We start from the raw sequence: 123,063 nt of genomic DNA on the forward strand, positions 1-123,063 counted from the left end.
GACCTGAGCCGAAGGCAGCGGCTTAACCCACTGAGCCACCCAGGTGCCCCAGTTTCCAAATTTTTTAAAACATAACATAACATCTGGATTTTATGTCAGACCCCAAGTGCTACCCCACTCCAAATTCTTTTTTAAATTACTAGTATTTTCTTCCAACACTATTATTACTTAATTCTTTCAGTGTAAATGTTTTAATCTCTTGGAATTTATTTTGGTGTAAGGCATGAGGTAAAGAACCGACTATATATTATTCCCAAATACAATTTATTACATAATCTAATTTTGGTGTTTTAATTCCAAATACTAACCTACATGTCAAATTCAAAACATATGCAGGTTATTTCTAGAGTCTAATCTGTTTTATTGATTTGCTACTTCTACCTTGATTATAAGCTGATTTAATTACTCTAACTTTATTATGCATTTCAATATCTGGTAGGGCTAGTCTTTCTTCCTAGCTTTTCTTTAATATGTTTTATTTTCAAGCTAGAAAAGTTGCAGGCAGATTCTCTCTTCCAGGATGGTGGCTTGGGTTTGCTTTGAGGGCTCAATGCCCCTGTTCTGTGAAAAACCACTTGAGAGGGTCCAGGGTTAGGCGATATTCACCCATAGCTGCGAGAGAACAACTAGAATGTAAACCCACATGCACTCTGTTCCATTTGAAGCCAAAGGTTCTATTTAGAAATGTAAATGGGGTAGATTTTTTTAAAAAGAGATCTAGGGGGACGCCTGGGTGGCTCAGTTGGTTAAGCAGCTGCCTTCGGTTCAGGTCATGATCCCAGCGTCCTGGGATCAAGTCCCACGTCAGGCTCCTTGCTCAGCAGGGAGCCTGCTTCTCCCTCTGCCTCTGCCTGCCTCTCTGTCTGCCTGTGCTCACTCTCTCTCTGAAAAATAAATAAATAAAATCTTTAAAAAAAAAAAAAAAGAGAGAGATCTAGGTTTCTATAGTTTATATAGCCAACAGAGAAATGTTCCTTCCTAAGTGTGGCATTTTAACGTCCCACTCATATACACGAGCACACGTGGCACAGAGATGGGATGGAAGAGCCAGCCTCAGAGAGGGGGCTGTGTGGGGTCCTGATGTCCCCTCACTCTCCCAGGCCACAGAGATCGTAAACAAGGACAGGCTGAGATTGGCAGTCCATCCTGGGCCTGGGCACTTTATGACACAATTGGTGTCATAGACAGTGAAACACCCTGACTTAGGAAAAGGTATGCTGTTAAACTTCAGAGTTCTGATGTATTCTAGAGCCGTCAGAGAAAATTTTAGGCTGCTTTTAAGGAAACAGTCTGGAGCCATGGAAACTTGACCAAGGTTAAAGGGCCCACAGCGACCACAGAGCGAAACGCAAACAGGCTCATGAAGCGACTCACCTTGAAATGGCCACAGGCCCTAACCGATTACAACCAGGCACAGTTCCTCAGATTACCAAAAAGGGAAAATTCCATACATTCCCCATATTCCTTCAGTCTGCTTGTAACTATGGCCCCTCTTCACAGACACCACCCCCTCTTCACAGACAGTCTCTCGTTTGCTGTCCTGCCCACTGTTCCCTTGCAGTGTAGTCAATAAACTTGTATCTCCTTTGTTCTGCCTTGGGTGAGTCCTTTCACTGACCCTGCTACTCCCTGGCTTGCACCCAACTGGGTGGGTCGCTCCCACCTTGGGGGCCCCATCTGATCAAGAGAGACACCACAAAAACCTTATTCCTGTGGCCTCTTCTCTTTTAGGGAATGAATATTCCTACTCTCCTTGAAGGAGATGGGGAAACATGGATTTTGGGGTGCTTTAGGTTTGGGGAGTAAAAAAAAGATGTGCTTGAGAGCATGGCCCCGGGGTTGGTTAAGCAGCAAGCTGGGGGCTTCACTGGAAGGGGGGTTGGGGAAAGAGACATACCTGTGGATGAGCTCATGGAGGGGCTTTGAAGGCTCCCGTAACTAAAATTCTTTTTGCATTCTCCTTCTTATTACTTCCTTTCGAAACCCCCAGACCTTCATAAAGCTTCAGACCATCTGACAGGCAATTATGGGGGGGTTAAGGGACGTGACTGTGCCCACCTAGAGAATAGTCAAGAGGCATCCAGCTACAGATGGACAAGATCCATGGAAACAGTGGGATTCAGAGGAGTCGGCAGGAAATGACCTGGCAGAGGACAGAGAGCAGCAGTTAGGTGGCTGAAGTGGCAACAACTCTGACCGATTTCTGTACTACGAGCATTTCCCGGGGAATCCCAGAGAACACATAAGTATTCTGGAATTTCTACAGGCAGTGAATTTGGTTACTAAGGGGGAAATGTGGGGCGCCTGGGCGGCTCAGTGGGTTGAGCATCTGACTCTTGATTTCAGCTCAGGTCATGATCTCAGGATCCTGAGATTGAGCCCCTCTCCCCCAGCCAGCTGCAGAGCTCAGTGGGGAGTCTGCTTGAAATTCTCTCTCCCACTGACCTGCCCCTTCTCCCACTCGCAGGCCCTCTCCTTCTCAAAACAATATTGAAATTTAAAAAAAAACAAAAACAAAAAAAAAAAAACTAAGGGGAAATGTGGCTTCATATCTATTGACAAAGGGTCATTTCTGCAACAAATATTTGATTTTTGTAACCCCTTAAGGTGGAGTATGCTTTTACTCACTAATTAAACTACGTTTTTCAGATAGGCCAGCTGGTGTCTCAGCCTCACCCAGCTGACACAGTTTTCAAATAGTCCAGTAAATCCTATCAAGGCAGGAAGATCTCTATCCTAAACAAATGAACAAAAATTAAGATCTGACTTATCCAGGTAGTTACCCCAATCCTACTCTTAGCAGACTGAGGACTCTTGGTTGCAGCCTTTGCTGGTGAGCAGGGAGAGCCCCCGAAGGTGGACCTGGCCATTTCCTCAGGGGTCTGGCCTGCGGAAGACTTTGCTCTTCCAGGTACTGCTAAATAAAAATAATTACAGAACTGAGGCTCCTCTGAGCCCACACTACACTTCCCCTCCGATCTCCCGACCTAGGTGAGCAGATCTACCCCTAGAGCCTTCCTTGGTGCTCTTAAACTACCTTTTGAGTCCTTGTGTTTCAATACAAGTTTCCTTTGATATTCCTTTGAATTCAATTTAAACCAGATATAAATTTGGATGTGGGGAGATACCTGTATCCCCCTACAGACAACTTTTAATGTGATTCTCACTTACAGCTATGCAGTCTTTAAGCAGTAATGGAAGACCATCTTTTGACTCAGGTGCCACTGGTCCTTAGGAGTTCACTGATCTATTTAATATGCATTTATAAGCATGTATCTTTTGTATTCACAGCCCTATGCCATGGATAATAGAGATATAGATGATAATATTAGCTTCTATTTCAAGAGTATTTTTTAAAAAATAATTTCCAAATGCATTACCTCTCTAATCCTAAATAGAAGAATTATCTGTGCCTCGAAAGATACATAGACTCCTGGGGAACAATATATCCCACACCAATGCAAAAATATAATGAACTTTATACTTTATGTCATGTTTTATAAAATAACAAAATTAACATGAGGTCAGCTTACTCTTAGAAGGATTCTTGGAGAGAGCTGACTCAGAGTAGTTTGTGTGGGTTTTTTTTTCTTTCTTTTTTTTTAAATCTTGGGATGAGCATGAGTGAATTTTTTTGGGTGTTGGGGAATGGAGGGGCACAGGGAGAGGGAGAGAGATTCCCAAGTAGGCCCCATGCTCAGTGTGGAGCCTGACACAGGGTTTAATCCCATGACTCAGAGATCATGACCTGAGCTGAGATCAAGAGTTGAACACTCAACTGACTGAGCAAGTTATCCAGGTGTTCTGAACATGAATGAATTTTTTTTTAAATTTATTCATTTTTTTAAAAAGATTTTATTTATTTACTTGACAGAGAGAGAGAGACAGCAAAAAAGGAACACAAGCACGGGGAGTGAGAGACGGAGATGGAGGCTTGCCACTGAGCTTGAAGCCCAATGCAGGACTCAATCCTAGGACCCTAGGATCATGACCTGAGCTAAAGGCAGACGCTCAATCACTGAGCCACCCACAGGCCCCTAAAATTTATTTTTCATATAATCACAATATAGAAATTTTGGAAAATGAAGATTAAAACATCCCTATCCTAAGTGATATTATTAGCATGCATATGAAAATGAAAATAATGGCATGGAAGCATATACTGGAGTGTTCCTTTCCATTAATTTTTTTTTAATATGCTACCTATCCGTATCTATATATACATTTTTTAAAGACTTTTTTTTAAAGATTATATTTATTTATTTGACAGAGAGAGAAAGATCACGAGTAGGCAGAGAGGCAGGCAGAGAGAGGGGGAAGCAGGCTCCCTGCTGAGCAGAGAGCCTGATGCGGGGCTCGATCCCAGGACCCCGAGACCACAACCTGAGCCGAAGGCAGAAGCTTAACCCACTGAGCCACCCAGGTACCCCTGTATCTACATATACATTTTAACTAATATTAGGGTGTAAGTACTTACATGCTACTGCGAGTGTTCATAACCACCATTTTGATATTTTTATCCTATTAAAACCAGTGAATATATGACAAAGTATCATATAACCATTGCTCTATTACTAGAACTACAAAGTTTTCCAACTTCTCAACTATTCTGACCAAAGTAGTCTTCCCATATCATTGTTTCTTTAAGGTAGTTATCCACAGGAAACTTATTTTAAACAAATCTGTCTTAAGTTTGAGCTTTCTTGCCGAAACTATGGTAAATTCTTGCAAAACTAAGATGATTAAAACCCTAAAGATTTTTGTTGCATCTCTTACTTATTTAAATCTATGTTCCTTTTTGAGTGATTAATCCTTCCCTATAATTTTTTCCTGACTGCTTTGTTCCTCTCAAGGCAAACAACATATTTTTCTGTCAACTTTTCGTTACACAAATGCAGAACTATTAACATCAACAAAACAATCTAAAATAAAAGTTGTACTTTCTTTAAGAACAAAACAGTAAACACACACACACACACACACACACAGATCAGTAGATATCAAGTGTTCTCTTTGGCTTGAATTAAAGAGTAAACCATCTTGGACTTGTGGAATCACTTCAGCACACTTAAGATAGAGTTAGGAATACATCTTCTTCAGTAATACAGTGGATTATTTGTTTCAGCTTCTATTTATTTTCTGTCTTTTCCCCCCCCAAACCTGTTTGCATGAGAACAAGAAATGTTCCTGATTTCCCACCTGCCTCACACCATTCTGCTATTCCTTTAATTAGTCAGTCTTCTTGAAATCACCTTTTCCATTCCTCCCACATTGTTCTAATTCTATGCACTGATCCCACCCTTGAGCTGTTCACAGGGCTTGCTAGCATCCCATTGGTGGTAGATTATACAAGGGAAAGCAAATCCACATGTTCTATTACATTTAAAGGTTCCCATCCAGAAATGTTTACTGTGGATTCTCTGCAATAACTCCTAGACACTTTTTTCTTACAGGGAATTTCAGTGCAGATCATTTGAAAAGTGGAAACGCGTGCACTTATGGTAGAAACAAAAGCTGCAGGACCAAATTCCTCCAGCCAGAGAAAAGAAAAGATCCACAGGACACATGCATTTCCAAATGCCTCAGTATAAATTTCAGCACGTCAGATATAACTAGGAGAACTTCATAAGATTGCTTAGCTATTTAAGCCTTATATACAAAGAATATTGGGAAAATTACAAACAAAAAAATGTTAAAGTCTTTTTATGTTTAATGTTGTTTCGAAAGAAATATGTCTTCACTATACAAATTCAAAATTCACTGAAAAGCACAAAGAAGAACATAAAATCCACCAGGGATAATTTAATCCTTTATGTCCAGAGAACCATACTGTTCAAATGATAGGATTTTTTGTTTTAATAAAATTGGAATCAGGCTCCACATCATGATCTCTAGTCATGCTTTTTTTAATTAATAGTATATCAGGAATAATTTTCTATGTTATTGGTGTTCTAAAACATTTTTGTCTCATTCTGTAGATGGATATGCCATAGATTAGCTAATTCTTGTTTTTTCTTTTAGCAGTTGTGGGTTTTTTTTTTTCTATTACAAGTAACTATAATTGTGATGACATAAATTTTTTGCACATTTCTTATTATTTTCTTAGGAAAGATTTTTTAGAAAAACTAGTTTCACTGATCAAAAAACATAAACAATTGTAGAGACTTTTAGTAAAGGATGCGAGTTGCCCATGAAGGACATTCCCTTCTTTTAATCTATGAAAATGTACCATACATATTCTTTTCTACTTTTAAATTTTTAAAAATCAAGTGTGATAGGGACGCCTGGGTGGCTCAGTTGGTTAAGCAGCTGCCTTCGGCTCAGGTCATGATCCCAGCGTCCTGGGATCGAGTCCCACATCGGGCTCCTTGCTCGGCAGGGAGCCTGCTTCTCCCTCTGCCTCTGCCTGCCATTCTGTCTGCCTGTGCTTACTCTCTCCCCCTCTCTCTCTCTGATAAATAAATAAAATCTTTAAAAAAAAAAAATCAAGTGTGATACTGTTAACCAACTTCTAAAATAATGTAAGTGGGCCTATGTATCCACCCTTTAGTCCCTTCACACATTTAATCCTTTTATTTCTGCAAAAATTTTTAACCAGAAAAATGGCGTTTGTCCTACCCTGGTAGTACCTAGAAGATGACCATAGTTCCTTTCAACCTTATTCCTTAACCCCTTCAATCAAAGCTTTCCCAGAAAGAGACTCTTAAGATCGAAATAGAAAATTACTATGTCTGATTGAAAAAATAACTACAAAGACTTTGAGACTCCAAGGTGGTCACCTAATGTTCTAACGGTCCAGCACCCTTCTTTCTCTTGATCTATTCAATATTTTTGGTGGGGGTGGGGGTGGGGGTAACAACAGCTGCCTCATTTCACCTGTTTACAGTAAAGCTGCCAGTTAGCATCTTGCTCCTGTCGCAGTAAGTCATTCATCCCTTCAATAATTATTGAGCACCTTCTTTGCACTATGCACTAATCTAAGATCTTGAAATTCAGCAGTGAGCAAAAGTGAAAATGTTCCTGCTTTCCTGGAGCTTAGGTCTGTGTTGGGGAGAAACTTAACATGTCTGTCTTCATATTGCTTCTGTTTCCCTTGGTGCTGGACAGCTTAGAAGCTTCTGATGGGCCCTCCACGTAGGCATGTTAATCACTGAAGGAATTTTGCTTACAGCCAAGATTTGTAAAAGCTGCTTTTTTGCCCTAAACCTTCCTCTCTTGGGGAGAGAAGGAAGTACATACAAATATGACTATGTTATATCTAAGATTTTACAGGAACAACATGACCAGATCCCTGTACCCAAAGATCAGCTGACCAAGGACAAAGAAGTCACGTGACCTTCCTTGGACGTCTACAGACGTCAGTCACCTATTGACTCAATCCTCTTCCACTTCTACTTTTTGCTGACATTAAAGAAGCTTTAGTTTCAGGCTGAGGGGAAATGGTTTTGGGGGATAATAGTCTCTAATCTCCTCGGTGTGCTGGCTTTCCACGCAAAGTCACTTTCCTACCCCAACATCTTGCCTCTTGATTTACTGGCCTGTCGTGTCACAAGCAGAGGAGCTTGGACTGGTTCTAGACCCTAGTTGGAAGATTGGCCAAGTTAGACTAAATGGAGTTGCTTTCTAGAATTTTATATGCAGATGGTGAGAAAAATATGCTTTCTTTCCCCCTTGATTGAGAGTTGTAAAGGTACTATTTTTTAATTAATTAATTAATTAGTTAATTTTAAGCTCTATGTCGAACATGGGGCTTGAACTCACCACCCCAAGATCAAGAGTCCCAAGTTCTACTGACTAAACCAGTCAGGTGCCCCTAAAGATACTACTGGAGAGCTCCCAGAAGCCATGTCCTCTGCTATGTGAGGACACCAGAAGAAGGAAGCCAATAAGTACTGTAGAAGCTGAGAAAAAAAGCTGGAGAGCCACAGTTCTGGGGCTATTTATCATCCCCAGCCATAACCTTATGTTTCCCAGTTATGAGAGACCTTATAACATGCCCTCTGCCTTTTTGTCCTTAACCTATTTGTCTAACACAGACTCTGGTCCCACGTCTTAGAAGATGGGATCTGGGAGGGCTAAAAAGCCAGCAGCAGCAGAAGAGGAGATGCTAAGCTTCTATCTATGTGCTTCTTTTTCCTTTGCTTCTGGAGGACTTTAAGTATTTCACCTCCCCCCACATTTCATTCATTTAACGAACATTTTTTCAGCAATGACTGTGCATCGAGTAGTCTTCTAGGGACTACAGACGGACGGACGCAGTGGTAAACAATATGCATGGAAATTCCTATCCTTATAGATTTCAGTTTCCAGTGGAGCCAGCTAGACAATAATTAAACTAAGAAAGAGAGTGGTGACACCAAATAAATGAGCAGGAAAGGAGACTCGAGTGCTGAGGAAGGGGAGGTAAGGGATTGTTCTTTTATGTAGAACAACTTGGGAGGGACTTGCTTTTAAGGAGTGGAGGGTGGAGTGGAGGAGACCAGAAGGCCAGGCGGGAACAAATAAATTGGGGGAGAGTTGAGGGAATGTGATTAGGAAATAGAGAGGAGCAGCTAGGAAATGCCTTGACCCCACACAGATAAGTCAGCTCTTAGTGCCCAGTCACTGGGAATAGTCTTGACTCTAAGACCAGAACTAATTTGAAGGGAAACAGAAAAAGGTGTTAAAGGATATCACAGACTTAGTTTGCCCTGTTCTTTTAATAAAGAGATGAAATGTTGTAATGAAGGATGGAGTGTCAAAATTATCCTTTGGAGCATACTTAATAAGAGATCCCCATCTAAGTCAGCCCTGGTCTCCAATCGACCTGTACCCACCATTGTTCTTGCCTGAAGAGTCATGGTAGGGGGTCAGATTGAAATCTAGAGCAAGGAATCCTTAGCTAAGATTCCAGGAGACACAAATGCCATAAAATTAGGTAACAACGACAACTCTAGGGACAGACAGACACTTTTAGTACACACATACATACAACCACCATCTACCATACACACATACATATAGATACACACATCTATTATATATACAAACATCTATTTTATATATGTACACACACATACACACACACACACTATCACTGAGACCCAAGATAAATTGAAATGAGGCACCTTTCTCTGTCAAGGAGAAATGATACCACTATTAGCTAAAACCTCAACCTCCTCTCTTTAAAAGATAAAGTAAGTCAACGAACCTGCGGAGGATTGCTGCCCTTCTAAATCAAGGGCCCTCCCCTTCTCTATATCACTTGTTTGTGAAACAGGAGATCGAATTAAGGGGCTCAGAAAAGTGATAGATCACCTGGATTTAAAACCCAAGAATCTGAGAACCAGCATCTTGTGGGCCTACGGACCCCAGAGAAGCAAGCCTGGGAGGTTGGCTCATCAGAGAATCACAAAGACCTTGAAAGGTAACCTACCCCCTCCTCTTCCCACCTGGATGCCCCCCCGTCTATTCATAGGCACCTAATCCACCTTTATTCTGCCGTCTCATGCTTGGCCTTCCTTTCCTCACTTATAAAATATTATAAAGGTTAGATCAAATTTTCATTAAAGTCCCCTCAGCGTAAATTCATCCAGTCCTCAGTGTTAGGAACCAAAGGATCACCCGCGCAAGGACAACTACAATTCACAAATGCTCACTAAGTCACGTGTTCTGCATCGATCCCAAGGGGATGAGACAAGTCGTATAAAACTTCTGTCCCCAAAGGGCTCTCTCTCGTCTGTAAACAATGCTTTTAAGAAAGTTTTCTACTTAATTTGAAGGCTTTATATAGTTAGAACACAATCCAGTCTCTTTAAGGGGGAAAAAAAAAAAGATCCTTTAGTTAGAAGAAAGAGGAACCATTTTTTAACAGTACTGGGAAATTCTGTGGTAATAAAGGCTGTACTAAGTGATAAACTACCAGTTCCTTCTGTGACGGCCTTTGTGGAAAAGGTGCTAGGAAATCCAGGGCCAAGCTACAAATAGCCCCAACCACAGAGGCTTAGAAAGGAACCAAAGGCAGTTCCCAACAATATGACTAACTGGGACTGACCCTGAGCAGAAGTCCAAGGAGCCGTGCAGGAGATCAGTACCCTGTGGGGAGGGAGAACTGACTGAGACCTCGGGGCGCCATCGCCCCATCCCCAGACCTTTGTCTGGGCTTCTCTCAGATCTACTTGTGGTGGTTACTGTTTCTAAGTAGAGGGTCCATTTCAAGAGCCTCATTCTGTTCCTTTTACAAATAACTAACATTTCTATAAGAAGTACATCCCCGGCCCTCTCCAACATTCCCCTCTTATACAAGCCTAACTGACAGACCTCAGGTTACCCCACAGACTCATGAGTTCCCTGAGAAAGGGAATGGCTGTGCTCTGATGAGCTTAGCCTTTCATCTCCTTCCTGCATCATGAAGCCCCAGGGGATGAGAAAGCGTGGGGATTCCCAAGTCTGCAGAGACCTGCTCGGAAGACCGAGGGTGGGGCCCAGGCAACTACATGGGGAACGCACGCAAAATTCCACACATGGGGAACTGAGAGTGACCTCGCTAACTGGTCATGGACTCACAGCCCAGGAAGCCTCAGAAACCACAAGCCAAGATCCCTGGGTTCCAGCCCAGCTGGAAACTGTATGGCCTGAGGGAAAGCTCCTTTGAGAAGGAGCCTCTGCTTCAGTTTCCTAAAGAAGGGATTTAAACCTCTTCCGGGCCACTTACACTTTTGTGGTATTTGGCATTTGAAGGTAACACCTTAATGGGATCAGGACTGTAGTGGGGAAATACCATACTCAGGCACAGTGCCAGGCATTTACAGCAGATGGAGGGAGAGGGAACTTGTTTGCCCCAGCATCAGATCACGTGGCTAGCCCCTCTGCACAAGCAGGCAGGAGCTGAGCCGGCCATCGGACCTGCACTGCCACAGCATCCTGCACTGTCCGAAAGTTCTCAAATCCCTTCAGCTTCTGGATGTGCGGCACTGTTATCCCTGATGAAGGCTTAAAGGAACTTGTCTGGGATACCGTGACACCTCAGACAATCTCTTTGTAAGTTATAAAACACTACAGCAACGTCAGCTGGCTTATTATTACTCTTATTATTGCCATCAGATGAGGTGTTGGGCTACTCACCTGGCAGGTATGAGTAGTTTAGACCAAATCTGTCTTCATTACTGAGGTCAAGCCCCAAACCCTAACCACTCACTTAAGGTGAATTACTCTTGTGTGTCATCTTCATACTAGAAGGATATTGGTGGACACCAATGAGAGCTTAGAACAATAATTTGTTCCAGTGCTCATTGTGCTTTGTTAACCTTGGATGGACATTAATGAACAAGTGTCAGTTTCATTCCAACTTGTAGAACAAGTGGAACAATGAATGCAGTGGGACCCTGTACTATAAACTTGGCACGTCTCATTATTTAGAAACTGCCTGAAGAAAATTCTAGGAAGAAGCTTGGATTATTCGTAAGAACTAATGTGTTCACTTCTATTTTTCTCCTAGTTTATGGCACTTCTCAATATGTCGGTAAATCACCTGATGTAATGGTCTGAAATTCCATGTGGGTAAAATGGGGTTAATAAATCATAACTGAAATCATCATTAGTGAGCTCCCTAACAACCCCAGATTAGTCTTCGGTTTCCAGGTTTTTCCTAATGCTCCAAAATAAAAAGCTCAGCAACATATCAGTGTAACTGGTCATACTAATGTTCTCTGCTACGTCATCCTATCCTCAAGAGAATATGCTAAGAAAGGAATTGATTATAATCAGAATTACATGCCACCATAGCTTAGCTGTCCTCTTATACTAACCTCTAGTTCTAAAATAATGCCTCCTATTTTTAAAATGTGGTCGGTATTTTTAAACAAAACATAGAGCAGCAATAACGATGACAAGAGTAGCCAAGACCAAAATGAATGAATAATTCTTCTATCTCAAAGAATAGCCACAAGTAAGGACAGGCAGACTGTTGCCGTGTCTCAAAAGCACTGCACATCTATCTTAGTGACGGAAGAATCTAACAATTACCTAAATGTTTGATGTGGGGGCGCCTGCGTGGCTCAGTGGGTTAAAGCCTCTGTCTTCGGCTCAGGTCATGAACTCAGGGTCCTGGAATCAAGCCCCGCATCGGGCTCCCTGCTCAGCAGGGAACGTGCTTCCTCCTCTCTCTCTGCCTGCTTTTCTGCCCACTAGTGATCTCTCTCTGTCTAATAAATAAATAAAATCTTTTTTTAAAATTCTGAAAAAAGAAAGAAAGAAAGAAAGAAAGAAATGTTTGATGAGTACAACGTACTAAACTTTCAGATCACGGCTGAATTTCCCCTCCTTTTAGTCAAAATGTATTGGACTCATGTACACCTAGGCAAAGGCAGATAGGGAAGGGTAACGAATGTAACTGTAACATAATAGTCATTAATCAAGTCATTTTAGAATCACAAATTATAGTTGATGAGAGGGAGACATCCGTGTCAGCAATATGGTTGACTCGACTTGTACAGAAACTGCTCTAGGAACAGCCCTAACACTTAAAAATGCTGCATGAAATCGTTTTAAACCCTTTTTAATTCATGGCTGGAGTCAGTGGGGAAAGAAGTATGTAAGAGCTAAAAGGCAGGCGTTAGCTTACCATTAACCCTAGGAGGTTTGGAGCCTGGGATTTAACAGACATAAGGGAGACTGGAAACAAATCTGTGAAAACAAGGGGAGAAGTCAGTCAGAGACTCTAATTGAAACTGAAACTCCTTCCCTTACCAAGGATTTTCATCCTTGAGGGAGACAATAAGAATACATGACTCTCTTGATCTTGGCTGTGGAAGGAATTGGGAAAAAGGCTCCCCTTAGAATTCCAAGCTATGGAAGCAATCTAAGTGCCCATCAATAGATGAATAGATAAAGATGTGATATATACATAAAATGGAATATTATTCAGCCATTTAAAAAGAATGAGCTCTTGCCACTTGTGACAAAATGGATGGAGCTAGAGGGTATTACGCTAAGTGAAATAAACCAGAGAGATACAGACAAATACCATATGATACCACTTACACGTGGAATCTAAAAAATAAAACAGACAAAGCAGAACCAGACCCATAAATACAGAAAACAAACTGGTGGTTGCCAGGAGAGGTGTGTAGGAGGATGGGCAAAATGGATGAAGGGGAGGGGGAGGTATCGGCTTCCAGTTATGGAATGAATAAGTCAGAGGGATGAAAGGTACAGCATAGGGAATATAGTCAACAGGATAGTGTTGTATGGTGACAGATGGTAGTTATACTTCTGGTGGGCATAGCATAATGTACAAACTTATCCAATCTTTATGCTGAACGTCTGAAATTAATGTACCATTATGAGTCAGCTATACTTCAGTAAAAAAATGGCATGTCAAAACTCACAAAACAACTAGAGACAAATGTATAATTTTAAAATGTCTTAGCAAATAAAACTAAAACTCAGTGAAATAAACATCCGTCTCAAGAAAGTCTAAACACATAGCAAATTAAAATAAAGTAAGAAAATGTAAGATAATGAAGAAAAGAAATTAATGAATTAGAAATAATACTTACAACAGAAAATATAAACCAGGCCAAAACCTGTGTTCTTAAAAAAACTAATACAATTTATCGATTCTTGAAGACACTAGCTGAAGAAAAAAGAAGAGATGAATTAGATAAATTCCTAGGAAAATAAAATGTACAAAAACAGATACAGAAGAAATAGTAAATCTGAACAGTCTATAACAATTTGAAAATCTAAGTCTATAATTAAAAACCTGTACAAAAAAATCATAGTTTCCCAGAAAGTTGACTTTATAGGCCAAGATTACCAAAGAATGTACAAAGACTTCAACTGTACACACAGTATCCAACACAATTTATGAAGTCATAGTAACTTCACTATAAAGTTTGCTAAATACATTGCAACAAAAGAAAAGTTATAAAACAAACCTCACTCAAGAAGGTAAATGCAAGAAATCTTAATATATTAGCAAAACAAACCTGGTAATTTATTTGAGAAGGCAGGGAAGATTTATGCAAGAAACAAGGTAAAAGACTTTATTTATAAAGATTGAAAACTACATTAAATTAGATTGTGCCTAATAAGAAAATAAACAATCCACACCAAAAAATAATTAAATAAACAACCCAATTAAAAAAAATGGGACAAAGACCTTAATAGACACCTTGTCAAAGAAGACACACAAACGACAAACAAGCATATAAAAAGATACTCTATATCATAGACCATCAGGGAAATGTAAATTAAAACAATGAGATACCACTACACACCTATTAGAATGGCTGAAATCCAAGACACTGACAACACCAAATGCTGGCCAGTATGTGGGACAACAAGGGCTCCCATTCACTGCTAGTGGGAAGGGAAAATGGTACAGCTACTTTGGAAGACAATTTGTCTGTCTCTAACAAAACTAAAAATATCCCTATATGTGATTCAGCAATTGCACTCCTTGGTATTTACCCAAGGGAATGGAAAACTTTCGTGTGGTTTTGTTCACCCAAAAACTTGCACATGAATGTTTATAGCAGCTTTATTCCTAATTTGCCAGAACCTGGAAGCAACCAAGATGTCCTTCAGTACACAAATGGATAAATTATAGTACATTCAGAAAATGGAATATTATTCAGTGCTAAAAATAAAAGAGCTATCAAGCCATGAAAAGACATGGAGAAACCTTAAATGCATGCTGCTAAGTGAAAAAAGCCAGTCTCATAAGTCTGTATACTGCATGATTCCAACTATACCACGTTCTTGCAAAGGCAAAACTATGGAGACAGCAAAATCATCGGTGGTTTCCAGGGGTCTGGAAGGATGAATAGGTAGAGCATAGAGAATTTTTAAAGCATTGAAACTACTCTGTCTGATACCATAATGGTGGTTACATGTCCTTACACATTTGGCAAACCCATGGGATATATAACACAGAATGAGCCCTCATGTAAACTATGGACTTCAATTAATAATAATTCATCAATTTTGGGTCATCAATTGTAACAAATATACGACTGTAATGAGTGATGTTGTCATCTGTAGTCATGTGACAAGAGAGATTTGATGAACCTGAAAGAAGTCTTCCGAGTTGATCAAGGTCTAATGCAATGGGGCATAGTAGCACACGTCCTGGGAACTGGGAGGACAGGTAAGCTTTAGAATCTAAAAAGCAGCCTTTGATTTGCTTTTCCACCTCCTCCTAGGTACGTGTCAGGGAATTCATCCAACCACTAATAGCCACAACCTTCTTCAGCAAAAGGAAATGTTCATTAGGATAACATCTTATGAGTATTTAAATCATAAGACAAGATCCCCTCTGTCAATGGGAATTAGAAGTCTGAGACCAAATGAACCAGTAAAAATATCTTTTATGGTTCCTTTTCTGAAATCTGTTTAGCACATCTAACGACACTTTTGTAGGGAGACTTCTCTAAAAACCACTGAGGAAATGAGCTAGAGATGAATAGCCAATTGGTGAAATGCTTCTATTGGTTGAATTTTCATATTTTTATTCTTATCTTTTTATCTCTTAAACTAAGTAAACTGTAAACTAAGAACATAATTAAGACCTATGTCTAAACAGATGGCATTATAGACACTGTGAAGTTATTCCTGGTCAGAGCTTCTGCCTGGCAATTTGATACAGTGTTAAGACAATTTCAGTTTCTTAATTTCCTTCATATAGCAATCACTTAAATAATTGAAACAAATTTTCTAAGTCATATCCTTCCCTATTTATTCATAATTATCCAATCAATTGAAGTACTTTCCTGTAACTTCAACCATAATATAATAAGTGCTATAATCAGATAAGTTTAAAGTTTAATCAACTCAGACTTCTATGTCTATGGAAATGTTTTAGTAATCTAAATTAAAATCACCTACGATAATTCACTCACTCCTCTCAATGATATTTGGTAGTTCAAGGAGACACACATGTCGTGGGGTTAGCATTCAATGGCTCTGTATTGTATTAAGCAAAAGTCATTTTCTTTAAGTACAATGTAAATTGCATTTTAATATCTCTATAGATTTCCATGTTGGCAAGAGGAAAGCATAGCAAAATTTCTAAATAAATTTGAACAGAATTGCCCAGTGCTATTAATAATTTCATCTCCATATTTTAAAGATATGAATTTGCTTGCTTAAAAGCCATCTGATGAAACTTGTATTTTGAAGGGGAAGTAAGCTCAATTTCATTAAAGTCCATGGTGGCATAGGCAAAGTAAACATATGCAAGTTGTTTACGCTTTGGGAATACTCCACTCTGTTGTAAAACTCCGATTAGATTATATATATAACACATAATAGATTACACACATGCACAGAGGTCTATGGAGCTATTGGAGGCAAAAGTCTACAAAATCAGGAGGCCACTTCTGCATCTCTCAGTACACGGTGATATCAAATACTGTAAACTGCTGCTTTTTTCCAATTATATACTCTATTAACATTTTTAAAATGTAGGAAATTATAGGGAAAGAATAACAATAGTTTATAAACCCACTATTAAAAATTTACTTATCTTTAACACTTTGAAAATATAGAAAAGTATAAAAAAGGAAATAATAAATAAATAAAATATTATTTTATTTATAATAACTATATTTATAATAAACAAAACATAAGAATAAATAAAAGAATTTAAAAATAAATAAATAAATAAATCACCTGTAATGTCAATATCCAGAGATAATCACTTTTAACAGTTTGATATGCACACTTACACATATATGTACATATACATATATATATAAGAACTTACATATATCATTTTTTAAATTGTGATTTTATTACTATATATGCAGCTCCTTACCTGGAGTTTTTCCACTAGACATTGCACCATTAGTTTTCTTTTCATATTGTTAACTATATTTTCGAAACATGTTTGTTGTTGATGGCTGGAAAATATAACCTCTATGAGCACAGGGACTCTATCTTATTCATACAGCCTGTGCCAAGTATGCCATAATTTATTTAACCACTTTCCAATTTTTTAACATTTAGGCAGCTTCCAAATTTTCGCTGTCATAAAGGTTACAATATTTTTTATATATTTAATTTTTTTGTTAACATATAATGTTTCATTAGCCCCAGGGGTACAGGCCTGTGAATTCCCAGGTTTACACACTTCTCAGCACTCAGGGTAGCATATACCTTCCCCAGTGTCCATAACCCAACCACCCCTCCACCCCCTCCCCCACAACCCTCAGTTTGTTTTGTGAGATTAGGAGTCTCTTATGGTTTGTCTCCCTCCCAATCCTATCTTGTCTCCTTTATTCTTTTCCTACGCCCCAAATCCTCCACATTGTATGAATTTCCCCACTATTTTCCTTTTGCGGAAAGCCGTTTAGTTTCTTTCTCTCTCCCACCCTCAGAGGAGAGTCCTATTTCGCCTAATGATTCTTTGAGATTTTGTGAGGCCGGTCTGGAAGGAAAGCAGTGAAGTTGAGGTTGAAGAGTAAGAGGCTGTGTGGGCTAGGACCGGAGGAGGACTCTTCCGAGATTTCGAAGATAAGATGTGGGAGAAGCTATGTGAGATAAAACGACGGGAGAGGAGAGCTATTGCAGTGGTCTCTCTTAACCTCCTCACTGTGCTTTTAAAAATGCCAAGCATGAAAACGGAAGTGGAATCAGTTTTTTGTTTTGTTTTGTTTTGTTTTGTTCTGTTTGCCTGCCCAACATTAATCTTTGACAATTAGGGCCCCCTAACTTCTGAAACAAACAACCCCCCAGATTTCATGGAAGCTTATTTCTTGCTCGTGTCACCGTCCAATGGGTGTTCAGTGGGTGGCCTTCATGAGATGATGTAGGAACTCAGCAACTTCCATGTGAGGGATTTGACATCCCCCAGGGCCTCTGAGTCCTACGCTTGTCCTTCTACATCCTGTGGGATGGAGAGCAAACAGAGAGAAACACCAGTCCTGCAGGAGCTTTAAGGGGCCAGAGCTGGAGATGGCATCCATCACTTTCACCCATTCCATTGCTGAAAATTCAGTTACTTAGTCCCCACTCAGCTGCAAGGGAAATCATGAATGTGGTCTATGCCATCCCTTCCGATTTTATGGATTTGTGGTAAAACCATAACAAAACAAAACAAACAAACAAAACTGCTACTTGGGGTGGCGGTGTTGTCTCAATCAAACGATGGACAAATAATGCTGTTCAGAATCTTCTTTCTAGGTATTTGAATATTGAGTAAAGTGACAAAAGGATAGGAAGCATGTGGGACTAGTTCATCCTGAGCTGGTGCCCTGCGGGGATCATTCATTGTTCCTTTGGCCCATCTTTTACCAGAACTAGATATCCAACGTTTCCTTCATATCCCACGGTTTATCCACATCCTTCCAACAAATACCCTTTTTTGCCTAAGTTAGCCACAGTTATTTTTTTGGTGCTTATAATCAAAGGTCCTAATGAATACAGAACCTGAATTATTTTGAAATTGTGTCTGGTTGTTATTGTGATTAATCTGTGTTTCTTTGCTCATATAACCACTTTTGGATGGTGGCTCTATAAAGGTTACAGAAATAATGTTGAGATAAACTGATTTGTATACAAATCTTTACCTTATTTCTGATCATTTTCCCAAGCCAAATGCCTAGATCAACTCTATTTTTAAAAGCGTTTTAATACTAATTATATATTTCAGTCATTTAAATATCAATGCAAAATCTTTTCATATCATCAGCATTCCATTTCAACTTTAGAAAATTGTGTTTTCATCATTACGAGTAATAGCAAAGCACAAGAAAGCACTTACCACATAGTCTGACATTAAAGTTGGATTGCTGAATCTCATCATGAGTGAGCAATTCCTTACAGAAAGACTAGATCCTGTATAAGCTTTCCTGGAAGCTGTCCTGAGTTGCAAGAGGAAGTTGGGGAAATTGTGGCCAGATCAGTAGTGTGGGCTTCTGCAGCTTATTATTCTCTTATTCTTATCTCTTTTCCTCTAACCTGTGATGTCTCTTAGCATTCATGAAGCAACAGGGCACTAGCGGTTCTTCACCCAGAAGCCAGTCAGGTTGCCTTTGAGGTCTTGCTGTCGCATGACAACAAATTCTTTCAGAGAAGGTGGGCTTCTCTTCTTGGCTTAGGAAAGGGAATAAGAATTGTGAAATCAGATAACCATGTATCCCCAAAAGAGAAATAGGGAAAAGTTTTTTGTTGTTGTTGGTTTTAAGATTTATTTATCTGACGAGGAGAGAGAGAGAGAACAAGCAGGGAGAGTGGCAGGCAGAGGGGGAGGGAGAAGCAGGATTCCTGAGCAGGGGAGCAGGGAGCCTAAGGCAGGGTTTGATCCCAGGACCTGGGATCATGACCTGAGACAAAGGCAGACACTTAACCAACTGAGCCACCCAGGTGCCCCAAGGGAAAAAGCTTTAAAAAAAATCTGTAAAGAGGAAAGGTTTTTTTGAGACTTACATACAGAGGGCAATTCTTATATAATAATACTCAACTTTGAAATGAGAATAACGGTCACCAGTTAAAATTTAACTCCATTATGGCCAACTCAGCCCTATATTTTGTTGTTAGAGTTATTGTGCTGCTTGAAAAATACACCCTTTATCAAAATATTAGCATAAAATATTTAATTAGTACTTAACCCAAAATATGATATAATAGCTACTCAAAGAACAAGCACAAAATTAGCTAAAGATAGACATTTTTAACATGCAATACAAAGGTGTGGATCAAATACTTTAAATAAAATTTAAATTGGATAGTGTTTCTTACCTTGAAAGCAAAGTCAGAAGAAAAAACAAAACCTTTTTTTTAAGCCACCTATCAAAAAGATCCAGTATAATCATGTGAGCAAATCCTTTTCTTTTCTTTTTTTTTTTTTTTTTAAGATTTTCTTTTTCTTTCTTTCTTTCAGAGAGTGAGAAAGAAAGCAGGAGTAGTGGGGAGAGGTGGAAGAGGCAGAGGGGGAGGGAGAAGCAAAGCAGACTCCCTGCAGGGAGTCTGATGTGGGACTCAACCCCAAGACTCTGGGATCACGATCTGAGCCAAAGGCAGACACTTAATTGACTGAGCCACTCAGGTGCCCAATCTTTAAGAGCCAAATAGGATAAACTTCTCTACTGAGCCCTGGAACAGTTTAAAGGAAAAGGATACATTCCAAATATATGTTAAAAGCAACATGATACTATTGCCAAACCTTAACAAAAAGAAAGCAACTAACCACGCTTATGTTGACCAAGAAAAACCTTAATAAAATATTAGAAGACATAACTGAATAGAATACTGAAAGCATAAGAGATCATGAGTAGGTGTAATTCATTCTAGACTGTAAGGATAATTTGATACTAGTAAATAAATTAATATACCATACTCTCTTAGCTTCCAAAAACATTTGTTTGATTCCAAATGTATTTGAGATTAAAAAAAAAAAAGAAATGTGATGTAGGATTGAATGGATATTGTGTGAATATTAAAAAATAATATACACTGTAACTGTAAAGCTGGCATTATGCTTAGTGGATAAATAATGGAAGTATTTCCTTTAAAACCAGAAATCAGGGCACCTGGGTGGCTCAGTGGGTTAAGCCACTGCCTTCGGCTCAGGTCATGATCTCAGGGTCCTGGGATCGAGGCCCGCATCGGGCTCTCTGCTCAGCAGGGAGCCTGCTTCCCTCTCTCTCTCTCTGCCTGCCTCTCCGTCTACTTCTGATTTCTGTCTGTCAAATAAATAAATAAAATCTTAAAAAAAAAACAAAAACCAGAAATCAGATATCTCAGACCAGTGCAATTGTTCAGTATCATTCTGAACATTGAAGAAAATGCAATTAATCAAGAAAATGAAATGAGGCATACATGTTTGAAGGGAGAATGCAAAATTATTAGTATTTCCAGTTAATATAATTTTCTACTTGTGAACTCCAGGAAAACAAACTGCAAAACTTTTAGAACTGTTAAGAGAATCAGTAAGATAGCTAATTTCAAAATAAAGATACAAAAATGCCATTGCTCTTTTCACATATCAACCATAACTAGTGAGAAAATTGCCACATTTACAATAGCAACTAACAACAAAAACCCAAATAAAAAAATAAAAAATATATATTCATCCCTATTGTATTCAGCAATAATAGTAAGGACAACCAGAAGAACAATATGCATGATACTGGCACAGGAAAGACAGACAGACTGCCAAGGAGCAGAGTCAAAAATCCCAGAAACGCTCAAGTATCATGAGAATTTAGAGAATAAATGTGCCATTTCAAATCACAGGGGAAGGAATTGCTCACTAAGTAATTTGGGACAACCAGCTAGCCAGCTTAGGGAAAAGTCCATTTCGTAAATTAAATTCCAGTTAATAAAGCATGTTAATAAATGGAAAAAAGAAAAAATGTATGAGAAAACACTCCCAAGAATAATAGACTGGAATGCTTCTTTTTTAACTTGACACCAAAGCCAGAAACCATAGAAATTTACATAGAAGTTAAATATTTCCTGGCAGTGAAAACAAAAACAAAATACCACAATTATGTAAGTTTAAGAGACTTAGGAAAAACCATTTAGTAACACACATGTTGGACAAAGAATTACTACCACTCTATGAGGAGCTCTTACAAATCAATTATTTTTTTTTAAATGGTCAAAGACTATAGCCAATTTACAAATAAAATAAATTACAATGGACCAAAAAAATGATACATACAGTTTATTTTCTGAAATGCAAGTGAAACTATTTTTATGGTAAACTGGCCCTCACCTCCCATTTTTTTTTTTTGTTGAGGCATAATTGACATACAACATTATATTAGTTTCAGATATAGGACTTGGTGATTTGATATTTGTATATATTGTGAAATAATCAATACAATAAGCCTAGTTAACATCCATCACCATACATAGTTATAGAATTATTTTTTCTTATGATGAGAGCTTTTAAGATTCACTCTCTTAGCAACTTTCAAATATGCAGAACAGTAATATTAATCATAGTTACCATGTTGTACATTACATTCCCAGGACTTATTTATTTATAACTGGAAGTTTGTATTTTTTGACCACCTTCACCCATTTCACTCATATCCCAACCTCTACCTCTCTGGAAACCACCAAGCTGTTCTCTACATCTGTGAGTTTGTCTGTTTTTAAGTTGTTTGCTTTTGTATTTAGATTCTACATATAAGTGATATTATATAGTATTTGTCTTTTTCTCTCTGACTTAATTCATTTAGCATAATGCCCTCAAGATCCATCCACATTGTTGCAAATGGCAAGATCTCATTGCCCCCCACTTTCTTTTAAAAGATTTTATTTATTTACTTGACAGACAGAGATCACAAGTAGGCAGAGAGCAGGCAGACAGAGAGAGGGGGAAGCAGGCTCCATGCCAAGCAGAGAGCCTGATGCAGGGCTCAATCCCAGGACCCTGGGATCCTCATAACCCACTGAGCCACCCAGGCACCACTCATTCCTTTTTTAAATGGCAGAATAATATTCCATTGTATATATAGTCCACAGTGTCTTTATTCAGTCATCTGTAGATGGACATTTAGGTTGTTTCTGTATCTTGTCTATTGTAAATAATGTTGCAATAAACATAGGAGTACATATATCTTTTTGAGTGTTTTTGTTTCTTGCAGATAAATATCCAGAAGTGGGGTTGCTGGATCAGATGATAGTTCTATTTTTAATTTCTTAAGGAACCTCCACTACTGTGTTCCATGATAATCATATCAATTTATGTTCTCACCTACAGTGCACAAGAGTTTCCCTTTCTCCACATCCTTGCCAATATGTGTTGTTTCTTACCTCTTTGACAGTAACTATTTGAACAGGTACATTTCCCTGATGATTAGTGATCAGCATTTTTTTCACATATCTTTGTTCATATACCTATATGTCCTCTGTGGAAAAAAGTCTTCAGATCCTCTGCCCATTTTTTAACCATATTTTCTTGCTTTTGAGTTGCAGGAGCTCTTTCTATATTTTGGATATTATCCCCTTCCCAAACACATAATTTTGCAAATATTTTCTTCTACTCAGTAGTTTGCCTTTTCCTTTTGTTGATGGTTTCCTTCGCATGCAAAAGCTTTTTAGTTTGATGTAGTCCTACTTGTCTATTAGCTTTTGTTGCTTTTACTTTTGGTGTCAATCCAAAGTCATCATCTTCAAGACCTATGTCAAGGAACTTATTGCTTGTATGTTCTCTAGGAGTTTTATAGGCCTTATGTTCAAGTCTTTACTGTTTTGAGTTTATATTTGTGTATGGTATAAGATAGTGGTCAGTTTCTTTCTTTTTGTGTATGTGACTGTCCAGTTTTCCCAACACCATTTACTGAAGACACTGTCCTTTTCCCCACTGTATATTCTTCACTCCTTTGTCATAAATTAATTGACCACACTGACATGGTCTATTTCTGGATACTCTATTGTGTCGAATGGATCTATGTGTTTTTTTATACTAAAACCATATTGTTTTGATTATTATAGCTTTGGAATATAGCTTGAAATTTAGGAAAGCACTGCCTTCAGCTCTATTCTTCTTTCTCAAGATTGCTTTTGCTATTTGGGGTCTTTTGTGGTTCCATACATATTTTAGGATTGTTTGTTCTTGCTCTGTGAAAAATGACATTAGAATTTTGATAGGGGTTGCATTAAATCTGAAGATTACTTTGGATAACATGTACATTTTAACAATATTAATTATTCCAATCCATGAGCACAGAGTATATTTTCATTTCTTTGTGTCTTCTTCAGTTTCTTTCATTAATGTCTTATAATTTTCAGTGTATAGGTCTTTCACTTACTTGGTTAAATTTATTCCTAAGGATTTTGTTCTTTCTGATGCAACTATAAATGGGATTGTTTTCTTAATTTCTCTTTCTGATAGTTTGTTATTAATATAGAAACACAATGAATTTTTGTATCTTGATTTCGTATCCTACTTCTGGGCCTGAGAATTAAACTGACATAAGACATACTAACAGGAGAAAAACACACACATTTATGTTAAGTTTTACATGACATAGGAGCCTTCCTAAGGAATGAGGCCCAAAGAATTGGTAAAACCTACAGGCTTTACAGTAGGTTGAACAAAGAGAGGCAATTGCAGAGAAGTAAGTGTATGGGGAGCCTAAGGGAAGATAAGATGTATTTTAACAAGGTCTGCTTGAACAGATTTCTTTCAACCTCAGTTCCCTGTCACTGGTGATAAGAATGTTTTCCTTCCTTCTGGTATACAGAGGACACCTTTCACATGGGAGGTTTATCTCCTACCTTCAGGAATAAAAAGGAGGGTCAGAGTGCCCATCTTGAAACTGCCATTTTTCAAGTGCCTTTAATTCAAAATAATCAACATATTAAAACAGCACACTTTGGGGTAATATGCTCTGCACTGCTCCTTTGGCAAAGGAGACAGAAAATGGACATTTTCAAAAGCTGTTGATAGGAATATGAATGGATACAACCTTTTTGGGAGGCATTTTTATCAACCACAATTATAACTGGGCAACCCATTCAATCTAAAAATCTTGTATCTAGAAATTCTCCACAAAGAGATAGTTACACAAAAGGGAAAACATATGTGCATAGATGTACCTGGCTACATCATCATATAGGCAAAATTGAACAGATGAAGCAGAACAAAATCTCCATCATTAAATGATTGGTTAAGTAAATAAGATATTCTATCATTAAGAAGTAAGGTAGTATCTTATCTATTGAGGTAGAAACATGAAATCAACATGTTTTCAAGTGAGACAAAAACAGGCTGTCGTGTAGGATGAATTTATTTATAAAGCATGCATATGCCCACGTTTCTATATGTGTATTCATGTACATTTAGAAATCTAGGAGTTTATCTCTGGATGGTGAGATTTGGGTGATTTTACTGCCTTAGTAGATGTTTTTGCACTTGTTCCTATGTTTTGTTTTGTTATTTTTTATTAATGAGCATGTATCATCTTAATGACAAAATATTAAGTTTTTTTCAAAATAATCCACCTTACCTACCAGTTGCCTCTTTTCACTGCCTTTGTCCCTCTGTTGCACCAATTTTACCACATTTTTTCAATGCTAAGTAGCATAGGCTTTTTCCACTGCCACGCATCTTAAAATAGATGGCATTTCACAACTGCTGTTGGCCAGGGGACCAACATGACATCATTGTCATTGCCTGTGCACGTGCAAACTTGGCCATGGTTATTCATATTGCCATGACTTCCCTAATTATGCACATTATTGGTTCTACATCCGTTGAGTGTAATTGACATTTAAAATTGCTTTGGTTCATTGCTGTCGTATCACTTCATCACCTCAAAACTGGGTGGCTTAAAACAACAATCCCTTTGTTTTTTTTTGTTATTTCTCACAGTTTCTATGGGCCAGGAATTCAGCAAGGGCTGAATTAAGAAATATTGCATGTGATTGCAGCTCCTTAGAAGCTGGAATGGACACAGCAGAGGTGGGGGAAGCAGGAGCAGCTGGAAACGGGCAAAGCTTCTTTCTCCCTTCATGCAGTGGGCTTTTCCATGTGATTCCTCAGGAGTTGGATGGGTTTGGGCTTCCTCTCAGCATGGCAGCCACAGACCACTGAGACTGTTAACACGGAGGTCCTGGGTTCCAGAACAAACATTCTAACAAGCCAAGTGGCACCTGCATCATCTTCTCAGACCTAGCTTCAGAAATCATTCCAGAGCTGATGCTTTCTATGCGTTACAAGCAAGTCACAAACTTTCCCAGATACAAGCAGGAGGAAATAGGCTTTCCTTCTTCATGTGGAATTAGTAAGGTTCTAGAAGCCCATATGGGACAAGAACTATTATTGTGGCCACTGGGAAAAAAAATAGCTGGCACAAAATATTTTCAGAATGATTAAACTATTATATGGCATTGACATGTAAAGTTATTTTATTTATTTAACTTTTTAAAAAGATTTTATTTTTTGAAATAAAGCGAGAGACAGTGAGAGAGGGAATACAAGAAGGGAGAGTAGGAGAAGCAGGCTTCCTACTGAGCAGGGAGCCCGAGGTTGGGCTTGATCCCAGGATCCCGGAATCATGACCTGAGCTGAAGGCAAATGCTTAATGACTGAGCCATCCAGGCGCCCTTGTAAAGTTATTTGAAATTCATAAATAAAATAAATCCCTTTCTTTATATGTCGAACAGCGTTCTTTAGTTCAGGAAGTATAAACTAAAAATCTAGGTGGTTAGGGAGCAGTGTCTCATAGTCTAACCGGTTTCCTAAAGGTCTTTTGTACTGACTTCTTAAAGGTCTCCTATTTGTCCGTCCAGGTCCACCTTCCACATTTCTTGTGATCTTGACACCATGCAGACATGCTCCTGTGCCCTCTGCTTCAGCTCCAACAGGACCCATGGGTAGGCCTGGTGGGGGATGGGAAGGAGGAGGAGAGAGAGGGCAGAGCACGCACTGCCTTGGTGTTTCCCTGGCCCGTACCTGACTCAGGCAGCCTGCTCTACCATTCTCTCTCCCTACGGGTTTCTGTAACATCTCCCACTTCTCATCCTTTTCTTGAGGTGGTGTCAGCTTCTCTGATGTTTGCCCTGGGTTTCTGAACTTGCCTTTGTTGTTCCCCCACACCTTTGTAATCAGCGCCTATGGAAACAAATCCCCGACCTGGCGAGAGGCCCGCCGAATAATCCACATCTTGTAACCAGGGGCATATTAGAATAGAAGAGGTAATAGGTACTGCTTCAGAACGGACTGATTTTCCTTCACATTACATGCCAGCAGGATGAACAGAGCCTGGCCTGTCCAAGGCCTTCCCACTGTGGGGAGAGGCCGGTGGAGCTGGGAGCTCGGGAAAATTCCCAGTGGTAGACATGCATGGCCAGGGGACTGTGGGGCAGTGATCCACTGTCATATTTTCTATCTTGTAATTCCCTTGTTGACAGACACACATGCAATGTTTGCTCGGTGTGACAGCCTGATCTCACCTGTGACATAAGCCAAGGTCCAAACCCGCCTTTGCTGTGTAGCAGAAATAGAAGAGGAGGAAGAAGAAGATGGCCACCGAGCGTCAAGAAGCAACCTAAAAACAGTGGACAGTTGACTGAAGTGATGAGGAATGATCGACACGGGGTAAGGAGAGACGTGGATGGTTTTTCACTTTGGGCATGCTGTACAGCTATTGGCCATCTACAGGTTTTTTGCACATGTACCCCCATAAAGTCATTTGGAAAAACTAAGCAGCCACTTGCAAATTTCTCAGATACCTGGGGAGGGAAAGATAATGAAGACAGGATTCCCTGATGCCCCATGTGACTCAGGGTGTCCAAGGAGAGAATCTGTGAAGACTGGGGACTCCTGGGTTTCATACAGTTTTAACCCTATTTAGGTGAACCTATTTCTTGAACACTGGGTGCATGAAGCCAATCTTAGAACATGCCTACAAGTCAGCAGTGAGAATCTTAGTACCTTCTTGCATGTCAGTGGTCAGAACCTCAGCACATTCCTGCATGTCAGTGGTGGGAAGCAAGCCAGAACTTCCCCAAATCATTAGAATCTGACTAACAATTTTCACGGTTTCAATTCTACCAGACACCGTAGAGACACACTGCATTGAAAACCAGGCATATTCTTTTCAAATAGGAATGGGTGAAGGGATATCCTTTTGCTTTCCTCTGATCAATTACGGATTCTTCTGAAAGTTATCAAAAAGGAGTGTGCTGACTCTAACTGATTGTGGAAAAATTCAATTAAACTTTTTTTGAATAAAAACATCATTTCAAAGATGTCTGCCAGGTGAATTTCAACAAAAAGAATCCTATTTTTCCCAATTATTGTAATTATTGAAATTTGTCAAGAAGGAAAAAAAAGTAGATTACCAAAAATAAAAGCGATTAAAAAGGATCACAAAGAGTCACTGCTTTGTACCCCATGTACTGTTTATACCGGAAAATCTCTAGCAACCCTCTCCTCTCTCAAACTCCCCTCCACTTCCCAGATTATAAGAACTGTTCTACGTGCAAAGATACCAGTTTCCAGGACTGTGGTAGTTGTTCTAGAACTTTCTCTCACCTGATTATCTGTAGTGTGCCCCTAAAGATCAGCTGTGATGGCATTTTGCCAAAGGTGCCCACCTCCCTCGAACAAGCACTTTACCAACATAATTCTTCAATATTTCAGAGTTAAAAATAAAATGCATTTAAAATGAGAATTGTCTGAAAAATAATCCCATTCTGAGGGTTTTCTACTTTCATTTGGTAATAGATTAATAAACATTGTTGTGGAAAATAAGAAACTATATTCATCTTTATATCATTCCCCACCACCACCACCACCCCAAATCGTTCAAGTCTAGAAAATCCCACTTACCTGCAATGGCAACCCTGGACAAATATTCCCAGAAATTTCTGTTGTCTGCATATGCAATGTTTGAGGCACACATTTTATGTCATACTTAGTAGGTAGAGTAGTATAAAGGTGCTTGCCCCAAAATAAGCGGCAAAAATCAATATGTTGTAAAAAACAAGTTCCCCATGTTACAAATATATACATTAACAATTAGAAAACAGTCAAAGATATGAGGAAGGCAGCTCACAGAAGAGGATATGACCGGTGGCCAAACCACACACGATAAAGAAGTTCAACCCCACCAGTAATCAGGAAAGCACAAACCTAAAACCACAAAGTGATAGCATTTCACACCCTTCAGACTGGCAAAACCTTAAAAGTTGAGTATTTGTGAATGCCAAGTGTTTGACAAAATGTGAAACTGTAAGAACTCTCATATACTGTTAGTGGGAGTGTAAAATGGGGCAAAGACTCAGAATTTGGCAAAATCTTGTTAAGGATATACACTGCCTCCTACACAGCAATCAGGCGAGCTATGGAGCTGTTGGGCTCCTACATTTTTTGCACATGTACTCCATAAGGTAATTCTGAAAAACTATACAGCCACTTGCAAATTTTGGACATGTAAAACTTTAAATCACAAATGTAAATAGTTGCAGAAGATGTAAGTTTGCAATTGTTAGAAATTCTGACATTTAAAAAATAAAACAGTGATGTCATTCATTTAAATCTATTCAAAAGTGGTATCAGATAACAAATACTATCTATTTTAAAATTACACAAACTGCTCTTGTTTAACATTTGGAAAATTTATCTTTTTTTTTAAAAACTTGTATTTCCATTGCACATCTTACTGAAGTTTATCTTAACATAATGTATTCTTATGTTTGAACATCTTATTTTGATCAACTTATCACCTGTTACAGATATGTGCAAAAAATTTTTATCTGCAAAAAATACACATAAAAATGTGCCTTTAAGACTCTGATAGTTAAGAATTTTTTTCCTCAAAAAAAATGTTTTTCTTGATTTCAAAAGTTATCAATAAATAACTATTTTAAGTAGTAATTCACATTACTAATTCTCATTATGTCTAATTACTATTACATGAGTTACTACTAAATTACTATTGGCCAAAAACCAAAATGTATTGCACATATTGGTAAGTATTAAATGTAAAAGTGTAAATTTTGATTGGAAATGTTTATGATGGAATGAACGGACAATTTTTTTTCATTTAGTTCCTGTATCCAATTATGAATATTGCTTATTGCTAAAATGAAACAGGACTCATGAAATTAACAACAAAATAAAAGTAATGGGGTTACTAGCAGTATGAAGCTTACCAATAGTATATTAATGATTAAGTGCATTTTTTATAATAAATTTCACTAAATGTACTAAAGTTTCATAAATCTAGTAAGTACATGATAAAAATGAACAAATGAGCTGAGAATTGGTTAATTGGTGATAATGAGCAGGAAATTTAAGTCCAGATGAAGAGTGTATATGGATTTATAATGTCCAATAATCTTTTTGTAAAAGTAATGGAAATATTTCTTCTACAAATCTGATTAAATGTTCGAAAAGATATAAAACACTAGCTTACTTGCAACATGAGTTTTTTCTACTCTATCTCACTCTGTCTGTCTCTCTGTCACACACACACACACACACACACACACACACACAGGATGCCAAATTAAATTTGAATTTCAGCAATTTTTTAATATAAATGTTCCCATGGCACTACTGAGACATATTATTTGAGAATATACTTGTACTAAAATAATACAAAACTACCTGCTGTTTATCTGAAATTCAAATTTAACTAGACATCCTGTCTTTTACCTGAATTTTAAATTTAACCCAAGTTTTTGCCTTTAACAGAAATATGTGCAAGGAAAGACATGAGGCTCTACTGCAGTCTTATAGGCCCTTAATTAAAGCAGACTATGTGGATCCCAAAATATTTTGAATTGTCCCTTTGAGGCACAGCACTATATTAAGTTCCTAGATAGGTAAAAGACCTTTCTTTCGGACAATGGAAAGAAGTGGTTGTGAATGAGGGGATAGACAATACAGGTGGCCCTCAGGCATGTCAAGTTTAGAATGTGGAAATCCATTATGCTAATAGCCATCATACTGGGGAAATTCCAGTGTGTGTGTGCGTGCGTGCGCGTGTGCCTATGTGCATATGAAGCCGGGACAGGGGTAATGGCACAGTGCCCATACCTTAATTTGAAGTCCAATATTCTGGGCAGGGTTTCCCAACACGTCTGCACTAAATGGGTAAATTGGGTTACGGTTGTGCCACAAGAGACTGACCTCTTCAGCTCTCAGGGTAGCCTTCGTTTAGAGGCACAGTGACATCTGGCAGAGGGACCCAAGTGAAAAGGGCTGGGAAGCCCCATATAGCAGAAACATCCCCTAATATATGTAGCGTGGTACATCCATAAATGCTCATAGCAGCATTTTTTATAGTTACAAAAATCTAGACATACACTAAATGCCCATCAGAGCAAAAATGGAGGACTGAGTCCTCCACTGGCTATTCCACTAGCCAAGTGTTACAGTGCAATTAAAATGGATAAACCTGATCTGTAACTCCCAAGAGGAAGAGCCCTCAAAAACCTGGCACTGAGAAATAAGCAGGTTGCAGAAGGATGGCAGACACAGTGCGGCAAACGTGTAAAATAGATAGTTAAGGAAACTTTTAAAAAATGCAACCATTGTGTATTAAAAGCAGGCAAGCACTGATTAGAAGGATGTAGAAAGTACCTGCTTATGCCAGGGGGATGGGATGGAAGAGGATGGGTAAGAACAATGGCACAGGAGGGCACTCATGAAGCTCTGCTCCGTTCTCCATTCTTTACACTGTTAACTCATTCACGTCTTTCAACAACCCCAGAAGGTACTGGACAGTATTATCCCCATTTTACAGAGGAAAGGATGGAGGCACAGAAATACAGAGATTAGACAACTTTCCCAGTATCAGACACCTCTAATAATAAAAGGGACAAAAGGGGTCCTTTAGTATTACTAATTTTTTTATTAATAAGGACTTGAAAATGTGACAAAATGACAACATAATAGATGAAAGGGTGTTTATGACACTTCATTCTTTTCCACTTTTTTGAAATATCAAATTTAAAAGCGCTGCTTTATTTTTTCAGAAGCTCAGACTTGTCCAATAAAATCATTCTAAAACTCTGGTTATGAATTCTTTTCATGAAAACATAAGTCTTTTTCTCATCTGTCCTCACCAATGGTAGATAAATTACATAAACGGGTATCCTTTTTATTTCTGTGTGGTAATACGGAAGTGAAGACATTCTATCTCAGTCTAAATTACACAGTAGGGCCGTAAACTTGCGTGCCTCACTACAAATTATGTTATAGTATTTAATATTTAAGGGATGGTTTCCATCCAAAAAGTCTGTGCTTTGCATGATCCAAATGGATGAATGGGAATTAGGTCCAATTTTCCCTTAACTGATTTAATTAACTAAATTTTTTTTTTTTTTTTTGGTTGCAGATAAGTTAAAAGCCAATATTTAAAAGCCTGCTGCAATTAAATTTCTAAGAGCCAGGAGAATAAACAGTATAAAGTGTAACCTTTGATTCATGTACCCAGAGTAGTGTCGGGTGGTAATTTTATCTCCACTTCCAAAATAGATTCCAACATTTCATACAGAGCCATTGATGAGGAAATTGATGGGAAAATGGAGATGACAGTAAACATTCTTCCCTGGAATTGCTCTCTTCCGGTGGAAGAGCAGCTGAAGCCTCCCAGGAGCATGTCTCCACAGAGACCAGGCTGGGGGCAACTGGCCAAGCCTCCCTGACATAGCTCAGCTATTATTTAATTGCCCTCATTCATTTCCACTCTCAAAAGCTAGTAGTCGTTGGGGTGCCTGGCTGGCTTAGTGGGTTGAGTGTGTGACTCTTAATCTCAGGGTTGTAAGTTCAAGCCCCATGCTGAGTGTAGAGGTTGCTTAAAAATACCAACTTTTTAAAAAAGTAATTAATTAAATCACATTAAAAGCCAGTCATTAGCTCCCTTGTGAACTGAAGAAAGACCCGGCCCAAGTCACATGGATGGATCTGGAGAGCAGCAAGTTTTCAGGTGCAGGGGGCCCTGGGGTCTATGAGTAACAAAGCAGCCATAGGATCGTGAATCCTAGACAATGAAAGAGGCACGCAGGTATGATGGGAGGGGCTACTGCCCCCACCAACTTGTCACGCCGTCTGAAGCTCCTACCCACACTCTCTCAGGTTCGGACATTGATCCAAGGAATTGCTTATCTCAACTCTGTACCTTGCAGGAAGGGGACATTGCCCCTGAATATGGATTCGTGTATTTGACTCATTGGCTTGACAGTTTAGAGACAGTAAAAGATAAAAGAGTTGGGCACAGAAGAGATAAGTTTTAATGAGCAGAATATATAAAGGCACATGTTATAGGGGCAATAGCAATTGGGGAAGTATATTAGGGCTCCTCAGACAAACAGAACCAGTGGGTTATTTTATATGTATTATACATAGGTTATTGATATATATGTCCCATATATGCTTTTATATAAATGTAAAACAATATTCTATTGATATAGTTATACATACACACATATAATCTACATAGAGAGTTTCATTGAGAGAGAGAGAGAAATTTATTATAAGAATTGCTCACGTGATTTCGGAGGCTGAAAAGTCCCACAACGTGCTGGCTGCAAGCTGGAGACCCAGGAGAAGATGGTGATGTAGTTTGGTCCAAGTCCAAAGGTCTGAGAATCAGAAGGCTGGTGGTCCCGGTCCAAAGGCAGGAGAAAACCAATATTCCGGCTCAGTCAGTCAGGCAGAGAGTTAATTCTCCCACTCTCCAATTTTTTTGTTCTATTCAGACCCTCAAGGCATTGGACGTAGCCCACCCACACTAGGGAGGGTGATCTGCTTTACTCAGTCTATGGATTCAAATGCTAATTTCATCCAGAAACACCCTCACAGACACACCCAGAAATCATGCTTAGCCAAATCTCTGGGCACACTGTGATCCAGTCAAATTAACACATAAAATTAACCAACACAGGCAAGCTGCAATAGAATTACAAACCAGGAGAAAACACTGAGATGCTAGGTACCCAGATACGGAGGAAACCAAGAATAGGATTAGGAAGTAGGAATGACACCTTTGCCTTCTTCTCATTATCCAGGCTTTAACCTTGAACAACTACTATGGGGAATTCAGTGACCCAAGAGTTTCTCAGAGTTCAGATACATACTTCCAGTCCCACAAAACCAGTCGGTATCACTGGATGCATTTTGTGGAATGGAAGGAAGGATGTAAGAAAAAGTACACATCAGCCAGAGGGCTGTTCTGCTACTTACAGGTTAATGTCCTCGAATGCCATACGCATCAGGTCTCTCACAAAATGGAGATAAAAACCCCCTCTTAGGGCTGTTGTGAGGATTATCAGAATGACTGATGAGTAAGAAACACCCAACCTATGTGAGTTGTATTAGTCACTGACATTACACACACACACACACACACACACACACACACACATAAAAGTGAGGACCGTGGTCAAGGTCAACGTCTCATTCTCAATGGCTAATATCCAACACATATTTTCAAAGATCTAGTCTTTTCTTTGTTGACAAACATTTGATCAGCTGCTTGGCATGGGGACAGAAAGGTGAGGCATTGATTCTCAGCTGATCTTGTGCTACCACCAATATTAATTAGTTAATTCCTGGAGTTACTCAATATTGTAAGAATTAATCAGGTCTGGACTTAAAAACAAAATCCATATGTCCCTACATATAACTGAAAACGATCTAAGGTGATCTGGGGGTTATTTTCTTCCACAAAACTGCTGGATTTCTGGTGCAGGGACTGAGAACTAAAGACTTTGTGAGGAATTTGTGTCCTGTGTGTTTCTCTGACAAGATGCTTGAACTGTATACAAAAAATTTAGAAACGATTATTTCATATTCATTATGCTTTTCCCCACTAACTGCACACAGAATCAGCTACATGATTCATTCTGCCAGCATGTTTGGGAATAGCAATTCTCAATGCTTAGAACCCAGCTCAGCTGTACCAGAATCACCCGGTAGGTTGGCTAATGGCCCTCTTCACCCTCCACTGCACCCCACGACATAATGAATCAGAATTTCTGAAAATGGGGCCCAGGAGTTTTCATGTTTAACAAGCTCCCTAGGGGTGCCTGGCTGGCTCAGTCAGGCAACTGAGTGACACTTAATGTTGGGGTCATGTGTTTAAGCCCCACGTCGGTCATGGAGCTTCCTTCAAAAGAAAAAAAAATCCTTAAAAAAAAACAAGCTCACTAGATAATTTTTACTTAGAGTAAAATTTTGAACATGGTAGGTTTAAGGCAGAAGGCAGAGTGGTTACTTCATATGAAACTTCACCTTTCCTTTATCACAAACTTTCACCTTCGAACTATTGTTGACACTGTCAAAATTTAGTCTCTATTTTTCTGGCCTATTTAAGCACAGTTTGGTTAATATAATCATTCTAAAACTTAAATACCTTTCAGTGTCTTCAGGGCAACATTCTGGGCTCAATTTAACTGGGGGATAATTAAAGAGGAGGAACACAGGGGGAAAGCTGGGTTGTTTGCAGGCTCTGATTGGTTATTGCGGGCCACCCCTCTGCATGGCTCATAAGCCAGGCGTTGTCCTCCCCTGGCTTGTCCGCACAGCACCTCTGCCTCACATACACCACAGCATGCTGGGGCAGAGCCTTGCGCACAGTGTCCTAAGCATTTCATGATTGTGCTGGTCATTTCTTAGTCCAGGCATGGCTTGGTTTTCCCTAACTGTACATTTGCAGGAGACAATGGCCAGTGTTTGTGATTTTTTGTTTGTTCGTTTGTTTCTCCACGTTAGGTTTGTTCTGACCATATTTACTGAACTGTAATTTTAGGTCTACCAAACCTAGTAAGAAAAAAAATTGAACTTATATTTTGTTTTTTTTACCTCACTTCTCTTCTAATTCACTCTATTTTATTGTATTTTGCAAGCACACAGCTACACGACAGTTTTTAAAACCTCGTCACCAAAGACAGCATGGCTTTCCACCACTCTCCTTTAAACAAATTCGGACAAAACCACAACTCTACTTCAGCACATTCTCACCTGCTAAACAGTAGGAGTTTACTCTAGATCATCCATGAGATTCTACAATTCTATGTGGATACGGTTATATCTTTTTCCTAGAGGTGACAAACTTGTATGTTCACAGCAGACTTTCTGCTCTCTTGTAGCTGCTCTGTGCCATCTCTCCCACTGTGAGACTGTGTGGATTAAGAGAACAAAGACCATTTTAATAATAGCCCAATCAAAATGTAATTAAGAAAGATAATTTGGCATCATTAAAGTTATTACATAATATACATCAAAGATAAAGTCTAGATATTTCTTACCATCTGCTACTTTGGATGATCAGTTCTCTCCTCCAGTAAGATTGAAATGTTCTCATCAATATTTTGAAGTGTGCACTCCTTTCTGAACCTCCTTGTATTTGCCTTATCGTAATACATATCACACTGGATTAGAATCATTTGTGTAACATTAAGCTTCCTTTATAGATTTTTAGCTTCACAAGAATGGAAATCAGTTCTCTCTAATTCACCACTAGGTTTTAGTGCTCAGACTCTGACATATATAATAAATACATATAGGAATAAATGAGGAAGTGGAAAAATGAATTTCTTAGAGGAAGAACCATGCATCAGATTTTCCTTTCTTTACAGCCTCTTGAATATTTCTTGTCCATTACTTTCCCTTTGTTCTATAATCTCTGAGCATAAATTTTATAGTTTGACTAGAACCTAAGCTTTCATGTGTGTTCTGAGAGCCATAGTTACAATATGTCTTAATTTTCTTCACTCAGCATTTTTTTAATGCCAAATACCCAATGTAATTGTTATCTTCAAGTCTACATCCAATGGCTGTCAACCTCTTTCATTTTCTGCTTCGGATTAGCGTAGTAAATTTTGCTTTTACGTTGTGTATTGATGATCACATCACATCTCTGTTGCTTGGATTGCATAAGCCATGTTTTTGTTTTTTGTTTTTTTAACTTATTTAGCCAGCAGGAGCTTAAAAGCAAAGTTTTTTTAAGTAAAGAAATTACTTTCCTTCTCCAGAGAAGATGTAGATGAAGCAAGTTCAAAGAGATATCCAGTTAAACAAACTTTTGTCTCTGGGAACTGGATCCCCTGAGTTGGTTCTCAAGGTCTGCCTGTTTCACACTGATTGTCTGACCAGGTTTTCCTTTTGTGCTCTACACTGCTTGAACTAAGGAAGGAATGACATCACAACATGCGTTTCTCCCAATGCTTCCTAAATGCACTGACCCCTTGAAAATTTCAGAATGGCTTCTTTGTGCACTGGGAGGGACCATCTGGCTAGCTGTAGATAAACAAGTTTCAACATATGGGCCATAACACATACATGGCTCTGCTCTACTAGTGCAGAAAATTAAGAAAAGGTTGCTCTCTTGATATGAGAAGCTCATGCAAAAGGAGCAGCACCCTGTCGTGGAGGGCCTGCCCTACACTGCACACAGGAGAGCTTAATTCTAGCCCCTCCTGTCCCACTCATTGAACATATCACTTGATCACACCAAGTTTCCTCGATAGTCTCCTCTGAAAATTAACAAGGATGCCAAGTAAACCCTGGCCTTCCTCTTTCCCTCCACCTCCTTCTTTCTTTCCCATTAAGAAATATTTTTTACATGCTTCCTACATATGTTGCAAGCACAGTGCAAAGTGTTGGACATATTGATGAGGGAAACAGACACTATAATCACCCCCTGAAGATGTACTAAACTATGATGGATATATACATTAAATAAATAATTGAAAACATGAAGAATATTCCAGACAGAAGGTGGAAAGCATGTGTGAAGGTCCTGAGATGGGAAGCATCGACTGTTGGAAAATGCAGGATTTTGTAAACATTTCTATCCCTTAAATGGAGGACTCTGCTGAGAGTCAAAATGCTGCGAGGAAAATGCCTGCCACCTCCAGATGGCAGTTCAAGCAATCAGTATATTAGCATAAACTATCTGAAAAATTGTCTGCATCTTCATTGATATTATGCCTATAATCAATGCATCTAATAAAACTACATGAAAATATGATCACTAAAAACATATACAAGCATGTCAAGCACATGACACTGTGGCAAAGGCTTTAAGAATGATGAAACCATTTCCAGAAAATGGGAACTCTATGCGTGCCCCTGCTTAATATGAACATAACAAAATCAAACACTAAGTAACCATCATTAAGTGACAGCTTATAAGTACTGTTTCCTAAGCACCATTTCCCAATACCCAGCCCTGCAGGCTGACAGTTGACACCCCTGAGTGAGAAGAGACATGAGTCATCACAGCCATTCTTGCTGAACATTCATGAAATATGTGTAGAGTGTTTCTTTCAGTGATTTCCCCAATTCTGGGTTAAAACAAAAGCTGTACCTTTGGCACAAATTATGTCATGTGGGAAGCAGTATAAAGTGTCTGAGATTTCTCTCATTCTCTCTCAGTTTCTACTCCCTCCTTTCTTTTGGCAGCTATGCTCATAAAGCACGGTGCACACTGGCCAGCCCCTGTAGCCAAGAAAGCAGAGTTCAATAACCAAGCATTCGAGTCAGGCATGATAAAGAGCCAATGTGAAGAACTAAGGTCATGACCAAAAAAAAAAAAAATTAAACAAACTTATTTAAAAACCTGAGTCAACCCAATTAACCATAATGCCTTGTCTTCTACTACAGGAAAGAAACAGGACATTCCCTACACACTGCCACACCGTTCACTGTGTGATATGGCAACTATCTGAGAAACATATATCTTCTCTCTAATGGCACACTTCTTCAGAGTAAGGACCTGCTTTATCCATCTTTGCTCCCTTGATGTCCACAGTGCTGAATATGGCATAAGCCCAATAAATGCCCACTAATTAAGTCAAGGAATGAAGAGTCATTCTTAAAAAAAAAAAAAAAAAAAGTTACGAGCTGGATAAATCCTCATATTGAAACGCAATAAATTATAGATAGTCTTAACTACCTGTTAGGATTTTAGCAAAACATACAAAACTTGGCCTTCTGCTGTTCTACGTAGAGCAATATTCAAGACAGCAGACCTTCCATTAAAAATCGTTACTTAATTTGCTTTATTACAGCTACAAATAAACTTTATTTGATGTAATGTAATAAAACATTTTTAAAATTTAACAACATTTATCTGACCAGAATTAATCATTTAAATTATGAATATAAGTATATACAGTCACTTTAGCAAATCCATGATTCAGGAATCTGTACAAGCTTTGTCTGAGAGGACAGCACCCACCTCCCCTCTAGACCCTTCCTTGTGTCTGGTGAGATGCAATGTTCAGTGAAAGCAGAAGATATCCAAAATCCACGTTGGAATTCCATAGTCTTCTGGAAGAGAACAGCTACCTTTCTTGTAGGAAAATAATTTTCTCTGTCAGTTCTCTTTTATCAAACAAAACTTTGTGTTCACTTTCTCCCCTTGGAGGTACTCTTCCGATCCACCATCTTCCTGTCTTATTACATATTACTTGTACATTAAAAACAAAAACAAAACAAAAAAACCCAACAAACTATTTGCATCAGGGCCTTTTCTGGTTTACCTGCCTTCATGTCTACCACTTTGAGGAGGGAGAGGGAAGAAGAACAGAACTGGCCAGGCACACATTTGATTTAGGTTACAGAGAACATGAAAACAAATCCTCCTAAAGGAAGAGAATAGTGTTCTGAGTGTTTCCCAGTAGCAGCCCAGGTGACCTCCAAGTCACATGGTTCCCTTTAATACAATGCTGCCCAAGAATTAACAATGTTGATGCTCCATGTCTGAAAGCATCATAACTTCCCATGGAAACCTTTCTTATTCCCACACTTCCTCCCCCAAAACACATGGTTATTGTCTGGCCTGGGAGCCCACCACAGTTGTGTCAACCTGATATCTACACCTGAAGTTTTATGCCCACAGCCATGCTGGTAGACAGCACAGTTCAGTGGCCCCTGCTCTTCATCCAGGTAGGTACAAAGCCTACCAAAGGAACCCTCCTCCCCTCTCAGGACCCTTTAGAAGAAGTGTGAGTACAAGAAAAAGCTTTATTTAGGTTTGATGATTCTCTCCATCCTGAGATCTGTTCCTGAGTGATACCATAACAATACAAGAGTTCACAAAGAAAAGTACATCGGTGGGGAAGTCACAGGGACCCTGCAAAAAAGCAAAACTATTTGACAGAAGCTTGAACCAGACACTGCTCTGGGACATCATTTGTATTAGCTGATGACGGGATTCTGTTTTCTAACACGGACATGCAACACATTCAACGCTACGCTTACCACAGTTTGCTTGGAAAAACACACCCTTCTGTCCTGCCACAAAATACATTCTGTCTCGTAAATGATTCCTGAATATTCACCACAATGCCTAGACTTGGAAGCATGGGAAGTGCGCATTGGAACTTTCTTCCATTTGTAGGGGCTTGGACGTACACAAAGCACCAGAAACGGCTTCTTTTCTGGGACTCAGTTCTGTTTGTGTGCTTACCGCTGAGCTGATCTGGCCGTCTTAAACGGAAAACTATTTTCTTTGGCACACAACAGCACTGATCCACAGAAAAAGACAAGAGGTCACCATCTCTCTCACAACATGCTTTGTACAACAGATCACTCTGCTTGTCACGTCTCAGCCACCCCAGGAAAGGACAAGCCGTGCTCCATTCCGCGGCCTCAGCAAATGGTTGAGTTCTGTTTCCACCTCTGTCTTGCCTTGTTGATTTCGTTTTCATTATTCCACGTTTGATCATGAATCATGACTTTTTTTCCTACAGTAGTCAGAGTTTTGTCTATAAAGAGAGAGAAAGAGAGAGAGAAAGGGAGAGAGAGAAGACAAGAAAATGATTTAGCAGAACCGTAAGTGTGACTTTTCATTTTGTGGTGGGTAGATTTAATTTTGACAGCATTCAGTCATTTGAATCATGTGTGGTTTCTAAGGGGTTATATGAGCTTCTCTAAAAGGAAAGAAAGAGTGCTGTGGCTCTTTTCATAAATTTTATAGTGTCTCTAAGTTGCCAGGGCCTTAATATATTTGCAAATCAGCCCCAGATAACCCATTTAGAAATTCACTTTTATAATACAGCTGTAGCCAAAAATGGCTCCACTCTCAAAAATCCTTGCAAAATACTACTGCACTTATCCCACATGAAAAGAATAATGACATCCACGTATGAGAAGTGTCCTTCCTTTCAGGCCGGAGGGTGCATCATAGAAAGACATATGTGCCAAAACCAGAGAACCCCATCTCCCTCACTTCCTTCCTCCCAGATTCACAGAAGTGGCATGAATCCTGGAGAAGTCTTGGCCAACCACTGAGGGACAATCTCTTTTTCCTTGGTGCAGAGCCACATTCCCACCAGATCCACAGTCCCCTAACTCTGTATATTCATAGGACTTCACTTACCAAACACTATCCACAAGCTTGAGACTTAGGTCTGTTGAGGTTCCAGGGCCTGGCACCACCATACCCTCAGGCTTTGTCTCCCCAACCCAATAATAGTCCTACTCTCACTTGGCTCTCAGGACTGGATAGATGGGTTTTCCTGGTGAAAGGATCAGCTTCTCCATGAGACCCCAGCTCTCATTTTCTTTGTCTGTCACTTCACAGAATGATGCCTAAAGAGAAGGACCATGCTTCGGCTCAAACCCCCTCCAGGCTCCTGGGTTTGTGGGAGTGGGCACCGGAAACAGCTGTATCCCCGATGGTGCTCCCCAACTATTCTGAGGCTGGGGCCTCCACCATCTCAGCACAGAGGAGACACTGCACTTCCCTGCAGCTCAGCGCCGCTCTACTTGGATTGGTTCATGAAATGCACTGAACCCCTTCACCATCCACCTGCGAGGACAACACTGAACGTTCAGACATCCTTGGCCTCTTTCCTGGTCTCAACGCCACCTTCCTTGTGTGGGCCCTCATGGCAGAAGACCTCATTTTCATATTGGTCTCCTAACCCATCTCCCTTCTATTGTGAACTAGTCTACAATGCTGCCTTGGTCTCACCCCTGCTCCAAAGGCTTCATCTCTCTCTCCCCCACCCACACTGCCTAGCTGGCCCTCCGTGCTGACTCTAATCAACCCAGATTCCAGGTACTGCTGAAGACCTGCCCCGCGTTCCTTATTTGCTCCAACCACATCTGTGCCCCTCTGTCCCTGCTGTCCCATCTGCTTTGAGTAGGTCCAACTCTACCTTTCCCCAAAGCTTATTTTTCTTATATACCTATCTATACTGCTTGATTTTTATTTATTTTTAAAGATTTCATTTATTTATATTTATTTATTTGAGAGAGACAGAGACGGAGCATGAGCACCAGCAGGGGGAGGGGAGAGGAAGAGGGGCAGAGGGAGAGCAGTCACCCTGAAGACGCAGGGAGCCGGACACAGGGCTCGATCCCAGGACCCTAAGACCACAATGTGAACCTAAGGCAAATGCATACCTGACTGAACCACCCGGACATCCCTGTGCTTCTTGATTTTACTTGGTGTTATCTGTATCTACTCAGAAAACAAAAAAGAAAAAGCACGTTCAAAGAAGCAAGAAAAGCCAATTGCCTGCCTTTCCTATTCTAAAGAGATATTGCAAAGTGAGAAAGTAGGCAACAGCAAAGCAAACAAGCTGTGATTATTACTCACTGATGATTTAATGAAAACAAGGAGTTGAATTACTGCTAGTTAATGAAGAGGAAAATAGAACGGGGCGTGGAGGGGAACCCATGAAATAGCAAAGGTGTCATTTGTTTCTGGCTTTAAGGTGACATCCCAGCACAGGTATTCAGAGCTTCAGGGCCTTGGTGCTTCCTCCCAGTTCCTACTAGGATCCGTTCCTTTTCTTTCCTTTCTTTCTTTCTTTTTTTTTTTTTTTAAACCACTGGTTTTCATAAAGAAAAGGTAGAATCACCCTGAACTCTAAAGCTTCAGCACAAAGCTGGGAGCAGCGGATTGACAGAACTCATAAAAGGAACCCAAGGTTACTCTGTCACAATTCACCACTGCAATCAACCGGGATTCTAAGAGGCTTTTTGAACAGAAAGGCAATACGATCACCAAGGAGAAGAAGGGAGAGGCGAACGGAGAGCTACTTCAAAATAATTTCATAGAATTATTTTATATGGAAGTATTTCAAAAACGGCAACTTTTTCTTTTTAAAAAAAAAAATATTTTATTTATTTATTTAAGAGAGAGAGGGGAAAAGAAAGAAAGCTAGGGGAGGGGCAGAGGGAGAGGGAGAAGAAGACTCCCTGCTGAGTAGGGAGCCTGATGCGGGGCTCAATCCTAGCACCCCGAGATATGACCTGAGCTGAAGGCAGACGCTCAATCAACAGAGCCACGGAGGTGCGCCCAAAACTGCTTTTCTATATTGTTCACAATAACAGTGTCAAAGAACAAAAATCCTCACGATGTGACCCTTAAAAACAATTTATGGCAATTGAAAGCAACTCCGTAAGAGAGGCTGTCAAATTAAAAAGAAAAACAGAAGAATCCCTGCTATATCACATTATCACACTTGGCTTTGTATTACCAGATTCCGATACTTGCGAAAAGGTGAAAGAGGTTATAACTTAGAACAGACCTGGGAAGCAGGAACAGCTTTTCTCTCTGTCCACTGCCTACCCAAGTGCCTGCTGGACTCCTGAGTCTCTCATTGTGCTGATCAAGAAAATGGGAAGACATGGGTAGATATTTGGAAGGAGCAATACACAGTCTAGTAGAGCATTTACGTAGAAAAGAAAGGAAACCATTATGTAGGGATAAAGCCAAGAAGGCGGAGTTGGGGGCATAAGTGAATAAAATTAGAACCCAAGCAGCCACAGAGGGAGGAAAGGGCTGGAGACACTGGAGGGAGGAGCTTCAAGTCTGTAGGCTGGCCCAGAAGCGTAGGCACTGGAGAGATGGGTTGGGGGCACAAAGGATCCTGAGAAGGTTTGCTGTGAGCTACGGGTTAGACACCAGTCACTCTTCCAGAGACTCCTGTAGAGTTACCAGTTGTTTGGGCTACCCAGCTGGTGTGTACTGAAATGCAAGTATGGGATATTCTTTTTTTTTTCAAATTAATATACAATGTATTATTTGCTTCAGGGGTATAGGCCTGTGAATCATCAATCTTATACAACTCACAGCACTCACCGTAGCACATACCCTCCTCACTGTCCAGCCACCCTATCCCTACCTCCACAACCCCCAGCAACCCTCAGTTTGTTTCCTGAGATTAAGAGTCTCTTACGGTTTGTCTCCCTCCCTGGTCCCATCTTGTTTCATATTTTCCCTCCCTATCCCTCACAATCCCGAGCCTGCCTCTCAAATTCCTCATATCAGAGAGATCATATGATAATTTTCTTTCTCTGGTTGACTTATTTCACTCAGCATAACACCCTCTAGTTCCATCCATGTTGTTGCAGGTGGCAGGATTTCGGGGTAGGTGGGGGTTGATGGTTGCATAGTATTCCATTGTGTATATATACCACATCTTCTTTATCCATTCATCTGTTGATGGACATCTAGGTTCTTCAGTATGGGATATTCTGATTACTAGTCTCTCACTAACTACGACTACCACATCATCCCCCCCACCCAACGCACTGGATGAAAGCTTCCAGAAGCATAGACTGTCACCTCTTCATCTTTCCACCCCCTGACATGCCTGGCATTATACCTTGTACGTAGCAGGTCTCAAAGGTTTCTGGAAAAAACCAGCCACTGAAGAGACTACTTCCTGCCTCTGCCTTCTGATTCATCTCACCTGGAGCCCCTGGATCCATCTCCATCTCTTCAATGATTCCCATTCTCCTATTCACAGAGATCTAGTCAGAAGCTCTGTTCTGTCCATACTAGGGTTTTGCAACTTTAGCATTATAGAATTTGTGGTGGGGTAATGCTTTGTTGTGGGGGAGCTGCCCCTGTGTTAGGCGATGTTGAGCTGTGTCCCACTGGATGCCAGTAGGTCCTTCCCTCTCCCAACTGTGACAACCAAACATGTCTCTAGACACCGCCAAATGTTCCCTGGCCGCAAAACCAACTCTGGCTGAGAACCACTTGTCTACACTAAAATCCCAAAATCCTGGGGCTGGAAGGGGAGAGTCTTCACAATCTGATCTCATTTTACCTTCCCACTCTGATCCCCAAATCTTGCCCCACCCCAGAGCTTAGCGCCAGCCTGACTGTCCTCTGCAGAAGGCCCCCCACTGGTGTCTTTACATGGATGCTGTCTCTACTCTCCTTTAGCTACAAATGCTTGACTACTTTCAGAGACATACTGGAGCCCATATCCTCCAAGATCTTCCCTGATGAGGGTTAGGGTAAGCTCTGAGTTATTTTCCTCTGCTTTGAATCCTTTAGCTTTTATTTTTTCCAACTTTCCATTACTCTCATTATGAAAAGGGTAGCTGTGCATATATGTATGTTTACACTCAGACTGCCCAACAGAAATATATGCAGGACAGGAAAAACATCATGTATTTTCTGCATCCTTCACAATGTATGGCACAGTTAGGAGCAAGAATTTCAAAAGGAGTCCTCCCCTTTGGAAAGTGAATAGAAAGCTATCTGGTGTCAAATTTTTTTAAAACAGCAGTTATTCCAACTCTCTTAATGGAAATTTCCTGAAGTTAATGGAGATTTAGACCAACCATTCCAAATGATTTTCATATTCTATTATTATTTTAAAAAATCAATAATTACAAATCAAACAGAGTGAGATGTAATGAAAGAACAGTCATTTTCTTACACCAGGGGCAGCAAACTATGACCTGTGGGCCAAATTCAACTGGCAGCCTGTTTTTGTAAATAAAGTTTACATCATCATTTGCTTACTTGTGTTGATGACTGCTTTCTCACTGAAAAGGCAGAGATGAGTAATTTCAAGTGACCCGCAGCTAGCAAAGCCTAACACACTTACTATGTGGCCCTCCAGAGTAAAATTTGCTGACCCCTGTCTTAGACTAACAGGAAAACAACACCTAAGCCTCCATACTAGCTAGCGGCCCAGAGGCAAATATACCTGGATGCTATGTTGGTGAAGTTAGAGAACAGGTTGCGTTCCTAGAGGTATTCAGAGTCATTTGGGAGGTATCCTAGATTTGGAGCCTCTGGAGGCCATTGTGATCCATGAGGACACTTTGGCATTCACCTGAAGCAAGGCTGTTCTTCTGGGACAGCTAGAGGGAAGAAGGTGTCCTTTGACATGGTTGTTACTCATCAAGGAATCTAATATATGAAGAATTTACAGGGATAAGAGTCAGATGAGGTGGGATCTAGACCTAAGAGTGCTGCCTTAGTTCCCAGGTCTGTTACCTCTTCTGTCAAATGAAGGGCCTAGACAACATGGCTGACAGGCAACCCATGGTCCTCTGGCTGCTCCTGCCCACCAGGTCCAGTGAAGAGGAGTACCTCCTCCTCTCATGCCCGCCACTGCCCTCTCATCAGCACCTTCCATCTTCTCATTCCAGGTTCTTTGCCCTCAAACAGCTTTCAAACAGAAGGATGTTGCCTCTGCCTCATATTTTAAGCAAAATCAGGGGGCGGTGTGCTAACAACCCTAATTACTCTATTGTCTCCTTCCTTCTTCACCATGCCAAACTCACTAGTCAGTGGGTTGCATGTGACACCCCTATTCCTTATCACCACTGGCCCTCAGATCCCAGCCCCTGCTGCAACTGCTCCTGAGAAAGGCAGAGGCTTCCCAGACACACTCAGCAACCATGGGTTCCTTCCTCCTCCGAAATGGGCAGCGCCTCCTCAAAGCTCTGCAGCTTTCAAGACTTTAACCCTGGCTCCTCCCCGTGCTATCCACTCTCCTGTGTCCCAGGCTGCTTCCTGTTAGCTCGTGTGAATCTGCTTCCTTCCTCCAACAACTTGATCAGCAAAGGATGAGAGCATCACAAAAGCTTTACTGAATAGAAGAGTCACAGCAACAGAAAGCAAGGGCGTTACAAGAATGGGAGCTGCGGGACACGGCTTGGACGCTGTTTAGGGGAAAGGGGTAGGAAATGCCACCTTCCTTGCCCATCACACCTGCTGCAGTCCCTGGACATACCAGTCCAGTCTCCCAGGCCCTCTAAGTACCGGACTTGGGCTCTGGGAACTCTGCTGGGTGGAGGGCTAGAGTCCACAGTGTCCTGAATTCAAATCTGATCTGCTTAGTAGAAAATTGGCTGGCTACGGATGCAGGGAGCCCTCTGGGACATGCTCAGAGAGGGTCCGTACCGGGGGGAGAGGGGGCGGCAGTGGTGGTTGGAGATGGGGATAAAAGGAGAATAGTGATAAGTGACCTTACAGCACAAACTCAGGTCTCTCGGGCCTCTCGGCGAGCTTCAGGGCTTCGTGCATGCCTGCAGCCGACAGCTTGCGGTTGATGTTCCGGTACTGGCACTGGAGCAGGCTGCGGTAGGTGGTCCTCAGATCCCGGTTGAAGAAGGCATATATAAAAGGGTTAATGAGAGAGTTGGCGTAGCCCAGCCACAGAAAGGTCCTCTCCACCCACAGCGGGATGCAGCTGCAGGCCGTGCCGCAGATGAAGGGTCTGGCGGTGGAGAGAAGGAAGAACGGCAGCCAGCACACGGTGAAGGCCCCCACGATGATGCCCAAGGTGGTGGCCGCTTTCTGCTCCCGCTTGAAGATGGAGATGTTTTTCCTCTCGTGTTTGAGGAGTCTCGAAAGGTTGGCACACTCCTCCACCTCCTTCTGGAGCTTCACCATGCCGTTCAGGGAGATGCTGCTGTCTGGCTCCTCGGGCCGGGGGAAACCGGGGAACTTGTGCTTGGCGGCGCTCTTCCGCGCAGCCTTGTAGATCTGGTAGTACATGAACAGCATGACGGACATGGGGATGTAAAACGCCACCGCCGTGGAGTAGATGGTGTAGCCAAAGTCCTGGCTGATCAGGCACACCTTGTCGTCGTTCACGTTCTGAGCCCAACCGAAGAGCGGGGGTAAGGTGATGGAGGCTGAAAGCAGCCAGACAGACAGAATCATTTTCGCCATGCACTTGCCGTTCTGCCTCACGGGGTACGTTAGCGGCCGCGTGATCCCGAGGTACCTGGAGGACAAGTAGAAAGAGAACACGTGACTCTGGGATCACTCCCGAGCACCAGAGGCCGAAGGCTGCTACCAGGCTTTCTACCTACTGAGCAGCTCCATTCCTCAGGACAGCCCTTCTAAGGAGGCATCGTAATGCCCATTTTACAGCAAGGTAAACTAAGGCTTAGGGATGTTATCTGCTTCCATCCAGGTCATAGGCTCAGCCAGAGGGACTGCTGCCCTCTGTCTGTAATGCCAGGCCATGCTTTTCTCGAACCTCGCAGGCTCTCCCGATTCCCCACAGTCAGTGAACCAAAGGTTAAACATCCATTCCCCCCCATGACCACTGCCACTGAAATCAGCCAGGAACAAAATGTCAAGCTGACGTGGGATGTGGTGACACATCCTCACACATTAACCAAGGTCTACCACACTCTAATATTACACACCCACTGATCTCCTGGGTTGTCTTAATTCAGACAGGCTTTTAATTCATTTTAACTTCCCTTTTGCACTGTGGTGAGAGCATTTCTTTAAGATCACAGAGATTTGTGAGATATTAAGGAAATTCTAGGGCTTTGGAATGGGAAGCAGCAAGTAATCATTTTTTTTTTTTTACACCCAGAAAATTCTCACATAAGAGTAACGTCAGAAAACAATTCTATAAAATAAAAACAGCCTACCTCGTCTCTCCTCTCCTGAGAAGGATCACAAAAAAGGGGCACAATTCTGAAAAATAGGAGGTGAAGCCAACATTTTTTCTGTGCTTAGTTCTACACAGAGAATAAATAGTTCTCCATCTCTGCCCATCAAGGATTTCCAAAGCAAAAGAAATTTAGCAAACAGAAAACATACACAGCAAGATGTTTTTGCTAAATATTTAATGGTTTTCAGCTTTCCAAATTTGTTTTCTTCTCTCTGTATTTAATGGTCTTAGCTTCTACTTTAGGAAGAATGCAAAGAGCCTGTAAGAAGCCAAGACAGGTAAAAGCTGTCATTTTGTTGGTTTCTTTAAATTCATGGATGTATATAAAAGATACAGTCTTAACACAGGAAAAGGAAAGGTAGAGAACCCCCAAATTACCAAAAGGTTATTTTCCGAAAGCCTCTCAGTTGGTGGGTTGGAACTTTAAAAATAATTATTTTGTGCTAGAAATAGCCTCACGTGTTTTGTCTAAATTATCCCACAAAAGTCAAAATAGGCATCACTGTAGCACTTACGACAAGGCAAAACTGAAATATTAATAAAAAGCAATCGGCCACGTTTTCTTATTCACCAAGAATATTTACTTATTCCTTCAACAAATATTAATTGAGTTTCTTCTGTATGCCAGGTGCTATTTTAAAAGTTGGGAATGTGGCAGTGAATAAAGGAGATATAAATTTTGAAGGTAGGTGCTTGGGGAAATTGTGTTGGGTTGAATGGGAGGACTAGGGCTGATGCTTATGTGGGAGGGGCTCCTGATTCTTTCCAAGGATTCAGGTGTTAGTAGCACCTGAATTTTTTCACAACTGCTAGGTCCCTTTCCTCAATCAAGCCGACGCACAAGCACTATCCCTAGGCTTATCAGGTATAACTAGGATTAAGTTCTGGCTCCGGAACAGAATGAAGGATGAGAAAGAAGGCATTCTCCTGAGAACACTAGAATTAGAGCTGAAAAGGAAAGAAAAGAGAAAAGGAGGGAGGAAAGGGGGGACCAGGGAGGAAGAGGGGAAAGAGAAAGCAAGGAAGGTAAATGCAGAGTAGGCTTTGCTGTTCGGGAATTTTTATCTGTGTTTTAAGTTATGGAAAAAATTGTAAGAGAATTAACACACACATACACAAAAATAGTAAATGAAGAAACCCCTGAAGCAAAGTGTTGGAACTGACTGAAGCATACAGTTAAGTTGATCCCTGCTCTGAGATGTTCCATTGCTTTTTTTTTTTTTTTTTTTCAGTTCAGGCTTTTCCTGTTGGAACTGCTTTGCAGACCTCTCTTTTCACATATCGAATTTGCTCTTTAACAACTCCTGTGCCTTTTGGATTCTTCCTTGTTTCCGGCTCCCTCAGCAAGCCTTTTCCAGGACTTGGATTTTGATTATCTTCTCTCTTTGCCTGTAGCTACAGCTACAGCTGCTTGTTTCCAAGCCTAGATCTAGCTTCCCAGGTACCAACCCCAGCAAGAGGTCCAACGGGAAGAGACCAGTTCCTACAGTTCCCCAGGTGGCCACCAGATGGCATTGTGAGACCATCTTACATCTACTTATGGGGGGTTGGCATGTGGGTAGTTAGGGCAGTTGGTGTTTACTGGAAGGAGGAAGGAGGATCACTCTTGATGAGATAAGTTATATTTTATTTGCGGGGTTATACAAAAAATTAGCATGGCTGGAATTCACAACCTCATAAACTCCTATTCTTGATTAACACAGTTCAGTTTTCCTTTCCATCCTTCAACAGACTCCTTACTCAAACAGGGAAATTCTATCTTCAGGCTTAATTAAATCCAGCCTTTCTACTGCACCCATAAATAATACGGAATTCACAAAGATTAAGCCTGAGAGATTAATCGAGTACCCAAGGACATCTCACAATATTAAATAATCTCGTGAGCACAGCATGCTTATTCATATTCTAATATACTTAGTCTGACTTATATTGCATTTCAGTGATGTGGGTTGGCCCATATTTGGTCCTTCCTGGATGTATAAATTATAGTCCATAAACTCCTAATTTAGACTCCATTCTCTAGTGGCATCAAGTCATGTCCTACAATAAGGCAGATACAGTTACTGGGTACTACCTGGTACCACCTGGTGAGACTTTCGGAAAAAATTTTTAAAAAATATGAGTGCTCATTAAAGTGTCTGGAAATAAAATAAATAAACAAAAGTCAACAGTTTTTTAAAAATCCATCAACTATTAGAAATATTATGAAAGGAAACATCTCTATTCATAGCAACCATCAAGGAATTAAAATATTTAGATAAATGTTTTAAATGCCAGAGCCTACATGAAGAACACATAAAATGCTACTGAAAGCATGAAGAGAATGCTTGAATCCATAGGGAAATTTTTTAAAAATACAACTCAGTATTATAAAAGTGCCAATTTCCCCTCAATTGATCTAAAAACAATATACAACTGTACTGGAAAATTGCAGCAGGACTTTTCCTCAATCAACCAAATGACTTTTTAGTTCATCAAGTAAATATGGAAAAAACAGAACGTCTGAAAAAGAAGAAAATTGAAGGGATACTTATTCTGTTAAAAAAAAAAAAATAGTACAAAGCCACAGAAACAAAAACTCAGTAAGAATGACTCAGAAACAGAGAGGTCAACTGAATAAAATAGAGCCCAGAAACAGATTCAAATATATAAGGGAATAATATAAGAAAATGCACCACTTTAAATCAGTAGTAAAATGGTGTATGTATTCTTGAAGTCTGACAACTGGCCAGCAACTGGGGTAAGTAAAAATAAAACTGGCTTAGGTTTCTCCTTATTCAAAAATAAATCCCAGATGGATCAAAGATTATCGTGTAAAAATGTTAAAATCTAAGGCTACTATGAGGAAATATGGGGGAGTGGTTCTGCAATCCTTGAAGGACAATGCTCATTCTTAACTATGATATAAAAGCTTAAAACTTTATATAAAATGATGTAATGATTAAATTTTTGATAATTTTATACACAAAAACAAATAAGTGATGTTTAGTTTAAATTAATAACCACTGTGTGCAGAGTTAAAAGTCAAATGACAAACTCCCAGCCCAAATAACAAAATCTCAATATTCACAGATCTCTTACAGGGCAATGAGAAAAAGACAAACGTTGTGATAAAAATACTGAAGCAATTAAACAAAGAAGAAATAAGCACTTGGAAATATGTGCAATTTCATTAATAATCAAAGAGATGCAAATTTTTAAGTGACTTTTGAGCATTTATCAATTTTTAAGAAAGACAAAAGCCAATATTAAGAAAGTATGAAAAAACAAGCACGCTTTTATTATTTTGCTTAGTGGAAGCTGCAAATGGGACGACAGATCTGGAGCAGTTTGGTAAGGAATATACACGAACATTGACCTTTTGGCTCAGCAATCCAACTTCTAGGAATTTAAGAATATAACTGTACAAATGCAAAATGATTAATGTGCAAGGCTATTTAGGGGGGCGGGAGATGGAAGGATGGGTGAGCCTGGTGACGGGTATCAAGGCAGGCACAGATTGCATGGAGCACTGGGTGTTATACGCAAACCATGAATCAAGGAACAGTACATCAAAAACTGATGCTATACTGTATGGGGACTAATATAACATAATAAAAAATGTGCAAGGATATTAATAAACATAATGGGGGGAGGGTGCAGTGTCAATGTCAATAGGAGGTTAGATAAAGTAGGGTATATATGCGTGTATATATAGATACAGATATGGATATGAGTGTAGATACATAATGTAACCATTAAAAATTCTGACATATGTATGTATTTACTAGCATGAAAACACAAAAAAAGGAGATAGAAAACCGTATCTAGTCCCAAAAGACAAGTAGCAGAGCGTCATATATTGTATTAATTTTTTTATGTGAAAGTAGGTGTTTGTGTGTGTGTGCTGAGATGTCTAGAAGGCTATCTACCAAATACGAATGGGACTTTTATCTGAATTGGAGAGTTTTGAGTAGTTTTAAATTTTTTCTTTGGACTTGGAATTTTCTATGCTTAATTTTTGTTAACTATAAAAAAGAAATGAACATCATTTTAATTTCATTTTAATTCTGAGAATAAAATAGAAGATTAAGGAGAATTCTGTAAATTCCTAAGCCACCTAAGTGATTTTGGCAATACAGATGATCTGGTTCATAAAACCTTTAAAAAGCTGATAATTAAATCTTAGGTTGTTTCATTTGATAAGCTTTCCAAAAGTGTTTTATTACATTCATAAATTCACACAAAGGAAACAGAACTCACTGGCATTTAAAATTCCATAATTAGTATATAAAGTAATATTGGTATTCAGGGAAGTGTTTGTTCAAATTATACATCCGTTCTCTTAAATAGTATAAATTCGTTCTCCTGTACAGTATAAATCTTACCTTTGAGGGGGTCGGAAATCTAGATTGATTCTGAAAATTCCCTAATATGTATGGTGAATATTTGTCACTCTACATTTTATGAACATTTATGCTCAGTGTTAATTAGAAAGCAGGGTGCTTATAAAGCCTCCAGAATTTAACTTTAAAATACATACAAATGTTACAATACAGTAAATCTCAGAGATAAAGGCACCAAAGTATTATATAATTGAGAAATGTATGCAACTCACAACAGGGGTTCTATTAAAAAAGGGGTTGTAGAAAAAGAGGGTTAGGGAACTGTAATCTACATAAAGAGGGATTAGAAAGCAAAAGAATTCTGCTGCCTGCCTTCCATTCTAATTCTACAGAAATTACAGGTAATGGTTCTTCAATGAAATGGCTTCTCCTGAGTTTTGCTGCTATAGAATAATAATTTAAGAGGTGAAAGAACAAGGAGAGATTACTCTTTGGTAAGTGTTCGACTTGGAAAAGGTCTGCACACTTAGCACACCAATTTTCGTGAGAAATCTTCCCTCAAAGGTGAAATTCACTGGACTCTCCAGCCCGAAGCTGTCAGAATATCGGAATCACAGAGACTCTTTGGAAACACAGATTCCGAGACTGCCTTCCACATATTCTCTTTCAAGAAGTCTGGACGCCCAGGACTTTGTATTTAGGGCTGTTCTGTTCCCTACCCGGTGTGCTGCTGTCAGAGTCACCTTCCCTTGCTCAGTTACAGAGACTTTACTCTTGTATGAAGACTTCACTTTTACTTTATATATTTCATCTTAATGGCTTGCTTACAGTTGGGCCCCGTAAAAGCATCATGAATCGTGTCTCCATTATGCCAGCTTATTACTCTTGTCTTCCAGTGTGCTAAATGCAAATGAAATAAGCATGGTTTTTTGTCCTAATCAAGTTGTAGATTTTTTTTTTTTTAATTCACAGAAGACAACAAGGTTTTGTAAACCTTTTTGAGAGTAAGAAATAAGAATACTTCCTTTTTTAAGATTTTATTTATTTATTAAAAAGAGAGAGAGGAAATGAGAGAGAAAGCATGAGAGCAGAGAAGTCAGAGGGAGAAGCAGATTCCCCGCTGAGCAGGCAGCCCAATAGGACTCCAGGATCATGACCTGAGCTGAAGGCAGTTGCTTAACCAACTGAGCCACCTATGTTGCCCCAAGAACAAATATTTCTTATACTAAATTTCCACAGTCACTCAGTACACATATATTTATGATATAAATAAGAATTTAAGGCATATACATGTAGGTGTATAGAAACAGGCATGCATATATGTATGTATTATGAAATGGAAACAAAGATTTCACAATACCAAGTTACCGTTATGATTTGCAATTTACTCTTTTCTATTCTACTTCAGATTTTTTTTTAAAGATTTTATTTATCTATTTGACAGACAGAGATCACAAATAGGCAGAGAGGCAGGAAGAAAGAGAGAGAGGAGGAAGCAGGCTCCCCGCTGAGCAGAGAGCCCGATGTGGGGCTCGATCCCAGGACCCTGGGATCATGACCTGAGCTGAAAGCAGAGGCTTTAACCCACTGAGCCACCCAGGCTCCCCTCTACTTCAGATTTTTTTTTTTTAAGATTTTATTTATTTATTTGACAGACAGAGATCACAAGTAGGCAGAGAAGCAGGCAGAGAGAGAGGAGGAAGCAGGCTCCCTGCAGAGCAGACAGCCTGATGTGGGGCTCGAACCCAGGACCCTGGGATCATGACCTGAGCTGAAGGCAGAGGCTTTAACCCACTGAGCCACCCAGGTGCCCCTACTTCAGATTTTTAAAGTGTTGGTCTTACTGCAGGAAATTGATTTCATGACCTAATAATGGATCGTGACCCAAAGTTTAAAAAATTACTAGCCTTCAATGAACATATGGTAAGGTGTTGAATATTATGACTCATCAGGTGAAATGCAAATTAAAAGCACACTGAGATACCACCAATACCATCAGAAGGGTTACAACTAAAAAGGATAATGATTCAAACTGGTGCAGCCGCTCTGGAAAACAGTATCGAAGTTCCTCAAAAAGTTAAAAATAGAGCTACCCTACACCCCAGCAATTGCACTACTGGGTATTTATTCAAAGAATACACAGCGATTCAAAGGGGTACATGCTCCCCGATGTTTAGAGCAGCAAATGTCCACAATTACCAAAACATGGAAAGAGCCCAGATGTCCACTGACAGATGAATGGATAAAGAAAAGGTGGTGTATATATATATATACAATGGAATATTATTCAGCCATCAAAACAGTGAAATTTTGCCATTTGCAATGACATGGATGGAACTAGAGGGTATTATGCTAAATGAAATATCAGAGAAAGACAAATACCATAGGATTTCACTTATAAGTGGAATTTAAGAGACAAAACATATGAACACAGGGGAAGGGAAGGAAAAATAAAATAAGAGGAAAGCAGAGAGGGAGGCAAACTATGGGGAACCGAGGATTGCTGGATGGGAGGTAGGTAAGGTGAAAGAGGGAACTGGCTGATGGGCATTGAAGTAATGAGGACTGGTGTTGTATGCAACTGATGAATCAATGAACCCTACCTCTGAAACTAGTAATACAATATATGTTAATTAAGTTGAATTTAAATAAAATTTAAAAAACTAAAATGATGATGTTGTTGGGGAACCTGGGTGGCTCCATCATTTGAGCGTCTGACTCTTGATCTCAGCTCAGGTCTCGATCTTGGGATTGTGAATTCAAGCCCCGCGTTGGGCATAAAGACTACTTTAAAAAACTCCAAAAAAAAAAAATTAAAATGATGATGGTGGTGATGATGATGATGATGATGATGGTAAAAACTACAATGCTAAATGGTAGGTGAAGACAGGAAGCAACTGTCATTCTCATATACTACTGATGAGAGTATAAATTGATGCAATAACTTTGGGAAACTATTTTTTAACATCTATTAAACTTGATTATATATATGTTTATTCTTTTTTTAAACATTTTTTTAAAGATTTATTTATTTACTTTAGAGAGAGAGAAAACAGGGGGTGGGCAGAGGCAGATGGAGACAGAATCCCAAGCAGACTCCATGCTGGATGTGGAGCTGAACGTGGGGCTCAATCCCAGAAGTCTGAGATCATGACCGGAGCTGAAACCAAGAATCAGACACTTGACCAACTATGCCACCCAGGTGCCCCTATATTCTTCTAAATATATGATAAACATTTAAAAAAAATACCGAAATACATGTATCAGAATGCTCATAGCAGCATTACTGGTAATAGCCCCAAAGGAAACCAACCCATTCCACAAGAATAAAGTGCCTGCAGTTCCACAATAGAAGAATGGGTACATACATTGTGGTATATTCATGAAGTAAATTCTATAAAACAACAAGAGTGAACCAACTACTGCTCAACGCACCAACACAGATGATTCTCACAAACATAATATTGAACTAAAGCAGCCAAAAAGAAAAAAAGAACACACACTTCCAAAACAAGTGAAACTAACCTATGGTGATAGACACCAGGATAGCGATTACCTTGAGAGGAGAGGGGACATTAATAAGTAGGAGGAACTCTCAGGAAAATTTAGAGCTCTGGAAATGTCTATTTCTTTATCTGGGTGTGTTACATAAATACATTCCTTTGGTCAAAATTAAGTTAGCTGCCCAGTCATGATTTGGCAGTGGTTAGAATGTAAAGAAAGAAAGTTAATTTTAAAAATTAAAAGTAAATGTTTAAGAACACATCAAATTTACCATTTGCCATTAACCTACACATCTCTAAATCTACCACTAAAATGGGGTTCCATTATACTTTTAAACCATTTTCATCAATGTTTCCAGGCTGTAATTATAATTAGGACCAGCAAAAATCGAGATTCCCCATTCTGAGCCCGTATTGAGGAAGAAACGTGGCCAGAGGAGAGGGGGAGAAAAGACAGCAACAAAACTCAACAAGATTTGGAAACAGAATAACAAAGGCTTCCTCTTTGAAAAACTAAATTATAAAATAAGAAATTATAGTTTCCCTTTAGGGAGAAAATCAGGCTTAATTAAAATAAAGCAAATCACTTAAAGCCAAAAGTACTTGTTAAAAATTCATATACTGTTTTAGTTTACTGTTGTTACATAATTAATTACCACAATTTAGTAGCTTAAAACAACACCAGATCTGTAGGTGTCCTTACAGTTGTGTAGGTCAAAAGTCTGGACACAGTTCTACTGGGTTCTCTATTCAGGGTCTCACCAGGTTGAACTCAAGGTATTGGCTGGGGCTGAGATATCACAGGAGGAGAACTCTGGCAAGAGTACATGGTTGCTGGCAGAATTCATTTCCTTGTAGCTGCAGAACCCATAAAGGTTGCATCTTCAAGGCCAGCAGGGGAACACCAGCTACACGTCTCAAACCCTTGATCTTTAAATCCTCTTTGAAAAGCACTCACCTGATTTGATCAGGCCCACTAACATTGAAGAGGAAGGAATTATACCAGCATACACACAGGGAAAAGAGAATTTCAGGGCCATCTTAGAATCCTGCCTACCGGGGTGCCTGGGTGGCTCAGTGGGTTAAAGCCTCTGCCTTCAGCTCAGATCATGATCCCAGCTCCTGGGATCAAGCCCCACATCAGGCTCTCTGCTTCACTCTCTCTGCTTACTTGTGATCTCTGTCTGTCAAATAAATAAATAAAATCCTTAAAAATTAAAAAAAAAAAAAAGAATCCTTCCTACCACTGACAGTGATAACAAAAGCTAAGGATACAGGAAACTTCCCACTAAGTGAGCTCAACAGAGACCTTTCTGCTACCTACTCAAGCTGAGACAAACCTTCCAATGAGACTAATCTCATCTGGACTCTATCATAAGGCAATTGTTTTCTGCTGAATTTTTCCACCATTTAATGCAAAAAAAAAAAACAAACAAACAAAAAAAAAAAACCCCACAAAAAGACAATTTAAAAAAACCAACAAAACAAAACAAAAACCCAAAACACAAATTTTCTCTTACTGCCAACTCAATTTTTAGCTACCTACTATGTAAAACTCTATCTACCAAAAACTATCAAAGAATTTTTTAGATAATTATAGGAAGTCATGCAAAGAAATAATGTAAGAGATTAATAGTGACTCCTGAATTATACTTGGTGCTTACTTACTTCAGTTGTATCTGAACTTACAATACAGTCTGAATTTTCCCACCAAAGAATTTTATTCCTCAGAGAAAGAGAGAAATGAAAAGGCAAAGAGTAAGCCAAAATTTTACCAACAAAAACAAAACAAAGGAATGGCATAAAACTTTAGTTAAAATTTCAAAAGATTACAAGCAAGGAAAATATATCTGTTCTGTTTTATGATAGTACTAAGTGACTTCTAATCCCACATCACTCCGTAGAAGCACGTGAAGAAAGGGTAAGTGAGTAAAATTGTTAAATTTCTGAGTAGTATTATTTGAAGTAAATTTGAGGTGATAAGGAACCAGTGTAAAGAAAAGCCATAAAAGCCATTAAGAAGAAAAGCCCCAAAATATCATTTTAGCCAAGGTAAGAAGGAGCACCCAAATCTGTTATCTTTTAAGATACTGGCCTAAAAATGAGAGCTACACTGAGGTCTAGAAGGTGGGTGGTCCTTAGCTTAGTGGAATGTGCTCTGATATAGGACATTTAATGAAGATTTATTTATTTATTTTTATTTTTTTTTAAGATTTTATTTATTTATTTGACAGAGAGAAATCACAAGTAGATGGAGAGGCAGGCAGAGAGAGAGAGAGGGAAGCAGGCTCTCTGCTGAGCAGAGAGCCCGATGCGGGACTCAATCCCAGGACTCTGAGATCATGACCCGAGCCGAAGGCAGCGGCTCAACCCACTGAGCCACCCAGGCGCCCCTTAATGAAGATTTTAGAATAAAGAACAGTCTTCCACTAAAGGCTTTCACTTAGTGGCAGTTACCTGCCCCCCAATCCTACACCTTCAGACTATGGAAAAGTAGATACTATGGAAAAGTACATAGAATAAATAGTGCTATCAAAGAAGGCAGAATGACATGGAGAACTCAACCACACGATGTCAGAACAAACACTAACATTTAAATAACTCATATTAAGAATGAGCCAAATGGAAAAAAAATAATGTTACAGCAACTATACAAACATATTACAATAATAACAGTGAAAGAAGAAAGCAACAGAACATGAATAAACTATTGAAAAAAAAAATCAAAATGAAAGCATGCCCTTAGGTTAGAAGGAGTTTTTTTACAAATAGTTTTCCCTGTAAAGGACCTCAACAAGTACATCTGACCCTTGAACAATGCAGGAATTAGGGGCTCTAACCCTCCATGCAGTCAAAAATCTGTATTAACTTTTGACTCCCCGAAAATAACTCCTAGCCTACTGTTGCCCAGAAGTCTTACGGTAACATAAACAGTTGATTAGTGCATATTTTGCATGAAATATAATTATATACTCTATTCTTACAATAAAGCAAGCTAGAGAAAATAAAATTATGAGAAAATCATGGAAAGAGAAAACATATTTACAGTACTGTACTAATTTTTAAAAATCCACATGGAAGTGGACCCATGCAGCTCAAACCAGTGTTGTTCAAGGGTAGAAATTTATGTAATCACTAAAGCAGGGACTCAAAGATGAGATGCTGAAACAGCGGAATGAGATAGTAAAAGAGACGTCAGAGTTAAGGAAATAAATTGAGGTCAAAACACTAGCAGTTCAGAGATAACAGATAAATTAGAAACAGGTAGGAATAGAATAACATACGTGAAAAGCAAATCAGTGGCATGAGGAGAAGGCTAGAGATAAAATAATGCAGAGGGGGAAATCATATTCACATAATTAGAGGAGGACAGACAAGGAGGACACATGTGGATAACGCAACATAGGTATGACTGGTGTTCCCGAAGAGATGAAAGAGCCCAACAAGGTAGCAACAACACAACATCACTTAGACGTGCAAAATGTAAAAACTATACAGAGATATAACATAGGATATTTTCCCTAAATCCATCAAAGGGGTGAATGCCATGATCAGAAAAGGACATACGACACAGCTGGGAAAAGTGACCTAGAATTATCTATCATCAAGAAGCCCTAACCAGGTAACATAACTGAAGTTCAAGACGTGGAAAGACATATACAGGCATCTGGAATGAGAAAGATCAAGAAATGTCCAAGGGGGAAACAATCAGATACTCAGTAGCATCATTCCATGATGGAACATAACAGAAAAGTGTCTGAAGATGTGAGTGTGGAAGAACACGATACCCATTACTTAAGGTTATAAAATCAACAAAATTCTCAACAGGAAAGAATGTGGGGAATATACCAACCATAAACTCATTTGCAAGACAGGGGGACAAAATGCATCCAACCAAAAGATGAATCGAAATGAAGAATTTAGAAACAAAGAAACCATGATTATCACTAAACCTGTTTAAATGCAGAACTAACACCTGTGGGAATTATATTAGAAAAACAATATAAGTTTTACAAAGTAAAAATAGCATAAGCCACAAGAATCAGGAGCTGAGGTGTTAGAAGACTAATCACTTCAGGGCGCCTGGATGGCTCAGTGGGTTAAAGCTCTGCCCTTGGCTCAGGTCAGGATCTCAGGGTCCTGGGATGGAGCCCTGCATTGGGTTCTCTGCTTGGCGGAGAGCCTGCTTCCCCCTCTCTCTCTGCCTGCCTCTCTGCCTGCTTGTGTCTCTGTCTCTCTGTCAAATAAATGAATAAAATCTAAAAAAAAAAAAAAAAAAAAAAAAAAGACTAATCACTTCAACTTTTTTTTTTTAATAAAGATTTTTATTTATTTATTTATTTGACAGATCACAGGTAGGCAGAGAGGAGAGAGAGAGAGAGAGAGAGAGAGAGGAGGAAGCAGGATCCCTGCTGAGCAGAGAGCCCGATGCGGGGCTCCATCCCAGGACCCTGAGATCCTGACCTGAGCGGAAGGCAAAGGCTTTAACCCACTGAGCCACCCAGGCGCCCCAATCACTTCAACTTTTATAGTAGGGAAGTACTAATATGGTCTATGAAATTTTAACATATAGTTTCTATAAATCCAACTTCTTGATGGTTGCATATTTTCCCCATAATTTTCATGCAATCTTTTAGGAAAGAATAGCATTAAAGTTAACAGCCCTTATTTTAAGTTTGTACTTCCTTCATTTTAATTTTATTTTTAATTTAAGTAAACATTATTTTAATATTTTGTTAGAATAACAAGTATAATGTTATCTTATCTCCTTCTTTCAATTTTTCATCTATCAACTTTCTGTCTATCTATGTGTTGAGTCAGCCAACCAGAGAGCCAGCTGTCCTCCTAAGTGGACAGAAGCATAAAGAGATGTCTAAAATGGTCCTCACCGAATGTTAAGATTGTTATTTTTCCTCTTTGTACAGGAAGAGTTTAGACAATTTGTTACTTTCTTATTTATGTTTTTTATAATTGCTGGAAGTTTTTATGTGCACACGTATTTTTCAAGAAATTATTTCTCTAAAATAATGAAAGTCCCTCTTTAATAAAATAATGGTTTCAGGGGTACCTCGCTGTCTCAGCCCGTTAGTTAAGCATCCTGTTCATTTCAGCTCAGGTTTTGATCTCAACATCGTGAGTTCAGACCCTGAGCTGGGGTCCATGCTGGGTGTGGAACCTACTTAAAAACAAAACAAAACAAAAAAACTGGTTTCAACCAGTAATTTCATTCACCTTCCAGTTGGTTCCTCTTTACAGATCTATCAACCTGGCAAGTTTGGAATTAACTGCTGATTTAACCGTACTCAATTTCTCAGAAAATTTTGCAAATTATCTTTGCACTCTAAATTCTCATTAACTTCTTGAATTGTGAAGTACCTCTTGGGAGGAAGCCAGTTCTAGGCATCCTAACAGTCTAATCTCCTAACGAGCGCTGGTGAACTAACAGGGGGCTGCCCACTCTTTGCCTCCCTGTCTTTGAGAGGTAAATTCTTCCCCTTTCCTTTATTCTGGGCTAGGCTTGTGACTTGCTTTACCCACAGAAAGTGGGGTAAGCGTGTGTGACTTCTCAGGCCAAGCCTTAAGAGATCTGTAGCTTCTGCCTTCACAGCTTGGAAAACCCCCTCTTGGAAGCCCACCAGGCTGACAGGAAGCTCATGTTAAGCATGTTTACATATATATATTAAAAAAAAAAAAAACAAAACAAAACACCTCGTGAGGGACACTGAGCAGTCAGACAGGTGAGTAAAGCTTTCTTGAATCTGCCAGTCTGGCCCACACACCAGCTGAATGTGGCCAAATATGTAATCTCTTACGATGCCATTTGATGTTTTGATGTCAGTGGGCCACTCATGTGAACTCTGCCCAAATTCCTGACCACAGAATTTGGAACAATCATAAAGTTACTGGTGGTTTCTTCTGCAACAACAGATGACTGAGACAGTATACGGAGGCCATATTCTTTCTCCTCATTGACGTGTGATCTCAGACACTGCATTTGCTGACAATCACTTCACACTTCACCTCACTCTTAGGAATAAATTACCACAAACCCCATGGCTTCATTTTGGCCTCTGCAGCCCCCAAAAGTGAGCCAGGAACACTCACTAGCTTGTTTGAAGCAACTCCAGATTTCACTCTTCGCTTTCTTTCACTTTGATTTTACCTTAATGGCTTCATTTATTCATTCAGAGAATATATCCTGAGTACCGGCAGTAGGGTAGGTCCTGTTTAAGGACAGGGGCTACAGCAGTGAACCTAATAGACCAACATCTGTGAAGCCTGAATCGAAACAACAAAACCAATGAACAAACAAAACCAGAAACAGAATGACAAATACAGAGAACAAACTGGGCAGGGTCCTGGGCGGGGAGGAGGTTGAAACAGGTAAAGGAGGTTAAGAGGTATAAACTTTATAACTTTTCGGTTATAAAATAAATAAGTCATGGGGATGAAAAGCACAGCAGGAGGAGCAGAGTCAATAATACTACAATAGTGTTGCACAGAAACACATAGCAAATAGGGGTGAACACAGCCTAATGTACAGAATTGTGGAATCACTATGTATCATACCTGCAAATAATATAACTTTGGATGCCAACTATACTTCAATAAATAAATTATAAAGTTTTTTAAAAACCTATGAGGCTTACAGAGATCACAAATAAATAAATAAAAAATGGACAGTAGGTCAGATCATTTTAAGTGCAATGGCGAAAAACAAGACAGCAGAGGGGAACAGAGAGTGGAGAACGGGCTGGGGATAACCTGCAGAACAGATGTACACTTTGGTCCCTGAAATGGGGTGGCAGGCTGGCCAGGATTTCTGGAAGGGCTCTCCACTCTCAGCTTCTGTGGTCCGGTCTTCACCCACTTTTTTACCTTAGGCTGCACAGAGAAGCACCATCTTCATGGAGGGGCTTGACCATATTCAACATCTGGCTAAAATGAAAACCGCTGAAACCCTGCATCAGGCAGATCTGGCTTCAATTCTGGCTCTGTCCTTTTCACTAGCTCCAGCACTCTGAAAGGGATCCTCAGCCCTCCGAGCTTCTGCTGCCTCCCAGGACAGAACGGGGGCGGGTCGGGGTAGAGAATGGAGTCACTCTGATGGGGGAAATGGGATTGTGAATGTCAGGTTTTCACAGTGAATGTCAGGTTTTCACACCACCCGCTAAGTAGCAGACACTCAGAAACTAGAGCTGACTTCCTGCCCCAGAACCCCATTTTAAAGAAAGGAACTGGCAAATAAGGCTGCCACCTGAGTGGATCCAATGGGAGAGCGAATGAGGGGACATATGAAGCATCTGGGAAAGGAAGAACGGAGGAGGGGGGTTATGCCCCACTCAGGAGAAACTGGCAGTGCCCAGCAGGTGTTTGTGGAATTTGTTGGTATAAGAGCTAGCTGGCCTTGAACTGGTGAAATGGCTGTATGAGGAGAGAAAAGACAGATTTAGAAGACATCATCAGAACAGAGTAGACAGGGCTCAGAAATGATTTAGCAAAGACTGGGGGTAAAACGGGACAAAAGAGGAGGAGCTAAAGAAGCTCATCAGTTTTCAAGCCAGGCTGACTGGGAAGACGGTGGGGCCAATATCCGAAGCAATAATCGTCCTCAGTCTACCGTGGTCCACCTTGCAGCCCGAGAGGCCTCTGGGGCAGATCCCGCTGACCTCTCCAGATCCAGAGGCCATCACTCCACCCTGGTCATACCTGGTGGCTCTGCAGCCTTCAGCATGCACTCCGTGCCTCCTTCTTGAAACTTTCCTTTTCCTTTTTTGTATTGACAGACTTCCCAAGCCCTCCCACGCCTCTGGCCCACTCTTGCCCACTCTTCTTGGCCTTCTTGGCCTCCACTATGGGGCCTTCATGTTTTGGAACTCCTCCAGGCTGGGTCCCAACCCCACTGTCCTGACTCTGTATTCTCTAGCTGTTCCCCTCCATTACCAGTGCTTTAAAACCTTCTATTGACTGATGATCCGCAAATTTGAGTCCCTAGCCCAGACTCCCCCATGGAGCTCCAGACTCACAAATCCAACTGCCTCCTTCCCATCTCCACTTTGATATTTCTAAAGCATCTTATTCATTCCTTCATCCAACAGACTTTTGTGAAACACCTTATATGGGTCTGGCACCCTCTCAATGTGTCCAAACATATCATTCTCCACAAACTGAGTCTCCTTCTACTTCCCCAACTTAGTGAATCCATCCAAGGGTACACAGGAACCTGGGAGTCATTCTGGATTCCTCCTTCTCTAATTTACCTCCTCCATAGCTCTAAAACCTACCCACTTCTCTCTGCCTCCACTGCCACCATTCTAGAATCCTTATCTCACCATGGATTACTGCAGTGGCCTTTCAATTGGCCTCTCACATTTTATGCTTTTCCTTCCTAACCCATTCTCCTCATGCATCCAATATGACCTTTTCTTTTTTAAAATTTTTAATGTTAATGTATTTAATTGAATATGTAACATCTTTTCAGACTAAAAAATTAAATTATAAAAATTAAATTTAAAAAATCTTCTCAGACTAAAAAATTAAAGTATAATAAAAGTGGATATTGAGAAGTCTCATTTCAAATCTAGCCCCATCCTCCTACCCCTTACATTCTATATGTATCATTTTTATTAGAATCTTGTATACCCTTCCAGCTTTTCTTTGCATGAATGCAAGCATATAAGAATATATTTCTTCTCTCCAACTTCCTTATATATAAAATAGCATACTGGATATGCTGTGTTGTTCATTGTTTCTTTCACTTAAAAATATATCCTTGAGATACTTTTACATTGGTGCATCAAGAGTTCCCTCGTGCTTTTTTTAGAGCTGCCTAGCATTCTATTGTGGGGCTTTGCCATCATTTATTTATCCAGTTATAAATAAATAATGGTATAAATAAATGCTAATGGTATCCACACCATTTGTACTCTTCCGTCCACCAATCAAAGCCAAAAAGAAATCCACAGGTCAGATGCAAGCACCCAGGCAGCAAAATAATGAAACAATGCCTATGTCTTCCTTGTGATGTGAACTCTAAAACTTAGTGGCCACCTGCCTTCCATTGGCCTTTGAAGGAAAGGAAAGTTGTTGCTGGCCAAGGCTGGTACTCAGCTCCTACTGAAGATCCCGCTGACACAGAGCACAGAATGGATGTTTCTCTCTACTAGCCAACAATACTCCAATTAACTGAAGCCTGGAGTCGAGTTTGCAGAAATCCTACAATAGCTCAGGGTGTGTGTCTTTGAGCCATCCTTGCAGAAAGGACAAGAAGTCAGGTTTCTTCAATGACAAGTACCTCAAGTTGCTGCATTGTTTGAATGTAAACATTATTTTCCTCCTACTTTGAGAATATCATACACAGTAGTCTAAACCCACCAGTATTTGAGCTTCTAAAAAACATATACAAATATGGCACCTATAGCTTTGGGTAAGACATTTGTCTCTGTATTTAATATTTTGATAACATCACTTTCCTTTCTTAAGTGAATTATATGGAAAGTGATGAATTAAATTTACTCTATATTCTCTTTTCTATTTATTACTGTTATCTGGTAATTAATTTGCCCATTTCCATTAATCTTCCCCCAAAGCAATCAACTAGCAAATACATTTAATCTTGAAAAGCTTATTATGTATGCATAATTTCAATGTTTTCTTTATGAACTAAATGCTTATCTGATCTAGACCTATCACAAATGTTCATAAATTTTCACTGAAATAGAGTGGAATATAAATCAGCATATAGTTATCAAAATGTATTTTCTGGTTTAAGTTTTAACATAATAAGCTTTGGACAATATGAGCAACTATAGCCAAATATATATTTTAAAAGAATTAGAAGAACAAAAGAATTTTTAGGATTAGAAAACCAATTATATAATATATTCTAATCTGGAAACATAATTTAAAAGATTAGATTCTTAAAAAAAAAAAAAAAGATTAAACAAAAATTAAACCGTAACAGTTGGCAAAATAACCGACAGGAAGAGTTAGTTGAACAAAATGAATAAAATCGAAAAGACCCTTTATAGACTGTTAATAAGAAAGAGATTAAAAGAGGAAAGAAATGAAAGAGAAAATAGCATTTAAAAAGATCAATAGCTTTCAAAGTAAACTAAAACATAAAACAAAAGACTTTTTAAAAGCCATTGGTAAGAACTATAAATCACTGTATGTATAAAAAACAGTACTTAGGAAGACATCTCAATTGAAAACTGATAACAAAATTACTGTAAGATAATTCAATAACCTCCTAAATTCAGACAGTATTAAAACAAACTTCTAAAAATGAAACCCCACATCATAGTAGCATAGTTTTTGCTTTGATCGACATAATAATCTTACTATCTACTTATCTAAGCAAATAAGTATCAAGTATGGGGGTGGTTTACTCACCTCTAATTCGAATCCTTTATTCTCATATCCTTTGAGTATTTTTCCTTCAAATGTTATTATTCTACTGGTTTGAAAAGGTATTCGGTTCTAGTAGCAGGTATGAGTCAATATAGTCTAACCACTAAGCTGTCTTCCGCTTCTTCTTGGAAACACAAAATCTGTCGGTAAGACTTGGGAGATTTTCCTCCTCCTCTTTCTTCCCCCTTGAGCCCATTAAACCATTAAAAAACTACCACAACTTGAGTCCAGAGGCTCCTGTTCCCTGTTGCCCTTTTTTCTTCCTCTTTCTTTTTTTTCTTTCTCAATCTCTCTCTCTTTTGGTACAAAATGGTGGTTTATTAAACCATGGGCACAGGACTCAAGGGCACAAAGAGCTATGGCACTGGGGTTTTGAGGGGTGGCTGATTATATGCTCTGGGATTGAGGAAGATGAGGGAAAAGGGATGTTTCTGAAAGAACTTTCATATGCTAAAGAAGACTCCCAGACTACCCAAGCCTTGCTATTGTCAAGTCAAGGTTGTTTACCCCTCCAATAAGGCCTTAACAGTAAGATACTTGGGAGCTTCCTAGAGGAATGTTACATTCTTCCTATCACAGTCCTTAACAATGGGCTGCAGGTTTAAAAGAAATTAGTTTTATTTAGATTTCTTTCTGCCTCAGCTTCCCGCAATTTTGTGGAGGTGAGGGCGATGTTAGGGCTTCCAGGTCCCTTAGCCCTTTTCCACGTGATGTATCTTTACACAGGGGCAAAACCTTTCCAGAGGGAAAATCGTAGCTGATAAACTTATTTTCTACTTGTATGGGGAAAAATTTACATTTCTTTTACGCACGTGTCTACCCAGAAACCCAACCTCCTTTGTGTGAGTTTAAAGAAATATGGCAAGTATTTTTCCTTTTATCCCCAAAGTGATCATGCTGAAAGAGTAAGAGCAAAAATAATTCTGCCTCATGTCTTCCTAGCATTTGAATACTACGAGCTAACATTTACTGAGCAAGCAAAATGCCAGGCCTTGTGATAAATGCGTAGACAGGGCATTGGACTCAGTCCTTGCAACCCTACGTGGTAGATACTAGCCACATTTCACCAATGAGGACAATGAGGCTCAACAAGGTTAACTTACTCTTCCACTGTCGCTCAGCTAACAGAGCTCAAAACTGGATGCCAATCAAGTTTTTTCTGACTTGGGAGTCTCCTCCTAACCAATACCCATTTTCTACCTCATCATTTACAAATCACATCCATATACATTTCTCTCATATACTCCCTCTTTTTCCATTTATGTTGGAGAATCACTGCAAGTCTAGCTGGGAAAAGCTCAGAAGCCCTGACTGAATATAGAAATTCCCATCTAGAACATTCCAAGCTTTGGGTTAAACTCATACATTGTCAGAGAAGTCAGAGCTGCCTAAAGCAAATAGCTACGCTGTTGGATAGTGACCAGTGTTTATACTGAGTTCTACATCAGGTCTAAGACAAATGGGCCTTTTAATGTTTCCCCTCCCTGGGTGCCCTTCTTTTAGAGCAACCGAGAAGAATTCTCAAATTTTTTCCATACGGCAACTATTCAAATAGCTTCAGGCATTTATGATCCTTTCACTCTTCTGTTCGGTTAGGTCCTTTTTATTGGAGATGATGGAACCCTGAGCCCAAACAAGAAGCAAGAAGGCAAATGTCATGGCTTGTGATTAAAAAAAGTTAAGGTTCTGTTTCATGCATGTCTTGATCCAGGGGCTCACACGATGCCACTAGCATTTGGGTTCCGTGTGATTCTCATCTCTACATCCAACAGCACGGCTCCATTCTCAAGCTCAGTATCTGGCCATACTACTTCCAGCCCCTAGAGTTATATTTAGCAAGATTTAGTTTGATTCAAGACTGTGCTCTCTCCCAGCAAACCCAGGAAAAGTCTTTTCTTTCATTTTACTAGCTTTGATTGGTTCACACACCCATCCCTGAGCCAGTCAAAGGGGCCAGGAAAACAATAACCCTTCTCACTCAGTGCCCCAGATGCGAGTAGCATCCACTCCCCTTCAAACACACAGAGTAAAGCACAGAGTTCGGGTAGTTTTCCAGACTAAAATAATAGTTGTTCCAGGCAGCTTCCTTATTTTCAGGAGAATTTGTCCAAGATCTTACAACATGACTACCGAAGCGAAGTCAGGACTCCAAATGTGTCTACATCTGCAGAAATGATGTGAAAAGGGGAATTGTTCTTTTTTTCCCCACATTTTTGTGTTATACTTATAATTCAAGTTTATATAATAATATTGATAATTGATAATATTGATAATTATATAATAAAATTGATAATTGATAATATGAAGATATTTCTTCTTTTTTGGAGTTGCTCTTCCCTTAAGTACTAAGCACTCTTGTGCTGTGTCCCTTGCTGGTTCCTTAGGGAGATGCTATTGTACAACAGCATCTCATTCGGACTTCTGCTCTTTTCTCTGACAGGCTTATACATGGGAGGCTGCTTCACTTAAATGTTGTTATAATACAGCATCAGGTAGGTACCTCTGGCTGGGAGAAACATTTTCAGAAAACCCAGCTCCACGTGACCTAAACAATGAGAATAATTTATCATCGCCCCAAACAAGAAGTCACAAAGTAGGACAGCTCTGAGATAGTTAATTTGTCAGCCCGACAACATCATCAGGGACTGGGCTTCCTTCCAGCTGCTTAATCTGCCATTCTCTGGGTTTGGACTCAGCAGCTCCGTCTGGACCTAATGTGGCTGCTGCCACTTTGGAATGGCAGCACACACAAACCAAGACCAGCAGAACTATGACAGATCAGCCCTCCATCAGCATCTCTTTTTAAGCAGGGACACCTTTCCCAGACAGCCTCTTTCTCAGAAGCCCTCTGCTCACAACTCACCAACAAGAAATCTATCACCTCCCTAGTCGTAAATCCAATCAGAGACAGAAATATGAGACCACCATGAGTGGTTCAATGAAGCAAGGAGAGGGAGTGCCTGGACAAAAGAAGGTTCTTTAACAATTGCTGGGTAGGTGGCAGAAAAATTGAAAATCACTTGGAAACAGACCTTATTTACATTTCGGTGTTATTTCCTTCCAAACTGTTCCCCACCCCCCTTTCTTGGTTGCTTCATTTAAACTGTTTTATTCATTTGTCTGACAAATATTTGTTGAGGACCTACTTTGTTCCAGTACTGTTTGAGGCAGTGGATTTGGTGGTGCTAGAGGCAAGGAAACAAATAATTTACATGTTCTTTTCAGACCGTGTTGATGCTATGTAGATGAATTTTGAAGGGTATAGGGCATATAGTGGGGAGAAATGACACAGTGAGTCATCACAGTGAGGAGGCCTATCTGAGCAGAGGTGAGGGAGTGAACCACCTGCGCATCCAAAGACTGCACATCATATGTGCAAAGACCCTGAGAGCAGCACACAGCCATGCTCACAAACCAGCAAAAGGGCCAGAGTGGCATGGAACACTAGCAAGGAGGGGAGAGGCAAGGGATTGATTTGCAAAGTGGTCAGCAACCAAACTTTACGGCGCCTGGCCGGCCGTTATGGGACCTAGGGTTTTAGTCCAAGTGCGGTGAAAAGTCCCCAGAGGGCTAAGCAGGGTACATGGGGCCTGAGTTACATTTTTAATGCTCACTGGGACTGCTATGTGAAGAGACTACGTAGAGACGAGATTCTAGGAAGCAGATTTCTCCAGATTCTCTAACAGCTTTTTAAGTTCTCTTTGTCCTCACTTACAAGAACAATGCTTTTTATTCATTAGCTTTCTCCTATATCTCTGGGAGTCTGTTTCAATCACTTCTTTTAGACCAGCACTGTCCAAGAAAAATATAATGTGAGATTCATATGTAATTTAAAGTTTCTAGTAAAAAATTAAAAAAAATATATACAGGTGAACTTAAATTTAATACTATGCTGCATTTAACCCATATATCTTAAATATTATCATTTCTACACATGATATAAAAATTTTAATGAGTGATTTTACAGTCTTTCTCTTATATAAAGTCTTTGAAACCTAATGTCTATCTCCCATATAGGGCACATCATCATTCTTAACTAACTGTATGTCAAGCCCTCAGAATCCACATATGGCTTCTGCTACCACATTGGATGTGGAAGTTTGGGACAACAGTTTCCACCTGTTCTTTATTCCTTCAATTGCATCCCTTATGCTATTTCATGCCTTTAGTACTTGAGGAGTTAATTTCATAAATATTTTAATTATAAAAGGTCTGACAGACTTTAATATCCAGTATCACTCAGATCTGTTGGATGGACATTGTCTTATTCTATTGCCTTTTTAGACTTTTTATTTTCAAATACTTTAATTCAAATGCAGACACACACACGAATGCTAGCCAGCTTCAGTTCAGAATATTTGTTTGAAAAGGCAAAATGTTGGAAATTTTAAACTTTTTTTTTTTTTAAGATTTTATTTATTTATTTGACAGAGAGAAATCACAAGTAGATGGAGAGGCAGGCAGAGAGAGAGAGGGAAGCAGGCTCTCTGCCGAGCAGAGAGCCCGATGCGGGACCCGATCCCAGGACCCTGAGATCATGACCTGAGCCGAAGGCAGCGGCCTAAACCACTGAGCCACCCGGGCGCCCCCAAAATGTTGGGAATCTTAATATGCCATAAATAACTAGATAAATTCTATTAGTCTTAGAAAAGATGGGAAACTTAACTATTTTTTCTTTCTCTTAAGTTTAGACCTAAATTTGATTTAATCATGTCAGAAATTTCATAAACTCCAAACCTCATACCTCACATAGGTTGAAAGGACATAACTTTTTAAAAATTTTAAAATCGACATTTAAGCAGAGTTAAATTAAATTATCAGGTATAAAAATGCTGATTAGTTAGAGTACTTAGGGAATAAGATGGTTTTGTTAATTGAATTCTAAAGTTAATGTTTGCTCCTTATTGTGAAAAATCTTCCTAAAATATATTAGGTAGATTTCCATTAATTAAGTTTAGTCTTCTGACTATAATAGATTCTCCTTTGATGATTCCAGAAGTTATGCAGTCTCGGTGTTATTATTCTTAATACTAGCCATTGGAATACAGAGGTGCAAGGGAAAGAATATCCAATTATTTAAGGTCTTAGTTTAGTTGAGGTCTGGCCAGAATTCCCTATAGCATGGCAAATGAGAATGATTACCGTTTTATAGAGTCAGTGAGGGTATACTAGGTAGGAATGCTTTTAGCTAAATATAATAACTTCTCAGGTTCAGGAGGAGTCCTGAGCAGCTATGGTACCTCTACAATGCCATTAGGGCATTGTAAATTCACAGTTGTAACAAACTTAATCTTGTGGCCTTAAGCTGGTGTCTACCAAAAAGTGGCATGCCATCCGTGTTCTAGGCTAGAAGACAGGAGAAAAGCCAAAAGGCAAAAAAGAAAGTCAACATAGTCTGTCCAATTTTGAAGACTTCTCCAGGAGTCCCTCTCAAGAACTTTCATCTCAAGTCTCATCAGCCAAGACAGTGTAATCTGACCACCACAGCTCCAAGAGCAGCTGGGGGATGAGTATTTCAACTGAAACCATGCCATCCTAAACAGAACCAGAGCCTAGTTAATAAAGAAAAATAAAAGAAGGGGTTTGGAAAGGGTAACCAGCAGTTTTACACATGGGAACTGGGGCATAATTGTGGGGGAAAGGGAATTGGTTCCCGAATTCCCTGTGTCTCATGGCGGTGGGATGGGAAGTAAACAGATAGGATCTGAACATAATTTGTGTCAACAAATAATCTTGCCACTTCCTCACCCTCATCCCAAGCCATACGAGCCTCTTCATCTCTTCCTCCTCAAGCAGCACTGGACTCCAGGGACACTTCCAGGCATAAAATTTCCTACTGTTGTTTCCTCTTCCATTTCCCCTAAAGTGGAATCTAACAAGGTGACCCATAGATCCCAAGGGTAAGGATAATGACAGCAGGAGGAGACCACTGGACATGCTGAGTAATAATAAACTGAAAGAACCTAAATGAACATAAAAAAGGTTGCACTGTTTGGGCTGTTCAAACAGGACTCCTTTAAATGAACTGGGGTCCCAAAGAAACACACACTGGATCCTTGGCCTCTACCTCTGTAATTAATCCAGGCCATTTCTATTTGCCGGCACCCACTGCCTCTCACACTGCGCTTTCCTGTTTCTTCTGCTGTCTGAAAATGGCTTCATATGTGGATGGCCATTGTCCATTGTCCTGGTGGTCTTCTTCTACCTGCCTCCCTCTACTCAATTCTCAACTTGATTTTTCAGCTTCAACTGCAATTATGTCCCACCTACCAGACAGGAGACCAGGCACCCTCACTTTCAAACCAGCATACTGACTATAGAAGTCAATCAGCCCAAAGCGAGAGTTGCTGACCTGATTCTGGCCATGATGCTGGTGAAGGGCCAGTGGGAGGGAAGATACTAGACCTGCCACTTAATGGTGGTGCTGGCCTGCAGAGCCTCTGAGAGCAGTCCCTGAGGAAATGTGTATACCTCTTGGAGATGTTTAAAAAGAATTCCAGCAAACGTAAGCTCTCTTCCTCCTTCCCCGTCTTTGGAGCAGAAAATGCTACAACAGAGAAGTTAGGACAGACCAGAAGAAGAGGGACCAATACCATCATGAATGACAAAATGAAACTCTCCACATTTCTAAATCTGCTGAGAAAGAGATCTGATGTGATCGGAGGGAGCAGTCAGTGTTTTATCCCAAGAAGAAGACAACAAGAGACAATCAAGGTCCTTGGTGCTCTGACCCCTGCCTTTGGCTCCAACCTCATTGCAGGCCACTCCCTTCCTATACCTGCTTTTTATTCCTCACACATTGTGTCGGCTCAAAGAAGGCAGCTTCTGCCCTGATGAAAAACTATGAAATTCCAACAAACATTCATTTTTCACTCGTGTCACGTCTTCTGTGAGTCCAGGCAATTCCTCAGGCCAGCTCTACTCCTTAGTGACGGCTAAGCAGTACATCTCTGTCAAGCCATACTTCCACAAGCCCATAGCAGGGAAAGAGTACTCTGGAGACACCACACCCACAGTTGAATCCCAGCCAAAGAATAGTTGCCATTTCCACTCACATCCCATTGGCTAAAGCATCTTACAAAGTGGTGATTAACCCCGGTGGGACAGGGAAGTCAGTCCACCACAACTGCAGAAGGACAGACGGAAATACTGCTGGGCAATATAAAGAAGCCGTCACACTTTCCATGTTATCTTGGACCTCCACACTAGCTTCCTTGAGGGCTGCTCTCCACAGGCTGCTCAGCCCCCAACCCCTTCCTTGGTTAACATCTATTCCTATCAGTTACTCCTCACTCTCCAGGCCTGCACCCAGGCTGTGAGAACTCTGTACTGTCATTTCATTTGTCACAGTATTTGCTTATCTTACTCACAAAATGACACACTGCTAACAGCCTATTACTTGTCTTTTGAAAATTCAAGTATGGAGACCGTGTGTAGCTCATGGCAACGGATTCCAAAATGTGTGAGAAATGATTAAATGAATAAGCATGTAGCAACCCAAGAAAAGCCAAGAGCAGCACGAGACACGGTGCCACAGGGAAGTAAAACAGACAGACCTACATCCAGCAGGAAGATCAGCCATCACCAAGAAGGACAAAATCAAACTCTCCACCTTTGTGAATCTGTAAAGAAATAAAATCCTGTGGAATGATGGGAAGTGATTTGTTTTTTTCTCTTTGGGGTTGGGGGTGGGGATTTGTTTTGTTTTGTTGTGTCTGGTCCCAGCAAGAGACAGATACAGCCCAATGCCTGGAACACTGCAGAATTCCCTCTATCTTAGCTTTCTAGCCCACATAAGAATACCACCGGTTTGAGGAAGAACCAGAGAAAAACAAAATTCCTTTGAAAGAAATAAATATTCTATGATGGATGTGGCTTGAAATTTAAAGGTTTTCCTTGATGTATAATTAACATATAGTGTTCTACTAGTCTGAGGTATATAATGATTCAACAATTCTATACATTATTCAGTGTTCATGACAAGTACTCTTTTTTCTAAAGATTTTATTTATTTATTTATTTGAGAGAGAGAGAGAGAGAGGGAAGGTATGCTCAAGCTGGAGAGGAGCAGAGGAAGAGAAACAAGCAGACTCTGTGCTGACCGCGAAGCCTGACACAGGGCTTGATCTCAAGACCCCAAGATCATGACCTGAGTCAAAAATCAAGTCAAAGACATTCAACCAACTGAGCCACCCAGGCACCTCAGGATAAATAGTACTCTTAACCCCCTTCACCTATTTCACCTACCCTCCTAACTATCTTCTCTCTGGCAACCACCAGTTTGGTTTTTTGTCTCTTGTTTGTTTGTTCATTCATTTTGTTTCTTAAATTCCATATATGAGTGAAATCATTTGATATTGTCTTTTTCTGACTTATTTGGTTTAACCTTATACTCTCCAGCTTCACCCATGTTGTTGTAAATGAAAGACTTCATTCTTTATTTTGTGGCTGAGTAATGTTGTATATCCATTATATAATATATATTATATATACATATATATATACAGTGAATAAAGAAGAATGGATAAAGTAGATATACATACAGTATATATACATACAGTATATATTCTTTATTCATTCATCTATCAATGGACACTTGGTTTGCTTCCATATCTTGGCTATAATAAATAATGCTACAATAAAATATGGGTGCATATATCTTTTTGAGTTAGTGTTCTTGTGTTATCTGGGTAAATACCCAGTAGTGGAATTACTGGATCATATGGTAATACCATTTTTAATTTTTTGAGGAATCTCCATACTGTTTTCCAGAGTGGATGTTCCATTTGGCATTCCCAACAGTCTAAGAAAGTTCTTTTCTGGGCGCCTGGGTGGCTCAGTGGGTTAAGCCGCTGCCTTCGGCTCAGGTCATGATCTCAGGGTCCTGGGATCGAGTCCCACATCGGGCTCTCTGCTCGGCAGGGAGCCTGTTTCCTCCTCCTCTCTCTCTGCCTGCCTTTCTACCTACTTGTGATCTCTCTCTGTCAAATAAATAAATAAAATCTTTAAAAAAAAAAAAAAAAAAAAAAAATGCTTTAAAAAAAAAAAAAAAAAAAAGAAAGTTCTTTTCTCTCCACATCCTCACCAACACTTATTGTTTCCTGTGTTTTTGATTTCAGCCATTCTGACAGATGTGAGGTGATATCTCATTATAGTTTTGATATGCATTTCCCTGATGATGAATGATATTGAGCACCTTTCCACATATCTATTGGCCATCTGCATGTAGTCTTTGAAAAAAAAGTCTATTTAGGTTCTCTGCCCATTTTTAATAGAATTGTTTATATAGTGTTGAGTTGTATGAGTTCGTCATATATTTTGCGTATCACCTCCTTATTAGATATACAATTTGCAAATACCATCTTCCATTCAGTAGCATGTCCTTCAGTTTCATTGATACTTTCTTTTGCTATGCAAAGGAAACACAAAGAAAATTCCCTCACAAAGAATAAATGTTTACATCTATGACAAGTGTGGCTTGAAATGTGAAGTTTTTAAACTTTTCTCATTTTTTATTAGAAAATAGTTTATGACCCAAAACAAAAACTTCAAATAATGCAAAATGGTATGAATTTAAAAATGGAAGTGTCCTCCCCATTTCCACCGTAGATCTCCAATACCACTCTCAGAAGTATCACTGTTAGCAGTGTGTTCTTCCAGAAATCTCTATACGTATTATATTCCTACATGTTATTTAATCTTTTCACATAAATAAGATCATTTTCTATATATTCCACAACTTGTCCTTTTCCTGTGCAATTGGACATCTCTGAATCAGTGCATATAAACATACTTCATTCATCTTAAAGTTGAAGAGTGAGAACAAGGAATTTGAACCAAACTCTTAACAAAGAGGCCAAAACCTTTTGGAGTTTTAAATATATCTTTCAAACAGGAAAAGAGTCTTAGGACATTGTCCTCATTGTCTCATTGGAAACAATGAGAAAAATGAGTTCATATTCTGCAGAAAATCTGAAAGACATCAGAAGGGTAATAAATGGTAAAACATTCATCTTTTAAGTGAAGATAAGAATCTGAGAAAGTGTTTTCTTTTCCATAGAAAATATTGTGCGTTATTCTACACCCCCCCCAAAAAAAAGGAATCTGATTTCTAATGTCCTTATTTCAAACATTCCATCCTGTTACATAACATGGGTTCTTCTTTTATTTTTTCACAAGAAGAGAATCTGAATTAAAAGCCTTCCCTCATCAACTTAAAGAAATAATCATGTGTTAGATTTTCTGGATCAAAATCAGGATTTAGCTTGGAAATAACCTCTCTTTGCCCTTCTTTGACCACTATGGTGTTCCTGGCATAACTGGCCACCATGATGAGCGCAGGCAGCAGGAGGCTGCAATCAGCGCCTTACTCCAGAATTACTCCCACGGCCCTCTTCTGTGTTCTGGGCATATTTTCCTTTGGCTCCAGGCCTTAGCTCTCTCATGCCTCTCTCTGGGTTGGATCAAGCTGGACTCCAGGACCAAGCCATGACCTCTGGCTGTGCCCTGCTTCCCCCTGGAAAGCTGAATCCTGCCATTAATGGACATCACAAAAACAGGGAGAGGTGGTCCATCCCACAACCAGGAGAGTCTCCTAGACATTGCCAGAGCTGGGTCTACAGCACCTCCAATTCCACAGTCACAGGCAAGAAACAGTGCCCCCAGTATCCCCAGACTCTTCAGGATACCACACTGAGTGCTCTGCTTCTCTAAGAGGACACTGAACAGTTTCCAGAAGTGCCGAAGTTCAGGAATGTTAGCTCAGAAGTCAGGCTGACTGAGATCACACCCAACTTTAACTTTATTAGCTTGAGTAAGCCATTTTCCTAAGAGTTCATTACCTCATTTGTGACAGAGGGCTAATAATAACACTTATACAATAAGATTAAAGTAAAATCTTATTTTGTAAGGTTAAATAATCCATGTCATGTACTCATCACAGAATGTGGCTTAAGCACACACAGAACATGCTTAATAAATGTTCACGGGGGTGCCAGTGATGATGCCAATGGTGAAGACAGCGACGTCTCCAAAAAGTGTTTGAAAGTCCTGACTTCCTTGAGCAACAGACCCCACCCCACCCCCCAACCTGAAATCATGTCCCATCACCTTTCCTATAGGAATGAGATGACCCAGATCCTTCCAGAGGAAAGGCACTCTGAAAAACCTATGACAGTGCCTTATATGGCCAACTAGACTTGGCCAACATCCTCAGAAACAAGGTAAACCCTTGCCCATGCCATGTTCCTGAGGCTCCTTAAGAATGTTTTTGAGGCCTGTGTAATCATCTAGCACCCATCCTGCAGCCTTTCTTCTCCTTCCCACAAATCTGTCCGACCATCTTTGAGCATTTTTGTTCCCCATTCACACTTTTGATTCCACTTTTCTAAGCACAATAAACATGGGCATCTTATGTTCAATATTGAATAATGACATCTAAAGTCTGCCGATCCAATTGTGCTGTGTGTAGTTTTTGCTGATAGTCACTGGTTTCCTGAGGAATTTTATAACTTGGTGATTATGAGCCCCTTCTTATTGGAACTTGAACTGTGGGAATTCTCCGAGGCCTGTGTGGAAGGTGTATTTCCCTAGAAACCATTTGCATCCGTTTCTGCCAGGCAGGGCAACACTGCCAATCCAGGGCCCCTTTATGCCCAATTCTAGGTTGGAGATTCTGCTTGTTTGTTTTTTCAGGGCCTTCAGAGTAGTATGGGCATCCCCACTCCTCCACTAACTTCCATGCACATTTGCCTGTTAGGTCAGCCTTTCAATAGTCACTCTCTCAAAATTCTGGGTGGCAGCTTTGGTCTCACTCCCCACTTTGTAAAACTCCTGGGCTTACTTCTTGCCTCTGGGATGCACCCTTTATATTTAAGACTCTAGGTCAACAGAAATCAGCAGCTCTCCCCATGGGAGGCCGCCAGCTCCCACACTGGTTTACCTCTCTGGCTGCTTGCTTCCCCTTTTGGCCCGAGGATTCATCTTACTTTCTTGGCAGCTCAGCCACACAATTAAAATGACATGTATTTTAAAAATTCTGTTCGGCATTTTTAGTGTTTTTCATTAAAAGGGTTTTATAGAATATCTAGTCCATCCATAATACTGCCAGAAATAGCTGGATTTTCATGTGATTTTAAAACTTACTCAGTTTTTTCTTCACCCTATTATTTGAATGGTTTATGTTTGCCACTCCTTGTCATCTGCTTCAATAATCATGATGCTCCTGCTCGACTTTTGAGCCCCCACTAACTCACCTCTGAGTTTTTTTCTTATTTTTCTTCTTGTTTTCCATTAAGCTGTGGCACTTTATCACGAATTTTTCCAACTAGGTCTGCCCATAGGAGAAAGGTTACTATATAATTATTATTTTTATACTGTGACTTCAAGCAAGATTTCTAGAAAATTTAGTTCCTGACAGGTACAATACAAGTACACAAAGAAAGATGGAGATTAATTACATTCTTGCTAAGACAGAGCCTATTAAAGAGGCGATGTGGAATAGTATAGCATTTTATACATTATCTGTCACAAAACACACCACATACAAAACTGTCTAATCGTGTTGCCAACCACCTCAGGAAATATTAATCATCTACCCACTAGAATCCTTCCTTTATTTTAAAATTAATCACAAAAGACTTTAGAAAGATCTGCTAATAATCTCTGTATTGCATACCAAATACCTCCATCTGGTTCCTTCTCTGAAGCTTAAGCACTGCGGTTCCATGTCCAGCCTCCGAGACAACCTGAGTTTGAATCACCGCTCTAATCCTTACCAGGTCAGAGGGTAAGAACAGGTCACTTCATATCTCAGAGTCTCTAGTTCTCATCTGCACAGTGGGAATAACTGTTCCTCCCATTTCTGTATCAGGGTTTAAATATGAACGTCTGTAAAACCTTGGTCCAGGGCCTGACACACAGACCATCTTTAATCATTGGCAGCTATAAGAATAAATTCTATTAATTAAAAAAAAATTTCTAAATTATCCAACCAGCATTATCCCAACTAGAAGGGTGATCACTGCTGAGCCAGTATCAAAGTTTAGGAAGCCAAGAGGTTTGTTTAAGGAATTGGGATTAATGTGTGCTGACCCAACTACCTCCTCTACTTGGTACTCTGTGGGTAGGGCCAGCTCAGTCTCCAAGATGCTCAGTCAGGGTAAAGTCAATGGCACCCACCTTAATTTGGAATGTGTAAGCGCTAACTGTGTGACTCAGCAGCAATAAGCACAGTTCATACAGTTCTGTATTACTGCCCAGTTTGCTCATCAGCCATGACCACTCTGGGAAAGACTCAAGCTCCTGGCCACACACACGCTGTTTCTCTGCCTGGAACACTCCAGTCTTCCTCGGGATAAGTCCTACTCATTCATTAGAGACTAACTTGGATGCCATTTCCTCCAGAAACACTCTCCGGTCTCACTGAACGCCCTTCTCGGCATTCCTGGGGCTTCTCCTCAACACACAATCAACCATCCTGGAATATGTTCTCCACTTATTTGTTTTGGATCATCAATAAGATAAGGTGCGTTGGGGTAGGAACCATGTTTTTCCTTGTTTAGCACTAAATCCAAATCCTAGTTCCGTGGCTCATATGATAGGCATTAAATAAATATTGATTGTATGAATGAATGAAACATGCAGAGAACTGTAATCAAAGATGTATTTGTCCTGTAGACATCAATTAGAGGCATTCGGAGAGACCTAAGTATCTAATTGAGGTGATGGAATCGAAGAAGTGGCAGAACATACCCTTTGAACATTCTCTTCTTTGTGAAAGCCTAATAGAATCCAGGGGGTTTTGAAGTCCTAGAGGCAAATGCCTTTGTTAACTGTATAATGTCCCCCATCCATCTGTCTGTTCCTTACCCCCCCACACACACTTGTCCATACAGTACATGGCTCAGTACCTGGTACATAAACCCTAAATAAATGCCACCTGAATAACTGAATGGCATCCCTGCCATGCTGTCCCCCACCCCCATCAATCCTAACATTTTGCCTGTAGCAACAAACACCAGAGCCAAGAGCCAGCGCTGAACTCCCGCAATCCACTTGGAGCCTCCGTTTTTGTGGTATATTTTAAATAACACTATGGTTCACCTTGTTCTTTACGCAGACCTTAAAACTGTGTTTATTTTGGGGCGCCTGAGTGGCTCAGTAGGTTAAAGCCTCTGCCTTCGGCTCAGGTCATGATCCCAGGGTCCTGGGATCAAGCCCCGCATCAGGCTCTCTGCTCAGCAGGGAGCCTGCTTCCTCCTCTCTCTCTCTGCCTGCCTCTCTGCCTACTTGTGATCTCTGTCTGTCAAATAAATAAATAAATAAAATCTTTAAAAACAAAAAACTGTGTTTATTTTCCCTCCAACACTTTTTGCTATTCCACAAACGGCACCACAATGCCTGTTGACAAGGACTGAGCCCCAAACGCAGCGACGCACAAGGTCCTAGAGCCCCGCGGAGCAGCTGTGCAGGAGAGCTCAGGAAACAGTCACTGTGCTGCCTGCTGGCTGCCCAACGTCCAAACGAGTCTGCTTCTAGAGGGTGCTTTCTCACCCCAGAGCCCATGACCACAGGGATGTGGCCTTTCTGCAAGGTGCTTCCACACCCTCTAACCTCTGTCTTCCATATGGCTGGTTCCAGGCATTTCTGCTGAGGGAACTTCCACAGGACACGGTGCCCAGGTTCATGTCTGACCTATGTCGACCTTACGTTCTCACTAAAAACACAAAACCTACAACAGCAGGCAGGTTAACACCTGATCTTTGCTCAGCATTGGCCCACCCATCCAAGGAGGCTACCCTCCGTGGGAGGCCTTAGCACTTGGTAAAAGCTAAGTAGTGGCCAAGGGCAGGCCGGGGCGAAAGAGGGTTCATCCGCTCCATCAGCAGGAAAATGCCTGCTGCTAGGTACCCACTTCATGTTTCTTTATAAAGGTCAGTGATTCTTATTTATTTGTTTATTCACATGTTTACCACACGTGTTCTCCTGGGAACTTGGAAGCTAATGAGGTGGCCAGATGTGTCTGCTGGGTGATTTTTATTTATTTGCTTATTTATTTGTTTACTGCACATGTTCTCCTGGAAACTTGGAAGCTGATGAGGTGACCAAATGTGGTGCCTGGGTTCACATTTCTGTGTGTGTTTGTTCCTGATATTGGGGTACAGGCTAAGAAATGCTTAAACAGACGGAAAAGTTGATGAGACAAGCAAAGAGAGAAAAAACCTGACAGAGTTTAACTTCCCTTATTCTAGGTTATTACCTGAACTTTTATTTTTAAACTACAAAGCCTTGAAATTCATGAATAATACAGGAAATCTGTAAAATGCCACTTTTCTGGAATAAGCAGGACATTAAAATGCAAATTGCAGTTCCACACACAGCTGTACTCGATGTGACAAATTAAGCTCTTCTTATTCCTAGTCTTGACATTTGCCTTCAAGATGTTTGTTCAATGTAAAGAGAAAGAGCAAGGGAGAAGCAGACAAGAGGAGGGGCTACCACAATGCCCAGGAGGTTAGCCCCCCAATAAGAGGTCCTGAAGGGATGAAAGGTCACCCTGGGAGCTCCCCTCCTCTAGCACAAGACATGGAGAAAACCAACCTCTGCATTACTGCATTTTTCTCTATAGTGCATTTTTCCCTATAAAAATAGCATTCTTTAATAATACACGTACCTCTTTAGAACAAGCAGGACAGAAATTGAAAACAAACTGAGTAAACGAAAAAGTTGGAGTCCCTTTTAGCCCTACAGTTGCATACTTCACTCACTCAGCTAGACCCACGAAGCTCATCCTCAAACCTCCCCTTATAATACATCATTAGGACAAGTGCCTACTCTGCCTGGTGCACTTAGGTTCGATCGGTAAGTAACTCGGACAGAGTTTACTGCCTTCACTGGGCTTACCTGTCACAGCTGTGTGTAAGAATGACTAGCTAATGGTGCGATCAGCTGTAGTGCTAAATATGTATTTGGCTTACATAATGCCCACCGCGGCCCTGTGAGGGAGGTACTACCGTTACTCGCATTTTACAAATGAGGACACCGAGAGGTTAAGTAATTTACCTAGCACACTAGTAAGTGGGTGAACTGGGATGTGAACCCCAGCACTCTGGCTCCAGAACCTGCCTACTTAACCCCTTCATTACACTGCCTCTCTCTTAACAGTCTCTCTCACTTGGCTACCCTGCTATCCGTATACAACAGAGCGTACCCTCCCATGGGGAGGATCTGCACCCTAGGTATCTTTGGAACCCACCACTCACAATCCCTACCGAATTTTGTCCGTGAGTAATCATTACTATTTCTTGAATAAATGATTCATCTGTTATTACTCAGTGACCTTGGGCTAGAGTAGCAACAGCAAATATTAGCACCACCTGCTGGACAGAAGCCTGGCACAGAAAAGACCGCCATTACTGAGGGCTTGACAGCAGAGATCAAAGCAATTTATCTGGATAATTCAGGTACTAGTCCTCATGCAGGGACCTTTCATCATTCCACAGACCTCTCACGCTCGATCTGATTAACCAAAAGCTAGTCACCTATTATATAAAGGTGCCAATATCCCAAACAGATCAATCGTTGGTATTCTTCAGGGATCAACAAAGCAGAAGTTTTTAAATAGAACTCTTCCAGAAAAGTCATGATCATGGTCATGAGGCGACAGGGAATATCTCAAACTCTTACAGGAAAGACCTACATATTTGTATCTACAAATAACTGCACTAATCTTGTTAAAGCAGATAAAACCAATCATTTGAAGACCAAGAATTAGATTGGGCCCAGATATAAAGCCTAAAAGATGATGATTGTTCCTGATCTCTGCTTCTACAGGAGCTCAACCCTTTACCCACTCTTTTACTAAATATTAGCAAATTTGTAAAAAAAAAAAAAAAAGTAATTATAATAAAAATGTATTAGTATTCAAATAAAGGGTCTACCTATACTTTGTTTCAAGTAAAACAGAACAAATAGAATTTCTTTTTTAAAAGACCTCTTAGCAAAACAGGAAAAATAAAAGAGTATTTTGTTATTTTCAGTCGCTTTCCCTCTTTGACCTAAAGTGAAGAAAAAGAAAGGAGAAAAAAGGTATGCAAAAAATGCAGGGAAACAGAGTTAGAGGCCAAAGCGGAAAAGTTTGGAAGACTTCAAATCCCCGCTTTGTAACTTGGCAGACTCCTATTCATCCCTCAAGACCTTGCTCAAGCGTCACCTCTGCTGTGTAGTTTCTCCTAGCTATGCCCCTCTTCCACTGCTTACTCTCATTATTGAGATCCCATAGCACTTGATATGTATATTATGATATAATATCACATCATAATTATGCACTGACCTGTCCTTGCCCCCTAGACACTATGAGGATTTTCTTATGATTTTCTTATGAAGTTTCTCAGTCAGGGAAATGACTACTGAAACCAGAAGTAAACAACGGTCATTTGAAACAAATATCACTTTCTTCTTTCTAAACTATACTTTGTATTACTACCCAACAAAAGCTCTTGAAAGTAGCTTAAAGACCCAGCAGTGCTCAAGGCTTTTGCTTTGACTCTTGTGATTTTGTGTGTGTATGTGTGTGTGTGTGTGTGTGTGTATAGTCTTCAACACTAGTCTTCCCAAGCTACAAAATCGAAAATCATTGAAATATAAAGCAGGAAAAGTAACCAAGGGCTTTGGTTTCCAATGCTATTTTTGTCTGTTCTGCCTACGATAAAACTATGTCAGGAGGGACACCCCACACACATCAATGCATCTGCCTGAACTGAAAAGAATGTGGAAAGCCTCACTGGGAACATCAAACCCACTTTATATATCCAAGTGCCTGGACATGATCTGTTTATTTAAATGCTATTGGCAAATGGACTGCCGAAGGTTAACAGACAATTGAGAATCACTGTAGTTCTGTGAAAATGATAAATAAAACAGAAGGATCAACCTTACATAGTTTTATAAAATCAGCTACAATTACACAAAAATAAATCACCAGGAAAAGCACTGTACTTGCTAAATGCATCTTACTGGTATAGTACAGCGGTTAAAAAGTGTTTAGATTGAGGGATAACACAGAGCCAGAATTCAAATCCATGTTTGACTGTATATAACCTGGGTGACCTAAAACACATTACTCAATCTTTTTATGGCTCAGTTTTCTTATCTGTAAAATGGGAGTGATAATAGTACAATCCTGGGTCTGTTATGAGCACTTAGCAGAGCATCCAGCATATAGTAAACACTCAGCAGATACTGTATTTCTTTCTCTTTTCTCATTTATTTATTCACTGCTTCAAGAAAATAAACACTAAGTGCACACACTAGCTATTATGCTGGGGACTTTCACTCATATCTCTGCAGCTCCTAACTGGAAAAAAGAAAGGGTCGGACACAATGAAAATTCCCCAGGCCAACATCTTTTATCCTAAAGAGTCAAACTGTGCTCCCAGGCTTCTGCAAACATTTGATTCAAATTTCATTGTTAAGGTATATTAATTATTTTTACAACTTTAATGTGAAACATCAACCACACTCATTTATGTTCTCTATCAAAATTTCACGCAAAGGAGACCCCGAAGAACTTAATGTGCGCCCCCTGGTTGACTGCTTTATTCCAGAGTCCACACAATAAGCTTTTCTGTGAATATATTTGAACTTCCCAGGAATGTGACACTGATTGAGAAGACTGAAAGTCCTTTTTGGTTTGCTCTGTTTTGTTTTGTTAAAATTCAGACCTGCACGTGCCTACTCACATAAAATCATACAAGCAAATAGAATCCTACAACATATGTGTGCTCCACTCAATTAAATGACAAGACACATTCACACGGCATTTTCTGACAAATGCTGACTAATTAAAATGGCTGAGGAACCCATTAATTGATTCTTTAAGCTGAATACTTAATTAATAACCACATGCACTTGTTACTTGCTGTGATTTTAATTTGAGACAAGTATTTGCTACTTTTTTGAGTTACTGTATCCATTAAATTGAAGAGAACAATTTTTAAAAATACTGTCATTCACAACTACTCCTCAGTATGAGTCCACATTTTCTTGATACCATGCAAAGAGAGAGAGTATATGTGTGTGTGAGAGAGAAAGAGAAAGAGAGAGACACAGAGTGAAAGAGAAAGTTAAATTGGATGCTTAGATTGATGTGGCTGGAACTGTCTTCCATAAACAGAAATTTAATTACAAGTTTATTAAATGAGCCTCATTGCTCTTTTGGATGATTTTTTAAAAAATATTTTATTTATTTATTTGACAGAGAGGTAGAGAGAGAGCACAAGTAGGACAAGTAGGCAGAGCTGAAGGCAGAGGGAGAAGGAGAAGGAAGCTCTCCACTGAGCAGGGAGCCCAACACAGGGCTCAATCCCAGGACCCTGGGATCATGGCCTGAGCCGAAGACAGCTGCTTAACTGACTGAGTCATCCAGGCACCACTTTGGATGACTCTCTGATAACCAAATGTCACAAATTTGAAGTCACAAATGTATACTAATAAAATGTCCCCTTCATCTCATATTTGAATCCTACATGATATTTAAAAGGGAGGTTCAGAAAACTTTGTTCCGGATTATTCTCTTTAGTGAGCCATTATCATAGGCTAGTAACTATTAATGGTTCCTAGGTGGGTCACATGGAGAAGTATTACCAAATACCTGTCCACGGAAAGGTTAAAGTCTACAGAAGACAGACATACCCATATTTAGAATAAGGCAGTATCTGTCAAGTGCCACCAAAGTGTGTAGATGTATCATATGGCTGTAGATTGGGGCATGATCCAATTCAAACAGGAAGTCAGAGGAAAGTTTCATAACTAATCAGTTTTTAAGTAGAACACTGAATACTCAATAGAATTTAATAGGAGAATTAAATAGAACATACCAAGGAAAGATAAAGAAGTAAAAGATTCAAGAAATGCTCTAGAAAGTTAAGTGGTCCAAGCATATGCATATACATTTTTGTTCATGTTCACTGAAGGAGGAGGTGGGGGAGAGAGTACAATATGAGATAATAAGGCTAGCCTAAACTGAAATAAGCTGTCACTCCCAAAATTGCACCTAGAATAAAGATGTACATTTTGCATTTATCCTAGGTCTAAGGAACCAAAGAGAATAATGTTTAAAGTGAGATCTCCTGATAGTCCCTTCCAGATTTTTCTGTCATTCAAGATACCCTTATCATTTCCAGTGAAGTGAGGTTTGATAATCCTCTTGTTTCTTGATCTTTCCTAACAATTTCTCACAAACATGAAAATATTATAATATTTGACAGAAGTTTTGGTTTTTTAAATTTGAACTATCTGGTCATAGTGGCTCATTAGAGTTCTTTGTTATTTATCTGGGAAATCTCCAAATCTGTTTTCAGTAGAGTTTATAAAAAGATAGAATGAAATTAAAGAATTTTGAAGAGAAAAGGAACTGTAAAATTGTGTAACTCAAACTCCTCATTTTCATGGCATCTATGACCCATATAGCTCAGATGATTCTGAGGAAAGGATGAAATAAAACAGAACACAAAACCATTTTTTAACTCAAACACACTTAAAAATGCTTGTTTAAGTGTCACACAAGTTCCTCCTCCAAGCTCTCAGTGCTAGAAAGATAACCATGATATCGTGATCCAAATTTCCAAATTTCTTGACTTCTAACCCAAGCTTATCTTCATGCAGGGTACAGCGGGGGATCAAACATAAGACATGGAGTCCCTAGTTCTAAGATTTCAGGGTCTAGTTGGGGAGATAAAAGATAAAGTCTGTAAATAATAGGAGTTTTTTGTTTGTTTGTTTGTTTTGTGGTTTGTTTTGTTTTTGTTCTTTTACTACAGCCATACCAGATGGAAATTAATCATGACTCTTGGTTTACAACATATTGTCAACACTGCTCTAGGCATGACCCTCTTCTTATTTTATCTTTAAAAATAATATAATGAGCACCACAAACGTACTATCTGTCCCAAGAATCAGAATACAGACAGCCATACCTACCCATGGGCCCCTTCCTGCTGGGTTTAGGAAAGACTCAGTGGAGCTGGTCAGATTTCATTCAGGGATGATCAGTACCATTTGGGTAGATGGAAAAGAATATCCAAACATGAATAAAATTTGAACAAAGGTCATACATAAAAATCTGTAAGGCAGGTTTGGGAAGGGACTAGGAAGAACACAAAGATGGATTCAGTTGGAATAACAACTTGTGTAAGGGCTTAATAAGAGCCAACAGAAGATATACCTATAGGTAGAGAACTCTAAGTGCCACCTAAAGTATCTTAAGTGTATTCTGAAGACAATAGGGAGACTTTCAACAGAGAAAAGAATGATCAAAGGAGAGTTTTAGAAAAATCAGCAGAATGGAAATAGACAAAATAGACCTAAGGGGGGAAGCCAAAATCAGAAAGTTCAGTCCAGAATTAGCTGTACAACAAAATATCACTGAAAATGACATCTGGCCCACATGCCACTAGCAGCAACTCCCTGTTTTCCATAAAAAATATGGACTCCTCATGCAAACTAAAGACATAAAACTTATAAAAATCACTTAAGTGAATAGACTATTAACAAGTACCTTCAGATTATCTTTAAAAATATTCAACATGATAAAATTTAAAATACACACATTTTTAAAATCACAGAGTTAAAGGATAAACATCCATTGGGCAATTTTTAAAAAAGCACAGATGATAATAATAATTTCAGGTAAAGTAGGGCATATAATTAAGCTAACTTGAAACACATATGGGAAAATATAAATTTCCAAAGCTGACCCCCCCCAAAAAATGTAAACCAACAAATAATAATGAAGGAAACTGAAAGATTAAAGAAAATAAAAGTCTCCAGAACCAGATGTTATGAACCAGTGGATCATAAAAGATCCACTCATTTTTTATGAATCTAATATAATTCTAATATCAGAAAAAGAACTAGCACCAAGTAAGAACAAATTACTAAAATTAACTACAGACCAGTACCATGTCTTTAATTTTAATAAGGATTATACAGAACCTGTTATCTACCCTGCAATATGCTAAAACAGAAGAAAAAATGCATAGTCTCTGTCTTCCTGGTAATTATGGTTTAGCCATCAAGCAAGTAATTATAAGTGTAACGGGGTAGATATGTAATATGTGAAGATCACAATAAAATACAACATAATTTTATTTTATTTTATTTTAAAAGATTTATTTATTTATTTATTTATTTATTTGACAGACAGAGATCACAAGTAGGCAGAGAGGCAGGCAGAGAGAGAGGAGGAGGCAGGTTCCCTGCTAAGCAGAGAGCCCCACTCAGGCCTTGATACCCAGACCCTGAGATCGTGACCTGAGCCGAAGGCAGAGGCTTTAACCCACTGATCCCTTTACTCCCTATTCCCTGGACAGCTGAGGAGTCACACCACAGTCGTGGTGACCCATCCCTCAGGTTAGAGGAGGAACACACTCAGACCTCCTTCTGCTTTGTCTCTCCAGGCCTGCAGCTGCCTGGCTCACCTGTGCTCAGGGTTCCCAAGTGCAGGGGTGGGACAGGGCTGTGGCGTCTTGTTCAGAAATAAAGCAGCTGTCCGCTCCAAAAAAAAACAAAACAACAAACCCCACAACAGAATTTTAAAATAAACTAAAAGAATCATTCATAATAACCACGGAGGAAGCAATCCCAGGAATGCAAGCATAGTTGAATGTTAGGAAATTTATTTATATATTACTTAGTAGTATATCAACATATGCATTGGTGGACTGTTTTGAATATATATATTCAGTAATATATAGATAATGAAAAAAATATTTATATTGAAAAAGAATTTTTTAAAAACTCAAAAGAAAACCCCCCAAAATAAGATCAGCTTAGATTACACAGAAGTATATGCTGCAGCCTCAGCCCTTACTCACCAATTCCTTATGTACAAAGACAGCGTCTTAAAAATCTATAGTAGTATTGGAAGGCAAGAAGGGGTGCCTTCGGTGGACCAAAAATCGTAAGGAACCCCTTAAAGATGAAAAGTAGACTGGATCGGATTAAAAAAGGAACTGTAGTCCAACATGCTCAGAGACAAAGGCTGCTGAAATACAGGGGTAAGCCTCTGAAGGTACCAGGAAGTAGGACAGATACAGGAGGAAGCTCCAGGACAACCAACAATATGGTCTGAGTAGGGACGGTAATCACAGCTGGGACAGAAAGACAAGCCTGTCACTCTCCAGTCACCCCCATGCTCAAACACTAACTAGCAGAACACACTATCTGGAAAGGCAAGATGAGCCCACCATTAAGAACCACAAAACATCTGGGGACAACCAAAACCACCAAAATGAAGCCCCAAATTCAACCTTGAGAACTAACACCAGAGGAAGAAAAATTATTATAGCAAATACAGACTTTACAAGAGCATAATTTTTCAAAATATAATTCATATCCCCAAAAGGATCAGATGAGATATTGAACCCATAAAAAAGTTAAACTTGATATTGTAAATTGTATCTTGGAAACACAACAGAGGGGTGCCTGGGTGGCTCAGTGGGTTAAAGCCTCTGCCTTTGGCTCAGGGTCCTGGGATTGACCCCTGCATCAGGCTCTCTGCTCAGCGGGGAGCCTGCTTCCCCCTCTCTCTCTGCCTGCCTCTCTGCCTACTTGTGATCTCTGTCTGTCAAATAAATAAATAAAATCCTTAAAAAAAAAAAAAAAGAAAAAAGAAATACAACAACAGAGTATTTGTTTTCTTAGAATGAGTTGAACAGTTCTAAAGCTCATCTAGAAGAATATTTAGATGATATTAGCCAAGGAGTTTTGAAAGCAAATAGTCTTAATTGTTAGATAATAAAAAATTAAAGCATCAAAATATTGGCATAAAAATTGATAATTAGGGGCGCCTGGGTGACTCAGTGGGTGAGAGCCTCTGCCTTTGGCTCAGGTCATGATCTCAGAGCCCTGCATCAGGCTCTCTGCTCAGCAGGGAGCCTGCTTTCCCCTCTCTCTGCCTGCTGCTCTGCCTACTTGTGCTCTCTCTCTCTGTCAAATAAATAAATAAAATCTTAAAAAAAAAAATAGATAAGTAACCAGGCAGAGTAATAGCCCAGGAATAGACCTTAGTACAACAATGTATTTAGAGCAAAGTACAACAAACCTTACTACAACAATGAAAATAACTCAAGAACAAAATGAAAAAACAAACAAAAAAACCCCCATGAATTATCTAAAATAAATCACAAATATTTCAATTGTCAAAAGATAAAAAAGGTATTTTAAACAAAAAGGCAATATAAGAAATAAAAGATAGCTTTAACTATTAAAAATACAAAATTAAAAAGCAAATGATAACTCAGAAAATTATATCTACAATATCTATAACAAAAGAGGATTATTTTCAAATATAAAGAACTCCAAAAAGTTAATCTCTAATTAATACAGATACTGAGATGCAAACAAAAAAGGTTATTTGAATATTCACCATTTTACTTTATTTTATTTTTTGCCATTTTAATGTGAATCATGTTTAATGTAATCACTAAGTGGTTAAAGTAAGAATTTTATTCCCTTTATATTTTTGTACATTCCAGATTTTCTACATGAACCCAGTACTGTCACAATCAGAACTAAAAATTATCTCTAAATCAGTAAAATGAAGATAAACACACTGGCAAAGACAATTAATTTAAAAAAAAAGAAATATAAGGATGACAAATATATGATAAAAGCTAGACAACTCTAATCAAAAAGACAAACAAAAATAGGATGCCATGTTTGTTTCTTAAATTGTCAAAGTTTAAAAAAAAAGTTGTTCTAATGATACTACCCAGGGTTAGCAAAAATGCATGGAAACAGACACTTTATTTACATGGTCTTCTTGGGGTAGAACCTAAATTGGTAAATCTTTCTGAAGAATGTAACAACATATGCCATAAATATTAAAAATACACAAACTCTTATAATTTCCACTTATAAGAAATTACCCTGAGAAAATAATCAGAGCAGCATAAAAGCATTTTCATCTTATTCTTAATAACAGCTCAAAACTAGATACAACCTGAATATCAAAATATAGGAAAATTACCAAATAAGTTATGATAGATAATTATGCAATCATCAAAAGTCATAATTTTGAAAAATGACTTAAGGATGTGATGATGATTGTTCCCAACATAATTTTAAGTGACAAACAGTGAGATATAAACTTCCATCTACAGTGGGGATGTAAAATGATGCAGCTGTTGCAGGAAACAGTATGGTGGTTCCTCAAAAAATTAAAAATAGAATTAGCCTATGACCCAACACTTCCACTTCTCGATATATTCCCCAAAGAGCTAGAAATCAGGGTCTTGAAGAGGCAGTTGTATACCCATGTTTATATGCCCATGTTCATTTGCCCATGCTCACACAGCAGGATTCAAAACAGCCAAAAGGTGAAAGGAACCCAAGTGTCCATGGACACATGAGTGGATAAACAAGATGCCATCTATCCATAGAATGTAGTATTATTCCACCTTTGAAAGGAAGGAAATTCTGACACATGTCACGACATGGATGAACCTTGAAGGCAATATGCTAAGTGAAAAACAACTAAAGTGTGGTATGATTCCACTTCTATGAGGTACCTAGAGTAGTCAAATTCACACAGACAGAAGATAGAATGGTGGTAGCCAAGAGCTGAGATGAGGGGAATGGGAAGTTGTTTAATGTCTATAATCTCAGTTTTGCAGGGTGAAAAGAATTCTACAGATTGGTTGTACAATATGTGAATGTATGTAACAGTACTGGACCATACTTGAAAATGGTTAAGGTTGTAGATTTTATCACGATTTTTTAAAAGGGGAAAAAAAACTAGGTATGAACCCATTTTTGAAAGACATTTATAAAAAACAATCACATCCTTCTACCACCTCCACCATCACTATCTTCTAAGGAGAACCTAGATAGAGCACAAAGTTTTAAAGGGTCTTTGAATAGCAAACAATAAAGGTCACAAGATATTAGAAGTCTAGGAAATGACTAAGAGAGAGAAGGTAGGAGCTGGCAAGATGGTAGTCCACAGAAGAGAGAAGGAAAGTAAAAGAGGAAGCCAAAACTCCATTGTCAAAGAAAATTTACAATATACTACAAATTGCTTATAAATACTTTTACGCAAGTGGATTTTTCCAGGGAAGCTCAGAGAGGCAAGGCTGGTGGCAGCTGACAATTGGGTTATATGAAAAATGTCTATGGAAAAAAACTGGAAAGATACACCCTAAAATGTCAGTGATGGTTATTTCTAGACAGTGAGATTCCTGGCAGCTTTTTTCTTCTTCTCATGTGTACTCCTTTATGTGTTTTCTAAATTTTCTTTAACAAGCACAGGGGCATTTATTTTTTAGTGGTTGTCTTGGGTAGTGGTGATGGGAATGAGAGGAAGGTAAGCAACAGACATAGCCTTAGGAATGATGGATCGACAGGATTTAGCAACAGGACCACTGAGGGACTGCCTTCTCCTGTAGTTCATTCACTTACCAATTCACTGACCTGAGCATCTAACAGACTCATTATCAGTCGACCAGAGAATCATGTGAGAAGCCCACACGGACTTTGTACTAAGGATACACTCTAAGAAAAATGACCAGTCTAGTCAGAGTACTCACTGGAATCTAGGATGGTTGAAAAATGCTTTGAATTATGTAAAACAACAGATGAATGCCAGATACTGTCCCAATTACCTGAATTATTCTATCAAGGAACAAAAGCTCCATAAAACAATGAAGAATGTATCAAGGAAAGTGTTCTACAAAGCAAAATTTCTGAACTGTGTGTGCATCTTTATGGAGCATTTTGATAAGCACTGTTGAATGAAATCTTTGGTAAAGAATGTGTGTCCTGTTTTGCATGATGAAACAGCATCTACAGAACATCTAATGTTTTCCTGATGATTCAGTGTCATCATCAAAAGCATCAAGCCCAGCGCTGTCTATGTCACAGTTATGCCCTCAGGAGCTACCAAGTTCTCGAAGACTACTTCCCACTCTGGTCCAGATTTCTAGGTTTTTTCCATTCTTGTGTGTTTTTCTATAGCTTTTTATAGCTTTTATCTTAAACACATTGAGGTTTGAAGCTGGAAGTGACCTCAGAGATTACCTAATATGACCTACTCATCTCACAGAGGAGCAAACTATTTTCCTCCTCCACTCTGAGGCTCTTCTTCCAACGTTTAGCTGTGTCAATGTGCCTACCGTGAGCAACACCTCTCCGGTTTCCAATGTTCTGCTTCTAATCTGACAACTGGGAAAGCAGATAAGCAACCTATTAGAATTATGCCAAAAAATAACCATGATCTAAATGGAAAACTATTCTTAGAACACAAAGTAGGAGTTTTAATGTTGTTCTCTTGGGTCATACATTTCTTTGTGGGAATTTGGAGGCCTGTTTTCCATCCCTCAGGTTTGGGGAATGTGTTTACAATACAATACTACAGGCTTCTAGGACTATATATAGAGAACGTTAATCCTCTGAGAAGAAGGAACCCTTCCTCTCATGAACTATGTGAGCTCAAGTCAATTGTAATCATTCTGAGCCTCAGTGTGCTCACATGTGTAATGGGAATGATGTCTACCTGGGATAATAATGAATGGATTAAGTGAGGTCAGGTGCTTTAAACAGTGCTCAAAAATGAGAGTTGATATTGCTGTTCCTCTTCACATTCCCTCAAGCACTACAAGAAGGCATGTTTGCAAAAATAAATACAGTACCTTCATTTATTCAGCTCCTTCAGGACGGTACAATCTCACCCAAAGCAAGAGTGGGAGCCTTACTTGCAGATACTCTGATTCAACCGGTCTGAGTTGGCGCCTCAGTATAGAGATCCTCAAATGATTCCCATAGGAGCCCAGGTTGCAAATTAATGCTCCAGACAAAAACCTTGAACCCTGCTGAAGCTCCATACCTGCCTACATCAGATCAGGACCCCTAGAAGCCCTACTGTCTGCTGGTGAGACTCTAGCTTGGTTTACTCTTGGTACTGTCACACTGATCCCCCGGGGACCCTGTCTTGACTCAACTCCTCAAATTGCTTGATAGTATATGGTGTAAGTCTCATCACATATTGGGTACATGAACTGATATGACTGTAACAATTGTTAAAATGCTATAATACTTCCATCCTAGCTGGCATAGAGTTGTTGCCCCAAATTCCCTGAGTGGCCTCACTTCTCCATCATCCAGCCCTATGATCTACATCCACTCTGGCTGGTTAGTAACAATAATCAACTATTTTTAATACCATTCCTGATTTTCATGACCTAGGGCTTTGTACCAGGGCACTGAAACTTAGAGAATGAAAACACTGTAGCTAATGATATTTTTAACTTTATGGGTGAAAGAACGAAACAGCAGAAAAAGAAATCAAGGAATTGCTCCCATTTACAATTGCACCAAAAACTGTAAGGTACCTAGGAATAAACCTAACCAAAGAGATAAAAGATCTGTTCTGTGAAAACTATAAAACACTGATGAAAGAAATTGGAGATGATGGGGCACCTGGGTGGCTCAGTGGGTTGGGCCTCTGCCTTTAGCTCAGGTCATGATCCCGGGGTCCTGGGACTGAGCCCCTCATTGGGCTCCCTGCTTGGCGGGAAGCCTGCTTTCCCCTCTCTCTATGCCTGCCTCTCTGCCTACTTGTAATCTCTCTCTCTCTCTTTCTGTCAAATAAATAAATAAAATCTTTTAAAAAAAAAAGAAAGAAAAAAATTGGAAATGACACAAATAAGTAGAAAGATATTCTATGCCCATGGATTAGAAGAACAAATATTGTTAAAATGTCTATACTACCCAAAACAATCTACACATTGAATGCAATCCCTATCAAAATACTACCAGCATTTTTCACAGAGCTAAAACAAAAAATCCTAAAATTTGTATGGAACTACAAAAGACTCCAAATAGCCAAAACAATCTTGAAAAAGAAAAACAAGGAGGCATCATAATTCTGAACTTCAAGTTATATTACAAAGCAGTAGTGGTCAAGATAGAATGGTTCTGGCACAAAAACAGACATATAGGTCAGTGGAACAGAACAGAAAATCCATAAATGGACCCACAACTCTACGGTCAACTAATCTTCAACAAAGCAGGAAAGAATTTCCAATGGATAAAAGATAGTATCGTCAACAAATGGTGTTGAGAAACCTGGACAGCCCCCATGCAAAAGGATGAAATTGGACCACTTTCTTACACCATACACAAAGACAAATTCAAAATGGATGAAAGACCTACATGTAAGACAAGAAACCATCAAAATCCTAAAAGTAACCTCTTTGCAAGTTCTTGCTAGACATGTCACTGGAGGAAAGGGGAACAAAAGCAAAAATGAACTATTGGGACTTTACCAATCAAGATAAAAAGCTTCTGCATAGCAAAGGAAACAACAACTAAAAGGCAACCTTCAGAATGGGAGATATTTGCAAACAACATATCTGATAAAGGGTTAGTATCTGAGATCTTGAAGAAGATATCAAAGCCAATATCCCCAAAACACCCAAAAAAACCAAATAATGCACTCACGAAATGGGCTAGAAGACATGAATAAACATTTTTCCAAAAGAAGACATCCAGATGGCAAACAGACATGTGAAAAGATGCTCAACATCACTCAGCATCAGGGAAATAAAGACCAAAACTACAATGAGGTATCACCTCATACCTTTCAGAATGGTTAAAATTAACATCACAGGAAACAATAGATGTTGGCAAGGACGGAGAGAAAGGGGAACCCTCTCGCACTGTTGGTGGGAATGCAAACTGGTGCAGTCACTGTGAAAGACAGTACTGACATTCCTCAAAATGTTAAAAATACAACTACCCTCTAACCCAGCAATTGCACTACTAGGTATTTACCCAAAGGACACAAAAATAGCGATTCAAAAGAGCACAAGCACCCCAATGTTTATGCAAGCATTAACAACAATATGGAAAGAACCCAAACATCCACTGACTGATGAATGGGTAAAGAAGATGTAGTATATATGTATACAATACAATACTATTCAACCATAAAAAAAGAATAAAATCTTGCCATTTGCCACAATGTGGATGGAGCTAGAGAGTATAATGCTACAGAAAATAAGTCAGAGAAAGACAAATACCATATGATTTCACTCATATGTGGAATTTAAGAAACAAAACAGAAGCGGGGGTGGAGGGAAAAAGGCAAACCATAAAACAGACTCTTAACTAAGGAGAACAAACTGAGGGTTGCTAGAGGGGAGGTGGATGGGGTGGGGGGATGAGTTAAATGGGTGATGGGGATTAAAGAAGGCACTTGTGATGAACCTTTGATGTTGTCTATAAATGATGAATCACTGAATTCTATTTTTGAAACTAATATTACACTATATGTTAACTAACTGAAATTTAAATAAAAACTTCAAACTACAAAAAAATAAAAATAAAAAGATAACTTTTATGGGTGAGCACGTTCACATAGACAGTGACACAACTGGCCTCCTAACTTTATTCAGGTCTTTGTTCACCAAATGTCATACCGCAGAGAATGTCCCACACCACTCCATCTAAAGCGGCGCAGCTCTGCCTAACGTTTCCATGTTTTATTTGTTGCACAGCACGAATTATTTTCAATTATATTTTTTGTTTTGTTTTGTTTTAATCTATACGTTAACTCTCTCTACTAGATCCAAGGTTCTGTGAGAGCGAGGACTGGTCTGGTTTGTTTGCTCTCTAATTCCCAATGTGTTGAACATTATCTATTCTACAGTAAGTACTAACAGAGATTTGCCAACAATAAATGAATAACATAATTCATATACCACTAAAAAAAGATTATGGATGGGAGGAAATATCTGCAAATCTTCTATCTGATAAAGAACTTGTATCCAAAATACGCAAGAACCCCTACAACTAATAATAAAATCATAAACAACTCAATTAAAAAGTGGGGAGACTGAATAGACATCTCACCAAATAAAATACCCAATTGGCTAATAAGATGCTCAACGTAGGGCGCCTGGGTGGCTCAGTGGGTTAAGCCGCTGCCTTTGGCTCAGGTCATGATCTCAGGGTCCTGGGATCGAGTCCCGCATCGGGCTCTCTGCTCGGCAGGGAGCCTGCTTCCTCCTCTCTCTCTCTGCCTGCCTCTCTGACTACTTGTAATCTCTCTCTGTCAAATAAATAAATAAAATCTTTAAAAAAAAAAAAAAAAGATGCTCAACGTAATTGATCAGTAGGAAAACACAAATTTAATGACAACAAAATTCCACTACACACCCACTGGAGTGGCTAGAATCAGAAATACTGGGGTGCACATGAAGAAACTGGACTTCTCTACATTGCTTTTGGGAATGTACAACTGCTTTGGAAAATAGTTGGAGAGTTTCTTAGAAAGTTAAACAGGGGCACCTGGGTGGTGCAGTGGGTTAAGCATCTGACTCTTGGTGGCAGCTCAGGTCTTCATTTCAAGATCATGAGATCAAGTTCTGCAACGGGCTCCATGCTCAGTGCAGAGTCGGCTTGAGATTCTCTCTTCCTCTGCCCCTCCCTCTCATGCTCTCTCTCTCTCTCTCTCAAATAAGTCTTTTAAAAAGAAAAGTTACTAGCAGTTCCACTCAGTTATCTGTCAAGAGAAATAAGAATAATGTCCACACAAAGACTTGTCTACAAATGTTCATAACAGATTTATGACAGCCAAAAAGTAGAAGAGCCTAGATGTTCTTCAACTGGTGAACAGATAAACAAAATGCAGTATAGCCATACAACAGAATGCTCTTCTGCAAGATATACACATACATTTTGGCGGGGGGTGGGGGAGAGATATTGGAAATATTCCAGGACTGGATTGTGGTGAGAAATATACAACTCTATACATTTATTCAAAATCGCGGATCTGGGTACTTACAATGGTGAATTTTATGGTATGTAAATTATATCTCACTAAAGCTGTTAAACAACACACACACACACACACACACACACACAAATTGATGCAATAAAAACCACTGTGGAAATCTAAGAATTCATTTTTAGCCCTTCCCAGAAAATCTCTCCTACTCCCTTTTCACTAATACTGCCTCTTTATCCACAATGATAGGCAGATATGCCTCAGGCTGGGGACCCAAGGCCAACAGGAATCTGCTAGTTTTGGTGCCCTGTGACTGAACAATGTATCCTATTTCCCATTAATCTCTCCTACATGTTCACGTGGATAACTTAGAGTTACAACCCCAGATTGCCCCATGAGGGCTTAGCCTAGTATGGGGTGTCTACTTCTGGAGTCTACCCATTTCCAACTATCCTCTTGGTTCCCAAGCTCGCTTTTGTCCTGGAACACTGATTTTAGTCCAGCCTTATTCCTCAATGCATAAACTTGAAACAAAAGCCCTAAAGGCCATCTACTACCCTGGGCCAAGAACCTCATTTTGACTGATATCAGCTAGCTTCCCCCTAGTTCTGGGGTGGGATAGAATTCAGGCAGTGGCTCATAATCTGAAGGGTATATCCCAGGGATTCCCATCCTTCTTCAAAAATGAGGACCCCTTTAGGATGTCAAAACATTTTTCAAACCCACACTTAGTAGTAATTGCACTTTTAGTATCAGTTGACTAAAAAAGTACAGAATGACAAAACGCTATGCTAGCTTAAATGCTCTTAGGTAAATTTGCATTTTATTAATCATAATCACATCTACATTTACCGGGAAGGAAAATCTTCTCTATTTTAAAAGGGAGAAATATTAGCTCTAGCTGCTTCTGTATCCTGAGAAAGTGCAGAATTCCCATTGGGGGGTGGGGGGAGTAAAGGTCATTTTTTCCCCTTAGGATGAAGCAGCCCTGAGTCGTGAAAGGGAAGCCAGCCTCTAGACTGATCTGATGAAAGAGATAGAGGCTATTGGGAAATAACTTGGTTTGCATAATAAAATAATAAAGATCTTTCAAGTAGCTCTCAGGCAGCTAACAGGAGTGGTGGTGGCTTTTAGTATTGTTTTTGGTATGGGGGGCAGCAAAGGTGAGGAAGAAACCCAACATATTGAAAGAGGTGTTGAGGGGAAAGGTGTCAATGGGAAGAAGAGCGTAACACAAGGACCTGGAGCAAGGACCTGGATGTTGTCAGAATGCCCCAGCCCACAACATGAGAAATCCCCTATAGGAAATGGGGTTTCTAATCATTTCTTGAGTAATCTCTTTAGAATCATCAGAATCACAAGTGAGCATCACAGATACTGAGGGAAGATCACATCTGAATTAGTGAAGCACACAGATCAGAACACCAGCTTAGGACCCACAGTTCCACTAAGTCTGTCATTTCAAATACCTGTTAACACCCTACAGGAAAAGCAGTACTCCACTTACAAAAAACACTCTTGTACATACATTCTTACTTTTTCCATCAAAACATCCTATGAGAAAGGTTTAATCAACCCAACTTTACAATATGGGAAATTGAGGCTCAAAGAGAATAAAATGATGTCTTACATCTGATAAGGAAGTCACCCAATGAGACCCAAAAGCGAGGCGTTTGGATTCCAAATGCAGTGTGTTTTGTACAACATCATGGGTATGGAAAATGAACAGAAAAAATAAAAAGAAGTCAGGGCAACTGAATTCTAAGTAATAACAGACTTCAACAGCCAACAGAGACTGCCTCAGAAGTCAAAGAATTAAGCAGTGCTCTAGACAGATTAGGTGCTCCTGCTAACTTTACTATTTCCCACTCATCAACATTATGAATATTCATTCATTAAATCATTCAACAAGTATTGATTGACTGTTTATCTTGAGCCAGTGCATCGGCAAAAGCCAAATTTCAGTAATTGCAACTTGAATACCATTCAATAATGGTATCGATAAACAGTGTGACAATATCCTTCCCTTGATGGTAAGAACCTGATTCGCTGCCATCGTGGTTTGTGGGTGTTATTAAGCTCATGAAAACCCCGTATTTCCCAAAGAACAAAAAACCGTTTGCCCCAAAAGATGCTAATTACACTCACACACAAACCATCAGCCTATACTGCTTTTAAATGTATAACCAGATAAACACAGAAGTCCATTCCTGGCATTTTTTATTCTGGAGCACCCAAAATAAGGCAAAAGTCATAGCCAACAAGTTGCCCAAGTACAGTTGAGCAATAACCTGGGTCAAAGTGATAACAGAAAGATGTGACTCAGTTAAGTTATTCTACAAGGAAAGGAAATAAAATAAACAACTATCTCAGCTACTAGAGTACTATTCACAGTTCTGTCCTCACTGTGGTGTATGTGTGCATCACTGGATAGGAAGTCAGTCCCATGTGCCTTCCAAGTTCTGGTCTTGTCACTTAGCAGTCAGTGGCTTCAAGCAGGCACTTCTTTTCTCTGTGCTTTGATTTTCTCTTTATAAAATGTGAAGGTTAGACTACATAAGCTTCAGAAGTTCATATCAATTCAAAATCTCAGCAAGAAATAAATTGCACCCTTAAATTAGGATAGTGAAGGAAACTGTGTACAGAGGTATGAGCACGAGGCAAGGGAACGACAAAGGACAGTGGGGCAACAGAACAATCACCACATGCAAAGGGAGGAGGGCAAGAGGCAGTTAAAGGACCCACTAGGAAAGAGTCAGGCTGCAGGGGCCACCTGCAGAGGAACTGTGACTTCCGGTCAAGGGGCAGTCAGTGCAAGTTAATGTTCAGGAAGGGTAGGATCTCTCTTTGATATCCTTCCAGAACCCAACAAGAAGCTGGAGAGTGTATCAGTTTCCCAGGGAAGAAAACAGAGTGGAGAAAAGTAGAGGGAAGACCTAGAGATGTCAATTAGCACAGGTCTCGTCCAGTTTTCACATTCTCTGATTCTGTTCATCTGGTAATTTGTGGAGGATAATTTGACCTCACTTGACCTCTGGCATGTCAAACCTGGAACTCAGGACAATCAGGGATAAGTAGACCCTAGAACACACACCAAGGTCAACACCTATCTTATCACTCACTGTACGGAATATTTCAAGGTGCTGATATCATGCTCCTAGGTTAACCTCCCAGGTCTAGATATATTATTTGATTTTCATCTTTAAAAGAAGACCCATGATCTACCAGGAATAGACCATACTTTCCATTCCTTTCTTTGAGAAACGTGACAGTTAAGACACCAGCCTGGAATCAGATTCTGACCCTGAGTAACCTGATTAAATTCTTTAAGACTTTCCAGGTTTGTAAAATGGGGATAATAGAACCTACCGCACAGAGCTGGTTGGAAAGAGTGCATGAAATGGTCAGCATGTAGCACAAAGTCCTACAGATACCAGGTAACATTTAATCCTTCACTGGGTACTTATTTTAAAAAAATTTCTTAGGAGTTGCTAATGATTTTTACCTAAGTTACCTTTCTCTGCCTTCATTCCAACTCTAAAGGAATCCTTGACACAACTTTCTAGGGTTCCCGAAATGCCAACAATTGATCAGGGATTTTTACTGAAGCTACACATGAAATGAATTTGTTTGGAGATTCATCACCTCAGACAAGATTAAATTAACAGTTTTCAGTGGAAAAATGTTCATTTTGAAAATACAAATCCTACACACTGAAAATCAAATCAAATGTAAATAAAAAAAATCAATCATCACATAATGCCATTGGAAAAATATAATCTAGAAGGAGAAAACTTGGATTCATATCAAAAAGTTTCTTTTGACCAGTGTCTTCTGTCAGTACATAATCCTATTCTCTAAAAACTTGGGGGAGACTTTGCTATTACCTATAGACATACTAAGAAATTATAAGGATGGGTAAGAGACCACCATAACTTTAAAAGACAATGTGGAAATACAAAATGTCAAGAGTAAAATAAACATCAAGTGTTGAATACCCAGGGAAGTGGGGAAGTGGGGAAGAAAGAAGTAAAGAGGCTTCTGGTGAAGCAGAAGCCAATATTCAAAGACACTGCAGTTGAACTACACATATTCATCTGGCCTGTCCACACTTCTGAAGTATATTCTTGGTCCCTGGCCCTGGGATAGTCCTTAGGTCAGCAAACCCTACCAGTCCTCCAGACACTGCTTCTGCTTTTGAAGTATCCAAGGTCTCCTGGGGAGGCAGACTCATAAAGAGCCATCCAGAGAACATGATGGACACTGAACTGTAATATGAACAAATCAATATGGGAACATAAATTCAGGGAAAGAGGAGGATCAAGTCACTAATGGCTTGCTATCAGTTAGCTTCTGCTGTGTAACAAAGTACAGTAAAACCTTGAGATTTAAACACCAGCTATATATTCAGTTTGCTGCTCTGCGGGTCAGCTGCACTGTTCTGGTCTAGGTTGGTTCAGTTCATCTCAGGTGGTTTTCTTATGTCTGTGGTCAGGCGAGAGATCTGCTGGTGCCTGAGTAGCTTATGAAAACCTCATTTGCCTGAGTGGGCACTGGGAAATAGGAGGACTAAGTCATGAGTCTCTCATCACCCGGTCTAGGCTTCTTCATGTGGAAGTAGTCACAGTGCCCCCCAAATTAACAAAGGCTGGCAAATACCAATGCATAGACTCTTTTCAAGTCTCTGTCTGCATCATGTTTGCTAAAGTCCCATTAGGCAAAGCAAGGTAAAAGGCCAAGCCTAGAGTCAGCATGGGAAGGGCTGTAAAGTCACACATGGAAGGCATGTATATATAGGAATGGGAAGAATTTGAGGCCATTTTTATAATCTATCACAAGGTTGCACACAAGTGACATTTGAGGGGAATGTAACAGCCTCCTAGGAATTTAGCAGAATAGGAGCTATTCCCTGGAAGAAGAATCAAGACAGGAACCAACATGTAAGTGTCAACATGTCTCTGACTCACCCAGGATAGAGCAAGGAGAGATTCTGAAGGGAATCTTTATCATGGGATTTTCCATTTTGTGCAGGGGTATTTGAAATATCTGTAGCTGTAGTGGATCCCATTATATGATTTCTAGCATCTCATCTTGCCTCTGGGGCTCGGAAGCTAACCCAATAAGGCTGGCAGGGTTGTTCATGTAATGCACATAACAGGTAAAAATCCTGTTATACTGGCCACCCTTACAAAGAGACCTTAAAGACAGAACATCTTGACAATGAAATCCACAGTGACTTCATAAACCATGGGAAGCAGAGCTGTGGCATCAGAGTCAGAAAAACAAATGCCCTGGCAACTATGATGACGTCCCCACTCAGGGAGAAAGGAAACAAGGCCCACCAAAGCAGAACTGGATCATAAATGGTATGGCTTCTATGTCCCTCATTTCCCCTGCCTACTTGTTCCAAACCCAAGATCCAATTAAATAGTCAAGATTTGCTTGCTTCATTCATTCACTTATTCATTTACTTATCCATCAAATATTTATTGGGCACCTTCCACATGCCAAGAGAAGCTGGGAACAAACAGAGATGAGTAAGTGCCCCTGTCCCCAAGGACTCTCAACGTTTCCTAGGGTGGCAGAAGAAATAGAAACAAGTACATTTCAGCATGATGATAATTGAGAAGGAATCTCAAGTGCTAAGGGAAAGCCTGGAAGGAGAACCCAATCCAGACCAAGGGTCAGGGACAGCTTCCTGGAGACCAAAATATGTTAGCTGAATGCTAAAGAATGTTTAGGCAATAGGCAGGAAAGTGGAGGGCATTCCAGACAGAGGAAACAATAGGTACTAGGACACAGGAGGAAGGATATGGTATAATCGGGAAAAATGGAAACAGCCCCTATACTTTCTGACACACAGGAAGCCCACAGAGAAAGGGCACAAGCAGGAGACAACTAGGATGTCATCTGACAAGGGACGATGCCCCACAAGCTCTCCGCTCCCCAATATCTAGAACATTGTATCAGGTACCAGTTAGTCACCCTTCCTGACAAACTGAGCAGAACCCATCATGAAGGAACTCAAGTCCCTGACTTGCCTCAAGCAGTGTCTATACTGAATCATGGAATATACTTTGGCCCCTATTTTTAGCATCACTGGATAGTTAGGGTGATTTGGGGGAAGGATGCGATTCCCTGAAGCCTCATCAAGACCCCATACAGACTTTTTCTGCAGGCAAACTTGATTTACTTCTTCTCTTCAGGATGAAAGAAGACAGGAGAGTGAAGAAGGACACCAGGGAGTCCTCCCATTCAAACAGCTCTAATTCAAGAATGCTGCCTTGATTGGCTGGCAGAACTGAAGGCCACAGTGCAGCTCAGAGTTGAACAATATTAACAACAGTAATAATAACATGGGCATTTTATAAGAGACAAGCCCTTGACTAAATTCCTCTTGGATATAATCTCATTTATTCCTCATATTAACTCTGTGGAGATATTTCTATCATAATGAGCCATGAAACTTAGAGATAAAGCATGATGACTTATGTCAGGTCACAGGAGTCACAGAGACAGAATTTGTGTCCTCTCCCATCTCTGCTGTTTCCTAACCCAGGCTCCCCTATTTGACACCCAATTTTATCAGATAACGTTTATTCATTCAGGGATCTTTCTGCATCCCACCTGGTGTACTGAGCCTGCAGAGGATGAATCAGACATGGTCTTGAGCCTAAAGTTCTTCTGCCCTTGTAGGATATTCCTGAATTCAATCATCCATTAATTTAATCAATATGATTAAGCACCTACTGTGTGCCAGGAACTCTGTAAGTGCTAGGAAATAGAAGTGAAAAATGAAGTCAAATTTCTTATCTATTGTAATGGGATTCAAGACATGTACCTAAGTAAATATCATCAGGGTACCATGCCACAGGGGCCGGAAGCTCACATTCCTGACTCCCAGCTAAGTAGTTATCAGCAAAACTTCTCGAAAGAGCTGTTTCTAGTCACCATCTCCACTTCTTTCCTCTTGTCTCTCTCATCTCGCTCCATCTGGGCTTCTGATTCACTGCTCCACTGAAGCTGCTCTTCTCAAGACAACTAGAGCTCAAGGTCACCAAGCTGACTGGTTGCTTTTCTAGCCTTCTCTTACAATACCATTTCACAGAGTTGATAGTCTGTCTTTGTCAAAACACGTTTCCCTTGATTTCCTTGACAGCACATTCTCTAGGTGTTCCTCATGTTTCACTGACCATCCCTTTTTGAACTTTGCTAGCTTGTCCTCTCCACTTAACCTCTAAATATTTTATCTCCTTAAGGATTGGTATCCAGGCCCCTTTTCCTATCTATTCTTTCCCACCTTATGGCTTTAAATATCATTTATACTGGCACCCAAATGTGTATCTCTAGTCCTGACTTCTCTCGGGAACTCTAGACACTTAAATCCAAATGTCCACGGACACCAAACTCAACATTCAAAATAGAAACTCATGATTTTTACTACCAGTCCTACTACTTTCTCATTCAGTAAACAGCATCACCATCTGCTGGGTAGCTTGAGCCAAAAGTATGTCCTCCTTTATTCTTCTCTGTCCCTCACTCCCCACATCCAACCTTCAGTGCTGCTGATGCAAGGCATATCTTGATCCCTTCACTTCCCTCCATCTTCACTATTCCATTATTTCTTATCTTGATGACTACAGAAGCCTTTGGGTTGGTCTCCTGGCTCTGCCATGTTATTTATATCTCAGTGTATATGTCACCACCTCAGAAGGGGCTTCCATGATTACCCACTCTGTTTTAATTCTCCAAATGGTACATATTACCAATGAATGTACAAAAGTATATCTGTTTCCAGTCCATTTATTCTCACTAGAATGTAAGATTCAAGAAAGTAAAGAGCTTATTTTTGCCTTGTTTAGGATACTGAGGAGTTACTAATGAAAATGGAGTAACCAGTAAAGGCTGAAGAAATGAAAAGATGAATTCCTAGGACTCCTGTAATAAGAAAAGATCATTTTGATACGTGAAGAAGTTGCTAATAAAGGTCTATCACTTTTGTGATCCAGGAAGGAAGCCAGAGGGGCAGGACCTGCAGCAGCCCCAAAACTATCAGGGATGGAACCACAAGGCAATCCATTTGTCAAAACGGAAGAATGGACAAAGACTTTTATTGAGACTATCAGAGACTTTTTCACACCAAACACACAGAATATGTATTTCCCAAAATACAATTCTGAAATATTCAGGCAGCTGGACCAGATTGATTATAGCTAAACTGGAGCATGCCACTGAAGTCTCCCAGGTTGAAGCATTACGACTGATAGGTGCCTGTAAGTGGATAGTTCTGGCAGATGTTTGGGATGAATGAACCATTTAGAAAGAAGAAAGCCATCCAGCTGCCATTCTTTGAGAGTAGAAAATTCTATCAGAAGGCCCAGAAATACCGAATGCTCGGGAATTTGAGTCAGAACAGAGCCCATGATGACAGTGAGAATTCAAACTGGGTAAATGAGCAAAACCAAGGCTCCCCATATAGATGCACCATGAGGACTCCCCCCAAGGCCCACAGCTGCTCCGCCCACAGATGCTGGTGTCCAGCGTCTCACTACAATGCCGGAAGACTGAGCACATGGGTCAGACCCACAAGCCATCACTGTGCAGCAGTCCTTAGCAAAAACTCAGGCACAGAAAGGCTGTTCAAAAACAGACCACAGAGTACCTGAGTTTTTATTGATGGAAGCACTCAAACAACCCAATTGTTTGCAACCAGAAGCTAAATGACTCATAATCTCCTCCAGAGAGGTCATAGCACACTGGGATTGACTGCAGAGCAATATGGATAAGCTAGTTTTTTAAAGGTCCAAATTTTCTGATATGTGAATAAATCAACTTAATGGATGCTCAACCAGATAACTTCTTGAAGACGTGGGTGTGTCTTTGTCCACCTTTGTATCATCACAGTACTTCACTATCTAGGAGACAAGAAACAAGGGTTTGTCTATTAAAGAAATCTCAGCTCCGTCGTCTCCTCTAACTTGCTCATGCATCCTCTCTCTCTCTCCTCACTGCCTCTCTTCCTCTCCCTCTTCATTCTCTCTTTCTACACACACACACAGCCTCTCTACTAGGGCCTGGTGCTCAAGAGTCCTTAAACCGGTGGAGAAGTGGATCATACTATTCCATAATGACTTACCCTAACCCTAACCCAAAAGCTAACAGATGGACAAGAATGGAGGTGCCCTGGACCAACAATGGAGGAGAGGCTGCCAAAACACATCTGGCTCTTAGGATATTAGGTAAGAGACTATGGACTTCTGCTAACATAATTACTATCATAGTCACATCATCTCTGTCCTCTCTGAAAGGCGGAAGAAAATATCTAGTGTGGAACGTGGTTCACAAATGATGTTCACCAAGTCAAAACCCCTCTGGATCTCAAAACACCTGAAGTCAGACATTTCCCCGGCCAAATGTGACTCCACTACTTTCTTCCTAAACATCCTTGGGCAAGTTATTTAAGCTCTAACAGGCTCGCTTTGCTCATCACACAGGTGGCCATGATGAGAGTGCCCACAGAGTGGTTGTGGAGATAAAGTGAGATGAATTACATAAAGCCCTTGGCAATAGGCCTGGCACAAAATATGCACTCAACAAATGACATTGCAAATGCCATTTACTGTGCTCCCCTACTTGGCTCTCACCTTCATGCCTGACACCTGTGCCTCTCCTTTTGGGATGTGTGAGCTTGGTCAAAAATATGTTTCTTCACCGAAAGAAAAAGCCTCTGGGATTTTCATTCAGTTTTGCCTGCATTTTCCCCCTGTTCCATGGCACAACAGTGATGATAACAAAGATCCAATCCCTGTCTCTAAACTGCTAAGCTTTTAATATCCCTGGGCCTTTAAAGTCAGTGTTCTGCCTATGTATGGAGAGCAGAAAGTGACTCAGCAGCCTACTATGCCTATGGATAGATGGGACAATCCCTTGGGGCTATCCCACTGCCTCCATGCTGTTTCTGTTCCATCAATCCTCAAATGCTAATTTGGTTTAATTCAAGGATATGTCTATGTTGTCTCCAGAAAGAATGTTGTACAGAAAGCTGGAAAATAAGAAGTCAGGGCTAGACCTTTGGGAATCTGAGGGACCCACTGTCCTTCCTCAAATCAACCTACAACGATTAGCTAAACACCTACTATGTGCCAAGTACTACGCTGGGGATGGGGATATAGTCTCTGACAAGACAGACTCCTGCCATGAAGAATATATGGAAGATTCCATGCAGAATGTACAGGACCTGCTATGCAGAATATATGGATGACTGAGCCAACAAATCATGCATTCATTACAATTAATTTCACAAACTGTCAATTACACATTGCAGTGAGTGTTACTAAGAAAAAATGCAGTGAGTTTTAAGACTCCTTAAGGTGGTCTGGAGATTCTAGGATTGCTTGCATAAGACAGTAATATCTAATCAAGGACCTGTCTAGAGAGTGATAAGAATTAGCCAACCAAAGAGGTTGAAAGGGGGAGGGGGCAATAAAAAGACTTGTGAAAGCCCACAACATCAAAAATGTCAAGGAACTAAAAAAAAAAAGAATAAGGTTTCCAGAATACTGGGGGCTTGGAGGAGATGGGGAGAAGATAGATAGACAGACTGACCAACAGACCAACAGAGGACTGAATTGAATTGAACTGAACTGAATCGAATCGAATCGAAGCGAAGCAAAGCGAATTGAAACTTCGGCAAAAGTTGGCAAACTCCAGCAGGGTCAAATCTGGCCTGCTGATTTTTGTCTAGTACCCCCCAGCTAAGAATATTTTTTTATGTTTTAAAATAGTTTAACAAATAAAAAGAATATTTAATGAGATGTAAAAATGACATGAAATTCAAACTGCAGTATTCATAAATGAAGTTTTACGGAACACAGCCACTCCCATATATCCACATAATGCCCATGGCTGCTTTCAAGCTACAGTGGCAAGCAGTCACAACAGAGACCACATGGCACACAAGCCTAAAGTATACACTAAAATACTTACCTAGCTCTTTACAGAAAAAGGTTTGCCAACCCCCAATCTAGTGAGGTAGGCAGAGGTCAGACTATATAATCTTTTAGGTCACAATGAACATTTAGGATCTCATCCCAAGAAATGGGGAACTCATTAACTCATTCAAGAAGCAAGAGAACAGCATAATCTAGCACACTGGACTAACCCGGGAGCTTCCAAAGTTCGGATGCATGAGTCCTAGTCCCAAAGGCTATCTATGCATTAGTTGGCCTTGTGTGTGGCCTGGGTGTGGACTGTGGAATTTTTTTAAGATTCCTAGGTGATTCTAATGCGCAGATAAGTTTAGGAACTATGAATAAAATCACATTTGCACTTTTAAAAGAACATCGGAACTCCATCAGGTTACACATTAAAATCACCTGGAGGGTATTTTCAAACAAACTGATGCCCAGGCCCAACCAGGTTAATTAAATCAGGATCTCTCTAGAGCTGGGCTCCAAGACGGGCATTAAGAAAGGCAACCTGCAGCATCTGTCACAAGGGGAAAAGTCTGACAGACTTGGGCTTTTCCTGTGCTATTCCCTTACCCGGGATGCCTTCTGGCTCCCTCTCTGTACGTTTGCTCACAGACTGATTCACTGCCTCCAGACTCTTGGCATCTCTGTTCCCCTTGCCTGGAAACTCTCCTGCCTTTCCATCACCAGTCTAATTCAACATTTCATCTGAGACCTTGATCAGGATTTTACTCCATCATGGTCATACCCAAACTCCTATTTTCTTTAAATACATACACATTAATACATGACACTTGAACCAGCTTTGAACCCAGGTTTTACTCATACAAACTGTGTCTTTGGACAAGTCACTTTCTCCCTCCAGTTCCTCCCACATGGAGTGAGATAATAATGCCCACCCCACAATGTTGTCGGAAGGATCAAAGGAGATTTCTGTGGGTGGAAAGTGGTCTGTGAACAATAAAGCACTGAACACCGATTAGCTGCCAGCATTTCTACACAGCCAGCTAACTCATAAGAAGGAACAAAAGTAGTTTGTGGAAAGTGTCACTCACAAAAGTGCAAAAGATCTCTTTATTCTCCTCCCTCTCGCCTTCCCATAGCAAAGCTGGAGGAGGATTCTAGCAAGCCTTAAAGTATACCTACCAGCTGCAAATTAATTTAGTGATGAGTGAGGATGACTTCTTCAAAGAGAAAGGCGATCCAGAGAAGCCAGAAGGCTCCCTGCACTGCTGATCACAGTGGAATGAAAGCCAAGAGCACAGCTCAGATCATCGAAGAGAATGAGTCACAGCACCTGGCGAAGAGGCAAGACTTCAGCCAGACGCCAGTCAGAGCTAAGGAGCACGGCTCTTGCAAATAACTCAGATGAGTTCCTGTAACTGTTAACAACCCCAAGATGACCCCTGCCCTCATGCATGAAGCTAAAAATGAATGGTGGCGGACGGCACTGAAACAGTAAGTGTACCTGGTCAGACTGACCATCCATCTGATGTGAATCCTCACAGGATGTCATCAGATAAAGACTTCCGTCCTTTTGATGATAAAACAAAATGCAGAAGCAGGAAAGTGTCTAAAATATACATGGATGCTTTGGCGGTAATTTAAAAAGGGAACATTCTTGTAATTATCACTACAGTCAAGAGATAAAACATGACAGCACTTTAGAAGCAAGCCCAGAGGTAATCACTCTCCTTGTTCTCATGATCTGTATCTCTTCCCTTTTCTTTCTAAAATTTCCACTTACCTAAGTCTCTAAACAAATTTGTTTGTTTCAGACTTCTATGAATGGAATCACACTGTATGTGTTCTTTGGGATTCTGCTTCTTCTGCCCAGCATTACGTTTGTGACCCCAAAGTATTTATGTGAAATGACATGACATCTGAAATTTGATTTAAAATACTGTGAAGATGGAGGAGTCACAATGTTGAATAAATGGGCCATAAACTGATCACTATTGAACCTAGGCAATGGATACATTAGGTTCTTCATACTATACTCCTGACTTTTAGATATGTTTCAAACTTTTTGGAACAAAAAATTGTTTAAATTACTCTGAGATTCATTTTGACCACAGTTTCTTCATTTTTATTGTTGTATAGCAGTAGTTCTCTAGGAAAGGTCCCCAAACCAGGAGCGTCAGAATCATCTGGGAATCTGAAATGCAAATTATTTGGCTCCACCCCACACTTACTGAATCAGAAACTTGGGGTGGGACCCAGCAATCTGTGTTTTAATATGCTCTCCAGATAGTCCTGATACATGTTCAAATTAGATAACCACTATTGAATAGTACTCTATTATCCAAATATACCACAATTATGTATTCATTCTACTACTGATGCACTGTGTATTATTTCAAGTTTTAGGATTCCAACTCTGTGGATATTATAAATATTCTTTTTTTTTTTTAAGATCTTATTTTATTTATTTGTCAGAGAGAGAGAGCACAAGCAGGGGGAGCGGCAGGCAGAGGAAGAAAGAGAAGCAGGCTCCCAGCTGAGCAGGGAGTCCTGATGTGGGGCTCGATCCTAGGACCCTGGGATCATGACCTGAGCGGAAGGCAGAGGTTTAACTGACTGAGCCACCCAGGTGTCCCCATATTATAAATATTCTTATACAAGACTTCTGGTGACAAGAGTCTCTCTGATACAGACCTAATGGTAAGATAACAAAATCATAGGTTGAATTATCTTCAACAGTACACAATAATGCCAAACTATTTTCAGAGAGATTCACCAATTCACAACCCTATTGGTAAAGTATGAAAGTACCCTTTGCTCTACATTCTTGTTAATACTTCATATTTTTCAGATATTTTAATTGTTTCCATTCTAGAGCATTATGCACTATCAGGCTTTCCAACTTGAGATCAAAAAAATATACACTAGGGAATAGATATATTAGGGGATAGAACTCTAGACATGAAATCATAGTTTTGCAAATATGTTAGTTGATGGGTTTGCATGAAATGGGCCTGATTTCAGAAAGAATCTGGAATGATGGAGAAACTGCGAAGGTCATTGGGATTATATACTTTGGAAAGCAAGAGGGAATGTGGTATAAAATGTTATTAAGAAGTGAAGCAAGGACAAATCAGGGACCTTACAGATGTGCTAAACACTTTCAATTTTATTCCAAGTGAAATGAAAAGCCAATGAAAGGTTTTCAGAAGAGTAATTTACATAATTATACTTCTGTATTTGTATATATTTAAAATATTTCAGGCGCACATCCACTTGTAGCTATGATGAGGATGCATGATGCTTCAGACCAATGCTTCTGCTGAAACAACGAAAAAAGCTGGACAAAGCACAGAGAGGCACACACACACACACACCTGCTTGGAGCCATCAGAGTTACTGAGACAACTGGGAGCTGAGAGGACAAAATAATCCTGGAGAAGAGAGAACCACAGAGAGGTAAGCCAAAATTCTGCCGCCACTCTTTCCCTTGGGACATTGGCCATAACTAGGTGAGGGGAAGGGGCAGAGGATCCAGGCAAAGAGCCTCCGCAGAACTACTTATGAAGAGGCAACAATACCAGAAGAAATTTTGGCAGTCTCTTGAAGATAGAAAGACAGAAATTAAAGACTTAAGAGGCCAAGATCCCAGTAAGAAGCAGAAAACTAAGCCCAACGCTTGGCTGGTACTCCCCTTAAGACGTTGGTTGACTTCTGAAGTTTTGCAGGGCAGGGGACTGAGAGGTCCAGGAGAAAGCTCCCAAAAGGTTTTCAGTAGGAGTTTTAGCAGTCTTACAGTGCTGAGGAGAGAACAGTTACAGTACTGAACAAGCCAGCAGGAGAAGACATTGAGAATAGCTCATGCTCTTAGCTGAAATCCCACGAAAAGCTACACCCCGGGAGGAGGCATTGGCCAGCAGCAGACAGAGCCCTATCAAAATTAAAACATCACCTATAGTTAAGCACAACCCCTAAGTGGATTACAATAATAAGTCCACCAATATGCCTGCCTAGAAGCTATTTTCTCTCGAGAAAAATAACATCATCTACAACATCTATAATTTTGCATACAAAATGTTGAGCATATAGTCAAATGTACTAGGCATGCCAAGATGTAGACCCAAAACCCAGAGGAAAACAAACAGATCACACACAAAGAAACCACTAGTGATTCAGATATTGAAATTTGTATAAAAAGAGCCTAGGTATACTCAAGAATATAATATCAAGAAGGAGAAATTACATGCATAAGACAGAGAATTCAAATCAATGAAAAGGAACAAATCAGGAAAAAAAGGATCAATTGGAACTTCTAGGAGTGTGAAATTAATAATCAATAGATAAGGCTGAACAACAGATTAGACATAGCAGAAGAGAGGATTAATAAATTGGAAGGCAGATAAAAAATTTTTCAAAACTGAATCACCGCATAAAATGGAAAATAAAAAGTGTAAGAGACGTGTGACAGAGTAAAAGTTCTAAATTATATAAATTTGAGACACAGAAGTAAGAAAGAATGGGACAGTAAAATTATTTAAAGAGATAACAGCAAACTGATCAGAGACATCAATGCACAAATACAAAAATTAAGAATCCCAGCAAGGTTGACAGCAAATAGACAGTAAAAAATAATCAATAACGCCACACCTGGGGACATCTTAGAAAAACTGATAAAAACCAAAGACAAAGAGAAAATCTTAAAAGCAACCAGAAGAAAAAAAAAACACACATTATCTTCAACAGCATAATAATAATGTTGGTGAATGGCTGATTTTTCTCCAGAAATGACAGAAACATGAAGACAATGGAAGAATGTTTTAGAGTGCTGAAAATCCCTCAAACATAGAATTACATACTCAGAGAAAATGTCATTCAAAAATGATGGCAAAATTGGGACGCCTGGGTGGCTCAGTTGGTTGGACGACTGCCTTCGGCTCAGGTCATGATCCTGGGGTCCCAGGATCGAGTCCCGCATCGGACTCCCAGCTCCATGGGGAGTCTGCTTCTCTCTCTGACCTTCTTCTCGTTCATGCTCTCTCTCACTGTCTCTCTCTCAAGTAAATAAATAAAATCTTAAAAAATAAATAAATAAATAAATAAAATCTTTAAAAAAAATGATGGCAAAATTAAGACAGTTTCAGATAAACACAAACTGACAGTAATTGTTACTAACAAACACTCACTTTAAAAAAAAAATGTTAAAGAAAGTTTAACTGGGCAGAAGAAAATAATCCCAGATGAAAACATGGTAATGTAGAAAAAAAAAAGGAGCAATAAAAAGATAAACATGGGGGAAATAAGAATGAATACTGACTGTCTAAAGTAACAAAAATAATATGATAGATTTTCTTTTTTTTTAAGTTTTATTTATTTATTTGACAGAGATCACAAGTAGGCAGAAAGGCAAGCAGAGATGGGGGGAGCAGGCTCCCTGCTGAGCAGAGAGCCCAATGCATGCGGGGCTTGATCCCAGAACCCTGGGATCATGACCTGAGCCAAAGGCAGAGGCTTTAACCCACTGAGCCACCCAGGCACCTCTCGATTTTCTAAATATGTAGATTAAAATGCATGACAACAGTAACAGAAAGGATGTACGGGGGTAAACAGAATTAAAATACAATAAGGAACCTTACTATACAGTATTGTACTAAATAAATAAATAAACAAAACAAAATAAAATACCGACAGACTATAAACTATGGGTCAATCACAGAAATATTATATTGAGCAAAAGAAGCCAGAATTAAGAGTACATACTATACTGTTACATTTATATGATGTTCTAACCAAGTGAAACTAATTCATGATGCAAAAAGTCAGGATAAGTTATCCTTGGAGTATCAGAAACTAGAAAGGGGCAGAAGGGGACCTCTGGGAGGTTGGTAATATTCAATTTCTTGATCTAGTGGCAGATTACATCAAAGTGTTTGCTTTATGGAAATTGATCAAACTCTATACTTAGGATTGTTTGTTTTCTATATGTATTTCCAAAAGACATTAAAAATATATTTCAGACTAACAGAAAGTTATACAAAAAATAACAAGACTGTATCAACCATCAAAATTAGAAACAAAACATTACTGGTATAGTTGGTATGTGTGTTACTCCCTCATTATAACTGCCGCCCCCAGAGATAACCACTCCCATGAGTGAGGCGTTCATCATTCCTCTGCACTCTTATTCCCTTTACTCCTTGGACTCAACTAAACAATGTATAGAGCTCTTTTATATGTTTTAAACTACATATAAAATATAACTTGATCTCTATTTTTATTTTTTTAAGACTTATTTATTTAGAGAGAGAGGGAGAGAGCAAGTGGGGAAAGGGACAAAGGGGAAGAATCTCAAGCAGACTCCCTGCTGAGCACAGAGCCCACCTGGGGTTCAAAGATCTCAGGACCCTGAGATCATGACCAAGCCAAAATCAAGAGCCAGACACTGAACCGATTGAGCCACCAAGGTGCCCCAGTTTCTATTTTTAAAAGATCATTCTGAAAGGGGCACAAGGCAACTTTCTAAAATTATAAAAAATATGCTATATCCTGATAGGAATATTGCTTACATGGGTACAAACATTTGTCAAACACATCAAGCTATGCATTTAATATCTGTGCATTTTGCTGTAGATAAATGTTATCTCACTTAAAACAAAAATTTTTAAGAGACCATTCTAGCTACTTCATTGCCAGAAAAGAAACCAACAAGGCCAGTTCAAATACTCCAGTAGACCTGATAGTGCCAAACTCATCTATCCAAGGAGGAAGGACATAAAGACAGCTTGTGGGCACAGTTCTTTGAGCGGTTTAACTGGGAAGTGGAGCAGTAACTGGAGAAGTAAGGCCAAAGGAAAATAAAAGATCAAGCTTCACCCAGTTGAGAGGAAACACTGAAGACAAAGAAGAGAAGTAGGATCAAGGACGGAGCAAAATCCTTGAGATAAGAGGGGATGGGATATGAAGCGCAGGTGGTTTGGTCTTTCCCAGGACACAATGTCTTTTCGCCCTCTAACTGGGCAGAAATAAAAAGGGAACAGATGTAAGAAAAATGTAAAGAAAAGATGTAAGAAAGAGTGTTTGGTAGTGGAAAGATAACGAAGCTCCCACAATACTCAAAAGCAGGAATACTATTATTTACCCTTGATTATACTTCACCTTGTACTCAAGAGGGGATGAATAAGTGAAGATTAAAATGTTTCATATTTTCTTAGTACATTTGTATGTCATTGGTCATAGTCTACAATGGGACTGAAAAAAACAGTCTCTTCAGAAATAATTCACCTTAGATATCAAAAGCATTTTCCTTTTTCTCATTTTTATTTTTGTGTGTTCTTGGAAGAAAAGCAATCTGCATCTTCCAGTGTTATCAGCTCTTCATTTTATCAGAAAAAAAAAAATAAAACCTATGTTCATCCTCCAAAATAATTTTGAAGCAGAATTCACCAATGGAACAATTCTCATAGGAAATAAAGAGAGAGAGTCTATACCCCTATATTACCACAATTTGTAACAATCGTAAGGATATACTGGATAAAGAAACTGGAAGCTCTTGCCAAGAAGGATTAACCTCTGTCATGGAAACATTCCTGCTGCTTGTTGGTACGTCACATGTATACCCTGAGTGACAAGCCTTTAGCTCATATACAGGAATCTCAGGGTGGTCCCAAGCCAAACCTGAATGCACCCAGCAGGACAGAAGCACCTCCTGTGTTAGGAGATGAGTCAGTATACTGTCCTGTTTACATATCACTAATCAATTACGAAAGGAAGAAAAATTATAAATGCATTTCTTGCACCATAAATTGGCATGTGTTGTACTACACCAAGTTCCATTTAAAAGGACTCCATTCATGCAAGAAGTGCCGATTTGGTTGGCTTAGCAGTTCAATTTTTATGCTTACAATTCATTTATATACTCACTATGTATATTGAGTGCACGTTCATATTTCCTGTTGCCACAGCCAGACTGTGAGTGCATATGTTTTTGTCATTCTTCACTACAGTAATTCAGAACTTCAGCTGTCAAGTTTGGAGCTAATATTCTCGTATATGCCATTCGTGCACTACTCTTAAAAATAATTCCTTGTTTGCTCTCAGAGGCTCCAACCTGACATGATATATGAAATGGCAGGATCAATTCTTTAAAAATAACCTAGATCTTTATATGCAGCTACAATATATTTTTTTTTCCTTGAAAATATCCCCTTTCCTATCATTCCCTTTATTCAGTAATTATAAACCCTGGTCAAGCAGTAAAATAGGACAACATGTTAAACATCAACAAACCACAAAGAGCAGTGTTTACAGGGAGGAAAAGGAAGAAAATCTCAGTTTCCTGCTACACTATCCTTTGAGGCACTGTCATTTTAAGTGTGGAAGCATCAATTATTTCTTCTATGCTGAAGGATTTATACATTTAAAGGTTCCATAGGTCCACAAAGAAAATAAGCAATCGTTTCTCTGTATCATTAAACACAACAGGATACCAGTCCTGTGCGGGTTTTAAAACACCAGCAGAATTACGTGGGTGAACACTAAGGTTTAATATTTCACTTTCAAGAGAAACAGAGTTATTAGGTGGCCAAAGGACATCGGGACCATCCTTCAAGTTGTCAGTTGCACTGTGTTTCGGGGACCAAAGACTAGCTCCATTGCAGCATCTTGTAGTCCTAGAGTCTGAAGAAACCTCAGGGTCTCCTAGCCCAATCTGTCACCCAAGAATTTTACCGAAATTTTCCCCTCAATATCTCTGACAGATGGTCAGCCTCTGTTGCAATTACTCCACTGGAGAGTTCGTAAGAGAAGATTCTCAAGGGATGTGATGCAAGACTAGAACCAACCATTCAGACAGGGAGTAAGGCTCCAGTCAGCAAGGCTGCAGGATACAGACAGCGTTGCCAAACGCTAAAATCAGACTCCCAGGAGAATGAGATTTGAAATCAGCAATGATAGGGGTTCAGATATGTAGAACCCCAATTCTGGAACCCTCCTCAGTCCCCTCACTGGCCTGGGGAGGAGCTCCCACAATCTGGAAGCAAGGAGCCTTTTCAACGACTGATTTCTTAAAGTAAGAAATGACACTTTCAGACTCACAGCAAGGGTTTATCAAGCTCAGAAAGGATCAGATCCTTTCCTTCTAAAAACCAAGCCCAGGGACCCCCTGCTGGAACTGCTAATGTTTAAAATCTTAAACTTTGGTCTTAAAACCCTTACTAAAACATTTCGGGCTCTTCTTTTCAAGGTGCATATAGGCTCTGCTCTAACTGAAGTTGCTCGGTTGGTGTAGGGTTGATGTGTGGGGGTTGATGTTTTCAGCGCAGCCCTTCATCCCGCCTAGGAGTCTGGCTTATCCTCCCAAGAAAGGCGGGCGCTAGCGGTGGAGCGGTCAGTACATCCCCAGCCGGACCCAGGACGGGGCGGCCCGGCCCTTACCTGTCGATGCTGATCACGCATAAGGTCATGATCGAGGCCGTGCAGCACATGACGTCCATGGCGATGAAGACGTTGCAGAAGAAGTGGCCAAAGATCCACTTGCCCCCGATGAGGTCGGTGACGCTGACGAAGGGCATGACCGCCACGGCCACCGAGAGGTCGGCCAGCGCCAGGGACACGATCAGGTAGTTGGAGGGCTGGCGGAGCTTCTTGACGAAGCACACCGAGATCACCACCAGGCAGTTGCCTGCGATCGTCAGCAGCGTGATGAGCGTCAGGATGGAGCCGATCACAACTTTCTCGGCTCTGCCATAGTTGATCTGCTCCCCGCAGCCGGAGGCATTGTCCGGCGGCGCGTCCCAGGTGGGCACCGGGCTGGCCGTCACCTCTGGGACCCCGCGCAGCAGGTGCGGCGCCCAGGATCCCGAGACCGGGCCGGCGCCGTCGGGGCTCAGGTCCGGCAGCCCGCGCCCCACCTCCGGCAGGAGCAAAGAGCGGAGGTGCCCGTAGAGGTCCGGGCGGCCGCTGCTGTTAACGTCCATCATCGTGCCGCTGTGCGCTGCTGCCCATGGAGCCGGCGCCCCCGCCACGCGCTCCGGCCTCCGGCCCGGGGGCTTCACCTCGCCGGTTCCGCTCCGCCCGGCCCAGCCATGGGACCCGCGCCGGCCGCTGGGGGGCGCCTCGGCTCGGCCCCGCGGCCCCGCACGTCCCGGGGCCCCAGCCGCTGCGGACCACGCGGGAGCACGACCGCGCCGAGACTCCCCGCGGGAGGCGCCCCCGACACAGACGGACGCCCGCGACGCGCGGCTCACGGGCCCGCGGGCGCCGCTCGGCTGGCCGCCCCGCAGCCCGCAGCCGCCGCGCGCCTCGGCCGAGCGCGCCCGGCAGGCAGCGGCAGAAGTTGCGGAGTGCGCCCCGCCCCTCGCGCCCGCCGCCGCCGCTCCCCTGCGGCAGCGGCGCCGCGTCCCCGCTGCCGCCGCCGCCGCTGCCCGCGCCCCTCCGGCTCCCGGGACGGGCTTCCCCGGCTGGGCCGGGCCGCCGCCTCTCCCGCACCTCCCCGCCGGGTGGGGGGCGGTGCTCCCCGCGCCTCTCGGGATCCGGAGCCGGTTTGCTCCCAGATCCCTCTGTGCGGCTGGAGGCGCAGACCCCCTCCGACAGACTCGAGCCTCCTCACAGAATGAACGACACTTGGATGGGGGAGGACAAGGGGACCGGCGGACGCTCGGACTCACTGCAAAATGAAGAACCTCAAGAGGATTTTTTTTTTTTTTCTTAATTAAAAAACCTTTTCGAGCACCACACCAAGCAACAAATAGATACTTCCGTTTCCCATTTTGACCACTTCTGGGAGAAAGCGAAGATGGAAAAGGAGAAGCAGCCGACTGGGGTGGGGGTGGGAGCTCAGAAGAAAGCAGGGAGAGGGTGGGCTGCCTTCAGGAGGAGCTGGGGGCTCTGGGGAAGAGCCCACCACGGGGCTTAAACCCATTGTGACTAACCCTCCAGCGTCTAGAAACAGGCCTTTCGGGCTCTGCAAATAGATCCGGGGAGCTTTTCTATTCCGACTTCGAAGCCTAATATACTGAAATAAGGGTTAATTTTTCCCATGGTATTCTGGAAATCTTGCCCATAAGCGAAGAAATGACCGGTTATGGTGTTCTGCAAAAGAACCCTGGAGGTGTATGTTGACTTAGTGCCTATTGCCTAAAACCCCCTTGATATTCAAAGCCTGTCAGAGTGGCTGATTTTTACTATTTGACACTTACTTCACTCCATTTTGTATAAAGGTTTTATTGTAAACCAGCAGTGATTTCTTTAAAGACTCTAAAAATAATCAAATCTGTTTTCTTTTCTAGATGGCCCTAGCAGATTATAAATAGGAAGAAAGGGAACACAAACCTCAAAATGTATTGATCTGAGAGCTGAATAATACTCTCATTCTACAAGGTGGGTATTAGCCCTATTTTTCCAGATAAGGAAACACAGTTGCTACTGCATTCAGCTGGAAAGGCACAGTTAGGTTTCAAACCAAGGTTTATGTGATTAGTATGTCCATATTCTTCTCTCTACACTTAAAAACAGAATATTTTTAAGTAAAAAAAAAAAAAAATACCCACATGGTGGGCTAATGGTCACTATTTATGACCATTTCAAGGTCTCTCTCACTGAGATAAGCAGATCAATACATTGAGTCAGAGGAAGAGTGAAAGCTACATAGGCCACAAAGCAATATCATTTAGTAGTTAAGAATATGGATGAGGAAATGTCTTCAATCTTACTTATGTTAGTATTAAACATAATTTCAGACAAAAGAAAACTAGTTTGGTGCTGGAAGGCATCGAAGAAACCATTTGTTTACCTTTCAAGACAGGGGAACAGAGGTTGAGAGACCGTTAATGACTGAACCAAGATCTTATACGACTACACTGAAATGGTTTAATTCTCGGGTTTTGAGTTTAGAATTGTCTCAAGGACTCTTGAAAATTCTCTAAGGTGGTAATTTCACAAGCTACGTTTGACTTTTCTTATTTTAACTCTTTAATCATTTTAACTTATCTTTTTTTTTTTAATTAAGATTATTTATTTATTTATTTATTTGACAGACAGAGATCACAAGTAGGCAGAGAGGCAGGCAGAGAGAGAGGAGGAAGCAGGCTCCCCGCTGAGCAGAGAGCCTGATGCGGGGCTCGATCCCTAGACCCTGAGATCATGACCTGAGCTGAAGGCAGAGGCTTTAACCCACTGAGCCACCCAGGCGCCCCTCATTTTAACTTATCTTGACTTTCCTCTTTTTCCCCCTGAGTAATCAGGCCAACTTACATTACATTGTCTTGGCTCTCATAAACAATAGCCCACACTAATGAATTATACGAAGAATTTAAAAGCAATAGTTGTATTATTTGAATCTACAGTTAATATAATTTGCCGCCTATACTCCTACCAGCTCTTATCAGGCCTACTTATTTCATAACACCTTCTGATGTTTTTAGCCTTCATTTTTTCATTGTAGGATGCCAGATAATCAGTAAAGTACTACTTTCAAATTGACTTCCTCTTCCATTTTCTATACAGCATCAGGTCCAAACTCCCCTTTTTATAGAGCCGTCACCTCTATTACGTTATCCTGGGTGATGGCTGGGTATATTTCCTTAGAGTTGCTAGGTTTTTAATTTATAAGCTGTCACAATGCATAAACATAGTTATTGAAAATCTCAGCTTCTGCAACATTACCTTGCTTATGTTGAGTTTAAATTTCATCTATCATTATTTCGAGATCCTGACAGAACTACCTGGAATTCTTTGTTTCTCTCTAACCTTGACTAACAAATAATCCTCTCGCCATAAAAACGCTAAAAATCTCATGTATACATTTCCATAATTTTCTTGTAATGAAAAGCTAAAGGTAGAGCTTTAAAAATCCACAAAATCCCTAAACACTCACCTAAATTTGATATTTGTTTTGTCCTTCATTTCCTAGTGTTTAAAATCCATACCAAGGTGTTGCTTCCTTCACCCTCCCCCAGCCCACCTACTCTTTGGCAGTTACACTGGAGAGAATAAGAGAAGTGTTGGCATTTAAATCAAATCGTGTTGTTCGTTTTCATCCCTTTTATTTCTTTCATTTAAAAAATAACTCTGCTGCTTTAAGAAGTATGAAACCTTGTTTAGACTCTCATTTCCTATAACAACGGTCTCATAAAATTGTCAGTGAGGGTACTTGAGACTGCAGCTTTCTGATGCTTCCAACTGGTAATCTTCCTCTCTCAAAACTGCTCTGGGGTAGTAGAAAAGAGCCGCCGAGTCCTACAACAGGAATTATCGTCTTTTTATAAGCTCTTTCTCCCCCTAGGTACTCATAGCTCATCCAAAGCATATGCTTAATCATATCTATGCAGACACACACATACCCATCCATAGGACATAAACTTAAAGAGAGTTTTTTCCCCTAAAACCAGCATATTCTGGCAATCTAGATTTACTTTAAGAAACACAAGTAAAATAAAGCTTTCTAAGTCATAGGACCCACTGGCGACTCACCAGTCAGTTAAGCAGAATAATGTCATGCTGACTGGGGTTCCAGTAATTTCCAATGTCCAATGCTGCTGACTTCCTACAGAGTTACTCTTACTTTTCCGAAGTTTTTCAGTTCCTCAATTTAATACCCCATTGCCTCACTCAACTAAAATATTCACTGGGGTTTCCCTTGATCCCAATAACCAAATACTACCCTACCCTATGACTACCAGTTGGGCTGTGGGGCAGTAGCACAGGGACAGAATTCAGAACACTCATCCTCATGACAATGACTGAAATCTGTCAACAGACATTGGGGAGGCTCAGTTTGGGATAAGAGCAGCTAGCTAAGCTGGAACCAAGAATGCCCCTCTCTCTGTGACCCCTTTTACCATAGCTAGTTTTATCCTTTCTAGATTCCTGAAGCATTTTTTCCCCTATCTTTATTCTAGCATCTACCAGTGCAATATGCTTTAGATCTTATTTATTTATTTGACAGAGAGATCACAAGTAAGAGGAAAGGCGCATTCTTGGTTCCAGCTTAGCTAGCTGCTCTT

At 40.1% G+C, this 123,063-nt stretch overlaps 1 protein-coding gene across 3 annotated transcripts; it reads right to left on the reverse strand.

The window, feature by feature from the left end:
* Positions 1–38,440: 38,440 nt before the first annotated feature.
* HTR7 (5-hydroxytryptamine receptor 7) lies at positions 38,441–119,299 on the reverse strand. Of its 3 annotated transcripts, none has more exons than XM_059398115.1 (3): positions 118,496–119,295; positions 46,657–47,415; positions 38,441–40,179 (listed from the first exon to the last, which is right to left on the reverse strand). In XM_059398115.1, the coding sequence occupies exons 1-3, from the start codon at positions 119,038–119,040 to the stop codon at positions 40,137–40,139; spliced, it is 1,347 nt and encodes a 448-aa protein (XP_059254098.1). In that variant the 5' UTR covers positions 119,041–119,295; the 3' UTR covers positions 38,441–40,136. The 3 variants fall into 3 exon arrangements, with proteins under 3 accessions (XP_059254098.1, XP_059254099.1, XP_059254100.1); XM_059398116.1 differs by having other exon boundaries at positions 46,652–47,415; XM_059398117.1 differs by lacking the exon at positions 38,441–40,179 and adding an exon at positions 48,080–48,125 and having other exon boundaries at positions 46,713–47,415; positions 118,496–119,299.
* Between the last annotated feature and the right edge of the window lie 3,764 nt (positions 119,300–123,063).

The sequence above is a fragment of the Mustela nigripes genome, chromosome 4, assembly GCF_022355385.1.
Source record: "Mustela nigripes isolate SB6536 chromosome 4, MUSNIG.SB6536, whole genome shotgun sequence".
In the NCBI taxonomy this organism is placed as follows: domain Eukaryota; kingdom Metazoa; phylum Chordata; class Mammalia; order Carnivora; family Mustelidae; genus Mustela; species Mustela nigripes.

Excerpts from the sequence above, each read along its gene's own strand:
- HTR7 (XM_059398115.1), bottom strand. The coding sequence starts at position 119,040 with ATGATGGACGTTAACAGCAGCGGCCGCCCGGACCTCTACGGGCACCTC. Across the intron at positions 47,416-118,495 it reads TGCGTGATCAGCATCGACAG|GTACCTCGGGATCACGCGGC; the intron begins GTAAGGGCCGGG and ends CTTGTCCTCCAG. Across the intron at positions 40,180-46,656 it reads GAGAGACCTGAGTTTGTGCT|ACAAAACTCTGACTACTGTA; the intron begins GTAAGGTCACTT and ends CTCTCTTTATAG.